We start from the raw sequence: 143,556 nt of genomic DNA on the forward strand, positions 1-143,556 counted from the left end.
ATACCAACCATTATAATGCATTATAAAGGCATCTATAGCGCATTATAGATGCAAGCTTCATAAAGCATTCACAATGCATAATACACATGGCTACAATGTGTTATGCCTTTTAATAAATATTTATAATACTTCATTATTTCTTATAAATATGTTTATAAAATACTCTGCACTCCACACGCTGAGAACATGCTTCTGAAAATCTGCAATCTCATCACTGCTCTCTCATGTAAGAAATCACACTCTAAAAACATGACCTTCAGTAAAGTGTTACCGAAAGCTGTATCTTGACCTAGGTCTTTTTTTACATCAAATAAATGATATAATAGGACTATTTAATTGTTCAAAACTTTCCTTTAACAGTGAAACTGATAACATCTGCTGGTAACATCTGAAAGAAATACCAGAGACAAGGTAGGATATTCAATTTGGTTAGATGCATATGACAGAAGGGATAAGGGTAGGTCACACCACCTATCAAGATCATACTCATAGTGTCAGGGTCAGCCCCTGTTGTGGTCCTTCTGTGTCCCTTCCCGTTTGGCCAGCAGGCGTTTGCTGGTCATCCCGTTCTTTATGTTAGTCTTTGTTCTCTTCTGTTATCTGTCTGGTCATGTGGCTCAATGTGTTGTGCATGTGGTTGTCTATGTACCCTTCTGTCCTGTGTTTGAATCCCACTGCCTCTGTTTTTGTATTTTGCTCCCTAGTGTTTCATTTGCGTTTCTCTAGTTCTTGTGTTTGATTTTGTAGTTGGTTTTTGTTTTGTTCCTTGTGGCTCTGCTTGTCTTTACATGTCTGTAATTCCCCAGTGTTGGTTCCTTATTCCTTGGTTAGTTCTTAGTTTCCCTGTTTTTCGTTCCTTTGAGTTTAGTAGTTACACCTGTGCCCCGTTTCCCTGGTCTTTGTTAATTAGCCTCACCTGTCCTGTGTTAGTCTCGTTACCCCTTAGTATTTAAGTCCCTGTATCTGTTCTGTTCGCTAGTAGTTCATTGATTGTGTTTGATGGTTGTTATGTCAGGTATTCTCAGTATTAGATGCGTGTTTAGTCTTTGTTATTTAGTCTTTGTTATTTAGTCTTTGTTATTTAGTCTTTGTTATTTAGTCTTTGTTATTTAGTCTTTGTTATTTAGTCTTTGTTATTTAGTCTTTGTTATTTAGTCTTTGTTATTTAGTCTTTGTTATTTAGTCTTTGTTATTTAGTCTTTGTTATTTAGTCTTTGTTATTTAGTCTTTGTTATTTAGTCTTTGTTATTTAGTCTTTGTTATTTAGTCTTTGTTAATCCCCTTTTAGTTTTTGACCCCTCGTAGTCTTTTTGATTTTGTAGTGTTTTTAGTGTTATCTTTTTTTTTTATTTTATTTTATTTATAAACCCCGTTTTTGTGTTCTTTGACCCACCAGTGGGTCATCCACCTTTTTTCTGTGTACATTATGCCACGTTCTCGTGCCCGAGCCGCCCGGGTCCATGACACATAGTTTGTAAAAGAGGAACAAAGTTTAATCTATATAAATCTTTCAAATACAGCAAAGCTTTTATACCTAAATATAAGAATCCTGCTGGGGACCAGCAAAAAGGTTGTGAGATGTTTGGGTCTAATGTTTGAGAAAAGGACTCATCTGATACTAGCATCTTGTCTGAAGGAACCGTGTCATATTGGTCCACAATTTGTGGTGGTTCTTCTGAAAGATGGGTGGAATTATGACAGGAAAACACCTGACATTTAGGGAAGATTAAAATAAAGCTATTTTTGAGATATTTCTGTAAATAACCTATCAAACAAACATTGTTCATTTGGTTTTTCCTCAATAACCTGAATGGGTTTGGGTTGATACAGGACAGACTAGTGTTCCAGATACACTGGGAAGAAGGGTCAGGCAAAACTGACAACAGCTAAATTTCTCATGTAGTCTCATTAATGAACCTGGGTTGGCCAATGAGGAACATTTTCCACTTGTCCAAGGATTAGTGGCCTGGCTTTGGCGTGACAGATCTTTCCTCAGATCCCAGCAACAACTTGCAAATATGACAGAAGCCACTAGACTTTGCCCCTCAACTACAGATTTTATGTGTAGAAACAGAGGTGATTTGAAGATTAATATGCAGCTTGGTTCATTTGACAAATATCAATGAGCAAATTATATGTTTCAGGATCGAGGTAAGATCCGACCGCCCAAATGGACCTGCCCAGGTTAAGCAGCTAAAGGATGGATGGATGGATGGATGGATGATATTTTTCACTTCGCCTTGCAGCCAGTAGTTGGGGGTGTAACGGCACATAGTGTCTCTGATTGGTTGAGAACAGAAGCTCCTCCCCCTGATGTGACCAACATCCCCATATATCTGTGGGCTGCAACCTCCCCTCCCCTCACACTCCAGTCTGCTCATTGATCACAGACTGACATCATGCTGTTCACTTTGTGCACCTTCATCACAGCTCTGGCATGTAAGAAACGCGCCTCCTCTCTGTTTATTTATTTCAATTATCATGTTATTTGTACATTTCATTGTTTTTCTTTCCTTGTGTCTTTTACCTTCACAGGTATCAGCGGCCAAAGGATTGTCACTCAAAAACCCTCCTTACTGACTCTGAGTAAAGGAGAAACGGCCACCTTGCACTGCCAGAAACCCGTAGATGACAGTTATACCATTTATTGGTACAAGCAGGTCCCAGGAGGAGCTCCCCAGTTCGTCCTGTATTACTACCGTACTGATAGATCTCACACATATGGAAGTGAATTCTTCTCCAGCCGCTTCACCTCCAGAGCCCAGTCCAACACAGATTATCAGTTAGTAATACGCAGCGTGGAGGTGGACGACTCTGCTGTGTATTACTGTAAGAAATGGTTTAGCTCTCCCACTGAAGCAGTATCACTGTGATTCACACCATGACAAAAACCTGCCAGTTTCACTTCTGCTTTACTACTAATGCTGACAGAATATTATTTCAATTAAAGTTAATCACAACCATTCTTAATGCAGTTAGAGTAATAACTGCCATCAGGACCGGTGGAAGCCCATGTGGTCACTGCCAGCGGCCCACCCACCTGCACACCAAGGAAATAAAGATTGTACGCTGTTTTATATAATATAAGAACGCAATAAATCTTATATTTAGTAACATTATACAGTAATAAATTGTAAAAATAATCACATAAATAATAATTACATAATAACAATATCTGAAATAACAGGTGATTTGTAGGTAACGCACAATTATAAACATCTTTCACACAACATAACCAAACCAGGTTGTAGGAATGTAAGTTTTATTATCTTGTAAATAGTCTGTAGGGTTTGCAAACTGCCCCAATGCTCATCAAAAGCATCCATGTTGGTACTTTCAGTAGAACTAATTACTGGCTTCAAGTTCATAAACTATGCAATTCAGTCTCTAAAGTCTGTCTGCAGCCTCTTCATGTCTGTGCTAAGCTTAGGTGACGTTTATTGTGGGGGACCCCCCCCCCACCTGCTCTGCCAAGTTCATTGTGGAGACCCCCTCTCCAGACAAGACCTTTCATGACCTCTTGGGCACAACTGTCATCAGTGTGTCTGTCTGTGGAGAGAGCATTGAGAGGTTCACTTACCTTGGCAGTGACGTTCATGTCTCTGGTGACTCTTCCTATGAAATCAGCAGACGGACTGGGAGATCATGGGGGTCATGAGGTCGCTGGAAAGGGGTGTGTGATGCTCCCAATATTTTAGGAGTTGGCTGGCCTTCTCTGAGCCATGCCAGAGGAGCAGCTTTTGGGCACTGGGAAGGGTATCATACACGGCCCTGATCAGGAAGCTCACCAACAAGCATATATAATCACCCCTTCACATTTGCGAAGGTTAGGGAAAGACGATGAGCATGAAAACTCACAAATAAACTTGGATCCAGTATTAAAAATGTGAAATTAACAGCACTGAAATTTTTTTAATTAATGCGAGACATGCAAGATTCTACAGTCAGAGAGATAACTGTCATGTGAGTGAGGCTTGCTGTCAAGGCAAAGATGCTTGGTGTACCCAGATCCTACAGTTTTTTTCCCCCAAAAATAACTTTAATATTAAAGATGTATCATGCACTTACTCTAACAAATATTAAATAACACTAATATACATCCATCCATCCATCCACCCATTATCTGCCACTTAACTGGGGTCGGGTCACGGGGGCAGCAGTCTAAGCAGGAATGCCCAGACCTCCCTCTCATCAGCCACCTCCTCCAGCTCCACCGCTGGAATACCAAGGTGTTTCCAGGCCTTGACATAATCTTTCCAGTTTGTCCTGGGTCTGCCCTGGGGTCTCCATCTGCTTGGACATCCCCAAAGCACCTCCTCAGGGAGGTGTCCAGGAGGATTCCTACATGGATGCCCGAACCACCTCAACTGGCTCCTTTTGATGCTGAGCTCAGACACCCTGTGAAGGAAACTCATTTCTGCCACTTATATCTGTGATCTCATTCTATCCATCACAACCCAAAGCTCATAACCATAGGTGATAGTAGGAAAGTAGATCAGTAAATTAATACCTTTGCCTTCTGCCTCAGCTCTCTTTTTACCATGATAGAATGGTAAGCATCTGCATCACAGCCGATGCTGCACTGATTTGCCTATTGCTTTCCCGCTCCCTTATTCCCTCACTCATGAACAAGACCCTGAGATACTTAAACTCCCCTGTTTGAGGCAGCAACTAATCCCCCACCAGTAGAGGGCAATTCACCCTTTTCCAGTCGAGGACCCTGGCCTCATATTGGAGGCGCTCATCCTGATCCTGGCCGCTTCATATTAAGCTGCAAACTACCCCAGTGCCTGCTGCAGGTCAAAGCCAATAATAATAAACAAACCTTTATTGTCCACAGGGGGAAATTCTTTTTACACCTATCTCAACTTGCTCTTTGTAGCGTAAGCTGTCCGTGAAGGGCAGCCACCTGTTGGGGCACCCAGAGAGCTGGGGGTCAAGGACCTTGCTCAAGGACCCACAAACATCCTGAGGCTGTGTTTGAACTGGCGATTTTGTGATTACAGGCACACAGGCTTAGCCCACTGAGCCACACGCTGCCACAATAACACCAACACAACCACATCATCTTCAAAATGCAAAGACGCAGATCCTGACGCCCCCATACCGGACCTCCTCCACCCCTTGGCCCATAAAAGTTGTGAACAGAATTGGTGACAAAGGGCAGCCATGACGGAGACCAACACCCACTGGGAATGAATCTGACTTACTGCCGGCAATGCAAACTAAACTCTCATTCTGTTTGTACAGGAATCTGATAACCCGCAACAACGGACCCTGTACCCAATACTCCTGGAGCTATGCGGAGTTAGGGTTAGGGTAAGAAACAAAATGTTTCTTATGACCCATAAGTGGTAGTGCATTTAGATAGAAAGACGCTATCCCAAAAAACACTGCTAGTTACACTGTGGCCAGTTTGGATAGGTCTTGGATAGGTTTTGGATATATTTGGCACAAGTCTTGTGAATAAAATATAGATTTTCCTCCAAATGTGTGGTGATGTTGTGTGACAAAATGTTTCTTATGACCCATAAGTGGTAATGCATTTAGAAAGAGACGCTATCCCAAAAAACACTGCTAGTTACACTATGGCCATTTTGGATTGGTTTCAGATAGGTTTTGGATATGAAAGGCTCCCAGGTGCACCATTTGTTCTTTCCTCTGTAAAACCTGCTACATCAAATTACATGAAATTGGGCACACATGTAGAAAACAAGTTAGGGAACCACATTTTTAAAATTGGACCTAATCCATCATGTACTTCTTTAAAATATTTGCAAAAATCCAAGACACAAAGACAGGTTTTTTTATTTTTCCAGCTGTTTTGTTATATTTGCCTGTCCATAAATTATACACAGTTATTCATTTTGGTTATTGAGCTTCCAACAATTGATTGTAAAGGGGTCAGCTTTGATTTTAGGTATCAGGCATGTGTCTGTGACTTTTACATCTGAAGTTATAAGGTAATTATTCCAAAGGTCATTGACTTCACGAAGCAGAAGGCAAAATAGAGTGGAGTCACCATTACTGAGAACCTATAATCTGTCACCCTGATAACCTACTCCTCAAAATATAAAAGAACATTATTCCAAAAAGTTTGAGGATCATTCAGGTGTATCTTTGCAAGCATGACGTGAGCACTTAAGTAACTCTTGAATAGCTAGAGGTTTCCACCTTGTTACTCTCCCAACCATCCTACTTTTTCTCTCTTTCTTAATATGGAGTTATGACCCTTATCTCAGGATAGAGAAACCTGCCGTTTTGACGTTTTGAATGAATTGTCACAGGGTCTTTGGAGAAATTTTGGCAGACAGGCCTTTCCTGGGAAGATTCACCACTATGTTCTCCATTAGGAGATAATGGCTTTCACTTTCGTATCATGGAATCCCAGAAACTTAGACATGGCATTTCTGTCCCTTATCTGATTGGTGGGTTTCAATAACCCATAACTTCTGGAATTTATTTAATAGTAGCATAGTGTTCTTGTGGAATCCTTGTGGGCAGTTCTTCACTCTCATAGTCAAGGTGACGTAGAGATTCAATAGGGCTGGCTTCCCGTCACCTGCCTGCCCTCCACATTTAGACCTGAATCTTAAAATTTGGACCACGCAAATTAAGATTTTGTCATTTTGTTCATTTGACTTCCTCTGCCAGACCCTGGAGGATGGTTCCTCCCAAGGTTTCTTCCTTCCATAGAGATTTTCCTTGCCACTGTCAGCTCTGGCTTACTCAGTGGGTGCTTTGGGCAGATATAATGTAAAGTGGTTTGAAACAATGAAATGTTGCCATAATGTGCTATACAAATAATACTGAATTCAAGTGAAAAACATGCAAAAACTGGATGAAGAGGAGCAGGGTCTCTCAGTTCCTTCCTCTCTGTACAGAAAGTGAAGAGCAGTTTTTGTATGGGTGGGTATGAGACCTGTAGCACTGTGGTATTCGGACAAGGCACTAAACTGATCGTCAGCGGTAAGTACCTCTCCATTCCCATCTGCTCTGCTTCTCTTAGCTTAATTTTATTTCTAGACATATGGTTAAGAAAGTGCTGATGAAAACTCTTTAGTATGAGTTTTATTTAGTATGAGTTTTGAAGTAGCACATGAGAAAGTTGTAAATAGAGTTTAGACAAAAATCTGTTTATATCAGAGAGGAGAGAAATAGGGAAGAAACAGTATTTCAAAACTTAAAAGTAGGACCTGAGTTGTTGTTTCATTTTTTGCCAAAGCTGGTTTTCCTAAACAGGACTTTCAACTGAACTGTTTTTAAATCATACTGTTAAAAACAGATCTTCAAAATATGCTAAACATTTTTATATAGTTAATGTATGTCACAAAGTTTAAGAGTCTAATAATCATACCATATATATTTTCTGTGCCGTACCATATGCCATTTTAAAAGATGTGATTGTTGTAGCTTTTGTAAATAAAGTAATATTTAATTATTTCTTTTAAAAAATACTTAGGGCAGCTTCAGTAACTGTTCATTAATAATTGAATATAATTTAGTCTGTTTGATTTAATATATATTGCTTTTTCTTTTATTGCGTGTTATGTCAACAAATGTTTGACCAGTGTAAAAATAAGGAACTGCTTAAAGTTGCGTATGAGTGAAAGTCAGGAGCAACAATAATATAAAATATGAAGTGTGACATTTAATGTAAATTAGTTAATTGCCATTGATTTGTAATCTATACATTTGCTGGCTCTCCTCCCTCATCCAGACCCCTCCCTGGAGGCTCCCTCACTGAGTCTCCTCCCTCCATCCAGCGAGGAGCTCAAGACAGGTAAAGCCACACTGGTTTGCCTGGCTAAGATGTCTGCTGCATTTGCCGACGTCAGCTGGACGTACAACGGGAGCCCACTAACCGATGGAGTTTTCACCAGCTCTGCTACACAGCAGGCAGATAAAACCTTTGGTCTGAGCAGCTTCCTGAGTGTGAAGCCCTCAGAGTGGGACAGCGACGGCGTCTTTACCTGCAGAGCGACACAGGGGGCTAAATCCACAGAGGCAGAGATAAAGAGGAGCAACTGTGCCGAGTGAAAAGTGCATCTTCATTTGCCTTTCATGTATTTCCAGCTAAATCATGTTTTCTGTGACTATTATCTGTAGCCAACCTTTCGGTTTATCCAATGAGGAGATTTGATATACTTAATAGTAAGTCTAATTTTTGATGATTTTCTGCATTATCTGCAGTTGTGTGTTTGTCTTGAAGCACTTGATTTAAAACTGTGCTGCTATTTAATAAAAAGCATGGCATTTAAAAGAAAATGCTTTTGTGTGTGCTGGTCTTTTTCATTCAGGAAAGTAGAACATAAGAACATAAGAACATAAGAAATTTACAAACGAGAGGAGGCCATTCGGCCCATCAAGCTCGTTTGGGGAGAACTTAGCTAATATCTCAGAGTTGTTAAAATCTTATCTAGCTCTGATTTAAAGGAACCCATGGTTTTAGCTTCCACTACAATAGCAGGAAGACTATTCCATACTCTGACTACACGCTGTGTAAAGAAGTGCTTCCTCAAATTTGTTTTAAAATGTTCTCCCGCTAATTTCCACTTATGGCCACGAGTTCTAGTATTTAGACTAATATTGAAATAGTCATTTGGCTGAACAGCATCCAGACCCGTTAGAATCTTATAGACCTGAATCATATCCCCCCTAAGTCTCCTTTGCTCAAGGCTGAACAGATTCAGTTCTGCTAACCTCTCCTCATAAGACATTCCTCTAAGACCAGGAATCATTCTCGTAGCTCTTCGTTGCACCTTTTCTAAGGCAGCAATGTCCTTCTTGAGGTATGGTGACCAAACCTGCACACAGTATTCTAGGTGGGGTCTTACCAAGGAATTATATAAGTGTAACATCACCTCCCTTGACTTAAACTCCACACATCTAGAGATATAACCCAACATTCTGTTCGCCTTTTTTATTGCTTCCCCACATTGGCGAGAGTGGGACATGGAAGCATCAACATACATACCGAGATCTTTCTCGTAATCAGCTACCTTTATTTCAGTGGAACCCATAAAATATCTGTACTGTATATTTCTGCTCCCTGCATGGATTACCTTACATTTATCTGTGTTAAATTTCATCTGCCAAGTATCAGCCCATTCGCTAATTAAATCCAGATCCCGTTGAAGCCTCTCTGCTGCTAGATTAGTATCTGCTACCCCGCCCACCTTAGTGTCGTCTGCAAATTTAACCAGTTTACTATATGTATTCGTGTCAATATCATTAATGTAAATTAGGAACAATAGTGGTCCTAAAATTGAACCCTGCGGTACCCCACTATAAACGGAGGCCCACTGTGACATAGTGCCTCTAATAACTACTCTCTGCTTCCTATCAGTTAGCCAGTTTTTGATCCAAGCTGCCACAGGTCCTAAAATTCCTGCAGCTTTAAGCTTTAACAAGAGCCGTTTGTGGAGGACAACATCAAAGGCTTTCTGGAAATCTAAGTAAATCACATCGTAGGCCTTTTTGTGATCAATTTCACTTGTAGCTTCCTCAAAGAACTCAAGCAGATTCGTTAAGCAGGATCTACCTCTCCTAAATCCATGTTGGCTATCCTTTATAATGTTATTTGCATCTAGGTAATCTACCATTTTCACTTGAATTATAGCTTCCATTATTTTTCCAGTAATGCAAGTTAAACTGATTGGCCTATAGTTTGCTGGATTACTTCTATCCCCTTTTTTGAATGTGGGTGTTATATTAGCATGCTTCCAATCTGATGGTACCACACCCGCAGATAACGATTTCTGGAATATTAAAGTCAAAGGTTGGCTAATAATATCCCTCATCTCTTTCAAGACTAAAGGTAAGATGCCATCAGGCCCCTGCGATTTATTTATTTTGAGTTTAGCTAGGCTTAGTATCACATCAACCTCAGTTATACATATACTGGTTTAAGAAGTTTAATAATGTGCCACAAAATGCTGTAATGTTTTTGAATGATGTACTTTTATCAGTTTAGGAAAGTTGACTGACTTCTAAACTGATTTAGTGCCATTAAGGACACAAACTGTGAGTCCAAGGTGAGACCATAACACCTTATGAAGTATAAAAATGAACCTTGTAAGCAATGCTGGGTGAATTTTAACCCTGCTACTCTATTTACTGATCAGGTCCATGTGAACAGGGTATGCAGTTCTCTGAATAAACAAGAATAAGAAGAAAAGGAACATTTTCCATCTTTTACTAAACTGAAACACCCTGTGATTCGAATAAACTGATAGTGTTACCTTAACAATATGCAATCAAAAACAAACCTTGAGCCAATCGAATGAACATTACTTTTTATAGACATAATTTTGGAAACAAATTAAAATAACGTCATTACAATATAATATGGGTTTGTCTTCAGAGCTGTTACAAAAATATCAGACTATCAAATGTTCCATGAATGAGCTGCTTGAATAGGTTTTCATTGCTCTATCAGCCATGCGAGTCCTGCTACTGATGTTAAGCGGAACAAGATGGCCGCCCTGGAGCTGAAACAGAGACACACCTGCTGGCTCTTCTCATGCTATTTATGTCTGTATGTAAATAAGGGAGTGAGATGAGCTCCTTTCAGGTCAGGGAGAGATGGGACCTTTACTGGCAGCAACCTGCAGGTTCCTCATGTTGCTGCTGTAAGGTTGTATTAGATTGATTACATGTACAGTATTCTGATGTCCTTCAAACTCTGTGTTACAGGATGCAGATGATCACTGCAGTAAGTAGTTGTAGTTATTCTCAAGTCACTTTTTAAATCAACATAACTTGTAATCATAAAGCACATCCTGGATCATTTGAAGTGCCTTTTTAAGCAACTTTACAACATTCTGACAACTGACAGCGGTTGGCTGTTTTTGACACTGACTCTGATTGGCTGGGAGCACAGGCCCCGCCCTCTCCATCCCCCTCTTAAATCTGGGCCCTGCTGCTGCCTCTCTCCTCATACTGTGACCTGCTCATATCTCAGCTGGACAGTGAGGACTCTGCACTCCACACGCTGACAACATGCTTCTGAAAATCTGCACTCTCATCACTGCTCTCTCATGTAAGAAATCAATCAAAACACTTTTTGTAGCACTGTAAGTCTGTTATATGATCTTTTAATGATGATTTTATTTGTCAGGTGTGAGTGGTGTGACAGTGGTTACCCAGAAGCCTCCTGCTCTGACAGTGAATCAAGGAGGGACAGTGACTATGGACTGTAACCTTGGGACAGTCACTAACAGTGCTGCTCGCTGGTACAAGCAGGTCCCAGGTGGAGTTCCCCAGTTTGTGTTGAATTATTACCATGGATCGAGCTCCCCCACCTATGGGACAGGCTTCTCCTCCAGCCGCTTCACATCAAACCATCAGAGTAAATCAGATTATCGGTTGATCATCAACACCGTGGAGGTTGGAGACTCAGCAGTTTATTACTGTAACACATGGGACGGCTCTGCTAATGAACATGTATCACAGTTATTTACACCATGACAAAAACCTCCCTGCTTAATATTTTCAGTTCTGCTTTTATAGCTGTTGAAAATACACATACAAACCTTTATCGTTAAAAAACGCGGGTACATATATCGGATTTCATTAGGCCTGCATTTAAGAATATTCACCCAACCCATTTTTTCAGAATAACATAAAACTGAAGATTCAAACAATCTGTTGAAATGTATAAACAGCTACTTTATTAATACTGTCCATCCATCCATCCATCCATCCATTATCTCCCGCTGAATCTGAGGTCGGGTCGCGGGGGCAGCAGTCTGAGCAGGGAAACCCAGACTTCCCTCTCCCCGGCCACTTCATCCAGCTCCTCTGGGGGAATCCCGAGGCGTTCCCAGGCCAGCCGAGAGACATAGACCATCCAGCGTGTCCTGGGTCTTCCCCAGGGCCTCCTCCCAGTGGGACTTGCCCGGAACACCTAACCAGGGAGTCGTCCAGGAGGCATTCTAATCAGATGCCCGAGCCACCTCATCTGGCTCCTTTCAATGCAGAGGAGCAGCGGGTCTACTCTCCCGAATGACCGAGCTCCTTACCCTATCTCTAAGGGAGAGCCCAGCCACCCTGTGGAGGAAACTCATTTCGGCTGTCAGAGCTCCAGAGGTCCTCTGTGGAGAGAGGAGAACCTTCCAGAAGGACAACCATCTCTGCAGCAATCCACCAATCAGGCCTGTATGGTAGAGTGGCCAGACGGAAGCCACTCCTTAGTAAAAGGCGCATGGCAGCCCACCTTGAGTTTGCCAAAAGGCACCTGAAGGACTCTCAGACCATGAGAAACAAAATTCTCGGGTCTGATGAGACAAAGATTGAGCTCTTTGGTGTGAATGCCTGGCGTCATGTTTGGAGGAAACCAGGTACCACTCACCACCAGGCCAATACCATCCCTACAGTGAAACATGGTGGTGGCAGCATCATGCTGTGGGGATGTTTTTCAGTGGCAGGAACTGGGAGACTAGTCAGGATATAGGGAAAGATGAATGCAGCAATATACAGAGACATCCTGGATGAAAACCTGCTCCAGAGCGCTATTGACCTCAGACTGGGGGGACGACCCTAAGCACAGAGCCAAGATATCAAAGGAGTGGCTTCAGGACAACTCTGTGGATGTCCTTGAGTGGCCCAGCCAGAGCCCAGACTTGAATCTGATTGAACATCTCTGGAGAGATCTTAAAATGGCTGTGCATCGACGCGTCCCATCCAATGATGGAGCTTGAGAGGTGCTGCAAAGAGGAATGGGCCAAACTGCCCATGGATAGGTGTGCCAAGCTTGTGGCATCATATTCAAAAAGACTTGAGGCTGTAATTGCTGCCGAAGGTGCCTCAACAAAGTATTGAGCAAAGGCTGTGAATACCTATGTACAGGTGATTTCTCAGTTTTTTTATTTTTAATAAATTTGCAAAAATCTCAAGTAAACTTTTTTCACGTTGTCATTATGGGGTGTTGTGTGTAGAATTTTAAGGGGAAAAATGAATTTAATCCATTTTGGAATAAGGCTGTAGCATAACAAAATGTGGAAAAAGGGATGCGCTGTGAATACTTTCCAGATGCACTGTATCTCCTATGTTGACTGTCATAGGTTTATGCTGACATAAAGTTGTATTATGACACTTTTTTCATTCAAGTGACATAAAAGGTTATGAGACTGACTCTTCACTTCCACATTTCAGGGCTCATTCCTGCTATGCATTTTGTGTTGCACTTTTCACCAACTCACATGTCCTGCGATCCGGTAGATACATAGAAAGCTATGTATGATGTACATATAAATATAAATGCACTCCAAAGCGTTTATACGCATTTTTTTTTACTGCCCTTTTACTCACAAAGACTTGACATCCTGGTATAAGAAAAGGAATTTCTTTTCTGCCTGGAGCCCTCAATTTATCAAGATGTCCAGCACACCCTGCAACATGTGACATCGCCACTACCAATGACGTCCGTGCATCCAGCTCGCCGTTCTGCCAGTGTCATCTTCCTTGTATGACCCACTCCCTGCCTTCTGGCTGCCTGGTGATTGGAGGGAGTGGTGGCACCGGCTTGTCATCTCCCCTCTGCTCCCCGTTTGTGTTTCAGACTTAACTGTATTTGACTCTCCCTGCCGGCCCCTGGAGGATGGGCTCCCCCTTTGAGTCTGGTCCCTCCCAAGGTTTCTTCCTTCTAGGGAGTTTTTCCTTGCCACTGTCGCCTATGGCTTACTCACTGGGGGCTTTGGGTGGGGATGCTGTAAAGCGCTTTGGGACAATGTAATGTTGTGATAATGCGCTATACAAAAATAAATTTGTTGTTGTTGTTGTTCTGCTAGAGTCCGGTTACATCTCTCCAGTAACCCATCGCTCCATGGATGTAATAGGGTAGTGTGAGTATTGTGAATGCCCAGCCTCTTGCACATATACTCATGACTCAAAATTGTGACCCTGGTCACTGTTTATGGACTCTGGCACTCCTAACTGGCTGAACATCCCCTCCAGCAGTGTGTCTGCAATGGTCTCTACCTCCTGATCAGGCAATGCATAAGCCCCTGGCCTTTTGATGAGATGAGACAAGATAGATCTTTATTGTCACTATTATAAAAACAGTGAAAAAACAGTACAGCAGCTCTCTGTTTAGCAGCATAAGTTAACGTAATAAATAAGAAATAAGAACAACACACAAAAAGAAACAGCTCTCTGGTGGAATCTCCCAGTGTAAATATCCTTGGGGGGGGGGGGGGTAGTACTGTTTCAATTACCTGCTCTGCAACCCTTACCACCGGCTGCAGGCTCTTTCTGTCTTCCTCAGTGCAGCTACTAAACCACACTATGCAGCAGAAGGTCAGGAGGCTCTCAATGGTAGAGCAGTAAAAATTGATCAGCAGCTGTTGAGGGAGGTGGGCCTGACGCATCTTCCTGAGGAAGTACATTCTTTGTTGTGCCTTCCCCGCCTGGTGAGAGATGTTTGTGGACCAGGTGAGGTCGGCAGAGATGTGGACCCCTAGGAGCTCTCCACCCTCTCTGCCTCTTCTCCGACGATGTAGAGGGCAGAGTGCTCAGCCCGCTTGGCTCTCCTGAAGTCCACTATCATCTCTCTGGTCTTGGATGTATTCAGTTCCAGATTATTGCTGTCACACCATTGCCTCAGCTGCTGAACCTCATCCCTGTACGCTGATTTGTTGATGTCAATCAGCCCTACAATCGTGGCGTAGTCAGCAAATTTGACGATGGTGTTGCTGGTGTGAATAGGAAAACAGTTGAAAGTGAAAAGGGAATAGAGGAGGGGACTGAGAACACACCCCTGCGGCTTGCCTGTATTCAGGATGAGAGTGGAGTGAAAACACAAAAAACAAAAAGAAAACTGCTAAGTCTCGAGGAGCGCCGGGCCACTACGACTACTCGCGCCGCCTTCTTGCAACAACAAGCCATAAAATAGTACATTGTAGACAATATAAAATGGTTCCCATGATCTGAACTCAGAAAAGAGCCCAACACATCCACCTCAACCCTCTCCATGGGAGAGCCCACAGGGAACTGCTGCAGGGGGGCATGTGACTGACCTTGCATCCCTTTCTGGGGAGTACAGGGATCACACTGGTAACAAAAAACTTCCAAGTCCTTCCTCAGCAGCCCCCAGTAGGAACACTGCCTAACATGCTGGAGTGTCTTGGTAACACCAAAGTGCACAGCCCCATGAGCAGCCCGGAGGACCCTCTCACACCAGGACTTGGGGACGACCACTCGCTCTCTCTCTTCTGCCATGGCAGACTCAGTCCAGACTGGCTGTAGCGCCCCATCACACAGCCATAAAGCCCCAAGCTTAGCCCACAAGCCTTTTGTGGTAGGCGAGAGAGCAGCCACCTCCTCTCAGGGCGACTGCTGCTGATCTCGGACTCACTGGAACACAGGTTGCAGGTCCATGTCTCTTTCTTGCTGCTGCCCCCACTCTGCCATCTTCCCCAGCTGCTCTGCCTAGATCCCTAACTCATCAGATGGCACTTCAGCAGGTGAACTTTCAAACCTGCTGCAATCACCCTGGTCAATGCAAGCGTAAAGCCCTCAGAACACTCTGGAAGGAGCTGCCTAAGGGAGATCAGTATCGATCTCATCCTATCAGCATGCATCATTTGAGTTTGATGTTACTTTGTGTCATTTTTGTGTCGTTTCTAATGCTTATTTAGCATAAATGTCACAGTTTCTGTTGTGTGATGGGAAACTGACACATGGAAGTGTCGTTGTTCCCCTTTTCTCTCCATACCCTTATAAATGAATAATCTATAACTTTGCTTGTATATTAATTACTACATTTTTTTTTACTAATGAATGAAAATTAAATGCAACTAAATTTGTCTTTAAAAATGAAATTTAAATGACAGCTAATAGATGACACCCTGTCAGTCAAAATGATGAACAAAAAAAATCTAACACAACATCTGGTCATTACATTACATAGGCATTTATATTAGTCTTATATGTTCTAAAGTGTAACTCACTTAAGGGTAAAAAAAACTGTCATGTTGCAGTTATTACTGTGTCATGATATTATACAGACATTCATGCAAATGTTGCAAACTGCAATTAAAAATGCAACTCACAGAGAAGATACAAAATTACTGCTGTTAGTATCAAAGTACAGTCAAACCTTGGATTGCGAGTAACTTGGTTTGCGAGTGTTTTGCAAGACGAGCAAAAATTTATACATTTTAACTTGATCAACGAGCGAGGTCTTTCAATACGAGTATACGCTTTGTCTGCCTATAGACACGTAAACACAACTGAGCCAATGGTTCTTCTCTCTCTTGCTGTGGGATTGTGGGTAATCGTCTCCCATGCTCGGTATCGGTCTGCATGCCTCACTCATATAGTCAAAATTTAGTAGAAAAGCACCACCCGAATAAGGGCGTAGCAGTGCGAGCGATGAATCTGTTTAACGACAATGCAATGTCCACATTTCCACGAAATCGAAAAGGAGGCAAAAGTGGCTATCATTGGATAGGTTCCTTGTTAAAGTTGCACAAAAAGAAAAAGATTCCAGTGAGCCAACAGATACCAGTGATTCTGTTATAGTAAAAGTCGTCCTACAAAATAACCCTCCTCTCCTCCTCTCTCTCATCTCCCTCACACCATCCACGATTCTTTTCAAAGGTAAAGTGCAGCTTAATTTGTTTTATGTATTTTTACTTTATATTTTGTATTAATCATTTAATATGAATATCTTTGGATTGTGGAATGAATCATCTGAGTTTCCATTATTTCTAATAGGAAAATTCGCTTTGAAATACGAGTGCTTTGGATTACAAGCACGTTTCCGGAACTAATTATGCTCGCAATCCAAGGTTTTACTGTATTCCCCACAAGTCAATGTAGTGCCTTACACACAGGTTCCATGTAAGGAGATACTGCAGGGCATCCTTTTGATGCATATACCTGCATCACATGGGTGACAGTCTGGAAAAGTTCTGGGTTCACTCAAACTTCATTAATTTATCATCCCCGATTCATTATAATTTTGTCCATGGAAGGAAACAAGAGATCCTGGAGGAAACTCACAACAGACACAGGAAGAACATGTAAGATATGCACAAACAGAACCACAGTCGACATAGGTGATATGTCAGCTTGACACAGGAGTTGGCAATGTCAGAATTTATGACATTTGGAACAAATGCTTGTGTCAAGATAGGTCAGCTGTCATGAAAAGCCTATGTTGGTGTCATATACCCTTTATAGAGCACCCCTTAGTAAAGTGTTACCTAAGAATTAATACTGTCAATTTCATTTTAAAAATCACATTAACGGCATATAATGGTGTTTGACATCCTAAGTAGTTTGACGGAGAGAACCACGTCATACTGGGTTGCAATTTGTGGTTCTCCTTCTAAAAGATGGATGGAATTTTGAAGGACAGGAAGACACCTGAAATTTATGGAAGATTAAAGTTATTTCCTTAGAAAGAAAAACCATCAAACAAATACAGTTCCTTTGAATTTCTGTTCAACGGCACTGGGGCTAGATTTGCGTTCATACGAAACAGACTAGTATTTCAGATACATCTGGAAGAAAGGACAGGTGAAACCGACAACAGCTAAATTCATCATGTACTCTCATTGATCTGGATTAGCCAATGAGGAACATTTTCCACTTGTGCAAAGATTAATTGACTGGCTTAGGCGTGACAGATCTTTGCTCAGATCCCAGCAATAATTAGCAAATATGGCATAAGATACCACTAAACTTAGTCCTTCAACTATGGATTATATGTTTGGAAACACGGTGATTTAAAGATTAATATGTAAGGCTGGAGGCCTTGCAGGCCCCGTCGATCTGAGCTCTGGCAAGCCTTTAATGCTTCACCCAGTGTCCTGAAGCAAAGGTCCACCGGCTCCAACAAGACTGGACCCAAATCACCTGATCACCACATCAAAAGGGACACCTCACCCCCACTGGGCGGCCAGAACCCCGCAGCCAAATTCCAGTGATAAGGCACAGATGCATCCTACATTCACTAACTCACACTAACACAGGAGGTATACATTAGAGACACATACACCCATGTTGGGTCTCGTTTGAATGGTCACAGTACGACGGGCACAATACTCTCAACCTTAAAGCGGCATGTGTTCACATAAGAGAAATATAGAAAGTAAGACTAAACCCACCAAAGTGGAGGATCTTATCACCTGGTAGAACAAAGGCGTTGTCACGGTCCCCCTAAAGCAATTTGATTGGCTGAGGGTCTGAGAATTGATAAGATCAACAGTTCTCCAAGACACACACACAAGATCAGGGCAGGCCCTAAAATAATCAATCACAACCTTTGATACAACCTGTCACCTGGTTTGGAATACTTAAGGAAGAGCTCCAGAGTAGCACGGGGAGTCACTCTGTAATCAGAGCTCCCACATAGTGCTGTATGAATCTTCATCTGTAATCAGATAGTTTCTGCAGTTACTATGTGTCCACTCAGCTGAGATATGGAATTGTTATATACTTTTAATTGGATTATATACTATATATTATATTATATATTATATATATATATAGGAATTGTGGCCACATGTTAAAATGATTGCAACACTAGATTTGGTTAAATTGGTGTAATGTATATTAATTGTGAATAACCTGTGTTTTGATTACTTCTTGGCTGTCTGATTTTGCTGAACCTCTGCATGTTCCTCAGAGACTGGGGTTATTCTAACACTCTCTTGCAGCCTCAGAATCGACCCCGTTCTACGAGACCCGATGCGGCTGCCCAAGTTGAGTTACGGTGTATGCCGGCTCAGCCTCTGAGGTGCGCACACGCTGGGTTACGGCACAAGGTCCGGTTCAGCCTCTGAGGCACGCACACGCTGGGTTACGGTAGATCGTCCCAGCCTCTGAGGCATGCACACGCTGAGTTCCGACTCAAAGTCCGGCTCAGCCTCTGAGGTGCGCACACGCTGGGTTACGGTAATAGACCGGCCCAGCCTCTGAGGCGTACACACGCTGAGTTACGGCACAAAGTCCGGCCCAGCCTCTGAGGCGTGCACACGCTGAGTTACGGCAGACATCGGCTTAACCTCTGTGGCCCTCACTAGCTCGGATTCGGCAATGGTCAGCTGAGCCTCTGGGGCGTTAAGGGCCGCCGGGTCATGACGGGTATCCAGGCTAGCATTGTATTACCTTGTAGTGGTTGTCCAACATCTAAACCTACATAGCAGAGTCACGGATCGCCTTATCGGCCGAGGCGAATCCGATGCGCCCCATCGTCCGGGATTAGTGGGAGTTCAGCAATAGAAGGCACAGCCCAGAAGTAATCTAAATAACAGACATGTCATGACTAAACTTGCCAATAAAGATCTTTACTTAAAATGGAGTCAGATGTAATTTGGTCTTTACCTACAACGGGTAAGTAACTTTACAGAAGCGCTCGGAAGGATCCACACGCATTTCAAGCCTTCGGCTGTCCTATTGGATTCCGCCATTGGGCCAGTGGACGGTTCCCCTACAATTTGGTGACCCCGACGTGATCTCGCGAGAGCCGATCCAGACCAGCGAGTGACGTCCATCCAGCGCCGATTTCGAACATCCCCAAGGAAGTGCCCAGCGTGCAGAAGATGAGGTTTGGTGCACTCATTCTCTCTCTGCAGCTTTGGTAAGTATAAAGCTTAATTATTTATAAATGAAGTGTCGAGGGAAAGCAAACCACATTCCATATAGACACATAGTGTAGAATGGGCCGGCATACCCAAAGTCAGATCGGAGATCGTAGAAATCCGGTGGAGGGAAGATTTAGAAAATAAGACATGGCTAGTCAGGGATATGGCAGTGGAGAGACTGACGAGGAGGTGATTCCCTTGCGTGTGTCTTAAGGGCACTCTGGTTCGCCTGCATGCCAAAGGTTTAGGGCTGAGTTTGGATAACATCCAGATCCTCTACCGGTATACCGTTGAAGGACAATGGCTAGGGTCCAGAGCAAAATACCGCAGTATATTTACTTCGCTGCAATGATCTTGCAGCCCTCACGGAGAAAAGAACGGACCTTAGATAGTGTGTGAAGCTTAGAAACAGCACAGTCAGTTGAGTTAAAACGGCTCAGGGCGCAAGTGGATAGTTTCGCATATGAAAAGCAGAGCTGGGGATGCCAAGGTGAGGCCTTAGAAATAAATAAATAATAATAATAATAAATAATAATAATAATAATAGTTATAATAATAACGAAGCTTGAGAAAGAGCTTCGACTGAAGCATAATTATACGTCAGCCATAGACGATCATTGCGGTGATGCCAGGTTCCCAGTGGCCGTCATCCGACAGGAAATATATAATGCTGGGTACTTCAACCTACCAGGCTATAGTGAGGATGAGGAGTTGGCCGCACTAACACACAGAACCCGAGAGATGTCTGTGGAAGAAGCTCGTAGCCGAGCATCTGTAGTGTTACCCAGACAGAAGGGGAATCCGGCCAGATCTCCGAGCCCCGTAAGTGACGCTCACTATCGGCCCCATAGACCAGGAGAACCAAAGCGCCGTAGTCCTATAATGACACGGCTGCAATCGGGTACAATGCCCCAAAAATCAGTCAGAGTAGCTGTCCTGAAAATGATGATAGATGCAGACAATGATGTCACAGTGATTAGTCACCCTTTAACATGCGACAAACACGCGAGATACAGGGAGGTGGTCAGTATACTGCCCAGATAAGAATCGTTTCAGCCATACTGGGACAAGCTCATGCTACAGGCTTCGGTGTACAACCTCGAGCCCAGGGATATGTGGCAAATAGCCTTGCTCACCATTCCGAGGAGCTCCAGTCTAAAATGTCGGCAGAGTTAAAGTCCGGGTGTATTATAATTAAACAGAACAACAATGCAGATAAGGATGTGTGTAGCTAACTCAAAGAGGCCCTCCTCGAGCTGAGGGGGCCGGCGCATGCAGCTTGGCATAAGATACTGGACATTAAACAAGCCAGTAAAGAGCCATTTGAAACTTATGCTGAGCGCAGGTGAATATCTTTTATAGAACATTCATGTATGGAGGAAGCCCACCGCGATCAAGAAGTTTTAATACAACTCTTGAAAAATAATGCGGGACACCACATCCAACAAGTGATGAGTAATGGAAGGGATCCTCCGGAGAACACCTATAAAGCATTAGTGAAATGGGCATCTAAAATAGAGGACAGGCTTTAACCAAGTAAAACACGACTGATAGCTACAACCCAGTGGTTGGCAGAGGGTAATGGCCCAGAGGCACGGAGGCCCCAGTGTCATGTAAGATCCATCAGAGGACAAGTCATAGCACTGAGGACTGCTTTAAAATTAAACGGAAGCATCATTATCCAACAGCAGGTCTCTGCAACAGAAACCAGGGGGGGCATACTGATAAACCCTTCTATGACCAGAAACACACTGAAGGGAAGTAGTCAGATTCAAATGACATATCTGATTCACTGTAGTCTGAATTGGCAGCCCTGTTAGAAAAATACAAGCCACCGCAATAGGGGTGTGTGGCCTCCATCGTGCTAGGGAGTATTATGGTCAGCGAGAACCGGACCAAAGTAAAAGTTAATCTTGGATGTTGATTAGTGCACGCTCTCATTGATACCGGGGCAGCTTATTCTCATACTGATATTCCCCTGCCATGTATAAGCGCAACCATACAAATTAAGGACATCAGTGGCCCGCAATGGCATCAGATGTGGAGGCAGGGTGCAGAGCATGTGACGTGCGTGCCACCATCAACCAGGGCAAACCAGGCCACACTAAATTGCACAGACCAGATCCCCATGGGTGGATTTACAAATAGATTTCATTGGTCTGCTACCCAGTGCCAAAAGGGGGGTGTCGGTATTGCCACATAATTGATAAATTCTCAAAGTGGGTTGAAGCCATTCCCACAGGCAATAATACTACAAACACAGTGGCACGATCGCTAGCGAACCAAATCATCCCACTATGGGGCACTAAGGCAAACTGAATCTGATGTGGGCACTCATTTCACAGGACAGGTAATGCGAGAGGTGTCTAAGCAGACGGGCCTCAGGCTGGGGCAAAGAGAGAACTCAACTTAGTATGCGGAAGATGGGGGTGGAGACACTTTAAGGGGCCATTCACATCTCATGAGACACCATTGAAGGAAACAGTTATATGGCCCCCGGAGTAGCTCCGGAACCAAATTATGCCACACGGATTTGTTTTAAGACAGAATCCACCCATATTCCCTATTGTAATATAACCGGATACATACATCTTCCATCAGAAGTTTACAATCTCACAACCTGGTATAAACTCAAGAACATCCCAGACTTAATCCATGGAAAATTATATGCCATACACAAACAGAGAAACAATGGTCTAGATCCGAGAAAGTGTTACAACACTCGGGAACTAGAACCTGTACCAGTGCACCCACTCAGAAACCCATAACACCACTAGCATGTGATATACAGGGCTCTTCTTCAATCTAACCTCCCCGGCAGAGAGCAACAACAGATCCAAGGCATTCAAATGGACAAGCCGGAGAGAGAGGGGACATACTGTGTTGGACAATGCAAGACCAGCATGACCGACTACACCAGCCCCCAGAACTGTTCATGGACTGTGTTTCAACCTCACCACATGCAGATACCATAAGCCTACTCAGTGTGCTAAGGTATACTCTGCTCTTTCTGAAGGACTCATCAAAGGAAATGTGGATAAAACTGTATTACACAATGTTAACTTAAGTGATGGTCCATGTAATGTATAATATCTCCTACCTGTTGCCTGCATATTTAAAACATAGGAACGCTAAGGATAAAACATATACCTGGTTACAGACACGCCTCGAGGATCTGATCTCTGATTACAAGAGCCGGCTTGCAGTCCAAGTGTCACCTAGGCGGCCAAACGCGACTTATTCGCAGGCATAACTGGATTTTTGAATCAGGAAATTCTACTGCAAATAGCTATAGAATAACGGGACAATCCCAGTATACAGCATGGTTGGCTAATCAGATAGCCACCAGCGTCCAAAATATCACCAGTAGCAATGAGAACCTCATTGAAGCAGTAAAGTCACAAACACTCTTAGCACTTCGCAAAGCGCTCTTAAATCAGATGCAACTCCTCGAGTCTGATGTAACCTGCCGAGCATATGTACAAGATTTATTTGAACAATAGAATATTCAGAATTATTAACCACTTTAATGATGTAATATTAGAAATGAATGTATTAGTTATATATGACTCTTTGTAAAATTCCCTCCAAGTAATCCAGACCAAGTGTATCCAAATTCTACCACTATACGCTCCCTCGGAACTGTAGTGAAGGACCAGGTGATTAATTGGGATCATCTTATGCGATACATGATGCTGAAAGGGACTGAGAGCCTATTACCACTCGTACCTGTTACCATGAGACCTCTCATTACATAATTTGCACCTGTAACACAATACAGCCCTTCTCACATAATGACACCAAACTGATCAACATACACTCGCTACATGGTCATGCTGATGCAGTTAAGGTCACATACACACAGTGGTGTATCATCAGTGAGATGAACTCGGTCACATACGGAGGACTTGCATATCTAGCCAATCACACCTTCTGCCTGGAGATAACCAAGGACTTCACCATGGGTCACATCAGAATCCCAGGGAGAGTGACACTAGAGACTGACGTCTCCCCATGGTGGGACGACACCCTCCATGAAGAGAGCATCCGAGCCAAGACCAAAGCCATGGATCTGGTAGAGCAGGTTATCTTGAAGACTGAAAATCATCTCCATCAAGCACAAGTGGAGGCTAACTCAGCAAAAAGGACTGCAAAGATTCTGACCAACGCCCCACTCGCTCAGCCGAGTATGTGTACACATGGTAGGACTGGGTGCTTCAAACATGTGTTAACACAAGTGGCCCATGTGCATCATCGTGTGGGTGCAAACATTACAGAAGTTGGATCCCTAGAAGATTATCCGGGGCCCAGGCAGTGACCCTCTGTGGGACAAGGGTCTGTCCCAAGGGGCCAAGGGGGGAACTGTAAGGCTGGAGGCCTTGCAGGCCCCGTCGATCTGAGCTCTGGCAAGCCTTTAATGCTTCACCCAGTGTCCTGAAGCAAAGGTCCACCGGCTCCAACAAGACTGGACCCAAATCACCTGATCACCACATCAAAAGGGACACCTCACCCCCACTGGGCGGCCAGAACCCCGCAGCCAAATTCCAGTGATAAGGCCTGGCCGCATCAAGACACAGATGCATCCTACATTCACTAACTCACACTAACACAGGAGGTATACATTAGAGACACATACACCCATGTTGGGTCTCGTTTGAATGGTCACAGTACGACGGGCACAATACTCTCAACCTTAAAGCGGCATGTGTTCACATAAGAGAAATATAGAAAGTAAGACTAAACCCACCAAAGTGGAGGATCTTATCACCTGGTAGAACAAAGGCGTTGTCACGGTCCCCCTAAAGCAATTTGATTGGCTGAGGGTCTGAGAATTGATAAGATCAACAGTTCTCCAAGACACACACACAAGATCAGGGCAGGCCCTAAAATAATCAATCACAACCTTTGATACAACCTGTCACCTGGTTTGGAATACTTAAGGAAGAGCTCCAGAGTAGCACGGGGAGTCACTCTGTAATCAGAGCTCCCACATAGTGCTGTATGAATCTTCATCTGTAATCAGATAGTTTCTGCAGTTACTATGTGTCCACTCAGCTGAGATATGGAATTGTTATATACTTTTAATTGGATTATATACTATATATTATATTATATATTATATATATATATAGGAATTGTGGCCACATGTTAAAATGATTGCAACACTAGATTTGGTTAAATTGGTGTAATGTATATTAATTGTGAATAACCTGTGTTTTGATTACTTCTTGGCTGTCTGATTTTGCTGAACCTCTGCATGTTCCTCAGAGACTGGGGTTATTCTAACACTCTCTTGCAGCCTCAGAATCGACCCCGTTCTACGAGACCCGATGCGGCTGCCCAAGTTGAGTTACGGTGTATGCCGGCTCAGCCTCTGAGGTGCGCACACGCTGGGTTACGGCACAAGGTCCGGTTCAGCCTCTGAGGCACGCACACGCTGGGTTACGGTAGATCGTCCCAGCCTCTGAGGCATGCACACGCTGAGTTCCGACTCAAAGTCCGGCTCAGCCTCTGAGGTGCGCACACGCTGGGTTACGGTAATAGACCGGCCCAGCCTCTGAGGCGTACACACGCTGAGTTACGGCACAAAGTCCGGCCCAGCCTCTGAGGCGTGCACACGCTGAGTTACGGCAGACATCGGCTTAACCTCTGTGGCCCTCACTAGCTCGGATTCGGCAATGGTCAGCTGAGCCTCTGGGGCGTTAAGGGCCGCCGGGTCATGACGGGTATCCAGGCTAGCATTGTATTACCTTGTAGTGGTTGTCCAACATCTAAACCTACATAGCAGAGTCACGGATCGCCTTATCGGCCGAGGCGAATCCGATGCGCCCCATCGTCCGGGATTAGTGGGAGTTCAGCAATAGAAGGCACAGCCCAGAAGTAATCTAAATAACAGACATGTCATGACTAAACTTGCCAATAAAGATCTTTACTTAAAATGGAGTCAGATGTAATTTGGTCTTTACCTACAACGGGTAAGTAACTTTACAGAAGCGCTCGGAAGGATCCACACGCATTTCAAGCCTTCGGCTGTCCTATTGGATTCCGCCATTGGGCCAGTGGACGGTTCCCCTACAAATATGCAGCTTGGCTCATTTGACAAATATTGATGAGTATGTGACATTTTTCAGGATAGAGATAAGATCCGACTCCCCAAAATGAACTTGCTCAGGGTGAGCTTCTAAGGCTACGTTCACACTGCAGGACAAATGTAGCCCAAATCTGATTTTTTTGCTCATATGTGAGCGCATTTTTTCATTACAATGTGAACAGCACAAGTCACATGGAATCTGATTTTTTCAATTCCGATTTGGGCCACTTCAGTATGTGGTCATAAATTGGATACAGGTCTGATTTTTTGCAACGCGACCTCAGTCTGAACAGCGAAATCGGAATTCATGCGACTTTTACGTCACTCTCGATCAGCGTTCGTCACAATTCTGCGCAGGCGGAAGTCACCATATGTCCCCGTCAGAGTGCCAAACATGGAGGAGAACACAGAAGTTGGCCAGTGAAGGGACAGTGAGGTGCTGGATTTAATAAGTATTTGGGGAGATAAATCTGTTCAGGCAAACCTGGAAGGTTCATATCGTAACCAGGCAGTTTTCGAATCAATAAAGTGACGTCTTTGTTGTTTTGTGCGCACACGGGCCAGTTCAGTATAGTGAACCATTCACATTGAAATCTGATATTGGCCACATTAAAAAGGGTAATGTGAACAGGCAAACAAAAAAATATGAAGCAGGAAATCAGAATTGAGCATTAAGTCCTGCAGTGTGAATGGAGCCTTAAAGAACAATGGATGGATGGATGATAGTTTTTACTTCTTCTTGCAGCCAGAAGTTGGGGGTGTGAACTGTACATCGCATCTCTGATTGGTTGAGAACAGAAGTGCCTCCCCCTGATGTCACCAACATCCCCATATATCTCTGTGCTGCAACCTCCCTGCCCCTCACACTCCAGTCTGCTCATTGATCACAGACTGACATCATGCTGTTCACTCTGTACACCTTCATCACAGCTCTGGCATGTAAGAAACGCGCCTCCTCTCTGTTTATTTTACTTGTTCAGCGTGTTATTTGTACATTACTTTGTATTTCTTTCCTTGTGTCTTTTGCCTTCCCAGATATCAGTGGCCAAAGGATTGTCACTCAAAAACCCTCCTTACTGACTCTGAGTAAAGGAGAAACAGCCACCTTGCACTGCCAGAAACCTGAAGATGATTACAGTAATATTTACTGGTACAAGCAGGTCCCAGGAGGAGCTCCCCAGTTCGTCCTGTATTACTTCCGTACTCACAGCTCTCCCACATATGGAAGTGGATTCTCCTCCAGCCGCTTCACCTCCAGAGCCCAGTCCAACACAGATTATCAGTTAGTAATAAGCAGCGTGGAGGTGGACGACTCTGCTGTGTATTACTGTAAGAACTGGTTTAGCAATGAAGCAGTATCACAGTGATTCACACCATGACAAAAACCTGCCAGTTTCACTTCTGCTTTACTACAAATGCTGACAGAATATTATTTCAATTCAAGTTAATCACAACCATTCTTAATGCAGTTAGAGTAATAACTGCCATCAGGACCGGTGGAAGCCCAAGTGGTGCCCAAGGCAAACTTCACTGCCAGTGTCCCACCCACCTGCACACCAAGGAAATAAAGATTGTACGCTGTTTTATATAATATAAGAACGCAATAAATCTTATAATATTTAGTAACATTATACAGTAATAAATAGTAAAAATAATCACATAAATAATAATTACATAATAACAATATCTGAAATAACAGGTGATTTGCAGGAAATTCCATTTGGAGAACATTTGACATGGCATTCCCACTTGCCTCTCACTCCAATTTATGCTGCCATAGCCATATCTGCCAGATCTTACATACTGCACTCACCTGTTTGCACTCCCTCCAGTCTCCCTTACTTTGCATAATGCACTTTTTATCCCCCCCACCCCTCCTGGGCTGGCTGTGCTGCCTGGAGACCTAAAAATCAAGATATCCTACCTACTCTACTGTCTGTGATGCCTCCCTCCCCCCCTTCTGCCTGTGACGTCTCTCCTGCCGGCCCTGCTGCTGTATCACTGTTCATCCTGATGTCAGAAGCAGCACCAGCACCTGCCTGCCCTCCACATTTAGACTCGAATCTTGGACCATATAAATTTGGATTTTGTCATTTTGTTCACTTGATTTCCTCTGCTGGTCCCTGGAGGATGCCCCCCCTTTGAGTCTGGTTCCTCCCCAGGTTTCTCCCTTGTACAGGGGTTTTCCATGCCACTGTCGCCTCTGGCTTACTCACTGGGTACTTTGGGCAGAGAGAATGTAAAGTGGTTTGAAACAATGTAATGTTGCCATTATGGACTATACAAATTATTCTGAATTCAAGTGAAAAACAAAAACTGGATGAAGAGGAGCAGGGTCTCTCAGTTCCTTCCTCTCCGTACAGAAAGTGAAGAGCAGTTTTTGTACGGGTGGGTATGAGACCTGTATCACTGTGGTATTCGGACAAGGCACTAAACTGATCGTCAGCGGTAAGTACCTCTCCATTCCCATCTGCTCTGCTTCTCTTACCTAAATCTTTAGTAAAATGCTCACAGCAGTTGTTGTCTTAGATTAAGCAAGTTATAATCTGCCTCTGTAGTGGTTAATTTTATCATTAGATATATGCTTAAGAAAGTGCCTTGATACATTCATGTTGATGAAAACTTCTTGAATATGAGTTTGGATATAGCACATAGATTTTAAAGAAAAATTTGTTTATATCAGAGAGGAGAGAAATAGGGAAGAAAAGAAAAAGTATTTCAAAACTTAGACAGTAGGACCTGAGTTGTTGTATTTTAAAGCTGGTGTTCCTAAACATGAATAAATACTGAACTGTAATTTTTAAAGTCATGCTGTTAAAAATAGATCTTAAAAATATGCTAAACATATTTATATAGTTATTGTATGTCCAAATGCCTAATCATGCCATATATATTTTCTCTGTACCATACGCCATTTTAAATGATATAACTTTTGTAAGTAAGTTAATATTTAATGATTTTAGTATCAATGGCAACTTCAGTGACTGCACATTCATAATTTAAAATGATTCTTTACATTTTATTGCCTGTTATTATATTAACAAATTTTTTACCAGTAGAACAATGGCTTAAGGTTATTTAAGAGTGAAAATTAGGAGTTATTTGATATAATTTTACTGTAATTGTGTGTTGGACCAATAATATAAAATATCAAATCCTACACTGTTTGTAAATTAATCAGCAATGATTTGTAATCTATACATTTGCTGGCTCTCCTCCCTCATCCAGACCCCTCCCTGGAGGCTCCCTCACTGAGTCTCCTCCCTCCATCCAGCGAGGAGCTCAAGACAGGTAAAGCCACACTGGTTTGCCTGGCTAAGATGTCTGCTGCATTTGCCGAAGTCAGCTGGACGTACAACGGGAGCCCACTAACCGATGGAGTTTTCACCAGCTCTGCTACACAGCAGGCAGATAAAACCTTTGGTCTGAGCAGCTTCCTGAGTGTGAAGCCCTCAGAGTGGGACAGCGACGGCGTCTTTACCTGCAGAGCGACACAGGGGGCTAAATCCACAGAGGCAGAGATAAAGAAGAGCATCTGTGCCGAGTGAAAAGTGCATCTTCATTTGCCTTTCATGTATTTCCAGCTAAATCATGTTTTCTGTGACTTATCTGTAGCCAACCTTTCGGTTTATCCAATGAGGAGATTTGATATACTTAATAGTAAGTCTAATTTTTGATGATTTTCTGCATTATCTGCAGTTGTGTGTTTGTCTTGAAGCACTTGATTTAAAACTGTGCGGCTATTTAATAAAAAGCATGGCATTTAAAAGAAAACACTTTTGTGTGTGCTGGTCTTTTTCATTCAGGAAAGTAGAAGCTTAATAATGTGCCACAAAATGCTGTAATGTTTTTGAATGATGTAGTTTTATCAGTTTAGGAAAGTTAACTTACTTCTAAACTGATTTAGTGCCATTCTTAATACTGTTAAGAACAAACTGTGAGGTGAGATCATAACACCTTATGAAGTATAAAAATGAACCTTGTAAGCAATGCTGGGTGAATTTTAACCCTGCTAATCTATTTACTGATCAGGTCCATGTGAACTGGGTATGCAATGAGATTTTTCTGAATAAACGAGAATAAGAACACTTTTGCTAGATGGCAGTGTCTACAAATAAAAGGAACATTTTCCATCTTTTACTAAACTTACCCTGTGATTCGAATAAACTGATGGTGTTACCTTAACAATATACAACAATATTACGACAAACCTTGAGCCAATCGAATGAACATTACGTTTTATAGACTTAATTTTGGAAACAAATTAAAATAATGTCATTGCAATATAAAGTGGGCTTGTCTTCAGTGCTGTTAGAAAAATGTGAGACTATCAAATGGTCCATGAATGAGCTGCTTGAATAGGTTTTCATTGCTCTATCAGCCATGCGAGTCCTGCTACTGATGTTAAGCGGAACAAGATGGCCGCCCTGGAGCTGAAACTGAGAGACACCTGCTGGCTCTTCTAATGCTATTTATGTCTCTATGTAAATAAGGGAGTGAGATGAGCTCCTTTCAGGGCTGGGAGAGACGGGACCTTTATTGGCAGCAACCTGCAGGTTCCTCATGTTGCTGCTGTAAGGTTGTATTAGATTGATTACATGTACAGTATTCTGATGCCCTTCAAACTCTGTGTTACAGGATGCAGATGATCACTGCAGTAAGTACTTGAAGTTATTCTCAGGTTACCCTGTAAATCAACATAACTTATAATCATACAGCACATCCTGAATCACTAAAAGTGCCTTTTTAAGCAACTTTGCAACGTCATTCTTACAACTGACAGTGGTTGGCTGTTTTTGACACTGACTCTGATTGGCTGGGAGCACAGGCCCCGCCCTCTCCAGCCCCCTCTTAAATCTGGGCCCTGCTGCTGCCTCTCTCCTCATACTGTGACCTGCTCATATCTCAGCTGGACAGTGAGGACTCTGCACTCCACACACTGACAACATGCTTCTGAAAATCTGCACTCTCATGACTGCTCTCTCATGTAAAACACTTTTTGTAGCGCTGTAATTCTGTTATATGTAATTCTGTTTGTATCGCTGTAATTCTGATCTTCTTTTAATAATGATTTTATTTGTCAGGTGTGAGTGGTGTGACAGTGGTTACCCAGAAGCCTCCTGCTCTGACAGTGAGCAAAGGAGGGACAGTGACTATGGGCTGTAACCTTGGGACAGTCACTGACAGTGCTGCTCGCTGGTACAAGCAGGTCCCAGGTGGAGTTCCCCAGTTTTTGTTGAGGTTTTACCATGGATCGAGCTCCCCCTATCTATGGGACAGGCTTCTCCTTCAGCCACTTCACATCAAACCATAAAAGTAAATCAGATTATTGGTTGATCATCAGTACAGTGGAGGTGGGAGACTCAGCAGTTTATTACTGTCAAACATGGGACGGCTCTGCTAATGAACATGTATCACAGTTATTTACACCATGACAAAAACCTCCCTGCTTAATATTTTCAGTTCTGCTTTTATAGCTGTTGAAAATACACATACAAACCTTTATCGTTAAAAAACGCGGGCACATATATCAGATTTGTCATGCCCCGATCGTTCGCTCCTCTCATGTGCCACGCCCCCTCGTTAACCTCATGTGGATTCCCCGTGTTTATCAGCTGTTTCTGGTTACTGTCATTAGTGGTCCTTAAAGGGGCCAGGGCCATAACGGATGCTATCCCGCGGGTTCCGCAGTTCCAGAATCGAGCAGCGCCCCCCGCGTTTCCTGAGGCTGCAGCGCCCCCCGCGTTTCCTGAGGCTGCAGCGCCCCCCGCATTCCCTGAGGCTGCAGCGCCCCAGCCCTGCCTGGCGACCGCCAGGAGGTTTTTCGCCCTCCAGGGACTATACTGGCAGGTGGTAGGTGAGCCTGCAGTAAGGGACTCCCCAGAGGCAGTTACGCTTCTGGAGCAGCTCCAGAGGGAGTTCGCCGCCATCTCTCCAGCAGCTCCACCTCAACAGTTGGAGAGGGCGGAGGGGACCTTACGGAAGCTGCTCTGGTTGCGGGCGGAGCTGACCCCTCCAGAGGAGGATGCAGCCCCTGCTGTGCCGTCACCCTCTCATGTTCCTACGGCTCTTGTGGTCCCTGCTCAGCCCCCTGCTGGCCGCACGCCCGAGGCGCCCCCTGCTGGCCGCACGCCCGAGGTGCTCCCTGCTGGCCGCACGCCCGAGGTGCCCCCTGCTGGCCGGACGCCCGAGGTGCCTGTGTGTGCTCCCGCGGCGCCCCCAGAGGCGCCTGTGTGTGCTCCTGTTCCTGCAGCGCCCCCAGAGGCGCCTGTGTGTGCTCCTGTTCCTGCGGCGCCCCCAGAGGCGCCTGTGGCGCCGGCAGCACCCCCCGAGGTTCCTGTGGCGCCGGCAGTGACCCTCCAGGTTCCTGTGGTGCCGGCAGCGCCCCGCAAGGTTCCTGTGCCTCCTGCTCCAGGTGCACTGTCCCCTGTTGGCCTGGAGTGGGCGCACCCTGCCCAGTCCCTTGTGCAGCCCCCTCAGCTCCCCGTCACTCCAGTGCTCCCCGTGACTCCAGTGCCTGAGCTCCCAGCTCAGTCCCCTGCTGCTGCTGCTACGGTGCCCGTGGCCCCTGCTCAGCCCCCAGCGGTCCCGGAGGTCCCCGTACTGCCCCCTGTTGGCCCGGAGCCTTTGGCGCCTGCAGCGTCCCCCCAGGTTCCCGTGGCACCTGCAGCGCCCCCCCAGGTCCCTGCTTTCACCCCTGTTGTTCCTGTGTCTCCTGCTTCGGCGGCTCTGCCCCCTGTGTCTCCGGCTGCAGCAGTGCCCCCTGTTGACCTGGAGCCTGTGGCGCCTGCAGCGCCCCCCGAGGCTCCTGCGGCGTCCCCCGAGGCCCCTGCAGTGTCCCCTGCGGCGTCCCCCGAGGCCCCCGCAGTGTCCCCCGCGGCTCCAGCGGCTCCTGCAGTGTCCCCCGCGGCTCCTGCTCGGGCGCCCAAGGCTCCCTCACCCGTGGCTCCTGCTCTGGCGCCCCCTTCTGAGGAGCTGGCTCTGCCCGACGTCCCGGCCCTGACTCCGCCCGCGCCCGATGTCCCGGCCCTGGCTCCGCCCGCACCACACCCGTCGGCTCCAGACTCCCTGACCCCGACGGCCGGCATGCTTACCCAGGAAGGTCTAGACGTCCTGGCCCTGAAGGCCGATGCGTCGCCCCATGCGACCTCAGTCTCCCCGGTCCCTGCTCCCTCGGCCTCAGAGCCCCCGGTCCCTGCTCCCTCAGCCTCAGAGCCCCCGGTCCCTGCTCCCTCGGTCTCAGTCCCCGAGGTGGTCTCTGACGACCTAAACCCCGCTCCTTCCTCCACAATGGAGTTGGAGGAGGAGCTGGAGTGGGACCCCTCGGGGATCACCCTGACCCTGCCTGTGTACCCCCCCAGGGGGTCACCACAACCACCTGCACCTCTTCGAGGTGGTTCACGGCCCAGTTCCCGCTTCTCGGTCTCCCGGAAAGGGAGGGGACATCGAAGGCGGGGTAGACTCCCTGGTGCCCCTTCACACCCCCAGGTCCCATCTCGGCGGTTGGCCCCGGTCTCACCCAGGGCTCCAGGGCAGCCGACCACAGCCCGACCGCCGCCTTCCCCTCGACGGCCTGCGGGTCCTTCGCCCGCGGCTCTCCCCACGGCTCCCTTCTTGCCACCTCCACCAGCCCCTTTACCTACATCCTCGCCACCCTCAGTCCCTGTTCCAGCCCCGCAGAGACCTGCTTCCCCAGCGTGCCCTACTTCTCTTTCCCCGAAGGTTCCCCCTGCTCCACGTTGCCCCTTGCCCTTAGATCCCTTGGCCCCTGTGTTCACTCCCTGTCCTGTGCCATCGTCGTTCCCTTCTGGTTCCTTTGTGCCCTCCATGTTTGCTCCTCGTCCTTCCGTGCCATTGCTCCCCTCTGGTCCCTTCAGGCCCTCCATGTTTCCCCTTCACCCCTCAGTGCCTTCGTCTTTGGTTGGTCCCTTTGTGCCCCCTGTGGTTCCCCCTCGTCCCTCGGTGTCTTCTAGTCCCTTTGTGGCCCCCACATGTTCTCCTCGTCCTTCTGTGCCTTTGTCCCCTTTCGGTTCCTTTGTGTGTCCTTCTCGTCCATTTGTGCCCATGCCCCCTGTTCGTCCCTGTGTGCCCCCTGGTGTGGTCCCTCCATTGTCCCCTTTAGTGTCCCCGGGTCCCATGTTTCCGTCTTTGGTGTCTTTGTGTTTGTCTGCGTTCCCCGTGATTTGTGGTTTATTGTTTGAGTTGTCCACCTTGTGCCAGTTCTGTGTATCCATACTGTTCCCTGTGCCCCGTTGAGGTTGTTGTTCTTTTTGTCTTCCCAGGTACCGTCGTGTCCCCGGTCCCCGTCGCTCTCTGTTCCCCAGGGCCTCCTCCCAGTGTGACATGCCTGGAACACCTCACCAGGGAGGCGTCCAGGAGGCATCCTAATCAGATGCCCGAGCCACCTCATCTGGCTCCTTTCAATGCAGAGGAGCAGCGGGTCTACTCTCCCAAATGACCAAGCTCCTTACCCTATCTCTAAGGGAGAGCCCAGCCACCCTGTGGAGGAAACTCATTTCGGCCGCTTGCACTCGCGATCTTGTTCTTTTGGTCACTGCCCACAGCTCGTGACCATAGGTGAGGGTAGGAGCATAGATCGACTGGTAAATTGGGAGCTTTGCATTTTGGCTCAGCTCTTTCTTCACCATGACAGACCGATGCAGCGCCCGCATCACTGCGGACGCCGCACTGATCCGCCTGTCGATCTCCCATTCCATCGTCCCCTCACTCGTGAACAAAACCCCGAGATACTTAAACTCCTCCACTTGGGGAAGGACCCCATCCCCGACCCGGAGAGAGTATTCTACCCTTTTCCGGCTGAGGACCATGGTCTCGAATTTGGAGGTGCTGATTCTCATCCCAGCCGCTTCACACTCGGCTGCGAACTGTCCCAGTGAGAGCTGAAGGTCACAGTCCGATGAGGCCAACAGAACCACATCATCTGCAAAAAGCAGAGACCTAATCCTGAGGTCACCAAACTGAACACCCTCAACACCCTGGCTGTGCCTAGAAATTCTGTCCATAAAAACTATGAACAGAATCGGTGACAAAGGGCAGCCCTGACGGAGTCCAACCCTCACTGGAAACAAGTCCGACTTATTGTCGCCCATGCGGACCAGGCTCTGGCACCGGTCATACAGGGACCAAACAGCCCTTAAAAGGAAGCCTGGCACCCCATACTCCCGGAGCACCCCCACAGGACTCCCCGAGGGACACGGTCGAATGCCTTCTGCAAGTCCACAAAACACATGTAGACTGGTTGGGCAAACTTCCATGAACCCTCCAAAACCCTGCGGAGAGTATAGAGCTGGTCCACTGTTCCATGGCTAGGGCAAAAACCACACTGCTCCTCTTGAATCCGATTTTCGACAATCCGGCGGACCCTCCTCTCCAAAACCCCCGAATAGACCTTACCAGGGAGGCTGAGGAGTGTGATTCCCCTATAGTTGGAGCACACCCTCTGGTCCCCCTTCTTAAAGAGGGGGACCACCACCCCAGTCTGCCAGTCCAGAGTCACTGCCCCCGCGATGCTGCAGATGCGTGTCAACCTGGACGGCCCCACAGCATCCAGAGCCTTAAGGAACTCCGGGCGGATCTCATCCACCCCCGGGACCCGGCCACTGAGGAGTTTTTTAACCACCTCAGCGACCTCTGCCCCAGAGATAGGGTCCACAACCAAGTCCCCATACTCTGCTTGTCGTGTCAGTGGGATTGAGGAGGTCTTCGAAGTACTCCCTCCACTGACCCAAATGTCCCGAGTTGAGGTCAGCAGCACCCCATCCCCACCATAAAGAGTGTTGATGTTGCACCGCTTTCCTGCCTGGAGCCGCCGGATGGTGGACCAGAATTGCCTCGATGCCGTCAGGAAGTCTTTTTCTATGGCCTCACCAAACTCCTCCCAAACCTGAATTTTTACCTCAGCGACCGCCAAAGCCGCATCCCGCTTAGCCTGCCGGTACCTGTCAGCTGCCTCTGGAATCCCATAGGCTAAAAAGGCCAGATAGGACTCCTTCTTCAGCTTGACGGCATCCCTCAGCACTGGTGTCCACCAGTGGGTTCGGGGATTGCCGCCGCGACAGGCACCGACCACCTTATGGCCACAGCTCCGGTCAGCCGCCTCCATAATGGAGACATGGAACATGGCCCATTCGGACTCAATGTCCCCTGCCTACCCCGGGACATGGGAGAAATTCTGCCGGAGGTAGCAGTTCAAACTCCTCACTATACGCTTGGGCCTGCCAGGCCTGGCCGGCTTCCTCCCGCACCAGCAGAGCCAACCCACCACCACATAGTGGTGATCAGTTGACAGCTCCGCCCCTCTCTTCACCCGAGTGTCCAAGACATGCGGCCGCAAGTCCGATTATACGACTACAAAGTTGATCATCGAACTCCGGCCTAGGGTGTCCTCGTGCCAAGTGCATATATGGACACCTTTATGCCTGAACATGGTGTTCATTATGGACAATCCATGACGAGCACAGAAGTCCAACAACAAAGCACCACTCGGGTTCAGATCAGGGGGGCCATTCCTCCCAATCACGCCTCTCCAGGTCTCACTGTCATTGCCCACGTGAGCATTGAAGTCCCCCAGTAGAACAAGAGAGTCCCCAGGAGGAGTGCTCTCCAACACCCCTTCCAAGGACTCCAAAAAGGGTGGGTAATCTGGACTGCCGCTTGGTGCATAAGCACAAACAACAGTCAGGACCCGTTCCCCCACCCAAAGGCGAAGGGAGGCTACCCTCTCATCCACTGCGGTAAACCCCAATGTACAGGCGCCAAGCCAGGGGGCAATAAGTATGCCCACCCCCGCTCGGCGCCTCTCCCCGTGAGCAACTCCAGAGTGGAAGAGGGTCCAACCCCCTTCGAGGAGACTGGTTCCAGAGCCCAAGCCGTGCGTCGAGGTGAGCCCGACTATGTCTAGCCGGAACTTCACAACCTCGCGCACCGGCTTAGGCTCCTTCCCCATCAGAGAGATGACATTCCATGTCCCAAGAACTAGCTTCTGCAGCCGAGGATCGGACCGCTAAGGTCCCCACCTTTGGCCACTGCCCAGCTCACATCGCACCCGACCCCTATGGCTCCTCCTATAGGTGGTGAGCCCATTGGAGGGAGGACCCACATGCCTTGTTCGGACTCAAGAAAAAAGGGAATATATATGCACTTAACATGTTTATTGAACATCTTGAACACGAGTCGGACGCATTCCATCTGCCACAGAAGTGCAATACCATGGGCCCATATCAAAAAGCAAGATTTTTTGCTTAGCCAACAACTTATCGTATTTAAGGTACCTCAATTTAAATGGTCTTTATCTTCATTACCGTAAATCCGACAAATAATCCGACTAATCATGAAATCCAATCCTAGCCCGGTAAATTGCCATTGTTAGCAATATCAGTTGATAACACATTACACGCGGTGCTTTACGTATAAAACTCCGTAGCAACACGTCGACAAATAAGTTGGATGGTATAGTGTGTGCGACCGATTTAATGAGCCACAAATGAGAGGTAGTGCTTAAACAGTATAAAACTACAACTTTCCCTTCTGTTGATAAAAGATGCAGCCATCTTGGATTCTGAACTCGGGATCCTCTGTGCTGCTTTTTTTTTCCCTCCTCCACCCCCCCCTCTGCGTAGGACTACTTTATTTGTATTTATTTATTTATTTTATTATTTATCTTATATTTTTATTTAGTTCCTCAAAAGAAGGAGAGGGAGGGGGGTGGGGAAACAGAGGAGAAGAAGGGGGGAAGAGAGAGAGAGGGAGAGAGAGGAAAAGAAAAAAGAAGAGAAAAGAAAAAAAAAAAAACAGATAATCTGCTTCCATGTCTGCTGAAAAGAGAAAGACAACATACAACACCTGTACCAATCACAACAACCATCAAACGTTAAATGTTGTTGAACAGCACAGATATTTCTGGGATCACCAAGAAACGGGAGCGCACATGTCGTCACTTCTGGCTTAAAAACTCGGAATCCGACTCTGATTTTTTTTTACTAATGAATGAAAATTAAATGCAACTTAATTTGTCTTTAAAAATGAAATTTAAATGACAGCTAATAGATGACACCCTGTCAGTAAAAATAATGAACAAAAAAAATCTAACACAACCTCTGGTCATTACATAGGCATTTATGTTAATCTTATATGTTCTAAAGTGTAACTCACTTAAGGGTCAAAAAAACTGTCATGTTGCCGTTATTACTGTGTCATGATATTATACAGACATTCATGCAAATGTTGCAAACTGCAATTAAAAATGCAACTCACTTAAAAGATACAAAATTACTGCTGTTAGTATCAAAGTATAGTCAAACCTTGGATTGCGAGTAACTTGGTTTGCGAGTGTTTTGCAAGACGAGCAAAAATGTATAAATTTTAACTTGATAAACGAGTGAGGTCTTTCAATACGAGTATACGCTTTGTCTGCCTATAGACACGTAATCACAACTGAGCTGGTTCTTCTCTCTCTTGCTGTGGGATTGTGGGTAATCGTCTCCCATGCTCGGTATTGGTCTGCATGCCTCACTCGTATAGTCAAAGTGTAGTAGAAAAGCACCACCCGAATAAGGGCGTAGCAGTGCGAGTGATGAATCTGTTTAATGACAATGCAATGTTCACATTTCCACGAAATCGAAAAGGAGGCAAAAGCGGCTGTCATTGGATAGGTTCCTTGTTAAAGTCGCACAAAAAGAAAAAGATTCCAGTGAGCCAACAGATACCAGTGATTCTGTTAGTTATAGTGAAAGTCGTCCTACAAAATAACCCTCCTCTCCTCCTCTCTCTTGTCTCCCTCACACCATCCATGATTCTTTTCAAAGGTAAAGTGCAGCTTAATTTGTTTTATGTATTTTTACTTAATATTTTGTATTAATCATTTTTATATGAATATCTTTGGATTGTGGAACGAATCATCTGAGTTTCCATTATTTCTAATAGGAAAATTCGCTTTGATATACGAGTGCTTTGGGTTACAAGCACGTTTCCGGAACTAATTATGCTCGCAATCCAAGGTTTTACTGTATTCCCCACAAGTCAATGTAGTGCCTTACACACAGGTTCCATGTAAGGAGATACTTCATTAACTTCATTAATTTATCATCCCCAATTCATTATAATTTTGTCCATGGAAAGAAACAAGAGATCCTGGAGGAAACTCACAACAAACAGAGGAAGAACATGTAAGATCTGCACAAACAGAACCACAGTCGACATAGGTGATATGTCAGCTTGACACAGGAGTTGCCAATGTCAGAATTTATGATGGCTACAACATTTGGAACAAATGCTTGCGTCAAGATAGGTCAGCTGTCATGAAAAGCACTGGTGTCATATACCCTTTATAGAGCACCCATTAGTAAAGTGTTACCTAAGAATTAATACTGTCAATTTTATTTTAAAAATCACATTAACGGCATATAATGGTGTTTGACATCCTAAGTAGTTTGACGGAGAGAACCATGTCATACTGGGTTGCAATTTGTGGTTCTCCTTCTAAAAGATGGATGGAATTTTGAAGGACACCTGAAATTTATGGAAGATTAAAGTTATTTACTTAGAAAGAAAAACCATCAAACAAATACAGTTCCTTTGAATTTCTGTTCAACGGCACTGGGGCTAGATTTGCGTTGATACGAGACAGACTAGTGTTTCAGATACATCTGGAAGAAAGGACAGGTGAAACCGACAACAGTTAAATTCATCATGTACTTTCATTGATCTGGATTAGCCAATGAGGAACATTTTCCACTTGTGCAAAGATTAATTGTCTGACTTACGCATGACAGATCTTTGCTCAGATCCCAGCAATAATTAGCAAATATGGCATAAGATACCACTAAACTTAGTCCTTCAACTATGGATTTTATGTTTGGAAACATAAAATGAACTTGCTCAGGATGAGCTTCTAAGGCTACGCTCACACTGCAGGACAAATGTAGCCCAAATCTGATTTTTTGCTCATATGTGACTAAGATTGCATTTTTACATTACAATGTGAACATCACAAGTCACATGGAATCCGATTTTTTCAATTCCGATTTGGGCCACTTCAGTATGTGGTCATAAATCGGATACAGGTCTGATTTTTTGCAACGCGACCTCAGTCTGAACAGCGAAATCGGAATTCATGCGACTTTTACGACACTCTCGATCGACGTTCGTCACAATTCTGCGCAGGCGGAAGTCACCACATGTCCCCGTCAGAGTGCCAAACATGGAGGAGAACACAGAAGTTGGTCAGTGGAGGGACAGCGAGGTGCTGGATTTAATAAGTATTTGGGGAGATAAATCTGTTCCGGGAAACCTGGATGGTTCATATCGTAACCGGGCAGTTTTCGAATCAATAAAGTGACGTCTTTGTTGTTTTGTGCGCACGTGGGCCAGTTCAGTATAGTGAACCGTTCACATTGAAATCTGATATTGCCCACATTAAAAAGGGTAATGTGAACAGGCAAACAAAAAAAATCCGATCTGAGCAGGAAATCAGAATTGAGCATTAAGCCCTGCAGTGTGAATGGAGCCTTAAAGAACAATGGATGGATGGATGATAGTTTTTACTTCTTCTTGCAGCCAGAAGTTGGGGGTGTGAACTGTACATAGCATCTCTGATTGGTTGAGAACAGAAGCTCCTCCCCCTGATGTCACCAACATCCCCATATATCTGTGGGCTGCAGCCTCCCTGCCCCTCACACTCCAGTCTGCTCACGGATCACAGACTGACATCATGCTGTTCACTCTGTGCACCTTCATCACAGCTCTGGCATGTAAGAAACACGCCTCCTCTCTGTTTATTTTACTTGTTCAGTGTGTTATTTGTACATTACTTTGTATTTCTTTCCTTGTGTTTTTTGCCTTCCCAGATATCAGTGGCCAAAGGATTGTCACTCAAAAACCCTCCTTACTGACTCTGAGTAAAGGAGAAACGGCCACCTTGCACTGTCAGAAACCTGAAGATGATGGCTATCGTATTCACTGGTACAAGCAGGTCCCAGGAGGAGCTCCCCAATTCGTCCTGTATTACTACCGTACTGATAGCTCTCCCACATATGGAAGTGGATTCTCCTCCAGCCGCTTCACCTCCAGAGCCCAGTCTAACACAGATTATCAGTTAGTAATAAGCAGCGTGGAGGTGGACGACTCTGCTGTGTATTACTGTAAGAAATGGTTTAGCTCTCCCAGTGAAATGGTATCACAGTGATTCACACAATGACAAAAACCTGCCAGTTTCACTTCTGCTTTACTACTAATGCTGACAGAATATTATTTCACTTAAAGTTAATCACAACCATTCTTAATGCAGTTAGAGTAATAACTGCCATCAGGACCGGTGGAAGCCCATGTGGTGCCCAAGGCAAACTTCACTGCCAGTGTCACACCCACCTGCACACCACTACTGCCAGGGAAAGGAAATAAAGATTGTGCATTGTTTAATAAAATTTAATAACACAGATCGTATAATAACAAATAACATTATACAGTAATAAATAATAATAATAATAATAACAAGAGGTGGCATGGTGGCGTGGTGGTTAGCACCATATGGCAGAGTTTATTGATCGGTTATTAAAATCTGTCCTTGGCTGGGATGATACTGCGAACCTACCTGAGACTGAGTGAGCCCACTGGGCTCCCACACCAAGGCCTAATTCAGGGGAGAGGCTGCGGACCATCCTGGTTCGGTTCCTGCATTCGGGTTGATTTTGTGAGCACCTCAGAATAAAGGAGATCTGCTTTGGGGATACAAGCGATTTATGATTTCCTAGAGCTACACAAATGAAGTGGGAACAGTTGAGGGAATGTAGGAAGGCTCTCCACACAGAATTTCAAGGTCACCCTGTTGTACCAGGTGACCTGAGGATTGAGGGTAAGGCGGGAGGCAGGCACTTTGATAAACTGAAGCAGGCGATGGATTACATGAGAAGTTTTGGGACTGAATTACATTTGAATAGCAGGTTAGTTAGATTTATTGTAGTATATGATTGTTATACTGTATTTGTTTTGATTTTTTCCAAGGATGTAATTTATAATCGGTAATGGGGTGTGCTCTGTAGCCAATGGTTTGTCTTTCATTATTATTTTTATTATTGGTATTATTATCCTATGTCTACATGTGTTATATACTAGATGGTCATGTTTCCTTTGATTGAATGATGCTATCAGGTCAAATAGGTGGGTCAACTGACAGTCGATGGTTCACGGACCAACAGTTTTCTTGTGGGGTGTATTTGAGGTGCAAAGTTTAATTTAATGTGCAGTTCAATTATGTTGGGAGAGGGTGGGGAAGAGGGGGATTTCAAAGCTATTCATAGGGATCCCTTGAGAGGGGATGGCCTTATGTACCTTTATGTTCTGATTTTTGATGTTTGTCACCTATGCCGGTTTTAATTACAGTTCCATACAGTGAGAGATATTTACTATACGTACACAGCTTATAAGCTACTTAGTTCCTAAGAGCAGTATGTACTAGGGGTGTAACGGCTCACAAAAATCACGGTTCGGTTCGATACGACACAGTGGTGTCATGGTTCGGTATGTTTTCGATACAGCAAAAATAAAAAAAACTGCCAGATAATTTCTTTGATTTTTTTTCACTTTTTTATTTATTAAAACATCAAAAAAGTATGATCTTGTTTTTTTCTTTTACTTTAAACAATGATGAAGCTATTCTTCATCCATCTTCTGAGGTTTCTTTTTAGCAGCAAATAAAACAAAACCTCCTTTATAACCAAAACCAAAAAGCTCCTGATAAAAAAAATGTAATGTAATTTTGTTATAAACTAATAGAAAGAAAAGAACAATTTTGTTTTTATATGGAACTCAGTTTCAAACAATTTTTAAGGTGATTTTTTAAGATGAGTGTGTCCACATTTTATCCACCACTCTCTTGCCATCACCCTCATAACTTACAGGGAAACCAAAGTGCTCCCAAACTCCAGACCTGTTGGTTATAGGAGAATCCTCTATTTCTGTTCTGATACTTGCATTAACGTTACTAGCCATTTTGCAACGAGCTAGTGCAGCAAATGCCTGAATGACTGGAGTAGTGTTTGGGGGTGGGAGGGGCAGTCAGCATGTTGCCTGTCACGTCGTTTGGGCTGCCTTGTTGAGCGTAGTAGCACTGAAAACATTATATTTTACACACTTTATTCTCTTTTATTTTTTTCAAATATAACCCTCTGGAGTCTAGGGGTAGGGAACACACTTTCACTGACTGGGGCATGATCACACATTTCATTCAATATCATAAACTTAATTCATGGCAAATAAATTATTTCTTATATATTTGTTTTGGCATTAAACTCATCTTTATCTTAGTGTACTTTGTAAATATGTCAGATTTGTGTTAAGTTTGTAATTTGACATCAAAGTATAGACATCGCAAAATGCAGCTTGGAATAATTGCAGACACATTATCAAAGTACATAGTAAGCAATGCTGGCAGTTTGTTTTGATCCAAGATATCTGATCAACAAAGTCTTGGCTACATGAAGATGACTAAATGGTATAGTAACATTCAGTTGGATAAATAAATAAGAAAAACCGAACTCATGTCACAATTTCTGGCTCCTTTCATTGAATATGTAGCAACTTTCCTGAGTATGAATGAGCCATTGTCACCTGGCCACGTCCCTCCCCACTTTTTATGGCTCTGACTGGAATGTTTCTGCGAATGCGATTTGAATATGCGCTAATACGGCTATTTAGAATAGCGATCTTCGGGTGAGAGCGGTACCGTACTATACACGCCCCCGATGCAGGTAAAACAAAGTAAGGTGACATGGTTTACTTTCTTGCCGATTTAACCTAATTTTAAAAACTTTAATACTTCCGACAATGGACGTTTTGAAAAGAAGACCGATTACGGATTTAGTCAGCGTTTTTTTCATGTTTCTATAATAACATTTCAGCGAGTTATGAACTGAAATAGACAAGAAAAATGCTTGGCATCGCTGACGATGCCGTCGACTCCAGCGAGATAAAAGTATTTTTCTGAATCGTTCGGTTTGTAATGCGTACTGAACCGAAAGCCTCGTACCGAACGGTTCAATACGAATACGCATCGTTACACCTCTACACTGTAAAAAAAAAATCCGTAAAAAAACGGATAATGTACTGGCAGAAAATTACCAGTACATTATCTGTTGATTTTATGAAGATTTCCGTAAATCCTAAAGCGGAAAATCCTGTAGATTTACAGTATGTCTTCTGTACCATTCAGACACTTCCGTAAATCCTAAAGCGGAAAATTCTGTAGATTTACAGTATGTCTTCTGTACCATTCAGACACTTCCGTAACTCCTAAAGCGGAAAATTCTGTAGATTAACAGTGTATCTTCTGTACCATTTACAGACACTTCCATTAATCATAAAGCGGAAAATTCTGTAGATTAACAGTGTATCTTCTGTACCATTCACAGACACTTCCATTAATCCTAAAGCGGAAAATTCTCTAGATTTACAGTATATCATCTGTACCATTCACAGACGTCAATCTTTAAGCCAAAGTTTTTAATGATGAAATAAGTCACCATTGTCAAGTTGAAATGCAAAGCTATTAACCTACTGTATATTTGCTGGTGAATACATATTCTCTTCCACTCTTAAAACAATGCTAAAACACAATAAATTAACAATATATGAATCACATTTGAATGTATAAACACATAATACAACCACATTATCAAATAAATCCAACACAATATATACAAAGTAACAAGTTTATTTCTTCAGGGAAACTTTTTTCAAGTAAACATCTGTAACTCATGTAAACATATTGCACATTAAAAATGCCACAGTAATGCCACATAACATGTTGACAATGCAAAGCACCACTAGAAGCATTAAAACAACAAACTAAACCAGTCGATTTAACTAGCTTTGAACTCAAATTTTCCACTGACTTTCAAAATTATTCAGTTCGTAGAGGAATTTCAGCAGTCTAGGTGGAATGTGCTGCTGCTTTGTTCCCTTTTTTTCTGACTTTGTTCCTCGTTCGGGATTTATTCCAATGAGAACTCTGCAAAAAATAGAAAAAAAAATAACTAAACACAATTAAATTAATGATCTTGAACTACGTAGTAGCATACAGACTAATATGAGATGTAAAAGTACTCATCTACTTCATGACAATTGGAATTAGGGCTGCAATAATTAGTCAATACAATTAACAATATTAGTTCTAAAAAAATTGTTGTATTATAAAAACAAATTATCCATTTTCAGGGCCACAGCACCATAAGTCACCACAGTATCTCCGTCAGTGTTCATGTATAACTGTAACGCAGTGCAGGAACTGCTGGGGCCATACAGTATAACTTCCAGTGTCTCATGGCTGCATTCTGAACTAGCGTAGAACAACACTTTAATGCAGAATTTTTAAATCAGAGTTTCATGCCACTACTGTGCCACATGAGCATCTGAAACACAAACCCAGTAGTAGTGTTAGATCTCCGTCCATCTCTGCCCCATTCCTGTGTAGCTTAAGACATGGCTACTTTAATATTAGTTTAAATACTAGAACTCGTGGCCATACTGTAGGTGGAAATTAGCGGGAGATCACTTTAAACTGAATTTGAGAAAACACTTCTTTACACAGCATGTAGTTAGAGTATGGAATAGTCTTCCTGCTAGTGTAATGCAAGCTAAAACTCTGGGTTCCTTTAAATCAGAGCTAGATAAGATTTTAACAACACTTTACTATTGGAAAGAACATGGTTTGATTACAGTTCTGCTCAATTTGTTGATCAATTTGTTCACATGGGGAGTGTTTTAATTTGTTTACTGTTCCTTCAGAGAACAGCTGATTTCAGTGGAATTACCACTGCCACCATTCCCGTGCATCTCTCTGCCATTCTGAATATCAGTCAGGGTTACTGTTTAGCATCTTATCAAGACTAAACGACTGATAGATGTGATTCACCAACGAAACACCTGCCGAAAAGACCTAGTGGACGTCAGTCATCAGGTTTATTAGTTTAGCAAATCATTCTGAACTGCAACACTTGTAGGTGGGGGTCTGAGATGTGGTCGCTATGGTTCAACTCAGCATGGCATCGCTATAGTCATTGAGCTGAGATCAGTGGGAGGTCCTTTAAGACCTTTAGCGTGTCAGCTATTGGCTAGTACTCACAACCGTGTTTTTCATGCTGTTCAGTGATATGCAGCTTCCTGACTAAACTGAAGAAAGAATCAGCAGCTAATCACCTCCTCCTTGTGATTGGACTCATTTTGACCAGCTAATCAATTTAAATGCACACATATACTGTATGTTGTTGCATATGCAGATTTTGGGTGCAAATGTGCCTAAATTGGTCACACTCTGTAGCCCTGTTTTATCAATGCATTTCAACACAATACATTTAATCTCGAGGAAAGCAGAATTCCACAATGTCATATATGCAATAAACAGCGACAAAAATATGCTCAATCAACAACATTTCAAAATGTGTTTTGCTTACCTTTGTATGAATTCCAGGGTAAGTGACATTTGTTTGGGATATTTTATGTTACAGACATAAAACAAAGAAAAGGCATAGCTCAAGGCGACAATGGGGGAGCTGATGTGATCGTTGACAACTTCATTATCTACTACAATCTTGAAGCGCCCATCACCTTAATATAAAGACAAATCAAAGACAGACATTGTCCAATTCAGAAAATCACTCCAAACATAGTTTAAATTATGTATACTCAATTCACTTTGCCAAAATGCACTGTTTGCATCAACTAAACAGTGGGGAATATGCAGTTGGAGAAGACGGAGGAGACTCCCAGCTGTAGCAGGTGTAGTTATTTTGATATTGGATATATTTTTAATCTAATTTTTAAAATTTAATTTAAAATATATTCTTTCATTTGTACTTTTAAGCAAACATTTGAACCATTTATAGAAGTCCAGGTGTCTGCAGTGCATTCTGTTAAAAAAAAAAAAAGCAAATATATCGTAAGTTAGTTGTGGAGAGAAAGTAACAGACTACAAACCCATGATAAGAATGCAGGGAGTGCTTGGGTTGCACAGTCCAGCAGCAGTTGAGTCCTGTTGTTGGGGGGTGGGGGGGGGGGTCAAAGAAATATTATGAATGTCATTATGAATTTTCTGTTTATAGTGTTTCCCATATAAGTACAGTAGGTTCATAATTACTAAGAATTAGAATATTCTGTAAAGATCAGTTGTGATGTAATACAACAATAACTGATTATGCACATATACTGATTCTAATCTGTAATGGAAACTCAGCTATATTTCAGAGACACAGAAATTCACATTGTCATACCATTTACATTGGCACCGGTTACATACTGGAATTGAGTTTCAGTACCCAACCATAGCTTCAACTGCCAGTTGCTTTGGCAACTCATTTCATGTTTTGAACAAATCAAGTGCATCCCTAAACTAACCCTATTTCACAAAGCAGGGAAAGTGAGAAGCAGGTGAAGAAAGGACCATGGGTAGCTGCCAAAGCATAGATCATAGAAGAAATGTTAATGTGCAAATAATCCAACTTCATTTTATATTACAATATATTGTAAAAGAAAAAATAAAGATGTATCTTAGTCATTATCTGGGGTTTAATTACGTACAAGCAATTATAAAAAATAAATAGGTTTTGATGAATGTCTGTAAAACAAGGCAGTAAGAAGTCTAACCCTACCTCATTTTGGTAGAAAAGGTAGTCAGGATTTTCCTTGAAGAATTTTGCAATGCCAGAGATCAGCTGTAGTGGATCTTCACCAACTTGATCCCCTTTTGATTCAAGGAAGTCTTTAATGTTCTTTCCTTTTCTTGACAATTCCTCTGCCAACTTTGTTTGCACCGGAAAGCCAAGGAGGGTACATGTGTGATCAAAGAAGTGAACAGCTTCAAAAAGGAAGGGCCACTCTATCAATATTGTGTCTACTGTGCTTCCTTGGTTGATAGCTGCACGCTGGATGCTGTATGTTTCAGCCATCATTTTTCGAATAGATGACTCTGGAAGATCATTGGTTTTGAAGGCTGTTTTCAGTTCATCTTGTTTAGATTGTAGTTCTGCTGTACCTTCAACAGCAGGCTGCCACATCACACATCCGTAGCGATCCGCATGTGTAGATTTTTTCCTCAATGCATCTTCATCCTCAGCTGGCCTCTTTGCTGAGCTGGTGGTTAATGGCCTTCGAACATTTTCAACTCTGTTTTCCAGCTGTACAAAGAGACTATCATAACCTGATCCAATGACATTTGTTCCATTGAGATCTCTATCTTGGAAAGAGCAGGGATATTGCTGTACAATCTGCTTTGCAATCTCTCGAAGCTTTGCTCTTCCTGGTCTTCCATGCTGTTTACCCAGTAAATCATCAATAACTATACGAACCAGCTCTCTTCTTTCTTTCGGCTTTGGTCGTTTCTTTTCACTCAAGGCAAGCATGAGGTTTGGGAGCATTTTGTTCCATGGTATAGCATATGTTGCACAGGATGATGAATTATCAGTGGGCTCAGGTGTTGGAGGTAATGTTGGGGAGAGATGAACATTCAGTGGCAGAGGTGTCACAGTGGGAGTAGGTATGGCTTGAGACTCTGGATAACATACATTACCAAAAATGAATGACATCCGCTGTTAAAGTAAGATGTAGGACTTAAGTCATAACAATCCAGTCCATCGTTTACATATGCCCAAACCAATCTGTGAATAATTTACATATACAAAGACTAATTAAAAAAATAAAAATAAATTAATAAAAGAAATAGTGTTATTGAAAGCAAAATATTGATATTGAAACTACATGTTACTTTTGATGTGTTGAATTTAGGGCAGGTTAATGACCATGGTTAAACAGGATATACAGCCCATATAGTGCAGAAGGATTAGGGTTCAAAAACGAAAAACTTACCAGCAGTGAAAGCTTGAATTAGTCTTCTACATTGAATGGGTGGCAGAATTCCATCAACGTCCTCAGTCCTCACAAAGTTAAGGTCATCTACACAACTTACTCCAATGATCTCGAGTCTATCCATGAGCGAGTCTATCACATCACTGCTGAGCAATGGCAGAGCTTTCTTAACTAATTCTTTCACATGCTCCATAGTGGCATATGCTTAAGTGGGATGAGTAATCTTGCACCTCTGTGGTAAAAGGAAAGTGGAACATAATCAATAAGCTCATCAAGATTTTTGCAAATGAGCTTATCTGAACAATTTTTAGAAATTTCATAGACTCCAAGCTCAGGCACCCAGTTGGCAGTTTTTTCCCGCACCAAAAGCAGGGCAGTTGTTTCACTTTTGATAAAAATGCTCGCTATTTGCCCTAACCCTAGTTGCCCTTTAGTATATCTCAGCAAAACGAGCATTCCATTTGCATATGATGTCCCTCTAACGTGTACCTTATCTGTGACGACTGAGTTACATGAGGTAAGTCCAAAGTCTGCAACTGCTGCCCTTATGCCATCATCATAGAGCTCCGGATAAAAGCGAGTGGAGTCTGAAACTTGTACCTGGGGCCCAAATATTCTGCCATGAGCCTGATATGCCTGAAACAACTGATGTCTATCAGCAAGTGACTTAGTCACATTTCTGAAGTTTTTGCTTGACCTAATACATCTTTTAAAATAAGTATGCTTACTCTCAAAGCGCATAGTCCATGTATGTATGAGTGGACCAAACTGCAAACTCAAGTCAGCATAGTGAAGCAGATAGTGATGTTTTGGTCTAAGATTTACATGTGGGAATAACTCTTGCCTCATTTCCACATACTCTTCGATCAGTACCTTCATGTAAGCAATCTGAGACTCTGAAAGACTAGGTGCGCAGACAAATTCAACCAACTCCCTGAGAAGAAGTACCAGCTGCCACACAGCATTGTCAGCATCCACAATTCTGTCATGCACTAAAATAGGCAAGAATTTCAACAGCCACCTGTTTTGGGCTGCATGGCCTCCAAGCTTTGTTCCATTACAGGGAACAGCATTTAGCTTGTTATTGCTTTCACCAGAAAATGATTTGAGTCTGTCATTTAGTAACTTGTAACTGAACCACTTTTGTCTTTTAATTAAAAACTGCAGATACATTGCTAAATCATAATCAACAACTCCCTCAAACAGGTCATGTGCTAGACATGGTGGCAGTCCAGGCTGACACACATGGAAATTCGACAGTTTGTTGAAAACACTGTTGTCTTTAATGCCCTGGTGCATTGTGACTTCAGGGTGATCCTCCAAAAACTGCACAGACTCATTATAACCAGCAGGATCTCTCTGAGTGGCAACCGTGAAAGGGCTGAACTGAAATACATTCCTGGTGACTAGACAGAATCTGCAGAAATAGTCAGCACAGCTGAAATTTTCGGTAAAGCCACCAATCATGTGGGAGCCCAGATTATCTCCCATTATGCATGCCACAGTACCTTTATATATCTTATCCTCAAATGATATGCCCTTTACCTCCAGGTCACATAAGTCTGACACAAGCTCACTGAAAACTTTATCCACTCCAAAATATTTACAGTCTTTCTCTGCACAGAGCAGTGCCAATTGCATCTGATCAACAGTTGATCGCTGGTGAGGATGAAAATTTCCCAGAGTGAAGTAGACAGCTAAAACTTTGTGCTTTTGCTTAGCAGATCCGAGAGGATTAGCCACCTCAAAAGCATCTTGAAAAAGCATCACCTTTAGAGAATCTGGATTGGAGGCAAACATGGCATTAGATCTAATGACACACCCATCCATGAAATCATGGAGTATACCATCTTCAATTAGAGGAGCTACACTCTGCTGAGCTGCACTTGTCTCTTTTAGCATTGCTCTGAGGTTTTCCAGAATTGGAATGTAATGATAGTGCCTCTTCTGCCCACTATCATTGTAGCCAAGAGTGACTTCTACAGGCTGAACATAGTTAAAGTGTGTCTTGTAATACTGCAGCCTTCTATGGTGTGAAGATAAAGGACCATTTGCATGCAATGCCTCGTTCATAGGGCTCTGCTCGTATGTACTCTTTCCAAGACATGTCAATGTCTCTGTTGGAACACCATATGGTACAAGTTCTCGAGAGAGTACAGCCATTGTATACTCCTGTTGAATATCCTGAAGAGTTTTCATTTCATTTGCTATCTCTGTAATAGTGGACGCTGGGACCAAGTACTTTGCCTGCAAACCCAAGTAAAACAGAGCTAGATTTTCTGTGTAGCTAGCTTGCACTTTATCACTCCCCACATCCATACTTTGTTCTACATCAATCACATCAGTTTCTTCAGGTACATTCCCTGCAATATGTGCTCCCTCATCAGGAAAAGACTGTTCTGCAACTTCGCAAACATGAACAGGTGCAATCTGCATAACATTCCACCCCCTATGATATCTGGAAATATGAGATGAAAATGATGTCTTTAGGTTAAAGGTCTTAGCACATCCATCAAAGGGGCAAGTTATAGCCAGACCTTCTTGTATGTGGCCACTCAAATGAGACACAAGCCCTTTAACATCTGCATATTCTCTGCAACAAAAATTCAATGAACACTTTAACTGTACAGACACATTCTGATTCCAAGTTTGTCTGGTCTTTGTTTCTCTGTGTGTTCTTGACATATGAACAGCAAAGGAGTTAAATGAGAAAAATCTTTTTCCACAATCTTTATACCCACATTTAAAATGAACATTGTTAACATGTCTGTGTGATCGGCAGTGCTTCAGGTATTCAGTCAATGAGATGCATTTAAAGTCACAAACATTACAAGTGAACATAACTGACCGTCTTATCTAATCTTTCCCCAAGAAAAGTTAAATAAAAAGGGGAAAAAGACTCAGAAGCTTCAGGACAAAGAGAAGAATGTGAGGGGCTTAGAGGAAATAAATGACAAATAGAAAAAAAAATGCCATGCCTTAAGTATAAAGCTCTCAGGTGACGCAGAACAGATACTGAATGTAATATATATATATATATATATATATATATATACAGTATATATATATATATATATCGCTACATCTCAAGAATATCACTATAACAATATGCCATAAACGACCCACTTTGCAAAATAGTGAGGACAGTTACACAGATGCACGCAGCGTTCCTCCGTGAATAATATTAAGGAAAAACCTGGCTAACGCGGTCATTAAGCGAATATGAATAATAAACGCCAACGTTAAATACTACCTTTCTGGTAACGTTAATGGCAGACACGAGTTAATGCAACCTGCACAACTCTTCACAACTAAAAAAGTATTGCTCGTGGCAGAAACAATTTCAATAAAAACTTAATCTTAAATAAAAATCTTAATTTTACCAGAGAAATGTGAAAGGTTTCCTCAGTCCCCGAACCTGAGTGAAACTTGTGTGACCGCGTGTAAGACCACCATATAAAAAACGGCTCCTGCGTCCTTCGACTTTCGCGCTTCGTGGTGGTCCTGCTCCCAGGATGCACTGCGCAACTGAAAATACTGGTAAAACACCTGTAAAACAATAATACGTAAAATTCTGTCATATTAACACGGTAAATTATTCTGTATTTTTACGGATTTTTTTTACAGTGTAGTATGTACCCCACACTGGGGTGGGGTACATACTGCTGATAGAGGCGAGAATGCAGTGGAGTCGCCATCACTGAGAACATATAATCTGTCACTATGAAAATGTACTCCACAGAACATAGGATATTATTCCAAAAAGCTTCAGGATCATTCAGGTGTATCTTTGCAAATATGAGACGAGCACTTACAGTATAAGTTACTCTTGGATAGCTAGTGGTTTCCACCTTGTTACTCTCCCTTCAATTCTATCTTTTCTCTCTTTTTTAATGTGGAGTCATGAGCCTTATCTTAGGAAACCTTAGAGAAGCCTACAGTTCATTCCCTCTTTCTCTGAGATCTTTTGTGCCAATATTGAATGAATTGTTACTGGGTCTTTAGAGACATCCTTTCAGATTAGCCTTTCCTTGGAAGATTCACCACTATGCCAAATGTTCTTTTGGTAATGATGGCTTTCATATTGGTATGGTGGAGTCCCAGAGCCTTAGACAATTAGTTTGATAGCAGCATAGTGTTCTTGTGGAATCCTTGTGGGGAATTCTTCACGCTCATAGTGAAGGTCAATATATGGTGAAGTGTAGATTCAGTAGGGCTTCCAGATCTGGCTTATCTGGATCCTTATAGGCTAATTATCACTACATTAGGTCAGTTAGATGAATGGGAAACTGAGGAGGGAAATGCATTTTTATATTTAACAAATATGTAATTTGTCAACAGATCTGATAGCAATTCATTGTGAACTAAAAATATGATCATATTAGCTCTGCTCTATGCTTCTTTCACTGCTGTCCAGTTAAGTCTCAGATGGATTACAAGATAATGCTATTAATTTATAAAACACTGAATAGCCTTGCACCAGAATATCTTAGAGAAGTACTGTTTTTTTATAACCATCCTCGCCTGCTTTGACCTATAATAGGCTGCAGAGCATTCTTCTACAGAGCTCCACAGCTGTGGAATAAACTCTGAGAGGATGTGCAAGATTCAGGCTCACTCTGAATATTCAAGTTTAGAGTAAAACTACACTTATTTAGTCTAGTTTATAAGGACACTAGTTTTAGGTCTAGCTAACTGCTCACCCCACTTTAGACCTATAGTGTGAGGTGCAGAGCTGGGTGTGAATCGGTGCCATTGGATTCACACCCCCTTGTGGAATTGGAGTGCTGCTGTTCAGGGACTCCCCATGCCTGTGTTCTCACCTGCCTCTCCCTCCTTACATATTGTACTCACCTGTTTGCACTGCCTCTATTCTCCCCTACTTTGCATAATGTGCTTTTTACCCCACCCCACCCCTCCATGCTGCCTAGAGACCTAAAAATCAAGATATCCTGCCTACCCTACTGCCTATGATGTCCATCTGGCCTGCCCCCCCCCCCCCCCCCCCCTGCTTGTGATGTCTCTCCTGCCTGCCCTCCACATTTACACACTAATCTTAAAATTTGGACCATGTAAATTAGGATTTTTTCATTTTGTTCACTTGATTTCCTCTGCCAGTCCCTGGAGGATGGAACCCCCCCCCCCCCCCCCCCTTTGAGTCTGGTTCCTCCCAAGGTTTCTTCCTTCTATAGAGGTTTCCTTGCCACTGTCACCTCTGGCTTGCTCACTGGGTGCTTTGGGCAGAGACAATATAAAGCACTTTGAAGCAATGTAATGTTGTCAAAATGCACTACACAAATAATACTCAATTAAAGTGAAAGTAAAAACGTGCAAAAACTGGATGAAGAGGAGCAGGGTCTCTCAGTTCCTTCCTCTCTGTACAGAAAGTGAAGAGCAGTTTTTGTACGGGTGGGTATGAGACCTGTAGCACTGTGGTATTCGGACAAGGCACTAAACTGATCGTCAGTGGTAAGTACCTCTCCATTCCCATCTGCTCTGCTTCTCTTACCTAAATATTTAGTAAAATACTCACAGCAGATGTTGTTTTATATTAAGCAAGTTATAATCTGCCTCTATAGTGCTTAATTTTATTTTTAGACATACAGTTAAGAAAGTGGCTAGATACTGTACATTCATGCTGATGAAAACTGTCTGAATTTCTTGAATATGAGTTTAGACATAGTATATTAAAAAGTTGTAAGTAGAGTTTATCTGTTTATATCAGGGAGGAGAGAAATAGGGAAGAAACAGTATTTTGAAACTTAGACAGTAGGACCTGAGTTGTTTTATTTTATTTATTTATTTATTTATTTTTTTGCCAAAGCTGGTGTTCCTAAACAGGACTTTCAACTGGACTGTTATTTTTAAATCATACTGTAAAAAATAGATCTTCAAATATGCTAAACATATTCATATAGTTATTGCATGTCAAAATGCTTAATCATACAATATATACAGTACTGTCTCTGTTGTACCATATGCCATTTTAAAAGATGTGGTTGTTATAAGTTTTGTAAATAATGTAATATTTAATGATTTCTTTTCAAAAATATCCATGGCAACTTCAGTAACTGCACATTAATAATTTTAAATGATTTAAATTGGTTTTATTTAAAAAAATATATGTTTCTTTACATTTTATTACCTATTATTACATTACCAAACTTTTGACCAGTACAAGAATGGCTTAATGTTACTTGAATGAAAATTAGGAGTTATTTAATGTCATTTTACTGTAATTGTGTATTGGACCAACAATATAAAATATCAAATCCTACACTGGATCTAAATTAATCGCCATTGATTTGTAATCTATACATTTGCTGGCTCTCCTCCCTTATCCAGACCCCTCCCTGGAGGCTCCCTCACTGAGTCTCCTCCCTCCATCCAGCGAGGAGCTCAAGACAGGTAAAGCCACACTGGTTTGCCTGGCTAAGATGTCTGCTGCATTTGCCGACGTCAGCTGGACGTACAACGGGAGCCCACTAACCGATGGAGTTTTCACCAGCTCTGCTACACAGCAGGCAGATAAAACCTTTGGTCTGAGCAGCTTCCTGAGTGTGAAGCCCTCAGAGTGGGACAGCGACGGCGTCTTTACCTGCAGAGCGACACAGGGGGCTAAATCCACAGAGGCAGTGATAAAGAAGAGCAACTGTGCCGAGTGAAAAGTGCATCTTCATTTGCCTTTTGTTCATTTCCAGCCCGGCCCCTGGTTTCTGTGGCTCCTTTATTTTCTGTAGTCAAACTTCCAGTGTTTTACAAAGAGCTGTTGAGGTTAATATGCTTGAATAATAAGACAAATTTTTGATTATTTTCTGTATTATGAGAGTTGTATGTTTCTGTGTTGATGTACTTGATCCAAAACTGGCAATTTAATAAAAAGCATGGCATTTAAAAGAAACAGTGCTTTTACATGTGCTGCTCATTTTCATTAAAGTTGGAGTGTCGTAAATAATAATGAACCACAAAATGCTATAATGTTTTTGAATTATGTTCTTTTATCAATAACGGAAAGGTTTAGTTTTGCTAAACAGTTTTAGAGTCATTAAGGAAACAAACTTATTTTAAGGTATAATTATAACACCTCACAAAAGTATAAAAATTAATCTTTTATGTTTTAAGCAATGCTGGGTAAAACTTAACCCTTTCATTGTACTTACTGATCAGGAGCATGTGAACAGGCTACACAGTCAGAATTTTCTGAATCTCAGAGAATTAGTTTTATAACACATTTTGGTCCTACATGGCAGTGTCTACAAATAAAATGATCTATTTCTGTCTTTTACTCATCTTAGAAAATGGTTCAATTAAACTGTTATCTTAACAATAACATGTAACACAGTTATGGTACAACAAAATTTTCTCCACAAAGATGCAGTTTTTGAAACTTATTGTGATTAAAACAGAATGAGCGGTTGACACAAGTACTGTTAGAAAAATGACAGGCTAACAAATGACCTTTGAATGATCTGCTTGAATGCGTTTTTACTGCTCTATCAGCCATGCGAGTCCTGCTGCTGATGTCATGCGGAACAAGACGGCTGCCCTGAACCTGAAACTGAGAAACATCTGCTGAGTCTTTAAATGCTATTTCTGTCTCTATGTAAATAAGGGAGTGAGATGAGCTCCTTTCAGGGCTGAGAGAGACGGGACCTTTTCTGGCAGCAGCCTGCAGGTTCCTGATGATGCTGCTGTGAGGTTGTATAGCATGATAATCTGTATAATTATAGGTGGTGCTCATAAAAGTTGCAAATGATCACTGTAGATAGTAATTATTACTGTAGGGTTACTTTATACCTAAAAAACTTATTATTGCAGAGGACATCCTGGATGATTTGATGTGCCAGTTCAAACAACTTTCATACAGCTGGCTGTTTCTGATACTGACTGCATCTCTGATTGGCTAAGAGCAGAGGCCCCGCCCTCTCCATCCCCCTCTTAAATCTGGGCCCTGATGCTGCCTCTCTCCTCATACTGTGACCTGCTCATATCTCAGCTGGACAGTGAGGACTCTGCACTCCACACACTGACAACATGCTTCTGAAAATCTGTACTCTCATCACTGCTCTCTCATGTAAGAAAGGTTATAAGGCCACAGGCCTTGCTGGTCTGACCTCTGACAAGCCTGCAAAGTTTCACCAAGTGTCCTAAGGCAAAGGTCCACCAGCTCCAATAAGACTGGACTCAAATCACCAGGGGCCTCACGTATAAACGATGCATACGCACAAAAGTGTTGCGTACGTCCGTTTCACGTCAAGATGTATAAAAACAAAACTTGGCGTAGCGCTATGCACATTCTCACGGCAGCTCCAGACACGGTGTACGCATGTTTCTGCTTGGTTTTGTAAACGGACGGCACCCAGTGGCAAGTCATTGCTACAGTGGTTTCCCTATTAAACTCACAATCATGACGCTGACTTTATCCAATACACTGACATTAATTGCATGTTGTTTACAAATGTTTGGCACCTGATTTTAATCAATTTGTAACAATAAAACAGTGCAGAAAATGACTGAACTATTACAACTACCATGACAGTTCTTACGTTATTGGAAGACATAACTTATGGAAGAATTAGAAGAGAGCGTGTATTCAGGAATCATAGTGATTTCTTGGCCCATGATGATGACTGGCTTCTAAGTTGATTCAGATTTCTAAGAGCAATCCATTTGGAGCTGTGTGCTGAACTGGGGCCAGCATTACAAAGGCAGACGATGAGGAATTGCGCTATACCTGTTCCTTTACAAGTTCTGTCCACTCGTGGGTTCTTAGCCACAGGTACTTTTCAGCAAGAACTTGCGGACTGATCAGGTATTTCTCAGTCAACACCAAGTCGCACCATGCCAGCTGTATGGAACAGCATAATCCGCTTGTCATCCAGATATATAAAATTTCCTCACACTGTGGTTGAACAGGCAAACATTAAAGCGCAATTTGCAGCGATGTCTGGTTTTCCCAATGTAATCGGAGCCATCGACTGCGCGCACATGTCCCCCTCACATTTCATAATTATTCGTTTGGATCCCCCCACATTTAACAAAAAATATTAGTTTTATGCCAGTGTGTAACCCCCACATTCAAAATGCTTCTGACGCCCCTGCATTAATGTTGTTGCTAGATGGCCTGGCTCAACCCATAATTCGTTCATTCTAAGAAACAGTAGTGTTGGAAACAGGATGGTACGTAATGGCTGGCTGCTTGGTGAGAAGATTTTTCCCATTTTATAATTTGGCCCAATATTGTAACTTTGTTTGATTTAACCATTTGACAACTCCTTAGGGGACAGTGGGTACCCACTGAAGTCGTGACTTCTCACGCCGACCGCAAACCCACAGAATGAAGAAGAGCGGCGTTATAATGACAGCAATTCTCAGGCTCGGGCGGTGGTGGAGCGCACTGTAGGGCAGTTCTGAGGCACGGGAATGTGTGCAGCCAGCGCCCAAAGATGTGCTCGGCACAGCAGCACCATCACCACCTGTTTCGTCCTCGGCACTGGGGGCACCTCTTGTACTATTGCCTGTAAGAATAAACAAACAGAATAATCAAAAGTAACACCGCATCTGCGCCCTACGTGTTATTCATAAACATTCAAGTAATTCAAACAAGTATGATACGAGAAAACCTCACCCGCGATGACATCGGCGTCCCCCTCACCTGATAAAAGTGTGTCCCCAATCATGGCAGCAACTCGTTGCTGAAAGGGTGTGAGACCGGGAATTCCATTGCCTCCGCCTGTGCTGTTAAGACTCTTATGGTGAGCGGCCACTCGTTTTTTCACAGCGAGTTTAATGTCCTGCCACTTCTTTTTAATTTTGGCCACCGTGCGAAATTTCAGAACCAACACTTTAAACTGACTCCGCCATGCTGTGCCACTCCGTCAACATTCGTTTATTGCTGATGCCACTACTTAAACCACCAAATAATATCACTTTTCTTTTCTCAATTTCTGTTAACATGACCATTATACAGATGTACATATGCAAATATACATAATCATAGGCAGGTTGGGGGGTGGCTGTGGGCTCGTTCACGTGCGTAAAATTTCACGCTCATTGAGATTTATAAAGGGAATGTGCATAGATCTGTGCTTACGCACAGTTTTGTCCATCTCGATTTTTTCTTGCGTACGCACATTCCTAGTTTTGTCCGTACGCCATGTTTTAGTGTGAATTCTACGCACATCGTTATACATGAGGCCCCAGATCACCACATAAAAAGGGGCACCTCACCCCCACAGGGCAGCCAGAACCTCGCAGCCAAATTCCAGCGACAAGGCCTGGCTGTCTCATGACACTGATGCATCCTACACTTGCTAACTCACATGAACACAGGAGGTATTACCCCAGACTAACATTAGGGACACATACACCCAGGTTTGGTCTCGTTTGAATGGTCACAGTATGATGAATACAATACTCTCAACCTTAAAGCAGCATGTTCTCACATAAGAGAAATATAGAAACCCACCAAAGTGGAGGACCTTATCACCTGGTGGAACAAAGGAATTCCCACATTCCTTTGCACAGTGTGTCAATGGTTGAGTGTGGCTAAATGTTCACAAACATGGGAGGAGCCTCCAACGACAAATCAGATTTCACTCATTTTAGTTTAAATTTATACAGCTGGTGCTGCATGACGGTGCTTATGTCCTGGGTTGTCAGTGTCAGCTCCTGTTGTTCCACTCTGTGTCCCTTCCCTGTTTGCCAAGCAGGCATTGCTGGTCATCCCATCCCTCGTGTTGTCAATCTTTGTGTTTTCCCCTGATCCCTGTCGGCCACATGGCTCCTGCTTACAGGAATCGAAGCATTACATAGATCTGAATCTGTTCCTCGGAGACTTGCGTTCAGGAAGGGTGATGGAACGGTCCTTACGGATGACACTGCAGTTGTGACCCGCTGGGCTACTTTGAGCAGTTGTGTAAAGTTGACTCTACAGCTAGGATGTTGGACATCTCTGGGTCTACGGTTCTCGAAGCTGATCCTCTGATCAGCTGTGAACCACCTAATCTCACTAAGATTGCACTGGTGGTGAATCAGCTGGGGGGAGGGAAGGCCACAGGGATGTGTGGTATCCGGGGTGAACTTCTCCAGGCTGATGGTAAGGCTGTCCTCCTGGCATTGCAGGCAATCTTTGCTTCCATTTGGGAGTCAGGCGTCATCCCAAATGACTGGAAAATGGGACTTGTAGTCCCTATCTGGAAAGGGAAGGGTGATCGCCTAGATTGCGGCAACTACAGGGGGATAACACTGCTCTCAGTGCCAGGTAAGGTCCTTGCTAGGGTCATCCGTGATCACTTGCTTGCCTGTCAGCGACCGTAGCAGTCTGGTTTTAGGCCTAAGAAGTCTACCATCGACCATATCCCAGCACTGAGGGTTCTCATCGAGCCCAAGTGCGAATAAGGGCAGAGCTTCTTTGCAACTTTTGTCGATTTTCATAAAATTGCCCTGTGGGACATTCTAAGACTTTGCGGAATCCCCCAAAAGTTGCTGTATGTCATGGCCTGCCTGTACACTGGTACTGTGAGTGCTATGCAGAGTGGAGGGAAAACCTCTGCGTTCTTCCCTGTTGATTTTGGGGTTCTTTAGGGTTATGTTCTTGCTACTACTCTGTTCAATGCATGTATGGACTGGGTACTGGGCAGGGTGGTGGGGTCCAGCAGCTGTGGGGCATCCGTTAGTGAAGAAAGATTTACCGATCTTGACTTTGCTGACGATGCTGTGATCTTAACGCAGTCAATGGAGGCTCTGATCGGGGCTCTCAAGAGACTGAACGAGGAGTCTGAGTGTCTTGGATTTTGGATGTCTTGTATAAAGACTAAGATCCAGGAATTTAATGACTTCTAGGTACAGCCATCAGTGTTGTCTGTCTGCTTCTTTGTTTCCCCATTAAACTCCTCTTTACCCTAGTCTACTTCATGGGAACAGTTTGGGGATGGGCCCTTCCTGTTCCAACATCACTGCACAATATGATACTGTGCTCAAGACCTATTGGCCCACAATAGTGATGCAGACAAGCAGTGTTAATTTCTTCACGTCCTCACAAATTTCCTCTGTAATTCCACCTTTTAACACAGCTAAATGCATTCACACTTAACTCAACTTGTTAAAGCTTAAAGCTGCAGGAATTTTAGGAACTGTGGCAGCTTGGATCAAAAACTGGCTAACTGATAGGAAGCAGCGAGTAGTTATTAGAGGCACAATGTCACAGTGGGTCTCCGTTTATAGTGGGGTACCGCAGGGTTCAATTTTAGGACCACTATTGTTCCTAATTTACATTAATGATATTGACACGAATACATACAGTAAACTGGTTAAATTTGCAGACGACACCAAGGTGGGCGGGGTAGCAGATACTAATCTAGCAGCAGAGAGGCTTCAACGGGATCTGGATTTAATTAGCGAATGGGCTGATACTTGGCAGATGAAATTTAACACAGATAAATGTAAGGTAATCCATGCAGGGAGCAGAAATATACAGTACAGATATTTTATGGGTTCCACTGAAATAAAGGTAGCTGATTACGAGAAAGATCTCGGTATGTATGTTGATGCTTCCATGTCCCACTCTCGCCAATGTGGGGAAGCAATAAAAAAGGCGAACAGAATGTTGGGTTATATCTCTAGGTGTGTGGAGTTTAAGTCAAGGGAGGTGATGTTACACTTATATAATTCCTTGGTAAGACCCCACCTAGAATACTGTGTGCAGGTTTGGTCACCATACCTCAAGAAGGACATTGCTGCCTTAGAAAAGGTGCAACGAAGAGCTACGAGAATGATTCCTGGTCTTAGAGGAATGTCTTACGAGGAGAGGTTAGCGGAACTGAATCTGTTCAGCCTTGAGCAAAGGAGACTAAGGGGGGATATGATTCAGGTCTATAAGATTCTAACGGGTCTGGATGCTGTTCAGCCAAATGACTATTTCAATATTAGTCTAAATACTAGAACTCGTGGCCATAAGTGGAAATTAGCGGGAGAACATTTTAAAACAAATTTGAGGAAGCACTTCTTTACACAGCGTGTAGTCAGAGTATGGAATAGTCTTCCTGCTATTGTAGTGGAAGCTAAAACCATGGGTTCCTTTAAATCAGAGCTAGATAAGATTTTAACAACTCTGAGCTATTAGCTAAGTTCTCCCCAAACGAGCTTGATGGGCCGAATGGCCTCCTCTCGTTTGTAAATTTCTTATGTTCTTATGTTCTTAAAACACATTTTCCCCCTGAAATGGAGGGATCCATTCTTCTTCACCATTACCAATGCTGAGCATGTGAACATATTGAGGAGATACTAGTCTAATAATTACATCATGAAGCAGAAAGAGCATGAAGAGTAAAAACACATCATACAGCATCAGATCCCCCCTGGCCCTCCTGAGTGTAACACACAAGCACTTTCTTCAGACTTAGCCCTGGTTCAAATTGGAGAAAAAGCATTAACATGAAAGGGCAGATAGGTCTGCAAAGGAGGACAGCTGACCTCAGCAAAATCCCAGAGAGCAGCCCAGTCGTTGCCAGCAGAGACCCATCAATACTGATTCTGAGCCCCATCAATACAGATTCTCAGCCACTTCAAACTGAGCAGGGCTTTCTCCTGATTCAGAGGTGAATGACGGGTAGAGTCAGAGCATTAAAGACGACTTTTGAGAACCAGTGATGAAAGAATCTGAATTTTATTTAGCATCAGTTGAGTTTCATCATCAAAGCAATAAAATTGACATTTTAACAACAAACATCACATCAAGTATACATCAATCTTTAAAACCAACTGCCTAGTCTTCTGTAGGTCCCCTTTGTGCTTCCAAAAGAGCTCTGACACATTGAGGCACGGAATCCACAAGACACTCCAAAATCTTATGGAAAACCTTCCCCGAAGAGTGGCAGCTGCTATAGCTGCAAAGGGGGGACCAACTCCATATTGAAGCCTATGGATTTAGAATGGGATGTTGTAAAAGTTCCCGTAGGTGTAATGGCCAGGTGTCTTAATACTTTTGTCCATATAGCGTATCTTTTGTAGTGTAAATGCTAATGCATCTTGGATGCTTCCCGGACAAGGACATTATAGTAACTGAGTGGGGCAGTAATGAAATCTGAACACAAGTGGCCAGTTGGACACCTTGGAGACACATGAAAGACACAGGGGTAAATGGCGAAGTGTTTCGGCTGTCAACCGAAGCTTCAAATTATTCCTGAAGATCTGTGTGACTTTGGCTTCATTTCATACGAGATTTTCAAAGCTGAAACTTATTTCAGCTATCGACCTATTTGCAATTGACCATGGGTCGATTCAGACTTTCCCCTAGTATTGTTAATTAAAAGTAAGTTGTGTTACAAGTTGTAGGTACATGTGAGTGTGAGCTTTGTGTTCAGGTTGTCGCTCTATGATGATGTGGTCTTTTTTTTCCCCATACCACACGCCTCCTATTCCACAGTCTTGTTATCCCCAAATCCTAGACTAGGGTGCGTAACAGTTGGCGAAAAGTGATTCTCAAGTTTGCAGCTTTGAAGGCCAGGAAATTAAACTTCTGATTAGTCGAGATCATCAATAAGTGCTGAACGCATGTGAATTTGTACCTCTTTATTTTTATGGTATTATTTCATTCGTGAGTATATTTCCATATGCATGCATCGACATTATTTGAGCCATTATATATTATGCAAACATTTTCCATTATTGTATCTCACATAACAGTAAAGTTTTACATTAAAATGAACACACTTTTGATGTAGTTCTCCAAACAGTCCCCAGGGCAAACCCAGGACACACTCATGGTTGGCTCGGGAATGGCTTGGTATCTGTGAATTCATTCTTTTGGTCACTACCCAAAATTTGTGACCATAGGTGAAGGTAGGAAAATAGATCAATCAGTAAATTGAAAGCTTTGGCTTCTGGCCACATAACTGCTGACACTGCACTGATCTGTCAGTCAATCTTCCACTCCATTCTTTCCCCAGATATAAATAAAACCACAAGATTGAGTGTTCCACAACCAGGATAAAATCCACATTGCTCCTCCTTGATCCAAGGTTCAATAAATGGACAGATCCTCCTTTCTAATACCCTACCTCAGTAACCTCAGCCCTAGTTATGGGCAGTCCTCCAACTCTGCTTCCTCCAGGGAGGGTGTGTGAGCGAAATTCTGAAGGTCCTCAAAGTGCTCTTTCCACTGTCTGTCTATATCCCCAGTTAAGATCAACAGCTCTCCATCCCTGCTGTAAACAGCATACATAATGCATTATAATAGTCAGTATAAGTCATTATATTGCATTATGAAGGTATTTATAGTGCATTATAGATGGGAGCATCATAGAGCATTCATAATTCGTTTTGTTACAGACTGGTAACAAAATTAAACAGCCTTGGCTTCTCATACTCCACCTTCCTCTGGATTAAGGACTTCCTCAGCGACCGCCCACAGAGTGTCATAATGGGGCCTGACCTCTCCACAGCACTCAGCCTCAACACTGGCTCTCCACAGGGATGTCTGCTGAGTCCCCTTTTGTACACTCTCTACACACACGACTGCACCCCCACCCACCCAAGCAATTCTATCGTGAAGTTCGCGGACGACACGACAGTGGTCTGGCCCATCACAGGGGGAGATGAGTCTGAATACAGGGACAAGGTGGAAAAACTGTCATTGTGGAGCAAAAATAACAACCTGGTCCTTAACACCACAAACACAAAAGAGATCATTGTGGACTTCAGAAGAAATAGATCTGACCCTCAGCCCAAATACATCAATGGGGACTGTGTGGAGAGGGTCTGTAATTCCACAAGAGGGTCATCAACACAGTGCAGAAGATCATCAGCTGCACTCTCCTCTCCTAGGAGGAGCTGTACAGGTCCCGCTGCCACTGTAAAACCTGCAGCATCCTGCAGGACACATCCTACCCGGCACATCACCTGTTCCAGCTGTTACCCTGAGGAAGGCGGCACAGGTCAATAAAAGCAAAAACAAACAGACTGAAAAATAGCACATATCCTAGGGCTGTTGCAATTATAGTATAAATGAATACCGGAAGGGTATGCTCTCTTTCACAAACCTGGGCAATACCTTACCAAGTTAAATCTGTGCAATATTTAAAAAAACTGTGCAATAACCTGCTCTATTATATATTACTTTTTTTTGTACATAAGAAAATTATTTTAAATAATTTTTTTGTTTTTGCTTGTAATATTCTATTCTTTTTGCACTGCAAGGGACTGCACACAACTTTTGTTATACCTTTTTATAATGACAATAAAGTTTCTGATATTGATAATGCATAATAAACATGGCTATAATGTGTTATGCCTTTTTATAAATAGTTATAGCCAGGTGTATAATACTTTATGAATGCATTACAATGCGTTATGGAGGTATCTACAATGCATTATACATGAGTGCTTTAAGTAAAGTGTTATTGAATAAACGATAACGCTTTACATTAAGTGTACCTTCATAATGCGTTCATAATGCATTCACAGAACATTCATAAGCAGCATGCAAGTACACTCTAACATCCTAAAATTCCTTAACAGCTTTAATATACATTAATAACAAACATTATATGATTATACAATTATAATGTTTATTATTAATGTATATTACAGTTGTTATGGGATGTTAGGATGTTAAGGTATACAAACATGATGTTTATTAATGTTTTATGAATACTTAATAAATTCATTATGAAGGTGCACTGAATGTTTTATGAATGCAATATAAAAGCATTATGAAGGTGCAGTTAATGTAAAGCGTTACCGAATAAACTTTTTATTTATATCAGAAAGTAAAGAAAGGGAGAAGAACCAGTGTTTTGAAAGTTGGGCAGCAGCATCTTCGTCGTTATTTTGTTTTAAAATATGAGCCACGCAGCCACTTGGAAGTAGAGCCCGACCGATTTATCGGCAGGCCGATATTATCGCCCGATATTAGGCATTTTCCAAACTATCGGTATCGGCATTTATAATGGCCGATAAATGAATATTTCAAAAATAAAATAAAAACGGACGAAACACCCTTCAACCATGTCATGAGTGTTGGCGTTGTATAGTTTGTCCACCAGAGGGCACTCTACACCGTCCCTGTTGGCAACACTCGTGTATAACGCGCCACAGATCATGCAACCTGCTGATCCAGCCAGAGTCGGGCAGAGAGAGAACCAGCTATCTGCGAGTGAGATCATCGGTGAAGTGTGTTCATGGTGAGTTGGTCAGGAGACATACATTGCTTGAATAACAATTAAAAGAACATCCTCATCAGTTCTCTTAACTCAAATAAGCATGACAAAATTCGTGACTATCATGTCCAGTTTTGCTGCTGTTAAATAAACCGAGAGTGAAGCGGAATTAGCTAGTAATTACGTTACGTTGTTAAGGTGTAGTTGACTGACTGTCCTTTTAACTTTTGACAATGAGACTTAAGTATTTCTTTAATAGCGTGACAGTTATAGCAGTGAGACGTATCATCTCTCCTTGGCCTGTTATATTGAAAATGTATGTTTTACAATTTGCAGTATGACGTTATCCATTGCTAAATTATGGCTCATCATAGACTAGCTAACCACAAAGCTTACTAATGCCACTATCAGTGGAAGACCGCTAACGTTAACATTAATGAGCTTGGAAACCACAACGAACTTATTCTGCCTAAATAAAGTAATGATTACTGTATTTATAACTAGCATATCTCTAGTTACAGTCCCTGCATTGTAAAATGTAAGTTAGACATTTGCGAGGAGTGAACATTTAGACATAGAGAAAAAGTATCAAACGTAGCTTGCGCATAAAAGTTAGATTTTCTTTTACATGTGTGTGAAATCCAATGACACCAAGTGTGCGTTGCAGACTGTCTTTCAGCCGCAGCATTAACGAGTCACATAATGGATTTTATCGCTAAATAGTAGGTTTTAGAAGGCAGGCAGCAACTGATGATTGAAAATGGTTTGATGTAGTTTGGTGGAAAGAATTTAAAAAGTGCAGGTAAAGGGATAAGCAAGCTGACATTGTAATTATAAGGTAGCTTATAACCCAGCTAACAATTTATGGTTCCCAGAACGTTCTGGGAACGTTAGTTTTTGGTTACGGGAACGTTAGTTCTTGATTCCTCTGTTCTGTTGTGACAATAAAAGAAACAAGTTTCTTTTTAAAATGCATTATCATATTATGTTAGTTAAAACTCATAAATAAGTACAAATAACTAATGTTAGGGAAATCAGTTAATGTTTTGTTGCGCGTTTCTGAAATTTAAAAAAAATATATATATATATATATATATATATATATATTTTGTCACGATCCGCTCCGTTCGATCCCGATGTGTGCCACGCCCACCTCGTTACCTCGTGTGATTCCCTGATTATTCTCACCTGTTGCCTGTTCCGTTTGCCTAGTGTTTTGTATTTAGTCCGAGTCTCAGTCCGTCTTCCCCAGATCCGTCATTGTAGTGTCACGTTGGATGTCCCTGCTTGTCTGTCGCTTGCTTAAATTAATAAACCCCTGATTACCCGTGAGTACGGCTTGCTCTGCTGCTTCCCTGCTCGCCTCCCTGCCGACCCCTGACATATATATACACAGTATATATATATTGGCCGATATATCGGAATATCGGATTTTAAAACCAACAAATATTTCTATCGGTATCGGCCTTCAAAATCCTTTATCGGTCGGGCTTTACTTGGAAGTAAACGCCTAGAAACCCAATATGAGAGAGCGATATACCTGCCGTGACCAGGATTCGAACCGGGGTTGCTGCGGCCACAATGCAGAGTACTAACCACTATACGATTACGGCCGCTTTGGAGAGCCATCTGCCAAACAGCACCACAAGGATGCCTTTCTTCCCTGTCCTTATTAAAATATGACCACCGACAAGTGGAGTATTCAATTTCTTCCCCTAATGATGGTACAACTCTTAGTGACCACTGGTCAATGTAATGATAGATTATTGCGATTTTACACAGTCACCACCTATGGACTATTGCAGAGGACAATTCATATGTGATGACCATTATATCAAATGATAATGCATTGCCAAAAGAATTTTTTAATACGCAAGATTTCAAATATACGAAGCTTGTACTCATTTCAGCAGATATGGTTTGTTCGTTTTAGGCCTATTCATTTTTTTTCAGAAGATATCGGCCGCTTTCTGAAATGTAAAAAACAGGTACTGGACAACAGATCCAAGCCAAATTTGCAACTGGCACATCCCGGGTCCAGGTTCTTAAGTTTCATATGTGATGACCAAGAAGAAATGGAGAAGAACCAGTGTTTTCGAAGTTTGGCAGCAGCATCTTCGTTATTATTTTGTTTTTAAAAATGAGCCAAAATTCCAGCCTGCCATTGTATTAATATTTCAATCTATCAATATCGTTTACATATACAGTATATATATATATATATATTAGTGCTGTCAAACGATTAAAATTTTTAATCAGATTAATCACAGGGTTGCTGTGGATTAATTTCGATTAATCACGATTAAATATCATTCATTTTTAATCTATATTAATCACATTTAATTTTGCATGAGCAAACACACTCAAGAAAAAAGGGAATATATATTCACTTAACATGTTTATTGAACATCTTGAACATGAGTTGGATGCATTCCATCTGCCACAGAAGTGCAATACCATGTACCCATATCAAAAAGCAAGATTTTTTGCTTAGCCGGACAACTTGTCGGATTTAAGGTACCTCAGTTTAAATGGTCTTTATCTTCGTTCGCTTACAATTAGCACGAACTACCGTAAATCCGACAAATAATCCAACTAATCATGATGTCCAATTCTAGCCCGGTTAATTGCCATTGTTAGCAATATCAGTTAATAACACATTACGTGCGGTGCTTTACATATAAAACTCCGTAGCAATACATCCACAAATAAGTTGGACGGTATAGCGTGTGCGACCGATTTAATGAGCCACAAATGAGAAGTAGTGCTTAAACAGTATAAAACTAAAACTTTCCCTTCTGTTGATAAAGGGCGCAGCCATCTAGGATTCTGAACTCGGGATCCTCTGTGCTGCTCCGAGATATTTCTCGGATCTCCGAGAAACTGGAGCGCATGTCGTCACTTCCGGCTTCAAAAATCCGGAATCCGACTCCGAATACGAGTTTCGAGGGCAAATGGAACGCACTAAAACTGCCCGAAATGGGTTAACAGAGACATTTCAGGGATTTTGAATCATTCTGCACTGCAGATGGGTTAATTGCGTTAAAAATTTTTATCAGATTAATCATGATGATGGATTAATCCGCGTTAACGCGTTAATTTTGACAGCCCTAATATATATATCTATATATATTGATTTAGATTGTTGCCTATTTTTTAAATAAAACATTTGCACAATGGAAATGCATTTCATTAATTGTTTGTGTTACCCTGCTGGCAAGTAGTAAAAGAATACCTGTAGGGAAGGGGGATTAATTTATTTGGTTCCTAGAAGGAAGACTGAGCAAACTCTTCTTAACCACACAAGGGCTGTGCAATGTTGTCTTGTTTATTACAAATTGAGAGTTTCTGGGGGGAAAAAAATAAAATAATAATAATAATAATATATATATATATATATATATATATTCTTACATATTCTTTGGTTGTGTAAAACCTATAAATGTTCCAATTTTGAATAGAGAGATACTAACAGTAGCCACTTTATAAGAGCTGAAAGAGAGTAGTAGTAAATTGTAAAATCTGCTTGTATGAAGCAAGAAATCTGCTTCTTTGCATGCATTCAATATTTGACCCTATTCAATGAAACCTAATAGAAGCAGACACCTAACAGTAGTTAAAAACATAAAAGAAGTATTACAAGCATGTATATGAATAAAACTGGTTTTGTTTGTCCCATTAAGGGTGAAGTAAGCTTCCAGGAATAGGCACCAGATCCACCATGACTCTATTATGGATTATTCATTATGAAATATAGTTATCGACGCTCATATTCATGATGGTCACATTACAGAATACCTGCTGCTTATCTGGGCGGGGGTGGGGAAGCAGAGACACCAAGTCAATCCTGAGGATTCTTCAGCCTTCTTATATTTTGTGTTGGAAGCCTGCTGCTATGCCCTTGCCAGTCTACTGGGGGGGTGTTTATGAAGGCACCCCCTCTAATACGAAGGGGTACAGGCCGTGTGACACGGCTGGCCCAGGGGGCATTGCCTGCCTGGATGTCGTCGACAACAGCCTCCACCTTGTCGAGCTTATTGGTGAGCTTCACCAGGTTCTCCTTCAGGGCCTTGAACTCCTTGTGAAGACTGCCCAGTGCGTCAGAGAGGGGCTGGATTCTGGGCATAAAAGAGAGGATGGTTAAGACCATGTGTCATTTTTTTTTCTCATCAGTGGCTAGCATTGGAGTATTGAAGAGTATTGAGAAATGGCGATAGAGCCTTCAGCTATGAGGACCAAAGAGTTGAAGGCTCTGTCACCATTTCTGTTAGTTCTACTATGATACCTGATAGCTATAGTTACCACATGACCACTGATTTTACTGGCATCAAAGCCAGACACCACATGTGCTGCTTCTCTATTGAAGGAAATGTATTTCCAGCTCTGCTGTGAACTTCTAGAAAAGGCCTGGGCAATTCTTCTCTATGAAGGGTCAAATCTGAGCTTTACTGTGTCATGTCTTCTGAAACCCACAATAAGACTTGTTACATGTTACTTTTCCCTTTTTTGAAAGTACATGGAGAAATCAATAGAACCAGTGCATTATATATATTCTACTGAATATTCATTGTTAAGTCAAAGAAAGCATTGTGGACAAAAATCTGCTCATCCTTATAGACTTGAACTAACTTTTGCCCAGGTATGCACTAGAATGACTCTGGCTCCCTCTAGTGCCCATACGTGGTTCTGTACAAAGGTATCAGACAACCAATAAGGTGCATAGCAGATTTCCCACTAGTAGTTGTTCAGTTAAATGGCTCACAGTTGTACACTTCACCACTGATGAAATCTACATTTAGGCCCTTTCCTGGAGCTTAGCATAGCAATATTTTCACTAATTGATTGCTGATAACCATTACTAGCTTGGTAGCACCTGTACCACAAAAAGATAACAAACGTTCCATTCTACCAAATGTTCAATACATTTCTCATCCTTATACACAATTCCAAACATATTAATTGTAACTCACCTGCCATATTCAGGTAGAACCGTGGTGGTCTCATGGAGAAGAAGGTCCTTCACCTGGTTCACAATAGCAAACCTCCAGTTGTCCAACACCAAGGTAAGGTTGGAGCAGTGTTTGGTGTCTGTCTTCTGGGCTGAATAGAAAGCATGTCCCACAACTGTATATGTTTTTAAAATGTCTGAACAGTGTTCATTTTACATTATTTTATAAAACCAAAAATAAGGACCTTCTTTACACTACATATTGTCCCCAACTTATGACTGGGTTCTGTTCCAACACACAGGTTGTACAACCAAATGGACATATGCTGGAACAGGATAATCGCACTGATTTTTATGTGTGAAAATGAGACTGGGAGTATTTTACTGTGGCAACTATTGTATGGCACTCAGCCTGCACTAGGTAGCAAGGAGCTGCCAGGTTACAGCTACATAACAATTATTTTTACATACCTTAAAAAAAAAAAAAAACTTTGGTCATATGTGTGAATCCTCATAATTTGCAAAGTTGTAAGTTAGGGACAGTGTGTATATATTAAAAAAAAAGTTTTACTAGTCATTACATCCAGGCATGGGCATAAATTACGGGGGGGGTTGTAACCCCCCAGTAAATCAAAACCAGCTAATACAGCACCTTCGATAATCATATTTCCCCCCTCAACTCCCCCAGTGTTCAAACCAAAGTTATGCCCTTGCACCCGGGTCTTTTATGTGCCTGCAATATGCTCCACAAAGGACTGATCCAACACTGGTTGTATTTCAGATCTCATCTGTTCCATTATCATTCCAGTGCTGTGCCAGAGATACAATGTATGTTACACACAGAAGCGGGAGAGAAACGAGGTTCACCATTAAGTCTGTCGCCCCACTCCAGCTTCTGCCTCTTTGTGTTCTGAGCACCACAGAGGGCGACCAGGCAGAGTACAGGTACCACGTTCTTCATCTTCATTGGATAATCAGCTGGTTTTGTTTTACTGATTTGCAGAATAAGAACACAGTGATCTCACAGCAGGGTTAAAACTCACAGCTCATGTCAAAACCAGCACAGACAAAACTCACTGGGGCACATGCTCATCCACAATGCTAATAACAATCTGTTATCTGAGTAATGACTTAGATACTAGCCATAGCCTACTCGACTACTGCTTAATTATCTCACTACCCAAGCATTTTATACATTATTCTAGATAAATAATCAGTCATCTGTGGTTAAAGATGGTTAAAAATAACATCTAATCAAATCATGACTCCGGAGCTACCAATGTATGATATGACTTAACTCAATGATAAGCCTGGATTATAAGTTTCACATTAAAACATAGATGCCTATTAAGCAGTAATGCTTTGCTATCTGAATTATTTTTAGTCTGTTCTGAAGTACAGTAGAAAGTATGAGCTCACAGTGATCCTCACTAAACAGTTAGGTAAATACCTGAACAGAGGACAGTTTCACAGACACGCGGTGATTCAGAGCTGGTTAGTCCACAAGCACTGAAACATTGACTAATCGTGATGACCTGGGCAACTTTCTTATAAGCATGTTCATATTCCCGCCCCAAATCAGGGTGGGTGGGTGTTTCTTGTGGTCTTCCCAGCCAGCTCCCTTTCTGCAGTCTGCTGATTGCAGACACACAGACAAACACACGGGAGCTTTTATGCAGCGCTCTGCTCCCAGAAGAATCCCTGCAGGAGGCATATAGCTGCATCACATGCCAGCTCTTGGCAGTACTTAGGTTCCGAGGCAGACATTTCAGGTCCAGAAAGTAAAGATCCAAACCAGGATTTTGTTTCAACCAACCAGTTCAGCATAAAGAGTCACAGTCACAGAGGACTCGGCTGGTTGGTTGAAACAAAATCCCGGTTTGGATTTTTACTTTCTGGACCTGAAATGTCCACCTCTGCACAGGTTTAAGGTATCGTCATCATCTCCAGTGAAATCCACCACATTCTGCAGTTGTACTCATGCGAATGAAACACTAATTTGAAAGAAGACTTTTTTTTTTCTTGGGAAAGTTTTATTAGAAACCAAACTCCTTGGTCACACTACCTACCACCTTCCCCATGCCAAACCCCAGCTCCAGCAAAATCCCAGTAATAGGTAACTCTACATAAATAATATTCAGGAAATGAGACAGTCACCTATGGCCCTCACATTGATTTGGCTTACAGTACTTCGTTGATTCTGTCTCCTTTTCCTTTTGGCCCCCAGCAAAGGTGCAAAGTAGAGGTGGGTTTTGAATCCCCCACCTGGCGGTGTAAGGCTGCAGTGCTACCCACAATGCATTCTACACAATATGCAGGTCATTATAATGTACAGTAAGACAGAAGCAATGAAGACACTTCAAGCACAACCACCCCCAGAAATATGTGCCTCAAATGATGGCTAACTAGGTACATGCTACTGTTCTGTCAAATACCCTGTAATGTAACCAAAATCTAATAAGTCAACCATTTCAAAATATGCCACACGCAACTTCCAAACTTTTGATTAGTTTTTTGATTAGTTGATTTCTAGGAAAGGACTGAGTACATTTCCGGGCTGCACTTGGTAATACATTGTTTTTGGTTATTACACAAGGAAATCAAAGGAAACTTGCACGCAGGATGTAATTTGCAGGAGAAGCGATATATCAGAATAATTGTGTTTTGCACCTTGCTTGCTTGTACTTAAATGGGAAATTAATCCAGGAAGGAAAATTTCAGCCAATATTTTTAAATGAACACTTCATGGTACTACTTTCCTTAGGGTGAATAACCTGATAAGAGTAATAAGTTGATCTAATGAAGCTCATTTTAAAACCTGAATACTCCAGTCAGTGAAGCATTTTTTAATTTTAATTGTGTGTCCATGGGGGGGGGGGCTTAAAGAAAAATTCAATGTGACAACGGAAAGTTGTGGTCACCATGCTTATGTGAGCCACTCTCAGCTTACTGGAGTTGCCTACCATGCCAGTGGACATATATCAAGTCTCCTTGGTGACGTTGTGGAAACCAGCTGAAATTTTGTCTAAAACTGCTATATATTTGGTTTTGGAATGAATGCATGTCACAGGCAGGAAAAAAGAACAGTTCTGATCCAGATGATCTAGATCCTGAAGACCAGACTATCACATACTTTCTGTCTGTCTCACATGTGCAAAGCACATTGGAGCAATAAGGGAACAAGTGACAGTAGCCCTTGTTGTCGACCTCTGTTACCCCTTTCTTACATGTGGTATGATTATAAATTACATATCTCATCACGTACTTTGAGTGCAACACAAGTGCTTTTTTTGGTCCACTAAAGTTTATCTTCTTGGACTTATCTTCTTAACTCGAATGAGTGAAAAAATTAATAAGATGGAACAGGCTTTAAATGCTCTGTCCCTGTGAGCCAGACGCCACGTTAGCAGGACAGAGAAATGGTGGAAATAATAACAGCAACTCAACTGAAAGGACGGTCTCCAGAAGCATGACGCAACAGGCCGCAAAGACTTACCAACACAGCAAAGACAGCTGAGAGCACAAACAAAAAAAGTCAGTTTTTGCTACCTTGTCAGATTTTGCTGCCATTGGCAAAAGATGCTATTATGACATGAAACACTTTATTTTCATGCTGTGAAATATTGAATATAAAAACATCTTAGTCTTATATTTGTATTTCATGTACAGTACAGCTGGTTCTTTTATGCTGACATAAAATGGGTGCATCCATGTGTTTCGATATACAAATAAACAACTGTGAAGCCATTTTAACCAGTTTATGTTCAGTTATGGAAATTCTAAGTGGGTTGCATTATGTAGCATGGTAAAGCCGCCAGAGGCTAGCTAGCTAACTTGATCCAAGGAGTTGGATATTGTTGAAACCTCTTACATCAAATACATTCCTTATAGTCAATAAATTCACATCCACGCTGACAATGCTGCTGACAATTTTTACATAATGTGAAATTTACTCTCTGATTAGGAAAAAAGGACTGGGCACTTGCCATGGTGTTCTGTCATTTTTTTGCTGCCATTTCAGACATTTGGTACAATAGACAGAAAATGCTACAGTGATATGAGTCCCTCTTTTCACAATGATAATTGGTGGAGTTTTGAAAACAGAAGTAGTATCAATATTAGGAATCGATATAAGTACAGCTTACACTTCTAAGCTGACATTACGTTTGAAAATAAGCCTACAGTAAGAATGTACACTGGGTATTTTTAACTGCACGTTTATGTTCAGTAACAGTGCAACACAGAAATTCTAATTTGGTTAATATTGTGTCATGTGACATGGCTTCTGTATCATAGCACATTTGCACATGTGGTGTTTGCCAGCCTGCCCATCCCCAACCAATAATAGGTCTTGTACACAATGCAGTGTCATTGTCTATACAAAGGACTTCAAAATAAGCCTATTGTTTAATTCCCAGTTACTCTGAAGTATTAATGCATTTTAATCGTCATTGTTTTGCTACAGTTGATTTCAGGTGGAGACAGACGCTGTATGAAATTTCTTCTTTAACTGTTCTTTATCTTCATACAGGACATGACAGCATACATGTGGAAATAGGTATAGTGAGAAATCAAAATGTTTGACATCTCTTGATGTCAGGCACATGGCTGCAGCACCCAGTGTCAAAGGCAGTTTGCGGTGTTTTAGTATAAAAAATTTAAATATTGGTATTAATGTGTTTAAACCTTATAGTTTTATAATTAACTGGTAAAAATACAGGTTTATGTTAATTCATTTTCCATACACCAGGGCAAATTAAACCTTTAAATGTGATCCGTATATATTTTACGGGTCATACGTCACAATTGAAAAAACAAAGAAATTTATAAAAGGATAAAACAAACAACAGACACAAATGCCATAGCCAGCTTTTACTGAATAAATGCCAGGTTTTTACACTTCCTGCTATAGCGGAAAACTTCATCCATACAGGAATCATCTTCATGCATAAGTAAGGCTAGTAGGGGACCATCTAAGAACAAATCGCAAACTACAAACATACATGGTGTTCTTCTACCTACAGCCGCGCATGGCACCTTGGTGTCCAACCAGATCAGCAGCTACCTTAAGTCCTCAGCATGTTGCGGGGTACAGATGCCCTCCAAGGGATGTACACGTCCAAGAATCTGTCTGTGTAGAGCCTATAGAAGCAAGCCCCAAAACAAACCTTATCCATTGTCCCATATCTGATTCCTAATACTTTTGACCTGAAGATCTCAGGGAAGATGGGGCTTCAAACCTTCATGAAGAATGAATCTTGTTAGTGCAACACAGAGTGAAACAAGTATCCTCCCCAATAGCTGGATGCACACATGTTCAAGTGTAAGTGCAGGTCTTAAACGGGCCAAAGACGCTGAACATGAGAGGGATGCTAAAAAGGCTGCGAGAATTCTAAACTCAATAGAAAAGGCAAACATTTCCTAGCAAGCCCTGGCCGGCAGTTTAAACCGCATTCCAGTCTGGACTCCAGGCTGGCCAAACTCTTGCTCCAACCCCCTCCCTCCGTCAGCCCGCACCAGGGCAGACCACAGGACCAAAGCATGATGGCACAGATCATGGGGGGGGCAGGTTGCAACTAACTGCGTGGAAGGCTGCACATCTCGCAGAGCTCTGTGCCCGGCTGGTTCATGAAGGTGCAGTGTGGGCAGGACCACATGGCAGAGGAGGATGTTGGGATGGAGGCCTCGCCCATGGCTGCATAGTCATCTGCAATAGAAGGCTGACCACCAACAGTACCTGCAAAGGATGGGAGGTGAGAATGCAGAGGGCCTCTTCAGAAGAAACACAGTTCAGTAGATCATAAGTCACATTTTAAATCAATTCCAGGATAAGTCAAAACCAGTTAATTCAGAACAGAAACCCTGAGTATTGCTGTGTCTGTGAGAGAAACACTTTGAGGATCCAGAGGTTTCATATCCACCGTTCCTCTACATGGACGAAGAGATTTGTAGAGGAAAAGTATCAGTCATGTAGGTCTGGCACAACTCTAGCCAGGATAACTTGAACTAAAACAACAGTTAAGCTTGAACATGTACGTAATCTTTGATGGTCAGATAGTGTGTTATGAAAAAAGAAGCTTCATAACACTGACTTCCAAAGAACAAACATTAACTGGTAAGAACATGACTGTTTTTCCCCTTGAAAAGTCCAAAAAGCTTAAACAGTTTTATCAAGCCAGAAAGGCAGTTGCCCACATCTCTGACCTTCTTGATTTGCCAGCTTCATGCCAAATAATTCTTTCACTGGTGTATTACAGTATGCTCTATTTAATTTCTTTAAACTATAGTAGAAGAATAACTTCACAAAACATAGGTTTACTATTAAGGAACCTGTGGAACAGTGAAAGGTTGAGTTTTATGTATTTGGCCCCAGGACAGACATACCAGTTCCAACTATTTATGTGTGCTTCTATCCATGAAGTCATTTTTGGCTCATGCAATCACTGCAGTCACTGATCTCAGCCACTACTCAAATCAGTGTACTGACCAAGAACGTGGATTATGATGGGAAAAGCTCCGTAGAGGTGATATTTAGACTGATAAAGTCAAGTAGTTTGATCTAACATAGAGCATCCCCAAGTTCCCAGACAGCCACCTAGACTCACCGCACAGCTGCTCAATGGTTGCCCACTGCTCCGATTTCCTCCAGGTATGAGCCAGCTCCTCATTTGATGTCTTAACTGCATCGAGGAGAAGGCCGATGCTCTCCTGTGAACACAGAGTCCCGGGGCACCAAAGATTAGCATTATTGCTAACATTCCCACTTCTAGCAGTTGAGCACTGCCCTGGCCCCAGCGCTCTCCGTACTGGCAGCAAGTGTGAAATAGCGATAATCTCTTCCAGAATTCTGGGGGAAATCCAACCGTTCCAAGCAGCACAGACTTTCAATACCCCTTCGTTAAAGTATGATGGTGGATGGCTATCAATGGAAAGGTAAGGCCTATTTCCCATCTTCTTGCACAATGTTTTGTTTACCATCTCTGATTACAAGACTGGTATTGTGTGACGGCCAAACAAGGTCCAACAAGGCTGTCCAAAGACCCAGACTAAAGGCCTGAGGTTCTGCCAAAGGTTACAAACTGAGCGATAGTAAGAGTTTTATTTTTTTTTAATACCAGGAAATACTTACCCTCAGGGGCATGACCTCGTTGGTCACCAGAAATAGCAGAAGGTGGAAGTCAGACACAAGGGCCAGGAAGCACTCTGATGGGCTTTGAGACAGGTATGATGCCAGACTGTGGAAATCCTAAACTCAGGAGAGATGCAGATACACAACATCAGGTAGCTGATTATGAGAAAGACCTTGGTGTGTATGTTGATGCTTCCATGTCCCACCCTCGCCAGTGTGGGGAAGCAATTAAAAAGGCCAATAGGATGTTGGGTTACATCTCTAGGTGTGTGAAGTTTAAGTCAAGGGAAGTGATGCTAAGATTATACAATTCCTTGGTAAGACCCCAGCTAGAATAGTGTGTGCAGGTTTGTTCTGGTATATACTATAAGATTCTAACAGGTCTGGATGCTGTTCAGCCAAATGGCTACTTCAATATTAGTTTAAATACTAGAACTCATGGCCATAGGTGGAAATTAGTGGGAGAATATTTAACTGGATTTGAGAAAGCACTTATTTACACAGCTTGTACTCAGAGTATGGAATAGTCTTCCTGTTAGTGCAGTGCAAGCTAAAACCTTGCATTTCTTTAAATCAGAGATAGATAAGATTTTAACAACTCTGAGCTATTAGATGAGTTCTCCCCAAACAAACCTGATGGGCTGACTGGCCTCCTCTCGTTTGTAAATTTCTTGTGTTATCACAAAAGCCTTTAAACTGAAACCACGACCATCCTGTCAGTAGTTGTTAGTTAATTAGCAGTCAGCTTAAAAATCAAAAACCTGGACCTTTCAAACCCTAGAATCCTAACTCATATCTTTCATAATTACTTGAAATTATTTTTTACAGACCAGCTGTGCACTCATCAGTGATCTCTCTCCCCCTCTCAGCTTAGCGCTAATATCTTTCCACAACTCCTATCCTGGAAAAGAAATCCTGAACCTCCCCCCCCCCCCCCCCCCGAGACCCCAGGTATGTGCACTAATTTAGTCTCAAATCGGTTTTCCTGAGCGCACACTGTGTGAACCATGGCTGTGCAGAATGTGTCTGTTGTCTGTTTGCTTAACTATCTGATGCCACAGTCTCCGCATTGCAGTGTGAGGAAGCATTGAACACTGAGCCACAGACTGTTTGATGTTACAGTTTTTTCCTAACAAACATTTCTCAATACTGAACCCGCTTTTTCACACAGTTAGCATAACATGGCCTATGTGTAATAATCTAAGGATCATTTTTCACTGCAGTTGACGTAAAAAGCCAATAGGGACCACATCTCACAAAATCCATGGAGTTTCTCATTTAAAATTTAACATATTCAGAGCCCATTTTGCACATGCTTACGTACTGTTACGTTTCAAAACCGTTAAAATGTATTTTAGACTGAATTACTGCAATTTTCTACATTACTGCAGTGACAATACTATATATATATATATGTGTGTAGACAGAAGACAGACAGACACAGACACAGACACACAATATATGTTTCAATATCAGGTGTGATTAATTATGATTAATCATAGAAAACTGTGAGATTAATTCTTTAAGAGAGCAAAGTCTCCCAAGGGCTTTGAAAATCACTCTGCCAGCTGTGGGATTTTGACCGGTAATCTGATCACAGACACCAGAGCCACACACTTGTTTGAAAGGGGTTAATATGCAGCTTCACTCTGTCTCAAGGAGGATCACCAACCCTATAGTACAGCTGTTGACAGCCCTGGGCCATGGGTCCTACTATGGTTTACAAACCAACAGCCGTCTTTGGCTGCCTGCTTCACATCGGAAGCTGACCTCATACCTGTGTCTCTCCCAGCATGTCCCGGTTCTCAATGGGGAAGCGGCAGGTGGAGGTGAAGGTGTAGACAGGGTCCTTGGGGAAGGTGGTGGTGATCTGTTGAAGGTTTTTGGTTTACTGGATTGCCAGAGTTGCAGGCAAAGCACTGGCAATAAAAAGGTTTGTCAGACTCTTATGTGTTGCCATGGGTACTCACATCTATGATCAGGTACTCCACAGGAAGAGGCCTGGCCAGAAAGGTGATGTCATTGCCGAATTTATCCTTATCCTGGAGAGAGGTATGAAAAAAAAACACTTCAAAACCTGCTATTTCATCAATGTAATCCAAATCAATGCAAATTGTTACCGGACTGTTTGTATAAAAATGAAAATGCACCTGCCTAAACATGGCACACCCATTGTGTCAGGTATGAAGAAGAGACAGACCACTCAATGAACACAGGTGGAGGGTCATTTTGCGTCAGATTACATCCATGAACAAGGAAAGCAAGCGATCATTAACCACCCCTACACTGTGGCCGGTTGGTTTACTCTTTGTCCTTTTTCCTCCCCGGTAATCACTTTAGCACAGTCTGGTGGATTGGGGCCGAGCCCTTCGCTCTGGCCTCCATGCAGGAAAAGCCTGCGGTCCAATCAGGAGCGCTGGTCCACCTCATTACCGGGAGACGCTCCCAGTGCCATCTGCAGACTATTACTTCAATGTCACTTATTTACGAGTAGAAATTCAGCCACAGGCAGCAGAAGGAATCCACCGGAGACCATCTGGATGGAGGCCGTGGGACTGACTTGGACCTTCCATCTTGCCACACCAATCTGCCTTGGATAACCTAAACTGCACATTTTTAAGTTCAGGAATGATTAGACAGTGAGTCTGTGTTCGAGATGAGTGGATGATCCTTAGTGTGTGTTTGCTGAAACTAGACTGTGCACATATCCAGGTGTGAGAAGTCTACCTTATCCAGCTGGCATCTTGTCCTGAGAGACATCTGGTATAGTAATGTCTGTGTGTGTCTAGGCCAGCCTGTCTGTGTGTGTATCTAAGAGGGTCACACCTTGTAGAAGACATCAGGCACATACTGCCCCGTGCTGGACTCCTTGACATAGCCCAGCTCAGGGGCGTGACGGCAGGGTAAGAGGCATTCATCCCGCACCAGCGCCATGCACTGGTTGGACACCTGGTAGCCCTCGAAGTGTACCTGATTGTCGGGGCCCCCTGTTGGCAAAGAGGAAACGAGCAGGAGGGTCAGGATCCACGTCACTGGACAGATGCCACCATCCAAGGCTGGTTTACCAAGATTTTAAGTGCTTTATGTGTTGATAATGTGAGGTGATATATACTGATGTAGAAAAAAATTGAATGGAAAAGCTTTAGAGCTCATCCAAGGAAACACATGGAGTTACTCTGAGGTACATTCCAAGGCCAGAGCTGGATCGCATGACCAGGCACAAAGCCCTAATAGGCCAGCCCAGTCCGGATCTGACTGGCGGGGGGAAAAAATGACCCAGTTGCCTATAGGCCACCGAAATCAATGAGCCTTCTATGGAGGATTTCCCATGGTGCTTTGCAGCAGCACCTCATGCTGGCTTTAACCCTTTTAACACTTTCACTGACTGGGGCATGATCACACATTTCTTCAAATATCATAAGCTTAATTCATGGCAAATAAATAATTTCTTATATATTTGTTTTGCCATTATACTCATCTTTATTTTAATGTATATTGTAAATATTGTATATTGTATTTTTTTAAGTTTGTATTTTGACATCAAAGTATAGACATTGCAAAATGCAGTTTGGAACACTTGCAGAAACATTATAAAACTACATCGTAAGCAATGCTGGCAGTTTGTTTTGATCCCAGATATCTGATCACCAAAGTCTTGGCTACATGAAGATGACTAAATGGTGTAGTTGCAACATTCATTTGGATAAATAAGTAAGAAAAACCTAACTCATGTCACTATTTCTGGCTCCTTTCATTGAATATGTAGCAACCTTCATGTGTATGAATGAGCCATTGTCACCTGGCCACGTCCCCCCCCCCTTTTATAGCACTGATGGGGATGTATCTGGATCGCATTTCACCGCTGCGTATTTAGAATGTGAATAGCGATCTTCGGGTGACAGCGGTACTACACGCCCCCGATGCAGGTAAAACAAAGTAAGGTGACATGGTTTACTTTTTTGCCAATTTAACCTGATTTTAAAAACTTTAATACTTCCGACAATGGACGTTTTGAAAAGAAGACAGATTACGGATTTAGCCAGCGTTTTTTTCATGATTCTACATTAAGATTTCAGCGAGATATAAACTGAGATAGACGCGAAAAGTGCGCTGCGTTGCCGACGATGCACTCGACTCCAGAGGGTTAAGGGAATCACCAAACAGGGCAGAGCCGTGGGTAATTGGCATCCCCAACAGAGATGGGACCTACAGTTGTCCATGGGGAGCGGATACACACCTGTTGCCACCACCGTGACAAACTTCGATCCAAAATGCCCATCGGGGGAGAGACGGCAGGGGTTGGGGTGTTTGTTCTGGAAGTATCCAGCCATGATGCACTCTTCAGCACTCAGGAAGTAGGAGTCCTGGACAGGAAGTTTATGTTGAGAGTGAGAATCACATCTGTGCCCCATTTTTCAGTCTTGAAAACACCATGTTGCGTTGCATGGGTGTTTTTCTCTGAGCAGGGCCCTGAGAGTGGCGGCAGGTGGTGAGCCTCACCTTGTTCCTGGTGTACCATACGGTGCCTTTCCTCATGTCCTCGGAGAGCAGGTCTGTAAATATCCATCCCACCTGTGCCACGTGCAATCCACACAGAGCGGTTTGTGTGAGCTAAACGTCAGATGCTGTCTCATAATGAATGAGGCGTATAGGGTTACACAGCTCGCACCTTATAGAGACCTAACCTGGCTGCTATCTCCTCTACCATTGCCTCTTTGGGATCTTCCAGAAGCTCCAGGCTGTTCTGTGTTCCTATCTAAACGATACACACACTATATGACACCAACAAACCATAAGCCCTACACAACACCCTGCATTCTGCCGGTGACGTGTTTGGCCTCTCAGCTGACCTGCGGGGGCTCATAGATGGCAGCCACCTCGGCCCGGATGCCCAGGGGGATGTCCTTGTGCTCGGTGTACCTGCCATATAGGTAGCCCATCCGCTGGCTTCCCGCCTTCCGCCAGAAGTCCAGAAAGCGGTCCGCGATAGTGTGGTTCTCAAACATGATGTTATCCACGTGTCTGTATTTCTGTGTGACAAGGTGACACCTATAAATCAATCACTTCTGAAGGGGAACACATGCTACCCACATCAGGCTACCCCCACAGGTGGTACAGTCAGGGCTTCCCCCATATGCAAGTTGACTTGCCTGTCCTTGAGCATTTGGGAAAGCCAAGGTAACCAGGTAGGCCAAAGTCCTGTCATGATGACAGCATTTAACCAAACGGAGATGAGCCAACAGTATATAACAGGTTATACTAGTATATACTGGTCAGCTTCAGTCCAGTGAGCAGAAGGAGGTGAAGAGTGGCAGATGCTGACTGGGGGTGAAGGGGGTGCAGACTGAGATGGGGGTGGGGGTGACACTAACCTGCCGGCTGAGGGTGATGGCGCTGGGCTGGCACTTGGTGCAGATGCCATCCGGCCACGGTGGGTGGCCCTCACAGCCCGATCGGATCTTACAGCTGATGTTCTCCAAGGCCACAAACTTCCCTCTGAGCAGAGATGGAGAGGGCAAAGACGGCTTTATGCACGAGGCATGGAGGCTCAAGGAGGGGCATGACAAGCGTGAGGTACTGGCACGCCCAAGGTCTGCAGTTTTAGACCAGGTGTAGTCCTGGGGGTCAACTCACTTGTCAGCCCCACCAGTCAGCTTGCGGATGTACGCGTGAAAGGACATGTGCTTGACAGGCGGGTCCAGGTGATTCAGGTAGTCCTCGTCAAAGGGCTTCAGAACATCACATGGGTCATTAAATACAGTCCTCTGGCTCACAGTCGACTCCATGGTGACCATTCCCATATGAAGAGTCAGGCACCATCTAGAGATTGGCACGGAGGTACAGGAACACTTTTTTTTGGCATGCTGCTGGCACTCACCTCCAGTGGAACGCAGTGCACACACTTCCCCATGGCACCATGGCGACACCTATCATAAACATCAAGGTCACATGACTAATTTCCATTGCGTCATATGGTATCATGCTGCCCTACCAGGCCAAGAACTCAACTGTAGCCTGAAGGCAACACTTTCAATACAATATTCAAGAAAACTCAGCTCAGCATATGAATACAGGAGCACTTGTTGATAATTATTTATATTATTTTTAGGATTTCAATTCCATTCTATTCTATTCTGGAAGCTTATATCTTATAGGTAGGTGAAGATAAAAAGTGGATGTTCTTTAAATTGACCATAAAGCATCGTTTGATAAACAGTATATTATAGGCCTTTTCAGGGCCCTAAGCAAAATTCGCTTAACCATTTGTCATCTTCCTTCCCATTCTAACAAGCTGATCTGACGGGGGCCCCCTGGTGGTCACCGGGCACTAAGCAGCTTATACCTTGGGCTAGCCCTGCTATATTATGATAATTGTTTATAATCATTCACAGTGTTTTTTCATATCACAATAACTAAATCTGAGTCCCTCCTACAGTGCATCCGTCCTGAACGTACGACAAGGGCTCACAGTTGTGCGTCTCTGTTCCTATAGATCTTGCCGTCCTGCTTGGCCAGGTACTGGTCAATGTCATCCACCTGGATCTGGGACATGGAGCGAGAGTGTGACAGGGACGAGGACGCTTCCGAGGGTGCCGACATGGAGGAGTGAGGGGCGGCCATGTCCCTGATGCCTCCAGAGGGGTATAGAAAAAGCATGTCCCCATGTCTGCAGGGAGGGGACACGAGAGAGACTAATTAAAAACAGGCAGTTTCACTCCCCAAAGCAGAGTGATAATGCACTACAACCCAAAATATCACCATCATAGCATACAGTGTGTTTATCAACAGAGAATGCTTTACTGTGGCTGCTGAAGAGCAAGGGAAAGTAACCAGAGAGCCATGAACCTGGTTCATCTATGGGTGCAGAGACAGAGATATAGAAGGAAAAAAACGAGAGATTACTAGGGATGCTCTGATCAAAGTTTTTGGGGAATCACAATCAGAATTGGCTGATACAGTAGCAATCACTGATCACCAGTTGCTGAAAATATAAGATAAGAAAATGCAGAGGCTTACTTTAAGGATCAACCTCAATTCAGTTAAAATAAATGTGTTCAATTTTTAACAAAAAGACAACAGTTGCTTACTACCATAAAAAACAGGTCAGAATTTGGTTCTTGGTGACAACCATATGCTTTCCCAAGAAAGGAAGGTAGATCATTTTTTAAAGAAATATAAGCATCTCTGTGTTTTTCCTCTGCGCAGCTTAACTAAACAACCGCTCACTTTCCACGCTCACACGCGGAGCACAAAGATGAACCCGGGCGCTCATGTTTCTTGTACTCCTCTCAGTGAAGATGCAAATGTCTAATGAGCCTCGTTATGGTGAATGCTTCAGCAGGTCATCCTCCTCAAGCAAATTCTTTTGCACATACGGTATGTTGCAAGTTGCAAATCATTCTTTACTAAATATCTGGTAAAACCACCAGACAGGAGATGACATAGATTTTGAAACTGTATGCACATATTTTAAGACATCAGCACACATATTTTACTTTATCCACAAAATCAGAGTTTGACACTGGTCAAATTAAAGCCCCCCTATCAAGCATTTAAGCCTGAATTGGCTGATTTTAAATTGCCTGCCTATCAGTCGGAGTACCTCTAGTGATTAAAAGAAGATTCAAAGACTAAATGCATTCACAGAAGCATGAGAGGTCAGGGACAATGATCTGGTATGAAAGCTTCAGCTCAATTGGCTAAGCCAAGGTTACCTGATTCATGTGCACTGGGTCGCACATCATCATGCATCCTTACTAGAGCTTCAGTTCACTTTGGATGAAGGGCACTCACTTAATCTTGAGAAGGCTGAGTGTTTTGTTCTGTGACACAATCTGTCCAGTCTTGTTCCGGTTCTGGTAGATTGAAAATCCACTCAAGCTACATCCAAACTCCTTGGCTACCTGTTAGCAATAAGAAAATAATTCTGTTTATTTCAATTCATTTTTATACAGCACCTTTCACAACAGATTCGCCCCAAGGTGCTTTACATGTATGTGTTGTCGTACAGCATTTATACAGAATAATAAGAACAAGGAAAATGGAAGATAAATGAATAAAAGCATGAAAGAAAGCCACATGAATTCAGATCGTGAGGAGGATTAATACAAACACACAGTCTAGCCTGAAGATTAGACATTCACCAAGGACATTAACAAGTGGGTGAGACTGCATGCAGTCACCAATAATAATCTAAGGAGTCCTAAACTGAAGTGAGATGGATGGCAGACTATCTTGGATCGTCTCATCTCAGGTGTTACTGGCTGACACCAGAACATGCCTGCAGCTAAACCTAGGGCCCATCTGTCTTCACAGATTCAATTCAATTGAATTCAATTTTATTTATATAGCGCTTTTAGCAACAGTCATTGTCACAAAGCACTTTACATTTAACTGGCCAGAACCCCACCAAGCAAGCCTGAGGCGACAGTGGCAAGGAAAAACAATCAGGAAGAAACCTTGAGAGGAACCTAGACTCGGAAGGGGACCCCATCCTCCTCTGGGCGACCGGGGTACATGAAAATATATTAACATTCACAGTAGTTCAAAAGATATTAAACAAGATCTCACAGTGCACTGTACAGTAAGGCAAATGGACTGAGCATTATTTGGCACTGGGAGGAATACTGAAGGTCAACCCTCAACCAGCCTCAGAGACTAAAAGTCCTTATCATTACAAAGAATCTCCTTACTACAGGTGTTACCATTCTCCAAATCCTTGGTTCGGCTCGAATTTTGAGCTACGGTTGTTTGTTTAGAGGGGGATAAGAAAATATGAAAAAAAATCTGGGTTTTATAAATCACCATCAATTTGGAACACTAAAAAGAAGACACTTAACATGTTAGATTAACGTCACACAAAATATCTAAATAAACGAAAATCAATTAAAAATTGCAAAACTTCTTTGAAGACCAGAAATAAATTTGATAACCAAAATGTTCTCTTACCACTGACCTGAATGTGCTCAAGGGGTCTGCAGTCTCAAGGTTATTATCCAGTTTAATGAAACTAGCTTGGCTTATACCGAAGGTGTGATCAATCAGTCATGATTGGACCAAAATAGTCACATGGCACAGGCTAGTGTAATGTGTAATATTTACAAAATATACAGCTTACCCTAACTTTAAATAAAATAATAATTTCAATTAATAATTTCCAATAACTCCTCCTTGGATTGCCACCTTATCGTGGTGGAGGGGTTTGCGTGCCTCCGTGAACCTGGGGGCTATGTTGTCGGGGGCAATAGCCCCTGGTAGGGTCTCCCAAGGCAAAAGGGTCCCAGGGGAGGGGCCAGACAAAGAGCAATCCAAAAGAACCCCTTGAAAAATTATAAAATCAGAGTCCCGTTTCCCTCGCCCGGACTAGGGTCACCTGGGCCCCACCCTGGAGCCAGGCCTGGGGGAGGGGCCCGTTGGCGAGCGCCTGGTGGCCGGGCCTTGGCCCGTGGGGCCCAGCCGGGCACAGCCCGAAAGAGGCACGCGGGACTGTCCCCAGGTGGGCCCACCACCCGCAAGGGGAATGTCAGGGGTTCGGTGCATTGTGGATCGGGTGGCGGCCAAGGGAGGCCCTGGCGGTCCGATCCCCAGCTGACAAAACTGGCTTTCGGGACATGGAATGTCACCTCTCTGGTGGGGAAGGAGCCTGAGCTTGTGCGTGAGGTTGAGAGGTATTGACTAGATATAGTCGGGCTCACCTCAACACATAGCTTGGGTTCTGGAACCAATCTCCTGGAGAGGGGCTGGACGATCTTTTACTCTGGAGTTGCGGCGGGTGAGCGACGCCGGGCTGGGGTGGGGCTATTGGTGGCCCCATAGCTCGGTGCATTAACAACGGAGTTTACCCCGGTTAATGAGAGGGCTGTTTCCCTGCGCCTTCGGGTCGGGGATAGGTCTCTGACTGTCATCTGCGCTTATGCGCCGAATGTCAGTTCGGAGTACCCGGCCTTCTTGGATTCCCTTAGCGGTATGCTATTTGGCGTGCCGCGGGGGGATTCTATCGTTTTGCTGGGGGACTTCAACGCTCACGTGGGCAATGACAGTGTGACCTGGAAGGGGGTGATTGGGAGGAACGGCCTCCCTGATCTGAACCCGAATGGTGTTCTGCTATTGGACTTCTGTGCAATGCATGGTTTGTCCATAACGAACACCATGTTCGAGCATAAGGGTGTCCATGAGTGGACATGGTACGAACATGCCCGGGGCTACAGGTCGATGATCGATTTTATAATCGTATCATCTGATCTGCGGCCTTCCGTCTTGGACACTCGGGTAAAGAGAGGGGCAGAGCTGTCAACTGATCACCACCTGGTGATGAGCTGGCTCAGGTGGCGGGGGAGGAAGCCGGTCAGACCTGGTAGGCCCAAGCGCATAGTGAGGGTCTGCTGGGAACGTCTGGCAGAGGCTCCTGTTCGCTCGAGCTTTAACTCGTGCCTCCGGCAGAATTCCAACTGCATGCCGGGGGAGGTCGGGGACATTGAGTCTGAATGGACACTGTTCCGGACCTCCATTGTGGAAGCGGCCGTACGGAGCTGTGGCTGCAGGGTGGTCGGTGCCAGTCGTGGCGGTAACCCCCGTACCCGATGGTGGACACCAGAGGTGAGGGGGGCCGTGAAGCTGAAGAAGGAGGCTTACCGGGAATTATTAGCCCGGGGGTCTCCGGAGGCAGCTGACGGGTACCGGCTGGCCAGGCGGAACGCAGCTCGGGCGGTCGCAGAAGCAAAAACCCGGGCGTGGGAGGAGTTCGGTGAGGCCATGGAAAGTGACTTTCGGTCGGCCTCAAAAAGGTTCTGGCAAACCATCCGAAGTATCAGGAGGGGGAAGCAGCTCCTGGTTCCTACTATTTATAGTGGGGGGGGGGGGGGCTGTTGACCTCACCTGGGGACATCATCCGGAGGTGGAAAGAATACTTTGAGGACCTCCTCAACCCTGCCTCAGATACATCTACGCACACTGCCTTTGAGACATCTGAGGGCACAGAGCCCGAGGGTGCTGGGGGGGGGCTTGCCCATCACTGGGGCTGAGGTGGCCAGGGTGGTTAAAGAGCTCCGTGGCGGCCGGGCCCCGGGGGTGGACGAGATCCGCCCGGAGTACCTGAAGGCTCTGGATGTTGTGCGGCTGTCGTGGCTGACACGCCTTCTCAACAGTGCGTGGAGGTCAGGGACGGTGCCGCTGGATTGGCAGACCGGGGTGGTGGTCCCCTTATTTAAGAAAGGGGACCGGAGGGTGTGTTCCAACTACAGGGGGATCACACTTCTCAGCCTCCCTGGGAAAGTCTATTCTGGGGTACTGGAGAGGAGGGTGAGATCGATAGTCGAATCTCGGATTCAGGAGGAACAATGCGGTTTTCGTCCTGGCCGTGGAACACTGGACCAGCTTTATACCCTTGCAAGGGTACTGGAGGGGGCCTGGGAGTTTGCCTATCCGGTCTACATGTGTTTTGTGGATTTGGAAAAGGCTTACGACCGGGTACCCCGGAGTGCTCTGTGGGGGGTGTTTCGGGAGTATGGGGTCCGGGGTCCGCTATTGTGGGCGATTCAGTCCCTGTACGAACGGAGCAGAAGCTTGGTCCGCATTGCCGGTAATAAGTCGGACGTGTTCCCGGTGCAGGTTGGGCTCCGCCAGGGCTGCCCTTTGTCATCGGTCCTGTTTATAATATTTATGGACAGGATTTCTAGGCGCAGCCAGGGTGTTGAGGGTGTCCAGTTTGGTGGCCTCAGGATTGCCTCGCTGCTTTTTGCAGATGATGTCGTCCTGTTGACGTCCTGTCTCCAGCATGTACTGGGGCGGTTCGCAGCCGAGTGCGAAGCGGCAGGGATGAGGATTAGCACCTCCAAGTCCGAGACCATGGTTCTCAGCCGGAAACGGGTGGTTTGCCCTCTTCGGGTCGGAGAAGACGTACTGCCTCAAGTGGAGGAGTTTAAGTATCTCGGGGTCTTGTTCACGAGTGAGGGTAGGCGAGATCGGGAGCTGGATAGACGTATCGGAGCGGCGTCTACAGTTTTGCAGGCGCTTAACCGGTCCGTCGTGGCTAAGAAAGAACTGAGCCATAAAGCAAAGCTCTCGATCTATTGGTCAATCTTTGTCCCTACCCTCACCTATGGTCATGAGCTATGGGTAATGACTGAAAGAATGAGATCGCGAATACAGGCGGCCGAAATGAGGTTTCTCCGCAGGGTGTCTGGGCTTTCCCTTAGGGATAGGGTGAGAAGTTCGGATATCCGGGAGGGCCTCAGAGTAGAACCGCTGCTTCTTCACGTCGAAAGGAGCCAGTTGAGGTGGTTTGGACATCTGGTGCGGATGCCTCCTGGGCGGCTACCCGGAGAGGTTTTCCGTGCGTGTCCTACAGGGAGGAGGCCCCGGGGCAGGCCCAGGACTCGCTGGAGGGATTATATCTCTCGGCTGGCCTGGGAACGCCTCGGTGTCCCCCCCGAGGCGCTGGTAGAGGTAGCTGGGGAGAGGGAGGTCTGGGTGCCTCTCCTGAAGCTGCTGCCCCCGCGACCCGAACCCCGGACAAGCGGCAGATGATGAGGATGAGGATGATTTACATGTGTTATAGTGAAATGAAAAATGAGTTTTGTAACATTAGTAATGTAATGAAAGCTCAAAAGGCTGCACGTGATTGTTTGTATTGTGGTTTTGGTCTCAGTTTCAAAACCATTACACCATTACTCATTACGCTCATCTTAGACACACTTATGTCACAGAAACTTTCACAAATTGTTGGACTGTAGCCACTGAAGGAAGAAAATCACCAGTCATCATTCCTATGCCAAGTGAGATGATGCAGGACTGTCACTAACAGGTTTAGAAATACCTGCTGGCAGAGCTGCCATTTCCAAGGCTAGCACATGCAGACTGGACCTACTGGACTCTGCAGAGCCTACTGGGACCCAGAAGCCTACCAGCAAGCAGTACTCCAGAGGCTGGTGTGATGAAACCCCAGTCACAAAATCATACTCCAACAGGATATTACTGTTACGGGGGTGTGTGACTCTGTGTGTTAGGACTCTCATGATTGGAAGATCACCAGTTCAAATCACTCTTCTTCAAATCACTGTACGTCACTTTAGATAAAAGTGCCTGCTAAATACAGTGCTCAAAAAAAGCCTTGGCATGCATGCTTCTGTAAAAATACCACAAATTAGTGCTTTCATAACAAGTCCACTGACAAGCAATATTTAACATATCTGCAGACATATTCTGCACAGATATTTTCTTTTTATTAAGTGTTATAATTTTTTTGACTGATTTAGTTCTTATCTTGCGAAATTGCTATTCATTGCAATTGTAGTCACTGGCTTTCAAAGGGATCCCACACATAAATATTATTGCAAATGTGTTACCAATAAAAAGCACCCAATGAAACTGCTTGTCAATGAACTTTTTAACTGCAAACAGATGTTTTTAAACTACAATTTGGGTTTCCATTATTACTACATGACTCTTTTACTGATTACTGGTTATTGCTAACTTGATGTGTATATATATATATATATATTATATATATATATATATATATATATATATATATATATATATATATATATACATAATATATATATATATATACACACACACACAGTATATATATATATATATATATATATATATATATGTATGTATGTATATATATATATATATATATATATATATATTATTTTAAAACAAATAAAGTCATGATTTTTGTTATAAAACCAATATTTTTGCTATATTTTTCCAGAATTAAGGAAGTGTAAAGACTTTATGTAAGCACTATAAATAAATGTAATCTACTACAAATACAGAAACATTAATATAAGCCAAAGGGGAGGCAACAGAGGAGCTGTCATACAACTGGGTCACCTGCATGAGTCTGGTACCTTCTTTAGGAAACTTGCTGCTGTTTCCCTCTTGGTGGATGGGATCCTCTTCATCCCTTCTGGTGACTGCACACGAATTATCTGTTCAAAACAATCAATACAACTTCAGATACATATTTACAATTATAGTATTGGAAAAAATTTACAAATAACCTCGAAACTTGTTAATTAACAACGCAGTTCAGTCCATGTTGCAGTTTCCCGCATATTTGCACGAATTTTGCTTTATATTTCAGTGCGCAATAAACGCCTAAACGGATATTTCAGATATACTGACGTGCGTGATCAGAAAGAGAAGTGCGCAACCGGGACGACTGTCGTGTCATGTCTAGTCCTTCATTACACACTGGACATGGCATGGACACTTTTACTGTGGTGCCATTACTGCTGCCTCATCGCTCTCTCAAGTCTCCATTCTGCAGCCCACAACGCAGCTAACTGGCTTACCAGCTACTTACAATAGTTTCTGCCATGTTGGGTGGTTATGTTCTGCTCCCGGGGTACTTGTGAAATACGCGTGTGTTATTATTAATACTTGTAGTTTATGGCTGGGACAGTTGCATAAAGACTACGCGACATGTCAGACACGCGGTGCTGCACACAAACAAGCCCGACCTGTCGCTTCTAGTTAGAAATGTCAGTTCCCGTGGGCACTCACATTGCGATCTCTTTTGCGTTCCAGGAAACCCTTTCTCCCGACGTGTCTGACCTTCTTTTATTTCGACAAGTAATTATTCTTTACCACTTGGTCACAAAGAAACAGTGGAGTAATCTACATTTAAATCTCAGTTGGAGGGGGGGGATTTATTTATTTGGCTGATGCTTTCATTCAAAGCAACATATTGAAACTGCAGGGTCAGCCAGTCTCTGCAGTAATTAAGGTTAGGAGCCTTACTCAAGGGCCCAAAAATTAAATGATTTTAGAACCACTGGATCTAAAACAATGACCTTCTGAGCACAGGCACAGAGTCCTAACCCTCAGAGCCACATACTACTGTCCAGTCTGCTACTTAGCTGTAGATGTCTATAAATAAGGAACTTAATAATGTCTATAAATAATGATAATGATAAATAATAATAATGTCTATAAATAAGGAACTTAATAATAATTGATACTTTATTGATTGAAATTTTCCTTAGGCCTCCCCCAACTTGCTCTTTGTAGAAATGTACATGCTGGCACCCTGGGGGTTAAGGGCCTTGCTCAAGGACCTGCAGATGTGCTGAAGCTGGGTTTGAACTGGTGATGTTCTGATTACAGGCACAGAGGCTTAACCCACTGAGCCACATGCTGCCCCCCTTTTTTAACATATAAATTTCCATATAATTATTTACATCTTTTCTATTTGGTTAAACATTTGGTTTACAGTTATTGTACAGTAGGTACATAATAAGAGTGATAGTGAAAAGAATTTCTATACATAGACCATGGCAGAAATAGAGCAAATACACTGCTTGAGCACTTTATTAGGAACACTATAGTAGTACAGTGTAGGGCCTCCCTTTGCTATCAAAACAGCCTCAGTTCTTTGTGGCATGGATTCTACAAGATGTTGGAATCATTCCTTTGAGATTCTGGCCTATGCTGACATAATTGCATCACACAATTTCTACAAATTTGTCAGCTGTGAATCCATGTGAATTTCCTGTTCTACCACAACCCAAATGTGTTGGATTCAGATCTGGTGACTGGGTCACCACTGAAGAACACTGTATTCATCACCATGTTCATGAAACTAGTTTGAGAAGACTTTTGCTTTGTGACATGGTGCATTATCAAGCTCAGAAGACGGGTAAATTGTGTCCCATGAAGTGTCCATGGTCTGTAATAATACACAAATAGGCATTAAAGCAATGGCAGATTGGTATTAATGGGCCAAAAATGTGCCAAGAAAACATTCGCCAGACCATTACAGCTCAACCACCAGCCTGAACTGTTGACATAAGGCAGGGTGGGTCCATGGATTATGTCGACGTCTGCTGTCACGTCACAGGCAAGGACACAGGTGAAGACAGGCATGGGGAAAACCAAAGGGGTTTTATTAAAAGAAATTACAGGGAGGGCAAAAGGAAAACAGACCACAAGGGGACAAAACGGGGTAGGGAGAATCAGGCAAGAGCACAGGACACACTGGGGAGCACATGTAGGCTGCAATATCAATGACTGGACTGGAGAGCTTGAGATGTGATGCTTTTCTGCTCACCACAATTGTACAGTGGTGATCTGAGTTTCCGTAGCTTTTCTATCAGCTCAAACCAGTTTGGCTATTCTCCTCTGACCTCTCTCATCAACAAGACATTTCTGGTTGCAGAACTGCCGCTCACTGGGTGATTTTTGTTATTTTGCACCATTCTGAATAATTCAAGACTGTTGTGCTTGGAAATCCAAGGAGATCAGCAGTTACATAAATACTCTGATACCAGGCCATCTGGCACCAACAATCATGCCACAGTTAAATAGATCACCATTCTAATCTTTTATATGAACATTATCTGAAGCTCCTTACCTATATCTGCATAATATTATGCGCTGCAGTGACAAGCTTGGTTGATTACATAATTGCATGAAAAAGCAGGTTTACAGTACATCTGTCCCTAATAAAGTGCTCAGTGAGCATAATATATGAAATATGAATACATGAAGAATGATTAATGTCCATTTTTACTTTAAGAAGATCCTTTTTGAATTCCATCTAGTGCAAAAAATATAGGTCCAATCTCTTTCCATAAGTATAAAGGAACCAATAACGTATAGTAATGGTACTGTTTATAGTACTGTGCTTTATAAGCCATTTTATATGATTTATTTATTTGCTTAGAGTGTGTTAAGGTGGTCTGGATAAATCCCAGACCATCTCCTTTAGTCCTTTTACATTTCATGATTTTTATCATTCGTTCAGTAATATTAACTGCTGACGTGGAACCATGGCTGGTTCCTCTTCATTGCAGGACCGGCCCTGACCCGTGTGGCTGACTTAACCTCCAACTTGACCCTCACATTCATAATTTTGGGCTCCTAGCTGGAATTCTGATGGGAGGGGTAAATGGAAAGTGATTCTGTGGGTTTGCTGAAATCATGCCGATCCCTGAATTCCTCATATGTTCTGAATTTGTCCAGACAGGTTTCTTTGGTGTAAAGCAGGATGATATGCAGTTTGTCCCCTGGAATGGATTCTTTTCATTACAATATCGACTGTCTCTGCAAAACTATTTTTTTTTACTATTTTTAAGTATTTTCCCTATTTTTTCTTGGGTATTTGACATTCTGGTAGAAGGCCCACTAAAGTATTGTAATATTTTAAGAGACTTCATTGCAGTTTCATGCTTAAGCCTAACTGCATTATTTAGACCGCAGGAGTAAACCTGAATTAACACTGTGCAATGCAGGGAGAGTAACACCACTAACAACTTACCCATCGCATCACCAAATTACACGATACAATCATATAATTATAAAGAAAAACTTTTACTATGTATGAAACCCACTGGAAATGTCTGCATAGAGCTCCAACCAAGGACAAACACCTTTACAAATGTCATTTTAAAAACCCAGGCTTCAAAGAAGCCAGTGTTTGGTTAATATGTCGATATGATTCTTAAACATAGAAAACATAAAAACAGATCTTATGTCATTGGAGGTTACTGGAAAAACAGTGTGCAGGTTTACAAATTTATTGAGGTGAATTACCGTCATAACTGCACTTGCTGGAGCATTTGCTGTAAACATCCTTGAGGGTAACTACACAGATTCCCTCTTCCTCCTATACTCACTGGAAATAGTTGCAGCTTGTGGTTTTGCTCCATCGATGACAAGTTACACACTGTATATTCGGGTTCCTCCTTACACAGCTGCTCATCAAAAGCATACATAACCACTACTCTCCTTCTATTCTTTCTTCATTGACCTCTGCTCTGGGAAAATCAGTGAAGAAATACTTAGGTACTGTTCAAAATCTCATACTTACACAGTAGGTACTGAACAGGGGGCAGTGTGTTGCTCAGTGGGCTAAGCCTCTGTGCCATTTAGTTTTCAAAATCTATGTGCAACAATCCTGCCAAAATGAGAATCAAAATGAAATTGCAAATGAAATAGAAAATTGCAAATGAGTAGCTAACTTAGGCCACATTAATTTGAGCGACATGGGCGACCATGTGTAAGGGACACAATGACAATGGAATCAGCAAACGCAACCCACTGTCTGCTCCAATTAACATACAGTAGTATGCAAAAGTTTGGGCACCCCTCGATAAATAACATATTTTGGTCATTTTTTTATGGAAAAGATGTAAACACAGTCTCTGTAGGAAATGGAAAAAATGCACAATATTTTCATTATTATGGCACTCTGCAAAAGTTTGGGCACCCTAAGAGTTCCAAAGTCTCAGATTCTTTTTACAAGGTTTCAGACCTTAATCAGCTCATTAGATCTGATGCATGGCAGCAGCTGTCATTAGTAAATGTCAACTCGTGCCAATTTCAAAGCTTTACAAATACACTGACTCCTTTCGAAGAGCTGTTCACAAGGTACTTCTTTCACTCATCCATCATCAAATGCCCCTGTTATACTGGACTGTTTTGGACATTGTTGGTAGTGTTTATTGTTTTAGTGTTGATTGTTAGAGTTGCAATTTACGATCGCTGTCAAGGAGCTGGGCTTTGTGCACATGATTTTGTTATATTGCGTGTTTTTTAATACATCTGCATTATTGTTTAGAGTTTGTGAACATTAAAGTTTTTCAATAATAGAGTTTTTTGGAATTACATAAATGAAAATATAGTCCCAACATGGGTGCATTCTACCAAAAAAGTCTTGGTCTTAATTAAAAGTCTTGATCTTGTGTTGGCCTTAGGTAGGATCAGTCTTGATCTCGAAAAAGATGGTCTTGAACACGTCACTGGATTGCACACACATGGTCTGTGCCGATCATCCCATTTCCCCAGTCCTTCTAAAAGTCCAAACACCCTCACCCTCACAGACGACCCTGCCTGGTACTAGTTCATGTCCTGCTCATATAATGCTATAAACCTTTAAATTACTAGTTTTAAAAATCGACATTTTAAATGTTAGAATCAAAATGACAACATACAAGTCGAAAGACCGTATCGATCTGCACATCCCTAGAGGACACATTTGACTAACCTTACGTCACGCGCACTATGCGCGGACCGTAACACCACGTGTGGAACATGCACTAGGTTTAAGGCTAGCAAACGACATGTCTAAAAGCAAGTTTATAGTCAAAATGAATTAGCTGTATTTAAATACTGCTACTCGGTGCTTAATACACCTACCATTTCTATAACTTTGCACGTATAAAACGTACCATGAATGTTCATTGGTTAGAAAACTGGGAACAACGAATACGAGCAAGACAAAATATAGTCAGCCAATCGGTGTTAAACTTAAACGCCTAGGGGTTGGACTTGATCAGGGTTAAAGGTTATAGGCGGAAGTAGGCGTTTAGGACCATGTGGAGATAGTTTGTTACGGTTTCATTTGTTTTTGAATTTTGTGTGTGTTCTTTTAATGTATTTATTTTAAAAAAGAGTTTTACGACATGGGAAAAAACAAAAAAACCCAACCTGAACAATCGCAGCGTGAATCCAAAACAAATCAGCTTAAGAGGTAGAAGATTATTTATTCCAGAACATGACTGTATTTGTTTAAGATTAAGGTTTTATTTTATTTGTTCAAACATCTGTCTGATATCTTGTATCGGTTTAGTTTACAATAGAATCTTTGCCTTGTATACGAGAGAGACTAAACTTCAAATCGGTATGTTAATGAAAATGATCAGTTACGTTTCCTTAAAGTTTAGTTAAGCTACTACATGTATTTCGCTAACTTCTTATAAAAACACGAGAGAACAAGCTAATCAGTGTTGCCAATTTTGTTCAGCTGATTGGCGTGATTTTCAATTCAAGACGAGTCTTCATACGCATTTACATGTATGCAACAGTTTTATCACATCGGTAAATAGTCGGTAGGGTTCGCAAACTACCCCAACGCTTTTGATGTAGCTAATTTTAGGTTTATAATAGAATAATGTGGATTCGCCGTAAAATGTCTTGCGTGAACGCGAAAGTCTGAAAGTGTGAGTGTCACGCCAAATGTGTGACAGTGGAAAACCCTTGCTAATTTCACAAAGCATGGGTCAACCGAGCCCACAAACCCTGAAGACGTGGAGCTGCGGAACTACCATTGCGTAACAAATTATCTTTAATTAGCAGACTGTCGAAGTTAAAAATGTTTGCAAAAATGCCTGTCCGGTGGTATACGTACAAGTATCCGTCGACTGGCAATCGCGTTTGAGACACCGGACACAAGTCAATTTGGGCGTATCTCCTTAGCTATAGGGGACAAGCAAGACATTATGTATATTACTGTAATATACATGAATTACTGTACACAGTACAGCAGAGTATGTAAATATAAAATAACACTTTATAATAAAAAGATTGCCCTTAAAACTCACGAAAAACAAGCCGCTATGAAATCCAAAGATGCGAGCCGTAGCAAACAGTGGGAGGTGAGAAAGAAAACGACGATTGAATCTGCGGCGAAATATTGTATATTTCAAGTATTTTATTGCATTGTTTTTTTTTAACGAAATAGCACCGTACAGGTATTGTGTCATGTTATTGTAGCTATCTATCACATTTACATTACTGTATGCATACTGTTTTACAAGTTAGAGACGGTCATTATACGGCTGCCATCGCTGCCCGCTCACTCATCGTTTGTTTCATCAGAAACCTACTACTCAAACATTAATGCAGTCCATACTGTACATATGCATGTATGCATAACATGGCAGAAACCATTGTAAGTAGTGGGTCATTATATGACTGACAGCATTGGCCATTCTCCTGTACCTGTCACACTAAGCGATGCACTGCTAATATTCTACTACATCCTCTTTTATGGATCTTTCAGTCAGTGGATATTACAGATGCTCCTCACTTAATCTACCTGTTTAACTGTGGCGTCTCAGCATCAAGCATCTCTTTTCGCATCACCCTTTCTCAGTGTTTCCTTTCCGCAGTCCATAAGTATTCACTACACTAGTGTTTGCAATCTCCAAGACTACAGATTTCGTCTATAAAATTTGTGCTTTATTGTGCTTCCCACACAGGGTTGCCAGCTATCAGGCGTCAGGCGTGACACTCTCATGTACACACAAGAAGTCTTAAGGCATATCTATATTACAGTATAAGCCAAAAATTAGCTACCATACATCAAGAGCTCTGGCATGGTTTGCAAACCCCACAGACTATTTGCAAGGTAATAAAAGTGTTACATGTATGTAAATGAGTGTGCAGACTCAATTTCAAATTGAAAATCTCAAGCAAGCCAGCTGACCAAAGTTGGTAACCCTGACCATACAGTAAAAAATGTCGGCGAAAGTAAATAAAAACAATTACCTGTAAACATCTATAAATATACTGAAAATGTCATAAATGGTGCAAAAGTCAGATTAAAACAATATCTAAAGATGGTTGACACAAACCCATTGCCAGTGCAGTATGCTTGAAATAGTAACGGAACTCAATCATTAAGTGAGGAGTGTCTGTATTTACAATAGACTTTGTTATATGTAACTGGAATGTTACTCGATGAATAGCTGTAGAGCATTTTTTTGACCGCAGAAGTGCTGATAACCTGGTTATTTGTGTGATCACAGCCAGAGCACAATGTCTAAAGGCAGGAAGTCTGTCAGGACAAAGAGCATTAAACGGGACAGTAAACCCCGGCAGACGGCACACCTGGAGCACATCCCCTTTCGGCTGCGTGAGATCATGAAGAGTAAGGAGATGATGAAGTTGGGAGTCGCCAAGCGGAAGGCCATGTTGAGAGGTGCTAACTTAGAGAGTTACGATCTCTGCTCTCTTGCAGTGCTTTGCTCATGAGTGTCTCTGATTTGCAGCATTTAAGCATTTGTGTTTATCAGCTAAATGAACATTTTGATAACTAGGTGTGGTAAATTATGAAACAACAGGTATGATGCAAAGCTCAGTTGAGGTTGATGGATGAAACGTATTTAATGGACTTTCTGATGTTTATGTGCTGCTTGAAGGAACATGTTATTCAGTAATGCATGCTTGCTTTTTATTGTCCATTTGATTGGCACATAATCAGGATGATCTGATTGGCTGTTCCCATTGCTCCTCCCTTGTAGCCATGGCGCCAAAGCCAGATACTGGGGTCCCACAGGCGACGGACATCCCTGTCCCAAACTTCCAGAGGGGAAAGAAGGAGTCAAAGATGGCGTACATGCAGCGGATCAGAGAGGAGACCCAGCACGTGCAGTTCCTCACTCTGAACCAGGTGGAGCGCCAGCCAGAGCTGGAGCCAGACAGGCAGGAGAAGCCAGCAGACACGCGCAAGGCTGAGAAGAAGAAAGAGTACGTATTAACTGACTATCCACGTTTGCTTAGTGCTGTTGCTGAGTACTGTTTGAACCTCTCGTTGGCTGTGCTTATGTGCATCTGATATGAGCATGGGCAGTTCAGCCATTAGCACTAGAGCCTCACTCCTCCTGGATTGTGACTTTGATTCTTGACCCCCATCTACCTGTTCTGTGTGGAACCTATGTGAATAAGTGTTTCTTAATTACCCATTGCATGTGTGCCCTGTGCTTCCTTTGCTTTATGGATGGATGGATGATAGAACTAATGCCATCAATGATTATGTTGCTATGTCATTAAAACATGCGGATGAGGATGGGTTTAGGTCTTGAAGATTAGCTAGAACCAGCTTCATTTATTTATTGTATAGTGTTTGGTGTTGCCCTTTCTTATCTCTGACTTGTCCTTTCTCATATTACAGATTTGATAAAGTAAGATTGGAAAGGTTGCAGAAGAAGAAGATGGCAAAGAGAGAAGAGAGGGAGGAGAAGGAGAAATTTACAGGTGGGTGGATGTTTGAGCCAAATGGTTCAGTCGCATCTCAAGATTTTGCTTCGTTCTCAGGTCACTCTTTCCCTTGCAGAGAAAGTGCAGTTTGGGGAGGTCGCCATGGCTCCCCCATCCTTGACAGCTAAACCCCGCAAAGCTCCAGCAAAGTCTCAGGTGCAAAATCTCTCCACATGCTTCCCTTTCTCTGCAACTCAAGTATGAATTTATTTTTAGACAGTTCATGAATTTGAATTTTTCAAAATATATCTGCTGTCTCTAGGGGGCGCCAAAGGAACTACTGCTTAGCTCTCTCCTTGGCCATTCGTCAGTCTCCGGCAACAAGCCCTCCATGGCACGGCAGCGGATGATGGAAGAGGAGCGGGAGCGCGTGGTCAATGCCTACCGCCACTTGAAGGCCATGAAGCAGAGGGATCAGGGGCCCTCGGTGAAGCAGCAGCTGAGCCCACACTGATGGTTCAGGCACAACTGCTGAATTTAGGGGCTAGCAGACTCACAGAAACCAGGTTGCTGCTGTGTGTAGGAGGAGACACGCCTAAGATGTGAACACGGCCTGTTCAGGAGTGGATCAGGGCTGTACCAGTGCAGAGTGGCTCAGTGCAGGCCTTAGGCCCACTGGTTGGGGTATGTGGCTCAGCATGCAGGGCTCCTACTTAGGATGTTAGCATTCAGACTTCCTGTCAGCCTTAGTCTCCCCTTATTATTTTACCCTTTTCCATGGTTATTTTACCATTTCAGTTAATTGCTATTAAATTTATACTGAAGAGTGCATTAGTACAAATCATAAATCATCTGCGTGAGGGACTGCAAAGTGTGTTGGGATTGTTAGCGTGACAAAAATGAAACACTTTATCTCAAACCACTACCAGATTTTTTTAGCTGAGCAATGTATTAGTTAATAATAACTTCCATTTCAAATCCACATTTATGAGGTTGATAATGAGCAGGGGCAAATTTTACTGTCAGCCACCTAAACTGGTGGGAATCATACAGGAGGGGTAAACCCTGAATCAGGTGCATATGTATTATTCCATTTCTCAAGCTTTTCATTTTCATTTCATGGTTAGTTCTTATGGTCATATTGCGTTTTTAAGGTGGCTAAGCACTGTTTGCAGTCCTTCCACTAGGGTTCATTAGCCTGCCTTTCTGAGAGGCTGTGAGATACTATCTATGATCTCAGGTACGTTATTTGCCTGAGCTGCAAATGTAAATTGATAAGGTGGAGAGTGTCAGCACATTCAGACCATAGATTTGCAAAACGGCATTTGGAGAGATTGGTGTGGATTCATCAGATCCACTCCATGTCATGATTTACTCTTAACCCTGTACTATATGTGCGCACTCAGCCCTATCATCCATCTTTGTTTTTTCTGAATAATGTTTGAAGCAGCTGATGTGAAATACATGCTGAATGTGTTTGGTGTGACAGGGCTTCTGTAGAGGGACCTTCACTTTAGCAGTATACTCTCTCTACATAGGACAGCCACAGCTGTTTGCCAAGGCCTGGGCTGAGCAGGCTACATGTCGCTGTCGTTGGAAGGGTATGGGAAAATAGAGAGGCTGTGAAGTGCAGATGTGGGGGGGGCAAATATTGTTTGGCAGCTTTGGGAGGGGAAAGTAAGATGACTACTGTACCTGGTTCTCTTGATTCAGTCTGCCTGTCATTCATGTCTTGACAGTTTTCTTTGGCTAAATAAACCTGTTACTGAATACCACCCAGATTCCCTTTACCACTTATTTTTCCCACAATGCACTTGTATCAATTTCTCATTCTCACACAGTCTGCTTTTCCAGTTTTCACCTTATCCTTGCTGTGTTGCCGTCTTTCCCCTCCAGATGCAGTTTCCCCAATGATATCATCTCCATGCCCAATCAAAGTATTTCTTAGTGTTCTCATTCTTTCTGTCTATCCACTCATTTCTCATATCCGCTGATCCGTTACGAGATCAGTGATCCTCTTTCCTTCCGGATCCTCCTTAGCGTAACATGAGCAGGTTGGTACAGAACAAATCCATGTGCTGCATGCACATTCTCAGTATCTGAGCGGCTGTTCTATTGCAATCTTTATGCAGATTCATTTAGGAAATGTGAATCAGTCAGTCTGCTACTTCGATTTTGGAATTCAATGTGAAGGAAGTCAGTGTGGTAATGTACTGTGCATTTAGCTTTTGTTGAATTCTGGTATTCATGATTATTGATGTTTTATACTTTAAGAATCGTCCATGAAGACCCTACCCTAAAGGTCTGTCTGTATCCCTACTGGCTCTTATGACCTAGGCACGCATAAAGGCCTGTCATTGTTGTATAAATCATAATATTTTCATATGTAAAAAAGATCAGGACAGATTAGACTAGAAACTAGTTCACTGCACACAGATACCAATCTGCAGGACACCGTCAGCCTGTGGAGGTCTGCTGTTATCAGCAGATACTCGTGTGGGGCTAACCTCATACAAAGCGAAAGTATCGTACTTTGTGCGGTGGAAAAGCACCCTTTGAGATAGCTGCATGAACAAGATTTGCATTCCAAACTCTTGATAGTTTTGAGGCTTGGTAACATTGAAAGAGCAAATCCTGCAGTGGGCTATCACAGATGTTTTCAAGCATGTTTCATTTATGTTTTGTCCTAACATTTTGTTCAGGGTTTAGTGTCCTTCAAATAGCTCACTTTTGCCACACAATTATTATGTAATTCCAGTGATTCTTTCCAATTTCCCTGCCCCTTTTAGAGAATGTCTGGGTAAAAAAATGGACAGAATCCGATTAGTGGCTCTCTGCGGACCTGTTTACCATTGAAATAGCTATTAAGACATGCCAAACGGTCTTTGTGCACAACTTACATCTACAACATTCATCTTCATTAATGTATCATGTATCATTTGTAATTAAGCAAAGCATGTTAATTTACTAAGTATCATGTCCTGTGTTATTTTTAATGCTGCAGTATTCTACTGCATTATACTGTATAACACTGTACTACTTTCACCATTTAATTGTTCTAGTCTTCTTGAAGATTGCTTCAACCACTGATTCTTTCTCTACAATTTATCATTATTTCTTCTTCTTTGTATGAGTTTTTTGAAAATATAAACATTGTTATGTGTTCCTCTGAACGTAGGTAGAGAAGTCTGTTTAGCCTCCTGATTCTTCACAGCCATGAAATTGGAATCTCAAACATGGGCTTGGTTGTGGTGTCATGAGGCTCGGACCGGAACATGTGACCAGGGGTGGCATAAAGCACTGAGCAGGATAACTCATAAGCTGGCTTGGTGAAAGTCCGGGGCATAGGATTGGGTGGGGAGAGCTGCTCTGGGTAACACTTTACTTGAGGAGGCATAAATAATATACAGTACTATTATGATTTGTATTTGAGTGGCTGAGTTACTACTAAGTTGTTATGGCACCATATTGTAAAGTGTCACCATAGTATATTATTTGTGCCCCTCAAGTGTTACCATGCTCTGTCACTTTGTCCCAGTTTTGACAAAAGAAATCCCAATAAACATACACACATCTTGCTACTTTTCAGAGCATAAGGACGCTGAAGGACTCTTGCTCAGAGAATTAGAACAGTCTATTAATATGTCACTGATTTTAAGGATTTTGTGCCACATATAGACACATAGGACCTGCAGAGCCCCTCTTATGCTATACTGACTTAAGGATGTGCCATGAACTCATCGGCCGCATGACTGCGTTTAGGCTCCTCCATTCTAGGTTTTATGCATTAGAATAACCAAACTAAGTTTGTAACATGATTTGTGATTCTAAAAGCAGGGTAAACAGGCCAGTTAGCAGCCGAGCTAAAGCATGTCCCATCTTCACTGTTCAAAATGGATGCCAAGTGGAGGTCACAAGCACAGCTCACAAGCAGAGCACACGCTGGAGAATCGTGATGCAAAACATTATCTACATTGGTAGTCCTTTAATTGAATACCGAGCAGACGAAGCTAGATGAACGGCTGGATGCCAGTGGCCACTTGTGCTGTTAAAATACTTGGATCTCGTAAGCAAAACCGTGTCACCAAAGACACGCCATAGCTCATCTGTGACCAGAAATAGTGAGAATCTGCCAGCATTACTGTGGATATGTTACCATCTAATCATGTGGGACAGAGTGTGGTTCACCAATATTCAATGTGTGTGAGGACTTCATGACTTGTATTTGCTTATCGTGCTGCATGTGTCTCTATCCTTTTCGGGGGCGGTCCCTTTATCTCTTGGGATCGCTATGCAAATGTTTCACCTTACAAGAGAACAGAGCTTGTTGTGAACCTGCGTTTCCTTGTTTACTATGCCTTATTGAACAAAACGAGTGCTACATGTTCCTGTGGTCTTGGGGGCATTTATTAAATGAATAGACATGAGTAGTTTGTGGGAAAACAGGAGCTCCTGGTTTCAAGTTACGGACACTGGTTGAGTTCTGCTGATTATGAATATTATCTTCCTGAGATGTTGTGGTAGACTCATGATGTACAATGAAAAGAATCACAGGTAGAGTATGTATTCGCAGTTTTCATTCATTGAATACAGGTTCTGCATATGTATAGAAGGCAATAAAAACTTTACAAAATCTTATTCAGCTGTAACTGATTAGAAACAATCTACAGTTCCATCTTATCAAGTTAGACTCTGATTTCTGTCTCCTGGTTCACTCCCGGGGGTGGTCTGGCTGAAATACAGTGGGGGGTGGGCTCCTACTTACTTCTTATAAGTCCATAGGCACAGGGAAAACAGACAAAAATCAAGTGACAAATGGTTCTTCACAGATAAAAAATTGGGTGAGGCCGGGGTGTGCTTACCAGTTGAGTTTAACATACTGGACTAGAATCAAAGAAAAGGGGCTTTTCAAATTAAACAGGACTTCAGGAAAATAAAAAAAAACTCTTGCAGCTGTGCTTCTCTGTGTTTTTTTTAAGCAGACATTGCTGGGGCAACTCCATTTCACAGCTCTGGAGCGGAGGCTGTTTTTGTGCAGGTAGAGCTTCATCAAACATACTGAGTTGGCTGTGCTCTGGAACACCAAGTGCGTGAATCAGCCCCAGCCGATGCCACAGACTAATGCCCTTGGATAGGCCCTAGTGTGAGGGTACCATATACATTAATCACAGGACAGGAAGTGGGTGGCAGGGCAGGTATGATGGTCAGCAGGTAGGATGGCTCCCTTTAACCTACAGTGCCTGTGTTTATGAGTCAGATTCCAGGCAAGGTCTGGTTCTGGGGGGCTGCAGAGGGACTCCGGCTTAGGACTTGTGGGTTGGCAGTGACCCGCGCCGTCAGTGCATCATAGGACAAATCCTTCTGCTCAAAACAGGGCAAAGAGGGTCACACCAACGACATGCAGGCAAATGTACAGCGAAACATAAAGGCTACCAGCACCAGTTTCTCTTAAGACACTGATTTCTCCAGCTGACCTTGATCAGAGTGAAAAATGGCCAGTACAATAGTACAATGGTGTGAATCTGACTCGTGATCTTGACTCATAAATTCTTCAAACATCTCCGTACATCTTAAAACTATTACTGTGTAACGAAGGCTGCAAGTTGGCACTTACATTTGGCGGGCCCTTCGTGATGAGGGCTAGTGCAGTGGGCTGGTAAATGCTGCTGCGAGACCAGTTGCTGTAAGGGGATGTAGGTCTCCTGCCTATGGATGGAATCAGAATGGGACTGAGGGGAAGCGATCAGATAGAGTGTTTTCCTACACATTCAAAACCAGGCAAAGAACAACTTTGCACCTAGTTGGTTGTACTGGGACTGGTCACACACATCATGGTTTAACTCCCTTGAAACTCCTCGTACCAACATGAACTAAACTCATTCAGGACTTATACACACCTCCTTATCAGAGCCAGACATCTGTCTGCCTGGCACAATTAGGTGAAACTCCCCATGGCTTAAGACCCCTCGTGAGAAGCTCTCAATGGCTAAGTCCTTCTTAGCATCCTTCTCACTCAAAAGATCATCAGTCATGTGGCAGGTAGAACAATGGTGATGCCAAAAATTAGAAGAGCTTAGAGCCACTAAAGCTCACTGCACATGAAAGCAACAGACTGTTTTACAGAATGACTGAAATTCATGTTTGCTTCAATTGATTACCCTCAAACAGTAAATAGCATGGAAGTGACAATACAGAGGGCCTGAATTATATAGAAGACAACAATGTGCTCTTGTGTGTTTTCCTTTTTGAATTTCTGGAATATTCTGTCATTTGAAGATGGGCTTTGAGACAGACTACAGTTTTTGAAATTGCTGGTATTCATACAAAACAGAATGGGCTTTTTTAAGAAGACACATTTAGTTTTCCTTTATGGTGACACTTGCCTGTTTGTTTTCTATTTCTCATGGGTGGGTTTTTGTTTGACACATCACACCAACATATGCATAAATGGCAATAAAGACAGCTGATATTTGACTTATAACCAAACCTTTTGCTTGAACCGTTGTGTTGTATGCCCCTTTCCTTCACGTTGCAGCTTGACCTAGACTGGACAGCAGCAACGTCTAAGCATAAAATGCCTGAAGTGTGGCGTTTGGTTACCTGGGCTGGGCTCGTTCATAGAGAATGCTTTGTTCTCCATGTACAAGTTTTCATAGGGCGTCCTGGAAACACCGACCGCCTTCTGCTCCTTCACAGTGTTCTCATAGGTTACCTCTGTGTTGCTGTAGAGGGATTCCCCATAGCCAAGCTTTGAGGTGTGGTCATCTGTGAGCATGCAGATCTGGGGAAAACTGCTGAGAGTGAGGAACACCCATGCATTGATCACCAAGGCTATGGCCAATGTGGGGTCATCCCAGCTGGAGTTGCCATTGCCATCATTCCAATGGATGTACATGGTGAGCCAAACCACCCAGATGGCCAGGGAGATGGAGGCTGTGGCCAAGAGAAAGGTGCACTCCTTCAGCCACTGGCGTCTCTTGCCTATTAAAGCTGACACAGCGCCTATCAGGGAAGTAAGTAATAAGACCATAACGTAGATCAGTGCCATGGTAAAATCCTGGTTGGAAGTGGGGCAGGGCACGGGCACATCAGTGGTGCTGTTAGCCGATGGGAATGACATAGTGAGGACCAGCCACTCGACGTTGATGATGGCTTCTACCAGCCAGAGGCCCAGGGTGCCCAGGCAGAGCACCCAGCCCGGGGGGCCCTTGTCCCGACGAGCCAGTAGGTTCAGCCGCACACCCTGCATTAGCAGGCAGGCGAAGCAGCCAGCGAACAGCACGCCGAAGAGGAGCTGGCGTGCCGTGCAGGTGGTGAAGTTCCTGCCCATGACAAAGGCAAAGGCCAAGCCAAAGAGGCCCATGGTGCAGAGCAGGAAGCTGGCCTGTATTCCCACCGAGCTCCGCCGCTGGCTGTCTGTCACAAATGGCAGGCTGGCCAGCAGCACCACCAGCAGTATGAAGGAGAGCACCACTCCTGCCGCAGCCAGCGCCTCCACCACCACACCCCAGACGGCACTCAGGTCACACAGTTTATAGTACAGCGGAAGGATGGATGCACCACATCCATCCGGGGGGCCATCAGCTGCCTGGGCCTCAGGCTGGAGCAGCAGGATGGACATGACAGGCAGGAGGGAGAATCTCGCTGCTCCGGGGTCCATGATGGGCCAGCCTGATGGAAACCAGAGAGCCAAATAACCAAGCAAGACGTGGAAATTAATTAAGCTGTAAGTGGCAGGTCAAAGGTGATCCATGGCAGGAAATGCTGGCACAAGGGCTATTTAGAATGACCAGTTCACAACAACCACACTTCATGTGACTGTGGAAATGAGACAAACCCACAAGCCCACAAAAGATAATTTATAAGTCAATTACAGTCTCCAGGATATGAATGAGATCTATTACCAAAGTTTGTTTTTAAGTCGAACTTGTAGATAAGTCAGAAAAAATAATAATACAGCACATAATAATAATTATACAGTAAAATTAAAAGTAACTGCATATGGTACTGTACTGTACCTCGAGCTGTGAACCGACGCAGGCGTGCAATTTTTTTACAAGTATCACAAAGCCATGTGTGTTTGTTATTATGAACTATCGTATTTAACCCAATTTTTTTATATAACAGGCTTTATGGCAGTCTGTTCAGGAGTATGAGTTGTCCTTAAATGCTACAGGATGAATATGGCTGATCCAATACGATATGACAAGAATGATTGATAAAACTGATGTAACAGAGTTTAAGGCCCAAGTTATATCGCACCATGTTTTTGTTAATGTCTAATTTGCATAGATTCAAAATTCAAATTTCATGAGATTTTATTGGCCATGTGCAAGTATGTATGTATGTAAGTATACAAATATGTTAGGGTCCTTACTAGTTTACCCTGGGGGGTATTCCATGAAAGTAGCTAAAGAAAGCGAGACTTGCCCGAAAAAGTCAGACTCAAACTAGCGTCATCTCTAATCTTAGCCTCATGTTATTCCACTAATGCAGTTCAGTTTTAATTAATCAAGGCTCATACAAGACAGACTTGCATAGTCTCACTTAGGTTTATTCCTTCTTGGGAGTTTTTCCTTGCCACTGCTGCCTCTGGCTTGCTCACTGGGGGCTTTGTGCAGGGATAATTGCTTTGAGACAATGAAATGATCATAACGTTCCGTCCTGTTACCCAAATTATTTCTTAAATTTTATTATTTGTAAAAAAAATACATTTTTTGGTAAGTTACCTGAATATGCTCAATGTTACCATGTCATTAGTTTTGATGACCTCTGGCTGTGGTTCATAAATGTACACATTTCATGCTAAAACTCAGTCATATAAAGAGTAATTGGACTAAAATATGAGTAATGACACTTGTCACCTACCCAATCTTGCTGTCCACGACACACATGCTGGTGAGAACGGCCACTTGCAGCAGTTCCCATGGAGCTTGTGGCTAAGAGCCTTGCTCAAGGCCTCACGGAGATGTGACTATTCTGCCAAAGTCAGACTTGCACCGGTAACCTTCACTGACACAGAGTACTGTGCCCACTGAGCAACATACCACCCCACTGGATCCTGTCATATACTTTGTATGTCAATGGTTGACTTACAACCACTATAATTCCCCTTACTGTGTCATCGCCTTGGGTATTACCGGCTAGTTTTCACTGTTCACTAAACTTTGCACAAAGTTGTGTAACTGCCCTGCAATAACTATATCTAATGTAAATGTGACACATAGGTTATTGTTAATGAATTGTAGACCTGGGCAAGTTTAAATGCAATATTACCTCAAAATCGTAGGGCTATTTGGCAAAATTTCTAGTTTAGGACCCTGTTCTGAATGGTTGCTCAGGAAAACGACAGAATTGTGGTCTCCTAAACCCAGGTCATGGCTGATGGATGGGTAAGTACATTTTAGTTAATATTTGCATTGAGATTACTCTCAGATGGAGCTGATTTAGTGCTTATTACCAAGGCTGCAATCCGCAAACACTAGCATATGCAGGTCCACACACACCCTTCCTGGTAACTGAGTAATGCTGTAACTAAGTGACCTATCAGTTTTTAAATGCTTTTAAACACCCTGCATGTTTTTCAATGTGAGCAAATTTCATATCAAAGAGCCAGAGATTATATGCTTGGATAAAAAATGGGTATCATCTAAAGACAATCCCAAAAGTTGGGGAAGAATCATGAGGGCCTCCTCCTAAGATTAATTATATTTATCAGGACTGGTGGTCATGAGCCAGAAACACAAAGAATAAGAAGGAAGTTCTGAGACTAGATTTATATTTCAGTCCCAGCCTTATTGCTGGGCAAACACACTTTATATGGGTCATTCATCTTCTCTCTGTATAATCACCACAATCTCTGTAATTCAGGATATGTGAACAACCTTCAAGCAGATGGGTGATGATCCAGTAACATGATTACTGTCACAAGAAAGATGTCAGCCAGGGAAGCTGAGTGACAGACCAGTTAGAATTGCGTAACCATGGAACAGGCATCTTAGCAGCACAGTGCTGGCACACGGCTAAACCGTGGGAGGCTCTCGTGTGCTGTGAACTGGCCCATTAGTGACTCACACCATATTATGCAGAGAGCGGATGTACAGTGTTACATAAGATAAACCTTAAATCAGTGAGAGATGCAAGGTTCTGCAAAAAACTGAAAACATCATCTAGAAGGAACAATTTTGACTGCTTATGTGCAAAGTGGACTTTTGCCCAGGCTTTACTTAATTACAGTTGCAAATTTAATGGAATGGTAGATGTTTTCTGCTTCAGGTTATTATGATTTAATATGGGCTGATCTAATGGTTGTGGGTATAGACTGCTGGTCACCATATTACACACACTCCGATGTGCCCTTTTAACTTCATTCCCCTGGTCTGCTGTTCAGCTGTTTGATGGTAAACTGTCATTTGGTTTATATTTACATTCATATTTTCTGCCCCAGTGGAGAGACTGGATTCATTTCCTCAGTGAAGAAGGGGCGCCCCATCACTCTGATCAGGCTGGAAGATGTGTGGGTCCTCACATTAGTGTGTGTGTGTGTGTGTGTGTATATATATATATATATATATTATTCCTAACAGTCCTCCCCCCTCCCAAATCATAAGCTGGATCTTCTGAACATGCTAAGAAACTGAGGAGTACATTAATTAACAGGCATTATTCTTTTTGTTAAATCGTTATTCGTATATTCATAACATTTTCATTTAATTTAATAAACCAGGCACACTACTGTTGCAGTAGTAAATTTGTATGGATTAGCTGTTGTTTTTTTCTGTAAATGTCTCTAATGCTGTCTTAAGTGGAAATTGTGCCCACCAGTCAGATGAGTATAATTAACTGAGGTAAAAACTTGACATTCTCAAACTGCATGAAATCAAAACATGCTTTCTCAGTTTTCTGTGGCTATTCTGGAAATATACAATTACACACATAAACTAGATCAGCTTTGGGATAATTGGGAAGATGCTAAAAGGTGTGCAAAATTTAGGTGGACATTTACACCATCTGACAATAATCAAGCGAAGTACAAATTACTAATTAGCTTGAAACACAACTGCTGCATTGTGTTGCATCGCATATACGCTCTGCTGTCAACAAAATAACAACGATGAATAGTACACAAACAACATTAAACTGAAAATTCTGCAAATATCCAGATATATTTTATGCCTATATATATAGACCTTCAAACAAGTATTACTTTGGAATTGCAATAAATGGAGTCATTTGCTTGACTGTCTTGTTTCGTCTAGATTATTTCCTTTTAAAGCAAAGTGTTACCTGTTGGCTTCTTGCAGTGTGTGGTTTCTTCTAGTTACTGTTTACTGTGGGCGTAGTAATCCAAGTCAAAAATGTATTATGAATAACATCCAGCCTTCTGCTGAGAAACATATATTTCCTTCCAAAAATGGTGCCCCTGTTTATTTGCCTCAAGAAGGTAAGCTAGGCTTATTTCACAATAATATTTGATCTGGTGAATGTATAACCTGGACCTAGAACTATATGTGATCTTTATCTTGCGAATTGCTCTTAGTCTCTCAAACTGTAGTTGCTCTAAACAAATCTCTCTCTCTCTCTCCCTCTCTCTCTCCATGTGTATGTCTCTCTCTCTCCACCCCTCAATTTGTTTGTGACATCTAACATCCAATACCCAAATTTTTGATATATACACACATATAGGTCTACATATATATACCAACTGTATTATTATTATTATTATTATTATTATTATTCCTACAATATTCCTCATTGTCAAAGTCTGGTGTTTAGCCTGCATCTTTTTCATAGTTGTGCAGGGATTGGCATTGTAAGGAAATTATTTTTGCTTAGGTGTAGACTGGCGTTTTTCTTATGTGAAAAATACCTCACCATTGAGCACTTCCATCCATACTCAGGGGGTTGCGTTTGAATATCATGATATCGAATGGACTCTCAGCTTTTCTTCCAGATGGGTGCAAGATGAGAGAGCCCAAATAGTGATTAATCCAGAGAAATAAGTTTGTTAAAGAAAATAAATGCATTTAAATTAGTCAAGTGTAGGTGGTGCAGTTGCATTCCCGGTAAAAAGTCCACTTGACTTGAAAAACACCAATATCATGTAGGCTATGTTTTTAAACAGAATAAAATAAATAAAATGCCCCCCCCCCCCCCACATCAACTACTAGCACATCTATGAACATATATACGTATTTATTACATATTATATATATGTATGTATATAGGTATATATTCACACCTATCTCTACAACACACACACATAACCAATAGTACACACCTACAAAGGTAGAGGCATACACACAACGTTATCACAGTTGCAGCTGAAACTGTTATCAATGTTGTTATTGCTATTACTGTTGTTTTATTTTTAAATTTGTCTTATTATTATTTCCATTTTGTTTTTCTTTGTTTGTTTTGTGTTTGTGTTTGTCCATGGTAAAAACTGCATTTTGACCAAAAATGTCCCTCAGAATTTGCCATGGTGTTCACCCCTGTCCTTTACTGCATGTACTGTATGGTGGTTTTGTGCTACAAATAGGGACAATTTTAATTGGCTCTATATTCTTCCTCTTTGCGTTTATTAACATTTTTGAAATTCTGATTACCTCTGTAAAAACCCAATTTAGCCCATATGTATTATTATTCTTTACATTTATATATTTATTTCAGACCCAAGTAGCTACTATTTCAGACTGCTACGTATATACAGTACAACCCCCCATGCCTCCCTAAATGGATCTAAAATATATGTATTATTATTATTATTATTTACATTTACATATGTGGGCTAAATTATTATGTGTTGAGATCAGGCAAAAGTACAGCGGCATGTGAGAACATTTTCTTGACGGACTCAAAACATGGGTGGTATGGAGAAAATAAAGTTTGTGGAAGCATATGGCAATCTAATCCCAACTGCGGTCGTGGGGGGGACCGGAGCCTATCCCGGGAACAATGGCTGCAGGCAGGAACTGTTGTGTTTGTGTGGTTATATTTTAGATAAAACGCAGGACTATGACTGTAACGGTCTTGTTCTTCCTTCATTCACTCTCAACAGGCCATCTTTACGTGATGACGTAATACTGATAACGTACCATATGCAGACAATAGTTTATACACATGAATAGCAGTTGTCCTACTTAAGTCTTAAAACACTACACTCCTTCCTCCTGAAGTTATGAACTCCAACTCAAAAATGTCAGTACAATGAACATATACAGTGTATATATATATATATATATATATATATATATATATATATACATACACACACACATATATATATATATATATATATATATATACACATGCATTTTTTTTCACAAGTCGCACAAAAAGAAAAAGATTCCAGTGAGCCAACAAATAGCAGTGATTCCGTTAGTTATAGTGAGAGTTGTCCTACAAAATAACCCTCCTCTTCTCCTCTCTCTTATCTCCCTCACACCATCTGTCGTGTCTCACAGCGCAAGGAGCGCAGACAAATGCGCTAGACGCCAGGAGCAAAGGGAAATGCGGGGTTTAATCGAAGTAAAACTAAACAAACAAGCGGTTATGCAGGTTGACAATACAATGACCGGACTGGGGAAACAAATAAATACATTGGACTAAATACATTGGACTAATAACAACAATCAGAAACAGCTGGTAAACACAGGGAATCCACATGGGGTTAACGAGAGGGCGTGGCACATGGAAGGAGCGGACGATTGGGGCATGACAGTACCCCCCCCAAAGGTGCGCACTCTGGGCACGCCTAAGGTGAGCGAGGAGACGAGACCAAGGACACGATGAAACTTGGGGAAACAAAAGCAAAAAACATCAATGCACCACGGGGAACAACACGGACACAAAGAACTCAAACAATAAGCTACAAATCACGGGGAACACGGACAAACACAAAGACACCAAAGACAGAAACACAGGACAGGGGAACACTAAAAGGGACAACGGAGGGACTACACCAGGGGGGACACCCACAGGAGGCACACAGGGACCAGAAGGGAACAAAGGCACAGAGGGACGAGGAGGAAACACAGGGGGCACAGAGGGACCAGCAGGGAACGAAGACACAGAGGGACAGGAAGGGAACACAGGGGGAACAAAGGAATGAGAAGGTACTGAAGGACGAGGGGCAAACACAAGGGGCACAAAGGAACCAGGAGGGATCAAAGGCACGGAGGGACTAGGAGCAAACATGGGGAAACTAGAAACTAGAGGGAAATGACAGTGAAGCAGGATGGGGAGTGAGCACAGGGGAGCTGGAGGGACCCTCATCAGGCGTGAAGTAGAGGCCACAGGAAGAGCAGGCAACCGTGAGACCAGAGCAGGGGTTGAAGGGGACACTGGAGGTGGCGAGGAGGATGGCGAAGGGGACTGTGATGAAGAAGAGGAGGGAACCATAGCCACAGCAGGCGGAGGTACAGCCATAGCCGGTCCAGGCGCAGATGACCAACGCGGCGCCAGAGACCGGGCCGCAGCCAGCCGATGAGCTGCAGGCAGGGGACCCACTGGCGATTGTGGAGTTGAAACATGGGGGAGCGAAGGTAGGCCAGGGAGTCGATCCTGACGCCAGTGTCCCCTCCCTCTCTGGGAGACTGAGAAATGGGAACCCGGCCGGAATCTGCTGCGATGAGGGGACGGTGGCTGAAGTGACCCACTGGAGGGGTCCACTGGAACAGTCAGGGTAATTCCCGAGGGGTCCCACTCAAGCTCCTCCCCCAGCTCCATCAAGGTGGGAGGAGTGGTGGTCAGGTCATCAGGGACCTCCTAGGGACAGGAACTGGGGCTGTGAAAGCTGTGGCCATGGGAGTGGGGTCAGGAGCATGGGAGACAAGAACTGGGGAGACTGAAACTGAAGGGTCTGTAATGTGGGGGACTGGAACTGAGGAAACTGAGATTGGAAAGTTAAGAGCCAGGGGGACTGAGGCCATAGGATCAGGGACCGGGGGTATCGGAGCCGAGGGATCAGGAACCAAGGGGGCTGCAGGTTGACAATACAATGACCGGACTGGGGAAACAAACGGAAACGTGGACTAAATACATTGGACTAACGACAACAATCAGAAACAGCTGGTAAACATGGGGAATCCACATGGGGTTAACGAGGACATGGAAGGATCGGACGATCGGGGCATGACAGTACCGCCCCCAAAGGCGCTTACTCTGGGCATGACACCATCCATGATTCTTTTCAAAGGTAAAGTTCAGGTTAATTTGTTTTAAGTATTTTTACTTTATACTTTGTATTAATAATTTTTATATTAATATTTTTGAAGGGAGCAGAAGGGGACACCGGAGGAGGCGAGAAGGGAGCAAAAACCGCGGCAGGTAAAGGTGCAGCCACAGCCGGCGAAGGCGATCGGTGAGTCGGAGCAGGGGTCACTGCAGGCGACCGCCGAGCCGCTGGAGGCAGGACCGAAGGTGACCCACGAGACGCCGCAGGAGGCAGGGGCAGACTGGGACAAAAATTCAGCCCTGGCACTGTAGCCACACCAGCCCACATTACCACACTGACACAGCCCCACCCACGGACACGCACATTCACTACTTATATTGGTGTACAGATGGTGAAATAATATAAGCAGTACCATATGTAATAGATATTTAAACATGTAATGTATGTGACTGGAACAAAAATAACCCATTTATAACAAATTTATACATACAGTAAAAACTAAATAAAAAACAATCTGTGAATCTTGTAGAGTCCGTGTGCTGTCTGTTTATGCCGTTTGTCTGCTATTACTTATGATAGGAGTAACCTGTGAATGTGTATCACACACACACACACACACACACACACCTTTACACACAAATGGACATGCAGCACTAGCAACACTTCAGCATACTTTTATTCACAAATAACTATATATGTCATTCTCTGCAGTGTTGTTCTTTATTGCCACTGTCTATATGTTCGCTTCTCCTTGTTTCTACAGTATGTTGACATTGTACACATTGTCTGTCTGATTCTACATCTTCTCATCCATTTTAACTCTGTAACTCTGCAATTTTAATATGTTTGTATGGTTGTCTGTGATTATACTTGTTCCTCACTCTTGACTCTGCTGCAGCAGCTGAGCTATCTTTGTCAAGGGAGAACATAAGCAAGCCAATGTCTCATTTTACATTGTCTAACTATTGCATAGATATATTGCACTATTGCCTGTAATAGAAGTCTATGTTCCACCCTACCTAAGGATTAATTACATACTGTAACCTATGCATGTATTTAATGTTTTACTTTAAAGACTAGCTATGTATTCAGAGTTCACTACAAATGCCTACAGTACTATGGCTATACTGTAGCTATAGGTTCTTTTGCATGTTAGACTATATTGCTAGTAGCATACAGCAGTCTGTATACCCTAAATCCCACGTTATCTGCTGATAATGACATTTTAAAATGTACGGGAGTTCTACGCTAAGCTTACAACTGTTAAACACAGTGTAGGTTACTGTCAAAAACTGTCAGAAGTAGCGTGAATGGTGTGAAAATTACTTAGTATATTTTAGTATAATGACTTAGAAGTATATTTTCTGTTTTCTTCTTACCTCCTCTACCGCGCTACTGTCCTCCGATGCAGCAGCCGAATTTAAACCTTTGGAGAATATTTCAGTTAATTTTATGCATTTGGCAGCGTCTGATTTTAGAGCCTTTTTTTTGCTTTCTCTGAGCTTTTCGGCACCGCCTTTCCTTTTTTTACGGTCCATCTCTGACAATTAGCTTGTGTTGCACTTACTGTTTGACATTCTTGCCAGATTTTGATTACGTCCACGTAACCTCTGATTGGGTCGGATTGGGTCGGCCCATCTCGAAATCAGCCAGCTGTCGCCGATTGGGCCAAATGCTTAACATTTATTATTATTATTATTACTATTATTATCATCATCATCATCATCATAATATTCACATCTTGCAAGAGATAAAAGCTGCCTGCATGTAAAAACAAAAAAAAACTGACCGGCCCACATTTAAAAAATGGTCCGGCCCTTCTGGCATTTGCCAGAATTGCCAGATGGCCAATCCGCCCCTGGCAGGAGGCACCGCAGGCAACCGCCGAGCAGGTGCCGGAGGACCCGCAGGCGACCAAAGCCAGGGGATAGGGTGGGTGGAACCCGACCCCTACACAAGTGTTCTCTCCCCCTTCTACTGTGTCAGGAGAAAATATTCTGAAACTCTGCTATCAACTCAATACTATGTCCGGAGGAATCACTGATTGGGCAGGAGTCAATGTCAATGTCTCCTAGCTCCTACTCAGCAAGACGTGTAGCTGACCATTTGAGAGAGAGGTCATGACTGGATGTTACTCTGGAAGAATCAGGTAAAGAAAGAATCAGGTAAAGAAAACCATCACTGCATGGTCCAAGAACGGAGACTCTATATTGCAGGACTGTTTCGAATGTACAGACTGGCAGGTCTTCAGGGATGCTGCTGTGCATGAGGGGGAGTTGGATCTGGAAGAGTACACATCTGCTGTCCTCAGCTACATTAGTAAGTGTGCAGAGGATGTTACTACCACTAAGACCGTGATGTGCTACCCTAATCAGAAACCCTGGCTGAATGCAAGAGTCCGTTCACCGCCTTCAGGTCCAACGATACACAAAGACTCAGGAGGGCCAGGAGAGAGCTGATTGCAGGCGTTAAGAGAGCCAAAGCCACATACGCACAGAAGATTCAGGGACATTTTTCTTCCCAGGATCCACACAGTATGTGGAAGGGTATTAAGTGCATTACGGACTATAACACTGGAGACACACAATGCCCTAGGGACCCTTCTCTGCCTGAGACTCTCAACAAGTTCTATGCCTGCTTTGAGGATCCTAACGCGCCCCTGCCCAGCACTAGACTAGGAGAAGAAACTCTCAGAGTGTCCGTAGCGGAAGTAAGGAGGACCCTCAGGAGGATCAACCCCCACAAAGCTTCCGGCCTGGACAACATCTCTGGGCGGGTGTTGAGGAACTGTGCTGACCAGCTCTCTGAGGTCCTAGCAGACATCTTTAACTCTTCTCTCATCCGGGCAGTAGTCCCCACCTACATGAAAACTGCTACCATCATCCCGGTCCCTAAGAGAGCTGCATTAACGGGACTAAATGACTATCGGCCAGTAGCCCTCACGCCGATTGTCACAAAATGTTTTGAGAGACTGATCATGGCCCACATCAAAGTCACTATAAATGTGTCACTGAGAACTCACACCAGTACGCTTACCAGAAGAACCGATCCACAGAGGATGGCATTTCTTCTGTGGTTCATACTACACTCACCCACCTGGAACGAAAGGATTCCTCCGTATGCTCTTCGTGGACTTCATATCCGCTTTTAATACTATGATCCCTCAGACCTTAGTCAACAAACTATTGACTCTTGGACTGAGCTTCTCTCTCTGTAACTGGGTTCTGGACTTTTTGACCAACAGGCTGCAGTCTGTGAGGATCCACAATATCTCCTCATCTCCCATAGTCCTCAGTACTGGTTCCCCCCAGGGCTGTGTGCTAAGCCCCCTCCTGTTTACGCTGCTTACATATGACTGCTCAACTAACCTTCCAGGCTGTCATATTGTAAAGTTTGCGGACGACACAGCTGTAGTTGGTTGCATCACTAACAATGATGAGTCTGGCTACAGGCGGGAGGTGGAACACTTGGAGGACTGGTGCAGGAAAAACAATCTCTGCATAAATGGGAAGAAGACAAAGGAGATGATCGTGGACTTCAGGAAGGGCAGACACTCACACCCCCCCCTGCATGTCAGAGGATCTGCGGTGGAAGTAGTGCCCAGCTACAAGTACCTGGGCATGCACCTCAGTAACAACCTCTTCTGGAACAACAACACTTCCAGTTTGGTCAGGAAGGCACATCAGAGGCTCTACTTCCTGAAGCAGGTATGGGGAGCTCAGTCCTCATCTCCTTTTATAGATGCACGGTGGAGAGTGTTCTGTGCTCCGGCATCAACTTGTGGTACGGAAACTGCACTACTGCAGAGAGGAAAGCTCTGCAGAGGGTGGTGAAGGCTACACAGAGAGTCAGCAGAGTCAGCCTCCGCACCATCATGGACATATACACCTCCAGATGCAGGAAGAGGGCCACCAGCATCATGAAGGACCCCACTCACCCAGCACACACACTTTTTGTCCCACTCCCCTCAGGCAGGAGGTTGAGAAGCATTAAGTGTAAAACCACCAGACTGAGAAACAGCTTCATTCCGGTAGCTGTAAGACTTCTGAACGACTAATGGACAAGTACTTCACTTTAGGATGAATCACTGACGCTTTACTGATACCGTCACTTTACAAGTGCTAGCTAGCTAGCCTTCATTTGCTGCTATAATTTATATTTGCTGCTATAATTATAATCATAATTATATTACATCTCTGCCATACTTGATATTTAAGTTGGTGCACTTGATACTTAAGTTGGTGCACTTTTTTTTAGTACCTTAATTTTACTTCTTTTACCTTTCTTATTTCTTTTACTTTATCTTATTTACTTCACTATTCATTATTGTTTATTATGTTTCTTTCTTCAATTGGGTTAACCGGGACCATGTGTACACAATTTCGTTCCACCTCATGCAAATGTGGTGCAAATGACAATAAACTTCCTTGACTTCTATGGAAGTCAGGATGTGGGTACCCTGGAAGATGTCAAGATCTTCAGCGGCTAGGCATGGTGAAATATCGGCCAACTTACTATTCCGCTTCAAAATTATGGGCCTGTCTGTGGGGCAACAACAGTCATGGGGACCCATCTCTCCCCCCACATGGGTGTAATGACTCGGCTGACCAGGATATTATGTGGCATGGCCCTAGAAGATGTGGGCTCCATGATAACTGTGCTACCCAGAGACATAACAAAAGTAATTGGCAGCCTGCCCCAGTCCAGATGTTCATGCTGAAGCAAAAGCATGACCGCCTGCCTCAGTCTAACAGTCCCAATCTTATCAAGCAGTTCCTCACCCCGCCAACGACGGACACTTGTCAGCATATCCAGGAACTGTTCTACGTCGGGAGTATTCTGACTACCATTCTTTGAAGTAAGATTCCAGTATTCACTCGAACTCTTCATGCTATGCAGCAAATGCTTAATAACATTGGACCCCACAATCAAACCAGCGGGCTGACCTGACACAGCCAAAGTTGGAACAATACAAGACCCAGGATGCTATAAGGTATAACTCCAGTTCCAGTTCATAGAAACCATCTGGGTGTACCCTCTGACCACCACAGCCTACCAAAACAATGTTCTCCTCTAGCAGCCGTTTCTCCAGTAAAACACCAATAGCTCTAAGCCATTGTACTGCCGTGTCACCAATTGTGCAGGCCAGTGAACCTGAATCAAGCATACCCTGGAGCGACACCTTGCCACAAGCTTGAACCTTACTAATGCCCTGAACAATTATCCAATTATCCTGTGCCCCTCGACAGAGGCTACCCTGTGTCATACAACACTTCCAAATCACTGTTTTCATCAATGAGGGGATCACGATCATCACCCACACGGCCCATTTCCTGGTGTAGGTGGTCTAATTTAACCGCCTTCGGTGCGACTGAAAGTGCCCACCGCGCTGGCTACTATCATTTTGTCTAACCTGATCGCCATGCTCAGCACGGCTTTTATGTTCCTGGCGAGGACAGTCCCTGTTTCAGTGCCCAGCTGAAAAACACTGCAAAAACAAATTTTCCTGTCTGCATTGTGATAGGGTAGTGTGATCTGGCAAACCACAGACTCTACAAGACCTTCCTGATACTAAATGGGACAAAGGATGGATGTTTGTGGGTCCCTTGTGAACCAAGTCTGCTGCATTACCAATTGGTCTAACATATTTACCAGACCCTTCATACAATCACTGTCAAACTATGGTGTTATATTATTGCCACATTCCTGAGTGCGCAGAGGGACATTCATGAGCAACGTTTTCACTCTATGCATGCTTAACTTGGCCACCGCGCCCTCGCTCACAGCATCTCTCTCGCTCAGCTTGCCGCGCATGCTCGCTCAATCTGTCCTACGCGCACTCAACTTGACCACTGCACTCACGCTCTAACACATCTTGGCTCTGTGCTTGCTCAACTCTTTTTGTACTCTATTATGTATTAGCTAATACATTAGATTATTAACAATGGCTAGGATGCTATAAGGTGTAAATTAATTACACTTCACCCTGTAATCTCAGTTATGTAGTTTATTCTGTGACTAGTAATCACAGTGTGTAACTATTCTGTCCTGCCCCAATCGTCCGCTCGTTCTGTGTGCCACGCCCCCCTCATTAATCCCATGGGGATTCCCCGTGTTTACCAGCTGTTTCTGATTGTTGTCATTAGTCGAATGAATTTAGTCCGCATTTCAATTTGTTTCCCCAGTCCGGTCATTAACATTGCATATATTCTAGAGTGTGTTACCCCGCAAAAAAATCCCTTTTTTGTATCCACGGCTTCCTTTGCCTACTTCCCTGTGCCAATCGTAACAGAATGACCAGACTCTGACAGAAGACGTCTGCCCTGACTGAAGAGCAATTACTCGGTCTCGCTGATGAGGCTCTGCATTGGCTCGCACAGCCCGAGGTGTGGGACAACCCCGGACTGCGAGCCCTTGCTTTCCGGATGAGGGATATATTACAGGTGATATCCCTGTCCGAAAACACGTTCCTCGTGGAGGAGGTGCGTGAAACCCTGCGGCGGCTGAGACGTGGGGTTGCGGAGGCAAGGCTGAAGCAGGAAGCCACAGCTCATGGCTTATCCTACGGTCTTCTGGCAGAGCTGCCTGAGGTACCCCAGACTCCACCACCGACAGCAGCAAACCGGATGAAGAAAAGGCTGAAAAGCGGAAGACGGGAAGAGACGCCCGAGCTCTTCCTAGGGGCCGTCTCTGTTTTTTCCGCTTGCCCTGTTGTGTGTCGGGAGAAACCCCTCCCAAATCTGGATCAGGCGGTGTTTGGACAGATCACCATCGCCCTGCCCGAACAGACGCCCGAAGCCCCTTCGCCTGCTGCTCCGCTGCCAGCATCGGTGACCTGCCCCTTCCTGGGAATGAGCCTGGCCCTTGATGTTGTCCCCCACAAGAGGCTCTTACTTAAACTCAAAAATTTTAGGAACTGTAGCGACCTGGATTGATAACTGGTTAACAGATAGGAAGCAGCGAGTAGTTATAAGAGGCACAATGTCACAGTGGGCCTGCGTTCATAGTGGGGTACCGCAGGGTTCAATTTTAGGACCACTTTTGTTCCTAATTTACATAAATGATATAGACATCAATATATACAGTAAACTGGTGAAATTTGCAGATGACACCAAGGTGGGTGGTGTAGCAGATACTGAACTAGCGGCTGAGCAGCTACAGCGGGATCTTGATTTAATTAGTGACTGGGCCGATACCTGGCAGATGAAATTTAACAGAGAAATGTAAGGTATTCCATGTAGGGAGCAGAAATATAAAGTACAGGTATTTTATGGGACCTACTGAAATAAAGGTAGCTGATTATGAGAAAGACCTTGGTGTGTATGTTGATGCTTCCATGTCTCATTCTCGCCAGTGCGGGGAAGCAATAAAAAAGGCCAATAGGATGTTGGAGTATATCTCCAGGTGTGTGGAGTTTAAGTCAAGGGAGGTAATGCTAAGATTATACAATTCCTTGGTGAGACCTCACCTAGAATATTGTATGCAGGTTTGGTCACCATATCTTAAAAAGGACATTGCGGCCTTAGAAAAGGTGCAGCGTAGGGCCACAAGAATGATTCCTGGTCTTAGAGGAATGTCATACGAGGAAAGGTTAGTCGAGCTAAATCTATTCAGCCTCAAGCAAAGGAGACTGAGGGGGGGACATGATCCAGGTCTATAAGATTCTAACAGGTTTGGATGCTGTTCAACCGAATAGTTACTTCAGCATTAGTTCAAATACAAGAACTCGTGGCCATAGGTGGAAATTAGCGGGAGAACATTTCAAACTGGATTTAAGGAAGCACTTCTTTACACAGCGTGTAGTCAGAGTATGGAAAGTATGGAATAGTCTTCCTGATAATGTAGTGCAAGCTGAATCCTTGGGTTCCTTTAAATCAGAGCTAGATAAGATTTTAACAACTCTGAGCTATTAGTTAAGTTCTCCCCAAGCGAGCTTGATGGGCCAAATGGCCTCCTCTCGTTTGTATAGTTCTTATGTTCTTAAAGGGGCAGGGGCGCTTATGGATGCCATTCCGTGAGTCCCCAAGGTCCATAAAGGGGTGATGCCCGCTGCCAAGGCACGAACCCTATCCACAAGCCATGTGGTTCTAGGGCCCGTGGTGCCCCCTGTGGTTCCAGTGCCCGCTGCGCCTTGGGGTTCCTGGCCCGATGATTCCTGCATCACCCCCCATGGTTCCTGCACTGCCCTCCATGGTTCCTGGGCTGGCTGTTCCAGCTCTGCCCCCCGAGGTTTCAATTCCAGCTCTGCCCCCGGATCCTATCCCTGAGGAGGTCCCCGACTGCCAGACCACTGCTTCTCCCTCCATCATGGAGTTGGAGGCAGAGCTTGAGTAGGACCCCTCAGGGATTTCCCTGACTGCCCCTGTGCACCCCTCTGGTGGGTTACCCCAACCACCCCCACAGCATGGCAAGTCCCTGCCAGGACCCCGGGTCTCTGTGTCTTGAAGAGGGAGAGGACATCTGTGCAGGGGTCGGGTCCCGCTCGCCCTGCCCCCTGGCTCGCCTTCGGTCCAGCTGGTTGTGGCTCGGCGGTTGCCTGCAGGTCCTCCGGCTCCAGCTCGGCGGTCGCCTCTGGTTCCACCTGAGGCACCTTGTCGACTGGCTGTGGTCCTGCTTCCAACGCCTCGTTGGTCGACTACGAGCCCCCCAGCTCCGACAACGTCGCCCACCTACGCCTTAGCCGGTTGTGGCTGTACCTTCACCTGCCGCAGCTACTGTTCCCTCCTCCCCTCCGCCTGTGTCCCCTCCACCTTCCTCCTCGCCCCCTTCATCAGTCCCTCCGCCTTCCTCCTCGGCACCTTCGGCATTACCTCCTTGCGCTCGCCGAGGGTCCCTTCGGCTCCGAAGTCGTGGTCGCCTGCTGCCCCTGTGGCTTCTGCCCCTCGTCTGCCAGGGTTCCTTGCGGCTCCCCATTTCCCCCCACCGTTTGCCTTTGTGCCCCCTGTGTTTACTCCCCATTTCTCTGTGCCTTCTGGTCCCTTTATGCCCCCTGTGTTTGTTCCCCATCCCTCTGTGTCTTTGTTCCCTTCCAGTCCATTCGTGCCTTCTGTGGTTGTGCCCCCTGGTGTTGTCCTGTCGTTGTCCCCCTCCTTGGGTTCTGTGTTCCTTTTTTGGTGCTCCTGTATCTGTCTGCATTGCCTGTGGTTTGTTGTTTGTTGTCTGAGTTGGGCCCAATCCCAATTCTATTTTCTACCCCTTTGCCTACCCCTCACCCCTTCCTCTTGCCCCTTGAAATGAAGTGGAAAGGGGTAGGGTTAAAAAAATTCCCCTAAGAAATGGGACACCACTACTACACTGTTATACGTCATCATCCATTGTCACTACCTCCTAACGTTACGTCAGAGGACAGGCGCCGATGTTTATCACAAATTCCAAGATGTCGCCGTCAGCATCGTAGCATGTAAAGATTACTCACTCCCAAAGTTTTTTTGCGCCGTATTTGGACTTTAAAAACAGATGTTCGTTTTCACCTCGAAAACGTATGAGCTAGGGGTGGAGCCGAACCCGAATACGGTATTCGGAAAGGCACAAATAATGTGTTTTTTACGAATACTTATTTCGAACAAATACTTTAAAAAATATTTGTATTCGGGAACAAGAAAAACTTTATATCAAAAAGCTGCGTTTCCTCTTGAGACCGCAGTGCATGCCCGGGTGAGTGAGTGAGTGAGTGAGTTCAGGAGTCGGGGGGGGGGTAAAAGAGGTGACTGACACAGGCTGCTCCAACAGCAACAGAGAAGGCTCGGCTGAGCGAAAAAAGACTTAACTATCACTATTTTTGTTGAATAGATTTTTGTACCTTAACTGGGTTCCGGAGGCAGTTTATAACTTTCGGGAAGCGGAGTTTGATCGGGAGATTATTCCATTACGCTGCATTATTGACGTCTGCAGTCAGGTGCTCTCATGTTCGCTCTGTTTACGTACTGTAGCTCTGTTAGCTCGGTAATTTAGACAATAGGCTGTTGACAGAGTAACGTTAACGTTTGGTTAAAAAGGTTAAAACAATAGTTGTGTAGTTGTGTCGAATTGTATGCACTTGTAGGAGTTATATGGTACGTTTAAGTTACTCTGTCTACTGCATATCCATAATTATTATAATGGATATAATTAAAGAATACTTACACTATAACGTAAATTAGAAGTGCAACGCAAAAAACTGGATTTTTACGCCTATTTTGAATTTTACTCGAATACAAATACAAATACTTTTCCCCCCTCAACAAATACAAATACAGATACAAATACCGGCTGCTTTGCACACCCCTAGTCTAGTATGAGCCTTCGGGTTTCCTCAGCTGTCCCTATACAGAATATAATTTACAAAAATGTTGTCATGTTGCAATAAGTACGAATAGTGTAAGCACCGTTCATTTACATGTACACATATGGCCGTAAGCAAAACAAAACAACGCGTTACCACATGCAGTCAGTTACCGGGTAACGTTATATGACATTAAAATATATTTCCTAATATTGTGCAATCAGTGCTATCCGCAAGCAAACTTTAGCGATTTTTTTTCAAACGTTTCTTTACAGAACATCAACGTAAACACAAACACAAGATTGATGGTAATATACATGTAATGAAAAAATGTCATAAAAATCCTTATTAATGGCAAAAATTACTTAACATTTATGGGTCTGCTTGCTCGAGTGGGCAGCCATGTTGTAAATTTCTCTTAGCCCTTCGTTTGAAGTGAGGTCCCGAAAAATCTTCGTTTCGAGGGCTATCTAGCCCTTCCCCTTACCCCTACCCCTCCAATCAAAAGAGAATTGAGACACCCCTACCCCTACACGTGAACGCGCCAAACGGAGGGGTAGGGGAAAGTGTAGGGGTAAGGGGTAGAATTGGGATTGGGCCTTGGTCTCTTTGTGCCTGATCTGTCTGTCCGTGCTGTTCCCTGTGCCCTGTTGATGTTGTTGCTTTTGTCTCCCTAGGTGCTGTTGTGTCCCCGTCACTTCGCTCCCCTTAGGCACACTCAGAGTGCCCGCCTGTGGGGGGTGGTCCTGTCCTGCCCCGTGCCACGCCCCCCTCGTTAACCCCATGTGGATTCCCCGTGTTTACCAGCTGGTTCTGATCATGGTCATTAGTCCAATGTATTTAGTCCACATTTTAGTTTGTTTCCCCAATCCGGTCACTAACGTTGCGTGTGCTTTTGAATGTGTTACCCTGTAAATAAACCTTTTTCATATCCACGGCTTCCTTCGCCTACTTCCCTGTGCTGATCGTGACATATTCGTCCCTCTTCTTTTTTTATTTGAGCTCTGTCTTCTTCCACTAGAACATATTGAGAAATTGAACAATTTATAGAGAGACTTCTAAACAAACTACAATCTGCTCTAAACCAGCAACCACTAAATTTGAATTATTTAAAGTTCCTGACTCGCCATCAGCTTATACTGTTTGAATCATTCTCTAAGCAGATAGTCAGTGTATCAGAGATTACAGAAACACTGCAAAATATTTATCATCTGGTCCAGTATGAAATTAATGACAGCTCTGTTCCCACAGTGGGACTGGAAACAGAAGTTGGTCCAGGTTCTGGCCACGCCAAAATTGTAATAGAGATAGAAAAACTGAAAAATTTGTTGGACACACATCTGCCAGCTGCATGCATTGCTAAATGCCTTGGTGTTTCAAGAAGGACAATTTTCCATAGGATACAAGAATTTGACTTGTCTGTGAGAGGATCATACAGCACAATGACTAAGAGCTTGACAATATCATATCAGCCATCAAAAATCAGATGGCAAATGCTGGTTATCAAATGATTCTAGGACATTTGGTTTCAATGGGCATCCATGTTCAGTGGTGGAGAATGATGGCTTTGATGCATGGAGTTGATGCTGCTGGCATCTTGTCACAGATCACAGAACAAGGGTGTGTTGTGTGAAGAAGCTATTCTCTGCCAGGTCCTCTCTCCCTGGTTCACATTGACACAAACCACAAATTAATAAGAATCAGAATCAGCTTTTATTCGCCAAGTGTGCTGGGGCACACAAGGAATTTGTTTCCGGCAGCTTGAGACTCTCTCATACACAGACGATAAGCAACACTATACAAACAATAAATTACACTATACAAGAAATACAAATGTGAAAAATTATAAATATTATAAATATACACACGTGGGTAACACTGTGCAATTAAGGTGCGAAGTGGAGTGCAAACGGGGGAAATTAGCATGCTTATACAGTAAAATCCCATTATAACGGACTTCAAGGGACCTGGCAAAACAGTCCATTATATCCAAAGTCCGTCATATCCAGAGTTGCTGTATGCCCAGAACACAACTACAGGACACCATTTACTCATGCCACACCTCAGCAAACATACTCATGGTATAGATTATTATATTGTACATGTAGATCAGTGTATTTCAACCTTTTTTGAGCCACACATTGAAAAAAATCCCACGGTACACCACCAACCAAAAATGTTACAAAATGACACTCTGTATCCTAGTAATGACAAAATAGTCTCTCAATTTATTTATACTCACTCAGTGTGAAACCTGAGCCTGTTTGGTTGAACACAAAGCTGATATCCTGGCAGGAATTGAAGACAGACACATGAAGCTCTTCCTCAACAGCTCTCAGTCTCTCTTTGTTTTTAGTTTTTATATGAGTCAGGCTTGAAAAACTCAGCTGACACAGATATGTTGTGGAAAATGGGAGTACATGCAGTGATCCCCCGCTTATTGTGGAAGTTACGTTCCACACCCATCAGAGATAGGTGAAAATCCACGATATAGAAAGACCATATAAACATTTTTTTATAGTTTAAGCCTTAAAACACCCCTCCCACACACTTTAAACACATAATAATAATAATAATAATATGTGTCACGATCGCGGGCAACGGAGCAGGAAAACAGGCGATCGGAGCCAGGAAGTCGGGTACCAATGGGGGTTTATTGGTAGAACAGGACAGGGGACGTACGATGAGCAACATCAATGGTGAGTCTGGGGTACGGAGACGGAGACACGGACTAAATACACCAGACCAGGCAGACAAAACAGGAAACAGCAGGGCACAATCAGGAAACCACACGTGGAGAATGAGGGGGCGTGGCACACATTAGGAGCGGACGGAGCGGGACGTGACAGAACCCCCCCCCAAAGGCGCGCACACCGGGCGCGCCAGAGAGGAGGCGACGGACGGGACGAAACCGGGGAACAGGACCTGAAAGACAAAACAGAACGTCAACCAAAACCAGGGAACAGGATGGAGACGCAAAACAAGAACAGGTACGAAAAGGACAGGACCTGACAGAGGACAGGGAAGGACGGACAGACAGATCAAGAAGGGAGACACAGGGGGAACACCCACAGGCAACACGAAAGGGCCAGGAGTGCCAAAAGGAGGAACAAAGGGACCAGAAGGAGAGACAGGCGGGACGAACGGAAAGGGAGGAGGAACAAGGGGAGCACGAGGAAGCCCAGGCGGGCGACGGGCAGCGGCCGGAGGGGCCGCAGGCGAGAGGAAGGAGGGAACCGGAGGGGACCACCCAGGGGCCAAGGGAACGGGACGAGGGAGTGACGGAGGAGACACGGAGGGAGCAGGAGGGAACACCAGTGCAGGCAGGCAGGAGGGGGAAGCCGCGGCAGGCGGAGGCGCAGCCGGAGCCGGGGAAGGCGCCGTCCGACGCTCAGCCGGAGCAGGGGGGCCCGGAGGCGGCCGACACGGACCCGGAGGCGGGACCGAGGACCGGCACCGAGGATCCAGGGGGGGACCCGGAGGGGAACGCCGACCCAGAGCCGGAGGACCCGCAGGCAGCCACCTAGCCACCGCCAGGGGCCGAACGGGCGAGCCAGGGGGCAGGGCGGGCGGGACCCGGGCCCTACGCCTATGTCCCCGTCCCTTGCTGGATACGGAGAGGCGGGGTCCTGGGGGGCGTTGGCCTTGCCGGGGTAAGGGCGAGGGAGTCAGGGCCTCAGGCGGGGCAGCCAGAGCCGCGGGCGTGGCCGCAGGCGGGGCAGCCAGAGCCGCGGGCGTGGTCGCAGACGGGGCAGCCAGAGCTGCGGGCAGGACGGGAGAGGCGGCCTCAGGCAGGGCCGCGGGCAGGACGGGAGAGGCGGCCTCAGGCAGGGCCGCGGGCGTGTGGCCAGCAGGAGGCGCCTCAGCGGGCACCTCAGGCAGAGAGGAGGCAGCTACAGGTTTGCGACCAGCAGGGGCCGCCTGGGCAGGCGGCTCGGGTGTCTGGTCAGCAGGGGGCGCCTCGGCGGGCGCCGCCAGCACGCGACCAGCAGGGGGCGCAACCACGGCCACCTCAGGCCGTTCAGGAGCCAGCAGGACAGGCGAGACAGGCAGTTCAGGAGCCGGCAGGACAGGCGAGACAGGCAGTTCAGGAGCTGGCAGGACAGGCGAGACAGGCAGTTCAGGAGCCGGCAGGACAGGCGAGACAGGCAGTTCCAGTGCCGGCAGGACGGGCGCCGCTGTCCCGTGGTCAGCAGGGGGCGTCTTGGAGGGCGTCGCCACCCCGCGGCCAGCAGGGGGCGCCTCGGCGGGCGCCACCAGCACGCGGCCAGCAGGGGGCGCCTCGGCGGGCGCAGCCTCCACGCGGCCAGCCACCGGGACTGCAGGCAAGCCAGGCAGGACAGGCGGGTCAGATGGGACGGGCGGTGCCGCTGACAAAGCGGCGGAAGCTGCAGCAGGCGGTGCCGCAGGCAGAGCGGCGGCAGCTGCAGCAGGGAAGACGGGCAGGACGGGTGGTGCTGCTGGCATCGCGGCGGCTGCAGCAGGCAGCGCAGCCGCGGGCAGATCGGCGGCGGCAGCAGGCAGCGCAGCCGCGGGCAGATCGGCGGCGGCAGCAGGCAGCGCAGCCGCGGGCAGATCGGCGGAGGCAGCAGGCAGCGCAGCCGCGGGCAGATCGGCGGAGGCAGCAGGCAGCGCAGCCGCGGGCAGATCGGCGGAGGCAGCAGGCAGCGCAGCCGCGGGCAGATCGGCGGCAGCTGCAGCAGGCGGTGCCGCGGGCAGATCGGCGGCAGCTGCAGCAGGCGGCGTGGCCGGCAGGTCCGGATCGGACCGGTCCGGAGCTGGCAGGAGGGGTGCTGAGCGCGGATGCGCCTTCCCTTTAAGGGCTCTAGGGACCCGAGGGATAGCGTCCCTAACGGCGCTTATGCCGCCGTGTCCCAGACGCTCCGGCCGATAAAACCAAGCCTCCAGCGGAGGTGGCTTCTCCTCGTGGAAGCTGGCTAGGCAGGCAGCGGCTGTGTCCTCCCAGGCGGGGAGGAGAGAGCAGGCTCCCAGGAAGAGCGATGGAGTTTCTTCCTGCAGCTCTCTGCCGCACTCCTCCCTTCGCTCGGTGAGCCGGCGCATCAGGCGGCGGAGGCATTTCCGTGCCCTCTGGAGCGGATAGTCCTGTCCAGGCGGGCGCTCCTTTCGGAGCAGTTCCGTGCCCCGGTCGGCCAGCTCCAAGGCCACCGGGTCCTCCTGGACCTCAGGCTCCGATCGCCAATGCACAAATTCTTGCAGCAGACCGAGCCGGGTGTGCTCGGCCTGCTGCTTTGTGCTCTCGGGGAGACTCACCAATCTGTCACGATCGCGGGCAACGGAGCAGGAAAACAGGCGATCGGAGCCAGGAAGTCGGGTACCAATGGGGGTTTATTGGTAGAACAGGACAGGGGACGTACGATGAGCAACATCAATGGTGAGTCTGGGGTACGGAGACGGAGACACGGACTAAATACACCAGACCAGGCAGACAAAACAGGAAACAGCAGGGCACAATCAGGAAACCACACGTGGAGAATGAGGGGGCGTGGCACACATTAGGAGCGGACGGAGTGGGACGTGACAGAGCGGCAGCTGCAGCAGGCAGGGCAAGCGGGTCAGGCAGGACAGGTCTGTCACGATCGCGGGCAACGGAGCAGGAAAACGGGCGATCGGAGCCAGGAAGTCGGGTACCAATGGGGGTTTATTGGTAGAACAGGACAGGGGACGTACGATGAGCAACATCAATGGTGAGTCTGGGGTACGGAGACGGAGACGGAGACACGGACTAAATACACCAGACCAGGCAGACAAAACAGGAAACAGCAGGGCACAATCAGGAAACCACACGTGGAGAATGAGGGGGCGTGGCACACATTAGGAGCGGACGGAGCGGGACGTGACAATATGTAATGTACACGTATGTGATTCCATTTTAACGATGACTTTATTCTGAGGTCATGCCACCCTCTTTCCTGTTTGACTAAAGGAAAGTGATGCAGTGGCTCTTATATTCTTTTCATCCTTCTTGATGTATCGTACCATCGATTCACTCAAGCCATAATGGCGAGCGACGTTTGCGTAATGCTTTCCTTCCTGAAGCATATCCAGTTTTACCTTCTCCTGAATGGTCAAGGTCTTCCTCTGGAGCCTAGGCTCACTACTACCAGAAGGCTTAGAAGATGCAGCATGCTTGGGAGCCATCGTAGGGCTAAAAAAAAAAACAGAAACAATCGGACCACAAGCAAGATACGCGATACACAGAGAACTGTGACGGGTCAGGGAAAAATCCACGATATAGCAGGGGTACGATAGCTGAACCACTGTATAGCAGGGAATCACTGTAATGTTGAAATATAGCTTTGTTTGTTTAGAATACATCACTATTACAGCCCAGACACTCGACAATGGCATATTATTTGCAAATAATAATAAATTTTCGAAAAAGGTTTTTAGGCCAATTAAGTGAAATTGGATAATTTGCCTGAATTAATGGGTATGATTTAGTGTTGTAGGCTGAAACCTGCGGTTATCATTAAAAACAAAATGCGGTAAACATAAGACAAACTTTTATTTGTGTACGCCAATGAATATTAACAGGAATGTTAAATCTGCATTTGCATAATTTCAAACTTATGCTGGACTTTTATTTTTAATTGATTGCTCTTTTTTCTCCTACAGTGGTGAAACTGCACCATTTATATTTTGTAATTGCATTTGTTTCGCTCAATTAGAAAAGGGAGTTGTATTTCAAATAAAGTTTGAATCTGAACCTGTGTAGTTTGAATGGAGGGGCTCAATAATGTTCCTATCTAGAAAAGGGGGGCCCTGCAGAGAAAGTTTGGGAACCACTGCTGTATGACATGCACGGAAAACCTCTCCGGGTAGCCGCCCAGGAGGCATCCGCACCAGATATCCAAACCACCTCAACTGGCTCCTTTTGACATGGAGAAGCAGCGGTTATATTCTTTGACTATCCCGGATATCCAAACTTCTCACCCTATCCCTAAGAGAGAGCCCAGACACCCTGCGGAGAAACCTCATTTCGGCCACCTGTATTTGCAATCTCATTCTTTTGGTCATTACCCATAGCTCATGACCATAGGTGAGGGTAGGGACGAAGATGGACTAATAGATCGAGAACTTTGCTTTCTGGCTCAGTTCTTTCTTAGCCACGATGAACCGGTTAAGTGCCTGCAAAACTGCAGACGCCGCTCCGATTCATCTGTCCAGCTCTCGATCTTGCCAACCCTCACTTGTGAACAAGACCCAGAGATACTTGAACTCCTCCACTTCAGGCAGTACCTCTTCCCTGACCTGAAGAGGGCAATCCACCCGTTTCCAGCTGAGAACCATGGTCTCGGACTTGGAGGTCTTGGACTTGGAGGTGCTTTATACCCTCACAAAGGTATAAAGCTGATCCAGTGTTCCACGGCCAGGACGAAAACTGCATTGTTCCTCCTGAATCCGAGATTCGACTATCTCACCCTCCTCTTCAGTACCCCGGAATGGTCTTTCCCAGGAAGGCTGAGAAGTGTGATCCCCCTGTAGTTGGAACACACCCTCCGGTCCCCTTTCTTAAGTAAGGGGACCACCACCCCGGTCTGCCAATCCAGCGGCACTGTCCCTGACCTCCACGCACTGTTGAGAAGGCGTGTCAGACATGACAGCCCCAGAACATCCAGAGCCTTTAGGTACTCCGGGTGGATCTCGTTCACCCCCGGGGCCCAGCCACAGCTCTGTACAGCTGCTTCCACAATAGAGGTCTGGAACAGTGTCCATTCAGACTCAATGTCCCCAACCTCCCCCTCCCCCGGTATGCAGTTGGAATTCTGTCTGAGGTGCGAGTTAAAGCTCCGGCGAACAGGAGCCTCTGCCAGACGTTCCCAGCAGACCCTCACTATGCGCTTGAACCTACCAGGTCTGACCGGCCTCCTCCCCCGACACCTGAGCCAACTCACTACCAGGTGGTGATCAGTTGACAGCTCTGCCCCTCTCTTTACCCAAGTGTCCAAGACAAAAGGCCGCAGATCAGATGATACGATTATGAAATCGATCATCGACCTGTAGCCCCGGGCATGTTCATACCATGTCCACTTATGGACACCCTTATGCTCGAACATGGTGTTCGTCATGGATAAACCATGCATTGCACAGAAGTCCAATAACAGAACACCACTCGGGTTCAGATCAGGGAGGCCGTTCCTCCCAATCACCCCCCTGCAGGCCACACTGTCATTGCCCACGTGAGCGTTGAAGTTCCTCAGCAAAATGATGGAATCCCCCCATGGCGCGCTAATCAGCACACCACTAAGGGAGTCCAAGAAGGCTGGGTACTCTGAACTGTCATTCAGCGCATAAGCGCAGATGACAGTCAGAGACCTATCCCCGACCCGAAGGTGCAGGGAGACAGCCCTCTCATTCACTGGGATAAACTCCTTTGTTAATGTACCGAGCTGTGGGGCCACCAGTAGCCCCACCCCAGCCTGGCGTCGCTCACCTGCCGCAACTCCAGAAGAAAAGAGCGTCCAGCCCCTCTCCAGGAGATTGGTTCCAGGACCCACGCTATGCGTTGAGGTGAGCCCGACTCTATCTAGTCGTTATCTCTCAACCTCACGCACAAGCTCAGGCTCCTTCCCTACCAGAGAGGTGACATTCCTTGTCCTGAAAGCCAGTTTTGTCAGCTGGGGATCGGACCGCCAGGGCCTCCTTTGGCCAACACCCGGTCCACAATGCACCGAACCCCTGACATTCCCCTTGTGGGTGGTGGGCCCATCTGGGGACAGTGCCTCTTTCGGGTTATGCCTGGTTGGGCCCACAGGCCAAAGCCCGGCCACCAGGCGCTCGCCAACGGGCCTCTCCCCCAGGCCTTTCTCCAGGGTAGGACCCCGGTGACCCTAGTCCGGGCGAGGGAAACGAAACCTTGGTAGAATTCTTTGTCATAAGGGTTCTTTAGGATTGCTCTTGGTCTGGACCCTCCCCTGGGACCTTTTTGCCTTGGGAGACCCTACCAGGGGCTATTGCCCACGACAACATAGCCCCCAGGGTCACTGAGCCATGCAAACCCCTCCACCACGATAAGGTGGCAATCCAAGGAGAACTGAAGGTAATGCAATATATTGAAATATACTAACAACCAGAAAAATTGGAAGAAAAAAAAAATTAATAATTATAAATAAAAATAAACAGGAAAACATTGCCCTCTAAATATGCACACCTTCTAAACAGACATACAATTTTTCAAGCAGACATACTTACAAATATTCAAGGTTTGCATGCAAAGCAGAAAGCAACAAAATGGTCTTTACATACATGATTCCCGCTTTTGAAGCAAATCATCATGGCTTTGTGGTCTTTGCCACTCCTGCACACTTTGCACCTTCTCCGTTGCCTTGTTGCAGGGCTCAGCAGGGATTTCCCCAGCTCCTCTAAAAAGAGAGAATTTCTGGGGAACGGCCTCTAGGAGGGATTTAACTCCCTACAGAACAAAGGCGTTGTATGCCAACAAGTCCAGCATATCATAAAATATTGCCAGGGGCCAGCAAGCAGTTTTGTGCTTGCAGCTGTAGCTGGCTGTAAGCTGGTCGAGGGTGTCCACCCCTGCCTTCGACTTATTGTAATCTAATATCATGACCGTTTTTTTGTTCTTTCAATCAATCACCTGGGAATTTTTCTGGAATGTGCTCAGTAGGATGACATTTTTATTTTTTTTGCCATGTAAGACACAACTGTGGTTGTATCTGTAAACACAAATTTAGATGAATGGGTTTGCCTAGTTTTACAATTCAGAATTACAGAGGGCAGCTCTGGTTTATTTTTTCTAATTGTGCCCCGCATGGTAATTTTTTTTTTTAACAGCTGCTGTCTCAGGTCAAAGGACATGAAGAAGTTGTCCACCATGATAATGTGACCCTGCAGACCTTCTGTCATCTCCAGGATAACTCGCGTGGCTTGTTGGACTTCTCCAGCTCTCTTGGAGGGCTTGCCGGTGTACACTTGCACCTTCCACGTGTAGTTCGACACGGCATCGCAGGTCACCCACAGCTTGATGCCATATTTTCCCGGCTTATTTGGCAAATACTGCCGGAAACAGCGACCTACAAGATGACAAAACAAGAATACGTATTTTCTGTGGAATAAATCAATCAACAACTAGTGTCAAAAAATGTGTATGAATTATGCAAAATGCATCATTTATACATCTGAAGAATAAAATGCAACCAGTCTGACGAAATAAATACACATATTTTTTTATAGAAAACCTGCATGTCGTAACAATTTATGACCAGAGTAACAGCAAATAAAATATGCCACTTACCCCTGAAACGAATCAGCCTTTCATCAACTGTGATATTTTGTCCTGGGTTGTACAGTGTTGGCAGCCTGTCCTCCCACAGGTCCCAGATCTCTTGGATTGCTGCCAGCTTACCAGTAGCTTGCCTTTTGGCTCGTGTCACTGTATTGGCAAACCGCAGGGCAGATGTCAATGTGTTGAATCTCCTCAGGGACATTGTGGCTCTGAAGATCGGCCGCCTATTCTCAGTGTCCCACAGGCTGGCAGCTGCTTCCCCTTTTGATTTTATACCCCAGAAAGGAGGAGTACCCCAAGAAATACATCAATTTCAGTTTCATCTGTATCTTTCCAATCACTCCCAAATTTCCTACTCCCTTCCAAATTTGTCATTCTAACTATAATTGTTTTAATTGATTTAGGGAAAAATACATTGAAGGTTGATGCAATGTCTTCAGTCACAGCCGTGCACAGTTGTGTTGGTCCCGGATTTTTTTTCATTACAAATTCTACAGGTAAAATGCCTGCAGAAGTGCACGGAGTTACGCTCCAGCAAATTTTGCCTCACTTTACGTGTAACATTGATCCTGCACATCTTCATCTCCACTTACTGGATTCTCTTTCTCACTTTCTTTGCTATCTTCCTCTGCACTTTCTGGTGTGTCTTCATCACTCTCCATTGTCTCAGGTGTCCAGAGTCAATTGTTGTCAATTGTCTCTCACCACAAGGTCAGCCACTGCCCTGCCGGAGTAGTATCTCACCATCTCTCCAAACCACCAAGTGAAGATTCACTAAGGCCACGCCACGGTCTTTTGATATATTTTGAAAACATTCCCTTTTGTCTGGAGAAGCACATCGGAAGTGATTGGCTCCAGTCACTGTAATCACATTTGACTGGGGTTCCACTGGGGTTCCATGCTTTTTTAGTATTATTTTCTGTCACGGGGCTGGCACACAGGAAAATGGGGTACTCCCAAAAGCCGCTGTGTAATTCAATACCTGACCACTGTGTAATTATAAATCTGACCTTTTAACATCTTGCAATGCAAGAGTCAGTCTCCCCCCTCCCACTCCCCCTTGATTTATTGCAATTTAAATGAAGTCCTGGGACTGAAGGGACAGGCAATCACACATGCAAATGCATGGCAATCAGGGCACACAATCGTGCAGCTCTCAGACTTCTGCATGCACAGTAATAGCACCTACAACTGTGGTCAGATGAGAGGGCACGGCTGCAGAGGGCAATCAGAAACTGCCCTCACATATTCCTAAATTGCCATTTTTTAAAATCTTTGATCGGTTTAGGATAAGTGATCCGATTTTGGGCATGCAGAAATCAGCTTTAGTGTGCTTTTATGGACTTTGAACAAACCCACATACTTGCATAACAGTGAATGGGGCTTCAACAGTTGCAATGAAATATTTTACAGGAAAATACAGTATAATTTGATTTCTTCCTTGTTTATTGTAAATTGGGGACTAATTTGCACATGTGTACCAATTTTGCTCAGGAAAAAATAAAACTTAGGGTATGAACAGCCCTTATCAGGTGTTAAAAATGCTAATGAGGGACTCCGCTGTGAGTGGATTGATCTGTGTAATAGAGCAATGCTGCCATCTGGTGATTCAAAAAAAGTTTTGCAGGTATGTTAGCAATGGCGTTTAAAAATGATACCAAGATCTAGAATATTTATTAATGCACAATTTAATTATAAACATTTTTTATACACGGATCAAAAACGTCCGCTTCATGCAACACATGACACTATTTCTATGAGGCCTGGATAAAACAAGCCATTTTGATTATTTTTATTATTACAAACTTCAATCTCACCTGCACGTGCGTGCCCAATTTTGGTCATAAAAAAAATAAAATAAGGGTATGAACAGCACTTTTCAAGTGTCAAAAATGCAGGTAAGAAGACGGCAATCTGTATAATAAAGCTGTCAGGATCGCTGGCAAGCGAGCCAGAAGGCAGGAGATCGGAGCCGTAAATACGGACAAACAGGGTTTTATTAGGCGCGGGAAGGCTAACAAGAACAAACATCCAAACAATACAATGACGGATCTGGGGAAGACTGACTCAGACGAGGACTAAATACAAAAGACAAGCTAGACATAACAGGACTCAGGTGATCACAATTAGGGCTGAACATGAGGTAACGAGGTGGGCGTGGCACACATCAGGAGCGGACGGAGCGGATCATGACAGAACCCCCCCCCAAAGGCGCGCACACCGGGCGCGCCCGAGAGGAGACGACGGACGGGACGAGACTGGGGAACAGGACCTGGAAGACAAAACCAAAAACCATCAACGAAGAACAGGGAACAAGACAGAGACACAGAACAGGAACAAGGACGAAACGAAAGACAGGACACGACAAAGAACCGGAAAGGCAGACAGGCAGACAGAGAAAGGAGACACAGAGGGGACAGAAAATGGAGGAACAACAGGGCGAGGAGTGAACACAGGAGACACCGAGGGACGAGGAGCAAAGACAGGAGGGAAAAAGGGACCAGAAGGGAACGAAGGAGACACAGAGGGACGAGGAGCAGAAACAGGCGGGACGGAGGGAAAGGGAGGAGGAACCAGGGGAGCCCGAAGGAACCCAGGCGGGCGACGGGCAGCGGCCGGAGGGGCCGCAGGCGAGAGGGAGGAGGGAGCAGGAGGGGACCACCCAGGGACCAAGGGAACGGGACGAGGGAGTGACGGAGGGGACACGGAGGGAGCAGGAGGGAACACCGGTGCAGGCAGGCAGGAGGGGGAAGCCGCGGCAGGCGGAGGCGCAGCCGGAGCCGGCGAAGGCGCCGTCCGACGCCAAGCCGGAGCAGGAGGGCCCGTAGGCGGCCGACACGGAGCCGGAGGCGGGACCGAGGACCGGCAACGAGGAACCAGGGGGGGACCCGGAGGCGACTGCCGACCCCGAGCCGGAGGACCCGCAGGCAGCCACCGAGCCACAGCCAGGGGCCGAACGGGCGAGCCAGGGGGCAGGGCGGGCGGGACCTGGGCCCGACGCCTATGTCCCCGTCCCTTACGGGACACCGAAAGGCGGGGTCCTGGGGGGCGTCGGCCTTGCCGGGGTAAGGGCAAGGGAGTCAGGAGGGAGGCAACAAGCGGGGCAGCCGGAGCCTCGGGCGTGGCCGCAGGCGGGGCAGCCAGGGCCGCGGGCGTGGCCGCAGGCGGGGCAGCCAGGGCCGCGGGCGTGGCCGCAGGCGGGGCAGCCAGGGCCGCGGGCGTGGTCGCAGGCGGGGCAGCCAGGGCCGCGGGCAGGATGGGAGAGACGGCCTCAGGCAGGGCCGCGGGCAGGACGGGAGAGACGGCCTCAGGCAGGGCCGCGGGCAGGACGGGAGAGACGGCCTCAGGCAGAGCGGAGGCAGCTGCAGGCGTGCGACCAGCTGGGGCCGCCTGGGCAGGCGCCTCGGGCGTACGGTCAGCAGGGGGCGCCTCGGCGGGCGCCGCCAGCACGCGACCAGCAGGGAGCGCCACAGCGGGCGCCGCCATCACACGGCCAGCAGGGGGCGCCACTGCGGCCACCACAGGCAGTTCAGGAGCCGGCAGGACGGGCGAGACAGGCAGTTCAGGAGCCGGCAGGACGGGCAAGACAGGCAGTTCAGGAGCCGGCAGGACGGGCGAGACAGGCAGTTCAGGAGCCGGCAGGACGGGCGAGACAGGCAGTTCAAGAGCCGGCAGGATGGGCGCCGCCGTCACGTGGCCAGCAAGGGGCGCCTCGGAGGGCACCTCGGGTGTGCGGCCAGCAGGGGGCGCCGCCGCGGGCGCCGCCACCACGCGGGCAGCAGGGGGCGCCGCAGTGGGCGCCGCCATCACGCAGCCAGCAGGGGGCGCCGCAGCGGTCACCGCGGGCAGTGCCGCAGGCAGAGCGGTGGCAGCTGCAGGGACTGCAGGCAGGTCAGGCAGTGCCATGGCCATCGCGGCGGCGGCAGCAGCAGGCGGCGCAGCCGCGGGCAGATCGGCGGCGGCAGCAGCAGGCGGCGCAGCCGCGGGCAGATCGGCGGCGGCAGCAGCAGGCGGCGCAGCCACGGGCAGATCGGCGGCGGCTGCAGCAGGCGGTGCCGCGGACAGAGGGGCGGCAGCTGCAGCAGGCGGTGCCGCGGGCAGAGCGGCGGCAGCAGCAGCAGCAGGCGGTGCCGCGGGCAGAGCGGCGGAGGCAGCAGGCAGCGCAGCCGCGGGCAGATCGGCGGAGGCAGCAGGCAGCGCAGCTGCGGGCAGATCGGCGGCGGCAGCAGCTGGTGCTGCAGGCACGTCCAGAGCAGGCAGGTCCGCGATAGGCGCCAGGATCGGCGCCGGGCGTACAGGCGCTGCCCCTTTAAGGGCCTTGGGGATCCGGGGAATCGCATCCCAGACGGCCCTAATCCCCGCATATTCCAGGTGGTCATTCTGGAATATGGAGGCTGCTGGTGACGGCAGCTGCGCAGCTGTAGAGATCCCCGCTGACTTCTGTGTCGGGAGGGGTTCCTCCCGATATTCAGCGGGGAGAGAGGCTGAAAGAAGAGAGCAAGCCCCCAGGTAAACGGTCGGGGTCTCCTCTAGTCCTTTCCCCTTGCGCCTCTTCTTTTTTCGCCGGCTTTGGCTGGGTGGTTGCGACAGGGAAGCTCCGGAGAGAGCGAGCGGTTGGAGCCGCTTCTCTGTCACCCCCTCTACCAGCTGCCGGAGATTGTCGCGCACGTCGCCGATGACGTGCGCGCCAGTGAGCGCGGTCATCTCCTGGAGGAGGGTCCCGCTTTTGCTGGCTAGGTCCCTTAGTTCAGGGTCCTCACGGACCTCTGGCAGGTTCAGCCAGTACAATACCTCGCTGAGCAGTTCAAGGCGTTGTTCCTCGATCCGCGGAGGTGAGTTGGAGAGATCCGTCATTCTGTCAGGATCGCTGGCAAGCGAGCCAGAAGGCAGGAGATCGGAGCCGTAAATACGGACAAACGGGGTTTTATTAGGCGCGGGAAGGCTAACAAGAACAAACATCCAAACAATACAATGACGGATCTGGGGAAGACTGACTCAGACGAGGACTAAATACAAAAGACAAGCTAGACATAACAGGACTCAGGTGATCACAATTAGGGCTGAACATGAGGTAACGAGGTGGGCGTGGCACACATCAGGAGCGGACGGAGCGGATCATGACAAAAGCAATGGCGCCAAATTTTTTTGCAGTTATGTAAGAGTGGCATTTTAAACTGAAACCAAGACCCAGATCGTCGATTAATACGCGATTTCATATAACTTATTTAAAACACGGGTCGAAAATCACCCGTTTGTTATGCAACGAGTGGGCAAATTGATGCATTGTGAGCTAATGGGAACAGCAATGGCACAAGGGACAAGCAGGACCAGAACCTGGACAACAGCTGACACAAACAGGGACACTAAGGATGGAAACACAAGAACCAAAGACACCACGGACGGGGGCAATGAAGGAATACCAGGGGGCACACTAGCCAAAGCCTCAGTGACCATGAGGCAGGAGGCGGAGGTAACATCAGAGGGGGCAAGGAGGGAGGTGATGAGGCTGCCGGAGGAGATGAGGAGGGAGGCGAAGGAGTCACCGGAGGAGGCGAGGAGGGAGGTGAAGAGGCTGCCGGAGGAGATGAGGAGGGAGGCGAAGGAGTCACCAGAGGAGGCGAGGAGGGAGTTGAAGCTGCTGCAGGCGAAGGCGAAGCCACAGCCGGCGAAGGCATAGGTAATCAACGAGGCAGAGCTGGGGGAACCATAGGTGACCAACGAGTTGTCGGAGGCGGTAGCATAGATGAATGATGAATCACCACATGGGAGACCTCCTCCATGAGATATGAGTCTTTGGGCGGGGAGATCTCCTCCATGATATCTCTTAACCGGGTAGCTAGGGCTCGAGCTGCGGGGTCCTCCTGGACCTCGGGCTGGCTGAGCCAGTATAGTACCTCGTCCACTAGATCAAGATAGTCCTCCTCAGTCAGGCGAGGTGTCTTCTTCGAGAGTCCAGTCATTCTGCCATGGTTTGCAGGCACGGAGCAGGGAAAGAGAGAGGGAGTTGGGGAAACGCAGGATTTATTTGGGGAAAGCACACTTGGAGAAATGGAAGAATAGGCATAAGCGATGTTACGACGTTAATGACCGGACTACCAAAACATACACTGACACGCACTTAAATACACTAAACTCATGAAATACAACTAGAAACAGCTGATACGAGGATTGCACATGAGGTAAACGAGGGGGCGTGGCACACAACTTTGCTTTTGTCAAAGAGTCCTCCATTTGCAGCAATTCTTTGCAATCCTACAGGTGTTGCTGTCAGGGTCAGCCCCTGCTGTGGTCCTTCCGTGTCCCTTCCCCGTTTGGCCAGCAGGCATTGCTGGTCATCCCGTTCTTTATGTTAGTCTTTGTTCTCCCCTGTTACCTGTCTGGTCATGTGGCTCAATGTGTTGAGCGTCCAGTTGTCTTTGTACCTTCTGTCCTGTGTTTGAATCCCACCTCCTGTTTTATTTTGCTCCCTAGTGTTTCAGTTGTGTTTGTCTAGTTATTTGTATTTGGTGATTTTGTATATGGTTTTTGGTTTTGTTCCTTGTGCCCCTGCTTGTGTCTTTACCTGTTTAAAGTCCCTAGTGTTGGTTTCTGTTTCCCTGTTTCCTTGGTTAGTTCTTAGTTTCCCTGTGTTGTTCCTTTGAGTTTATTAGTTTCACCTGTGCCCTGTTGTCCTGGTCTGTTAATTAGTCTCACCTGTCCTGTGTTAGTCTTATTACCCAGTTTTGGTTTCTGTATTTAAGTCCCTGCTTCTGTTCTGTTCTCTAGTGGTTCGTTGATCGTGATTGTGTGTTAGTCGGTTTGTATTGCTTGTGTTTCATGGTTGTTGTTTCAGAGATTCCCAGTATTAGTTGTGTATTTAGGTTTTGTTATTTAGTTTTGTTAATTAATCCCTTTTTAGTTTTTGACCCCTCGTGGTCCTTTTGTTTTGTTAGCCCTTCCTTGTGTTTTTCTTAATTCAGTTAAATAAACCCTGTTTTGTTCTTTGAGCCGCAAGTGGGTCGTCCACCCTTTTTTTTGTGCCTGCACTATGCCTCGTTCCCGTGCCCGAGCCGCCTGCAAACATGACAGTTGCACTCTAAACTATTCCCACATTGACAGGTAGCACAGCATCCTGTGTTGCAGGAGGCAATTATTTTCTAACTTTGTTTAGCAATAGCATGAATCGTGGATGACATAGTAGAGATTTGTGCTACTCCACAGTTTAAATCTAATGTATGGAGGAACTTTGGATTTCAAAATTTAAGCAGTAAAAATGAGCTGGACATGAGTCATGCTGTATGCAAACTTTGTCCTGCAAAAGTTTAATATTGTGGTAATACGATGAACATAAGGGCACATATTGC

General features: G+C 44.6%; 6 protein-coding genes, 1 long non-coding RNA gene and 1 pseudogene across 17 annotated transcripts; 5 read left to right on the top strand and 3 right to left on the bottom strand.

The window, feature by feature from the left end:
• Positions 1-2,301: 2,301 nt before the first annotated feature.
• LOC111859394 (immunoglobulin lambda-1 light chain-like) lies at positions 2,302-8,268 on the top strand. The gene is made up of 4 exons (XM_072705122.1): positions 2,302-2,439; positions 2,536-2,861; positions 6,936-6,969; positions 7,721-8,268. The coding sequence occupies exons 1-4, from the start codon at positions 2,400-2,402 to the stop codon at positions 8,038-8,040; spliced, it is 720 nt and encodes a 239-aa protein (XP_072561223.1). The 5' UTR covers positions 2,302-2,399; the 3' UTR covers positions 8,041-8,268.
• Positions 8,269-10,951: 2,683 nt separating this feature from the next.
• On the top strand, positions 10,952-29,463 carry LOC111846497 (immunoglobulin lambda-1 light chain-like). Of its 2 annotated transcripts, none has more exons than XM_072705014.1 (4): positions 10,952-11,044; positions 11,123-11,448; positions 28,104-28,137; positions 28,918-29,463. In XM_072705014.1, exons 1-4 carry the CDS (start codon positions 11,005-11,007, stop codon positions 29,235-29,237), a joined length of 720 nt encoding a protein of 239 aa, XP_072561115.1. In that variant the 5' UTR covers positions 10,952-11,004; the 3' UTR covers positions 29,238-29,463. The 2 variants fall into 2 exon arrangements, with proteins under 2 accessions (XP_072561115.1, XP_072561116.1); XM_072705015.1 differs by lacking the exons at positions 10,952-11,044; positions 11,123-11,448 and adding exons at positions 26,538-26,628; positions 26,725-27,044.
• Positions 23,174-23,966, top strand: LOC111833332 (uncharacterized; annotated as a pseudogene).
• A 10,920-nt stretch (positions 29,464-40,383) lies between the features above and the next one.
• Positions 40,384-55,459, top strand: LOC111838286 (immunoglobulin lambda-1 light chain-like). The gene is made up of 4 exons (XM_072705013.1): positions 40,384-40,457; positions 40,554-40,879; positions 53,979-54,027; positions 54,904-55,459. The coding sequence occupies exons 1-4, from the start codon at positions 40,418-40,420 to the stop codon at positions 55,221-55,223; spliced, it is 735 nt and encodes a 244-aa protein (XP_072561114.1). The 5' UTR covers positions 40,384-40,417; the 3' UTR covers positions 55,224-55,459.
• Positions 44,398-52,158, bottom strand: LOC111843326 (uncharacterized). 3 transcript variants are annotated; one of them, XR_011984758.1, is made up of 6 exons: positions 51,942-52,158; positions 48,559-48,790; positions 47,346-48,244; positions 46,675-46,729; positions 46,152-46,305; positions 44,398-44,710 (listed from the first exon to the last, which is right to left on the bottom strand). It is a non-coding gene; the product is annotated as an uncharacterized lncRNA (long non-coding RNA). The 3 variants fall into 3 exon arrangements; XR_011984760.1 differs by having other exon boundaries at positions 44,398-45,110; XR_011984759.1 differs by having other exon boundaries at positions 47,346-48,281.
• A 20,063-nt stretch (positions 55,460-75,522) lies between the features above and the next one.
• LOC111838289 (nuclear protein localization protein 4 homolog) lies at positions 75,523-92,257 on the bottom strand. Of its 7 annotated transcripts, none has more exons than XM_023801122.2 (17): positions 92,112-92,257; positions 91,654-91,734; positions 85,589-85,698; positions 84,264-84,461; positions 83,673-83,721; positions 83,429-83,523; positions 83,167-83,290; positions 82,645-82,824; positions 82,464-82,550; positions 82,295-82,366; positions 82,032-82,158; positions 80,621-80,781; positions 79,765-79,836; positions 79,572-79,664; positions 77,795-77,911; positions 77,271-77,373; positions 75,523-76,402 (listed from the first exon to the last, which is right to left on the bottom strand). In XM_023801122.2, the coding sequence occupies exons 1-17, from the start codon at positions 92,124-92,126 to the stop codon at positions 76,242-76,244; spliced, it is 1,845 nt and encodes a 614-aa protein (XP_023656890.1). In that variant the 5' UTR covers positions 92,127-92,257; the 3' UTR covers positions 75,523-76,241. The 7 variants fall into 7 exon arrangements, with proteins under 7 accessions (XP_023656890.1, XP_072560945.1, XP_023656893.1 ...); XM_072704844.1 differs by having other exon boundaries at positions 91,637-91,734; positions 92,112-92,255; XM_023801125.2 differs by having other exon boundaries at positions 85,510-85,698; positions 91,637-91,734; positions 92,112-92,255.
• Positions 92,258-97,084: 4,827 nt separating this feature from the next.
• On the top strand, positions 97,085-102,289 carry ccdc137 (coiled-coil domain containing 137). The gene is made up of 6 exons (XM_023801128.2): positions 97,085-97,280; positions 99,340-99,512; positions 99,835-100,060; positions 100,485-100,567; positions 100,647-100,726; positions 100,833-102,289. Exons 1-6 carry the CDS (start codon positions 97,213-97,215, stop codon positions 101,022-101,024), a joined length of 822 nt encoding a protein of 273 aa, XP_023656896.1. The 5' UTR covers positions 97,085-97,212; the 3' UTR covers positions 101,025-102,289.
• Positions 102,290-104,082: 1,793 nt separating this feature from the next.
• Positions 104,083-117,271, bottom strand: LOC111838290 (G-protein coupled receptor family C group 5 member C-like). 2 transcript variants are annotated; one of them, XM_072704923.1, is made up of 4 exons: positions 117,068-117,271; positions 107,111-108,181; positions 106,125-106,216; positions 104,083-105,871 (listed from the first exon to the last, which is right to left on the bottom strand). In XM_072704923.1, the coding sequence occupies exons 2-4, from the start codon at positions 108,168-108,170 to the stop codon at positions 105,764-105,766; spliced, it is 1,260 nt and encodes a 419-aa protein (XP_072561024.1). In that variant the 5' UTR covers positions 108,171-108,181; positions 117,068-117,271; the 3' UTR covers positions 104,083-105,763. The 2 variants fall into 2 exon arrangements, with proteins under 2 accessions (XP_072561024.1, XP_023656895.2); XM_023801127.2 differs by lacking the exon at positions 117,068-117,271 and adding an exon at positions 111,797-112,088.
• Positions 117,272-143,556: the final 26,285 nt, after the last annotated feature.

Source organism: Paramormyrops kingsleyae, chromosome 22 (genome assembly GCF_048594095.1).
Source record: "Paramormyrops kingsleyae isolate MSU_618 chromosome 22, PKINGS_0.4, whole genome shotgun sequence".
Lineage (NCBI taxonomy): Eukaryota > Metazoa > Chordata > Actinopteri > Osteoglossiformes > Mormyridae > Paramormyrops > Paramormyrops kingsleyae.

Excerpts from the sequence above, each read along its gene's own strand:
- LOC111859394 (XM_072705122.1), top strand. The coding sequence starts at position 2,400 with ATGCTGTTCACTTTGTGCACCTTCATCACAGCTCTGGCAT. Across the intron at positions 2,440-2,535 it reads CTTCATCACAGCTCTGGCAT|GTATCAGCGGCCAAAGGATT; the intron begins GTAAGAAACGCG and ends TTACCTTCACAG. Across the intron at positions 2,862-6,935 it reads TTAGCTCTCCCACTGAAGCA|GTATTCGGACAAGGCACTAA; the intron begins GTATCACTGTGA and ends TGTAGCACTGTG.
- LOC111846497 (XM_072705014.1), top strand. The coding sequence starts at position 11,005 with ATGCTTCTGAAAATCTGCACTCTCATCACTGCTCTCTCAT. Across the intron at positions 11,449-28,103 it reads ACGGCTCTGCTAATGAACAT|GTATTCGGACAAGGCACTAA; the intron begins GTATCACAGTTA and ends TGTATCACTGTG. Across the intron at positions 28,138-28,917 it reads CACTAAACTGATCGTCAGCG|ACCCCTCCCTGGAGGCTCCC; the intron begins GTAAGTACCTCT and ends TCCCTCATCCAG.
- LOC111838286 (XM_072705013.1), top strand. The coding sequence starts at position 40,418 with ATGCTGTTCACTCTGTGCACCTTCATCACAGCTCTGGCAT. Across the intron at positions 40,880-53,978 it reads TTAGCTCTCCCAGTGAAATG|ACCTGTAGCACTGTGGTATT; the intron begins GTATCACAGTGA and ends GGTGGGTATGAG. Across the intron at positions 54,028-54,903 it reads CACTAAACTGATCGTCAGTG|ACCCCTCCCTGGAGGCTCCC; the intron begins GTAAGTACCTCT and ends TCCCTTATCCAG.
- LOC111838289 (XM_023801121.2), bottom strand. The coding sequence starts at position 91,979 with ATGACACGACAGTCGTCCCGGTTGCGCACTTCTCTTTCTGATCACGCA. Across the intron at positions 84,462-85,588 it reads CTCAGCCTTCTCAAGATTAA|ACATGGGGACATGCTTTTTC; the intron begins GTGAGTGCCCTT and ends CCCTCCCTGCAG. Across the intron at positions 82,551-82,644 it reads CCATCTATGAGCCCCCGCAG|ATAGGAACACAGAACAGCCT; the intron begins GTCAGCTGAGAG and ends TGTATCGTTTAG.
- ccdc137 (XM_023801128.2), top strand. The coding sequence starts at position 97,213 with ATGGGAAAAAACAAAAAAACCCAACCTGAACAATCGCAGCGTGAATCC. Across the intron at positions 97,281-99,339 it reads AAAACAAATCAGCTTAAGAG|CCAGAGCACAATGTCTAAAG; the intron begins GTAGAAGATTAT and ends GTGTGATCACAG. Across the intron at positions 100,061-100,484 it reads AAGGCTGAGAAGAAGAAAGA|ATTTGATAAAGTAAGATTGG; the intron begins GTACGTATTAAC and ends CTCATATTACAG.
- LOC111838290 (XM_072704923.1), bottom strand. The coding sequence starts at position 108,170 with ATGGACCCCGGAGCAGCGAGATTCTCCCTCCTGCCTGTCATGTCCATC. Across the intron at positions 106,217-107,110 it reads TATGAACGAGCCCAGCCCAG|GCAGGAGACCTACATCCCCT; the intron begins GTAACCAAACGC and ends TTCCATCCATAG. Across the intron at positions 105,872-106,124 it reads TCACGAAGGGCCCGCCAAAT|AAGGATTTGTCCTATGATGC; the intron begins GTAAGTGCCAAC and ends TGTTTTGAGCAG.